At 37.5% G+C, this 144,179-nt stretch overlaps 3 protein-coding genes and 3 long non-coding RNA genes across 18 annotated transcripts; 3 read left to right on the top strand and 3 right to left on the bottom strand.

Annotated features, from left to right (window-relative positions):
- Positions 1-12,484: 12,484 nt before the first annotated feature.
- Positions 12,485-12,790, bottom strand: LOC147525468 (uncharacterized). The gene has a single exon (XM_086579481.1). The coding sequence runs from the start codon at positions 12,788-12,790 to the stop codon at positions 12,485-12,487; it is 306 nt and encodes a 101-aa protein (XP_086435607.1).
- A 26,924-nt stretch (positions 12,791-39,714) lies between these two features.
- Positions 39,715-40,364, top strand: LOC147525469 (uncharacterized). Its single transcript, XR_015198189.1, has 3 exons — positions 39,715-39,766; positions 39,853-39,928; positions 40,159-40,364. It is a non-coding gene; the product is annotated as an uncharacterized LOC147525469 (long non-coding RNA).
- A 3,164-nt stretch (positions 40,365-43,528) lies between these two features.
- Positions 43,529-61,961, bottom strand: LOC147525470 (SH3 domain-containing protein 1-like). Its single transcript, XM_086607438.1, is given in 11 exon segments — positions 43,529-43,969; positions 44,168-44,242; positions 47,029-47,181; positions 47,319-47,381; positions 59,240-59,440; positions 59,521-59,571; positions 59,573-59,626; positions 59,957-60,105; positions 60,184-60,253; positions 60,532-60,645; positions 61,586-61,961. Coding segments are annotated over 11 exon segments (1,113 nt in total). The 5' UTR covers positions 61,646-61,961; the 3' UTR covers positions 43,529-43,846.
- Positions 61,962-62,096: 135 nt separating this feature from the next.
- Positions 62,097-84,162, top strand: LOC147525471 (uncharacterized). 13 transcript variants are annotated; one of them, XM_086607533.1, is made up of 9 exons: positions 62,097-62,234; positions 62,641-62,716; positions 72,444-72,545; positions 72,693-72,854; positions 72,936-73,016; positions 73,119-73,199; positions 82,413-82,744; positions 82,834-82,954; positions 83,052-84,162. In XM_086607533.1, exons 3-7 carry the CDS (start codon positions 72,470-72,472, stop codon positions 82,466-82,468), a joined length of 456 nt encoding a protein of 151 aa, XP_086463659.1. In that variant the 5' UTR covers positions 62,097-62,234; positions 62,641-62,716; positions 72,444-72,469; the 3' UTR covers positions 82,469-82,744; positions 82,834-82,954; positions 83,052-84,162. The 13 variants fall into 13 exon arrangements, with proteins under 13 accessions (XP_086463659.1, XP_086463624.1, XP_086463590.1 ...); XM_086607525.1 differs by having other exon boundaries at positions 62,168-62,305; positions 73,119-73,186; XM_086607498.1 differs by having other exon boundaries at positions 72,444-72,854; positions 82,834-82,893.
- On the top strand, positions 80,529-81,267 carry LOC147525472 (uncharacterized). The gene is made up of 2 exons (XR_015221783.1): positions 80,529-80,881; positions 80,998-81,267. It is a non-coding gene; the product is annotated as an uncharacterized LOC147525472 (long non-coding RNA).
- A 7,744-nt stretch (positions 84,163-91,906) lies between the features above and the next one.
- On the bottom strand, positions 91,907-94,553 carry LOC147525473 (uncharacterized). Its single transcript, XR_015198192.1, has 2 exons — positions 92,668-94,553; positions 91,907-92,454 (listed from the first exon to the last, which is right to left on the bottom strand). It is a non-coding gene; the product is annotated as an uncharacterized LOC147525473 (long non-coding RNA).
- Positions 94,554-144,179: the final 49,626 nt, after the last annotated feature.

A 144,179-nucleotide genomic window follows, 5' to 3' on the forward strand; every position in this document is an offset into this window, starting at 1 on the left:
CAAAGTTGGTCCATGTGTAGAAACCCCCAGTAGCTTTGAGGTCATACAATTCAGCTTGAACAAGACAGTCAGAAAAGGGGGATGTCTCCCGATCACGCACCGCCTCTCCGCCAATACGTTCAAAAGAGTACAAAACATTGTTAAAATCCCCAACAACACACCACTCACCCTAAACTCCAGAGTGAATAAAGCAAATATCACTCCATAACCTCAGTCTGTCAGCACTCGAAGTTGCTTGCATATACCACAGTTAAGAAGAAAGATTTCATAATAGGTAGCAGCTCAATCTTACATTGAATAAGTTGATTTGTTTCCATAATTTTCAACAATGAGATTATGCCCGGGTCCCATGATAGCCATACTCTTCCACTAGGACTACTGATGTAATTGTTAACAAAAGATCGTGAAGGGCAACAGAGGTTACTGATGGACTGAAACTTCTCAATCTTAACTTTAGTTTCCAACATACCGAAAAGGCACAGATTATTCACATTTCTAAAACTATTCATGTATCTAGCTTTATTGGTGTCATTAAGTCCCCACACATTCCATATAGCAAGCTTCGACATGACTAGTGTTTGTGTTTTCCTTTCCTACTCGAGCCCTTGTTCTTTTCCTTCCCTCTTTTGTAGGAGCTGTCCTTAGCCTGTGACCTTGTTATAACTTGCAAAGGAAAGACAGCTGGTGTGGCTTCTTGCTATAGCTGCTCGTCATTAAAGAGTTCCTTTTCAGGTTCGGAAAGGTCATCTTCAATGATTCCATCCTCTAGCACTACTGCTTCATAAACTACTTGTTCATCATGAAATTGAGGTTCTTCAATAGTTGGTAGAACTTCAACATGATTGATCAACTTAGTACTCTATATATTATCTTCTACAGTGTTTTGGAAGATGGAAAATCTACCTCCACTAACAACCAGAGCAGCAGCCTCTGGGTTGTTTAACCACATAGTGTTGCTTGACTTAGGGATGGACTCGACTATTTCATCTACTGTGATTCCCTCCCTGCTGGTGGTAGCTCCAGTAAAAGGGATTAGCACGCCCAAATTTGGCCCCTTAGTTACTGCTCTCAGGGTACTTTCAGTTTGAGAAGTGCCCACAGAAGGAACTATCGCCTTAATTTCATTACGACCTGTCAAGCTCTCTTCATCAGTAGAAGTAGCCACCACTACTTCACTCACTGCCCCTGTTCCATTTTCTTCTGCCTGATCCCTCATGACATCACCTTCATGAGGACACTCTTGGTCAGGAGTGTCTTCGTTTGTTTGTGTCTGACCATTCTGCTGTGTGTTTCATCTTTTCCAAACTCTAGTGTTTCTTCCATTATACTTATCATTTGTGTGCCCAAATTGGTTACATTTTGTACAGGATATTGGCTTCCATGGGTACTCAAGTGGAATAACAACCTCTCTATTTCCAGCTTTCACTGTAATAACCTCTGTGTAAGCATGATTCACAGGGAATTTAATGTAAAACCGAGCAAATGATAGTCTTTTTCGTTGTGTGGTTGTAGGATCCATAAACATAGGTGTTCCTCCTATTAGACTCGCTAGATATGACAACCCATCAAACGTCCACATCTCCTTAGGAACATTCATCAACTTAACCTAGACCGGTGCTGAATCCACCTTATTTCTGTAATTATCTACTTCTACAGTCCAAGGTTTAACAACAAACACTTTCCCAGCAATAAACACAGGGCCTTTTTCCAATACCATTTGTCGATCTTCAGCTCTAGTGAAACTCATATAGAACAACACCTTGTCAATGGTAATCTCAAATGAACCTTTTAACTTCCACTTCTTCTCCAAAAACTCCATATAACCATCAGGAACGGCAGTCTTAAGTCTAGAAAATAACCCACCAAGTATTCATCCCATTGTTGAATTCCTTGTTCAATCAGCTCTTGGGGGAATTGAGCTACGCCATTAACAATGACAGGAGTAATAGATTTAAACGCAACAGTTGCATCTTGAGTACCATTTCCATTAGACAGAGCACTCCAAGAGTTTGGAAGATATCTAGCTTGTCTATCCAAATTTGACGAAAGAGGGGGGTTGCTAGTGGTCCATGGTGAAGTAGGATGAACAGTGTCACGAAGCTCTTAAATTCCTTCTCTGAACTTGCACTATTAGCAGTGAAGGATTTTACCAGATAAGGAATGAAGATAGAGGCTGGTTTGGATAAGAGAGGGAAAACTCAGAATTTTAACTAAATCAAGAAAAGAGAAGTGCATCGGATCACAATAGCAACTTAAGTAATGTTGCTACCAATCGCCCTAAGAAAAGACCCCATACCCTAAAATTTTAATAACCCCCAATAGTCAACTTTAAAACAACTTTAAGACTTTAAGCTTTTCTCTATTCACTATTTCATTTTCTTTTTATTCAATAGTCTTACAAAAACAAAACCCTTCTCTTATGTTTTCCCTTAGTCGATAGGTGTAGATTAAAAACAAGAGTCCATAAGCTTAGAAGAGGTAGACCCCTTACTCACCACTCTACACAACAAGAGAGAGTAAGGGAATACTGATGAGCTAGCTGTTTGGTTGTTAAGTTAGATCTACTCTTATGTTGTCAAAAACCTTTCAATTATCCACTTCAAACCTCACACCAAATAAACAAATTATCAACATACATAGGAATTAAGATGAAGCAAAACTAAAGTTGAATTGGAATAAATTGCACATAAGATATGCAAACAACTTTGAGAAATATGTAATACGCTACCAAAAGCCCAAGAGATATCATTATACATGGAAAAGAATAATCAAATCACATAACACTTTTCAAGGCTCAACGCCATTTGAAGAATATGATTTGATAGTGGTAAGAAGGGTGTTGAAGTTCATCTTAGACTCTTTGTTTAGAGGAAGGTTTGTGATGGATAAAACACTAACTTTTGTAACTCTTCTCTCCTATTTGGCTTTTTGGAATTACTCTCAATCTTAACTTGTATTGAAATGATTTAAAACTTGTATTGAAATGATTAGAAAACTTGTATTGAATTGATTAAGAACTTTGGTTTACACTAAAGCTTAAAGAACATGAAAATGAAAAATAAGGAAATAACAATTTAATTTAAAAACATTTAACCTACTCCAAATGACCAAATATTAGATCTAGGGTTTCTATTATACTCCTAACAAACCAAATGGTTTGGACCCTAAAACTTGGATAAGAAATTTTCTACATCTCTTTGGTTTATATAGGACAACATTTACAATTATACCCTTCCTTTTAGAAACAAACTCATGGGCTTTTGACCTAAGCCCATATACTATAAGTCTTGAAATTGGCTTTAGGTCCCTGGGTCAGTAGCTTTCAGTATTGAGTCCTTGACTTTGATAGTTGACTTTTGACTTTGACTTTTGATTTTGACTTTTCGGCACTGTTGCTCCCAAGCTGGAATCTTCCCAAGCAGTGTAAATAGCCATCCTTTTTGTGCCAAAATGCACGTATTAGGAATATGCATCCTAAATGGCTTGTATCCTGCAAATGGTAGCAAAAGCTATAAGTTGTCTGTTCATTAAGCATAAGAAAGGCATATTTGAAGTATTGTAAAGGTAATAAAATGCACATTTGGGGACTGATCAACTATCCCCAAACAGTATTTCGCTTGTCCTCAAGCAAAAGATGAGAGAAAAAACTAAGATCACAAATATGTGATTTATTATACTAATCTCGTTTCGCAGAGTGCGATTGCATTGACCATATGCAACAAGGCCTTAAACCACTAGGAATTCCCTAGTGAACGAGCTTAAGCCTCGTGAGAGTTTTCCAGTGAAGGTACTCACAAACTTCTTCTATTTAGTACAAAGGGTCTTGTTTCCTTATTTATTCTCAGAGATTTACATATCTCATAAGTGGGGGAATAAAGAAAAGCTCCTTTGAACTCAGAATAATATATATACAGTATTTTAACCATTTAAAGATAAACGTGCAAAACATGAGCGGTGAAATGCAAAAGTAGAGTCATTTTCGAAACTTTTGGAGAGCATCCTTAAGTTAGGTCCTCACAGGGGTGTATTGCAATCAAAACTATCTGATAGATTCACTTAAGTTTCATTTTCTCAAGTGCAGAGGGCACTTATATTCCTCACATACTCGAATGACGTCCAAGAAAACCAGGGTTGATTAATCACAATATCCACTTACTATCACATCATCCTACTCCTAGTTGAGCTAGAGGTCTTTTATTAGGAATTACGAGGCTAAGGTAGTGGTTTAGAATAAAGGGAAGGGAAAACAAACTCTGATAAGTTGAGAAATTGGGTCTTCAGGATATTTATAACTAGAGAAGAACCTTGTTTTGTTCTTTACTTCCAAAATTATGATTCATTCTTTTAGTCCTTTGGCTTTGTGACTCTATATGATTTTGAATTTTGGGAGTTCTAACTTTGCTTTTGTTTCTTTTGAAATCGACTCCTTTTGATTTTAAACTTTTGGGAGATTTCAATTTTTGAATATTTTTCTTTCTTTTCTTTTTATTTTGATGCTTCTAACTATTCTATTTTTGTACAAGGCCTCAACTTCTCTTTTTACATATCATCCAATTCTCAACTCGTCAGCTGGGTAAGCTTTTTATTGTGGGTGGTAACGGTTTAGGAATTGGTGGCGAAGAAATAAAAAGGCTTTTAGAATTTGGTGAAGGCTCAAGGGGGGTAACTAGAGGAAAAATTATATTTTTAGGTTTTAAACGTTTATTTGGCTATATCGATAAAAAAAATTAAAAAAAAAAAAAAAAAAAAAAAAAAAAAAAAAAAAAAAAGGCCTAAATTCTCTTCTAGGATATGGCGTGGTGATCAAGCAAGTGGACGTGTTATCTTTCTATCCGTACATCCTTGTGTCATCACTTAATAATCATTCAGATGAGGCTTTTGGCTAGATTCTCATAGGATATGGAATTTAACTGTTCTAACCTTGGTCTCGGAAACTCACTGCTATATACAATCAAATGCTGATGCATGCCATTCATGAAAAGGTGTAGAAACTATTGTATGTATATTAGTCTGAGTTCGAAGAACGAATCTTTACTCTATTGCTATAATGAGACTTTTAAATAACCTTTTATTCATCATAGAAAAAAGAAAAGTAGACTTTTAGTACTAAACTGAAAAAATATTTTTGGTCTTTTCAAAATATTTTAAGAAAGAAAGAAATATAGAATATCTATCTAATATAATAAATTCTATATAATAAATGCCTAATTTTTGCAAATGTTACTATACTACCCCAAACATAAATATGCTTTGTCCTCAAAGTATGAAGAAAAAGAAAGAGATTACCATAGGAACATGAAACCTGTACTATGTTCTTCGTGATTAGAATATACCACCCACAAACAAGTTTGGAGCATGGATTGCTGGATAAAGAACGAGAAATACATGGTTTGATTATACTAGGGATTTATGTAATTATTCTACTATGAAATACTTAACATGCATGCAGAATTATAGTTAGAAGTTAAGAAATAAAAAGATGGGAAATGCATGTAAATAACTATCTACATGAAATGTGTGTGTGTGTGTGTGTGTGTGTGTTTTTTTTTTTTTTTTTTTTTTTGGTCTCTTTAGAGGTTGTTTTTCTCATTCTAAATGTATCTCTAACCATATAAAGAGTTTATACAAGAGAATAAAATCATATGTTTATCTAGTATCATTTTGGTTACTCTAGGACGTAAGATTTTCATTTTTATATCTTCAGGTTTTGAAAACTATTTAGAGATGATATAAAGAGACTCATACTCAGAAGTAGTGATTGAAAACAAAGCATAACATGTGATTTTAGGCAACTTTCGTGTCAGCTCTTCATTGAACCCAATCCAGTCAGACTGTGGCTTAAGTTATGTGTGTTGTGGGATTTACTGTGCAGAGCATAGTGGGATGGTTTATCTGATTCTACACTAGTGGATGGTGGAACTAGGTCTCTTTGGTGGATTTTAGTAGTTCTGGTTAAAATGGGGTGGAACCAATGCTCTGTACTGATTAATGGAGGTACTTTGTCTTTGTCTGAATGTAGTTAATGGTTTGACGAACCCTAAAGGTGGTTGGGTTGGGTTTATGGCTTTGGGTGTTGCCTCCATGGTGCATTTGGTATATTGAAAGCACAGATTTCTTGATGGTATATTGGTGCACAAGGGACAATTGGTATCTATGTGGGTTAAGCTAAGACATATAGTACATGGTGATATGTGCGACCCTTAGTAACACATAATTGATCCTCAAACTGCCCTAAGGGTTGGAGATTGCATACTTCTAAGGGTTGGTCTATGTGGAATCCATTGCCCATTTTGTTTTTATTTTTGAAAATCACATAACTATTGATGTATCGAGAAACTCTATTATAAGAACGGGGAAAAACAAACATTTTTATTAAAGGCTAAAAGAAACATTTGTTTTTGGCTTTTTGGTTTTCATGTTCCTAAATTACTATGACAGGAATATATAAACTATAAAACTACTAAGAAAAATCACTATGACGAAAGTGATCCTCCTAATAGAAGATGCTTGAAATTACGTGATTCTAATTGAAAACCTGTGTGGGGTTTGGCTTACCCTAAATAGTGCACTTCCTTGTTTTGCAAGAAAGCAAATCTAGTGAAGAGGACTAGCTATATATTGCTAGATAATCTAGTATCTCCTCTCCTAATCTCTAGTTAGCCCTATTTTGTAGTTATTCCAACTAAAGAGAAAGACGAAGCTCAAAACAACTAGAAATCACCCACAGAAGGAAAAAGTTTTCGAAATCATGGCATGCCTATGGAAGACGAGACATACTAAACAACCATGAGAGACAACCGTAAGACACCTTCACTTAATCCCCATCACCCTCTACTTTGTTTCACATCTCTTCTTTATAGAGGAAAGACTACTCAGCGTCAAAGGTGAAATTGAAAGAAAAATGTTTGTGTAAAAACAGAAAATAGGGAAATGAAAATAAAGATAGGAATTGGAAATGACAGGAATAGAAAAGCTATTCTAAAAAGAAGTGTAAAATAAAGAAAAAGAAAATTGTTTACTTGCTCCATAGGGGTACACTACTCAAACTACGAGTAAAAGTGCTAACAAAGAATATGCAAGTATACATAGACTCAAGGCTCCAGGACTTGCAACCACATACTCCAAGTGGAGTGGTCTGGTTATCTTGGTGATGCACTTCCATGGAATGCATCGAGAAAACATAACATGAATCTTTTATAGTCAGATATTCAAGACTATATGTGGGGTCATTTTAAGTCAGATTCCCCAAGATTATGCATATGAGATGGATGATATGTTGTTAATTATATACTAATAGTCTAAACAGTTGGGGATCTTTATAGAAAAGCATATGAAAGAATTTACCCCCAAATAGAATGAAATGATACATTTGGAGTGTAAGATGCAGAATGATAAAAGAAAGCTTATGTAAACCATCATGGAACTTATGCAATAACCCATTATTGAATTGTCTAAGAGAGTAAGAGTATGGTAGTAGTTGTTCTTCATGAGGCTTGGATGATGCGACATGGCAAACTGGGTTTTTCAACTACTTGAATAAAGGGATCATCATATGCTCTCAAGAACTCATATTCTACCTTAGATTCTATTTCCTTTTTTTCTGGCACTTCAATCAATGCGAGGCTCTTCTCAACTTGAATGATAGTCTCGGGAGTTTGTATGTTGGGCAAAGTTTCTTTAGTGGGAATGTTTAGACAATTATGAAGGATTTCAAAGGCAATTGGCTTAAGTGCGAGCTTGAGGTTTCTTTGAGAATGTTTAGTGGTGCAGTCCTTAGAATTTGGTGGATTTTTGATGAATGGAGGTTGGCTTTCGAGAAATGTTAACTCAGGGGAATGATGGTTGGGTGGTGGTTCTTCATATGATCTCGAGGACTCAGAGAATTCTTCATCTAGCTTTGGCGTTTCCACAAATTTGTGGTTCATATCAGCAATATTAAGGATGTCATAAATTTAATCCATTGATAAGTCTTTAATGGCCAAACTAAAATTAGATCCACTTTCCACTATAGAATTTATATCCTCTTCTCCTCGCACTTGATTGTCTTTGTCCTCTTTGTCATTGTCCTCTTTATCTAGAACTTCATAAATTTTCCCAATGTCATCGTCCAAGTTTGTCGAGTTACTTTCCAACACAGGTTCTAGAGTTTCTTCTACCATAGTGTTCTCATCTATGGGTGTATTAAGATAAATGGGAGAAACTATAACTTTAGGCATGTAATCGTCATAAAAACTGGAATTCACACGATGGTTAGGTAGATGATGATAGAGTTTTAATTGGTGATAAATATCAGGATGGACTTTAGCAATTGGCTCTATTATAGCAACACCTTGTTCCTCTTTTTGGTTAGGTTCTGGACTGGTGGGAAGAATATTAGTCTCAGATGTGGTATCGATTGAAATGGATTGGAGAGAACAGAAAGTCTTTGCTATTTGTTGTTTTTGAATTGTTTGCTTGACCATTGCTTGGTAAAGTTGGTATGTGATAGATGGTGGAGTGGAATATGAATTTGAAATAGATGGTGATGTGAATGGTAATAGATTGTTAGTGAACCCATATTCTGACTGACCGGGTGGATATATGAATGATGGTTGACTATTTGTGGTGGAATTACATGAATTATCTACATGATTAGAAAACTCTTATGTGTATTGGGTACTAGGGAAATTTGAAATTTGAGGTTCGTAATCATAAGAATATTCCATAGGATGCTTGAACTCGGTATATGATATGCATTGAGACGCCCAATGATACGGACTACCACAATAAGAACAAGGTTTTGGGTTTGCATTGTAATTCCATGAATGTTGTTCCATATATTGGTAAGACATGAATGCTCAAACAAGAATGATGCACAATTTGCAGAAATTCATTTGTGACCTTGAAGTTTTTGAAAAGTTTGCACGCAATGTCTATAGATTGGAAACTATGCCCTGTTCGAATTTAACAGTGGGCGCAAAACTGGGTTTCGGGAACTACACGCGTCGAGGGAGAAGATCACTACTTCACCAGATGGTGTGCCACCAAGAATCTTGCCCACGGTATTTTTGAGGGAGGGGAGTGAGGAAGGTGGTTGGTCCACTGGAATCTGGTAGTTTACTACTATTTTTGGTAATGCTAGATGTTTATCCTAATGGACGTGACTAAATTGGCTCTGCTTGGTTGATTTTATCTTTTTAATTTGGTTTATGTAACAAACATTTCATGCAACGTCTGTTCTAAAGTGGGGCTTAATCCCACTTTTTGTTCTTTTAGGGCACAGGTTTAGCCTTAGCGTTAAATGTAAAGATGAGACTAAAATGTAAATCACACAATCATCCAAGCATGCTTAGTACACACAAGTATCCTCTTACACTACCTCCCAAGGTGTGCGTACACGACCCTTGGGGTGAAGGCGACGTGGTGGGGTTGACGAAGTGTTTGGTGTCCTGCATGTGAATCCACCATTCAAGCTTTTCTGTACGGTTACAAGTTTAATCTAACTAAGAGACCCACAAGTTGGACCAAAATGTTGGCAAAGCCAATAAATTACAATTGATTGCCTTCGTGGGCCTAAAACAACTTTGCCCTTCGTGGGCTTAAACAATAAAAGCGATAAACACGAAAATTAACTATGTTTAACTTAATTAACTAATGACTTAATTAAACAAAATACATAAAAGTTTGGAAAGTGTTCATCAAAGATTGGAACTTCAACCCCCAAGTTAGGTTGTGATGTGCGCGCGTGGTACTACTCTTTTGTGCCACACACATCCAACTGATCCAAGTTGGTTGAATCGCCAACTCTTGGTAAGTAAACTTAAACCAAAAGACTAACTTTCAAATCTTAAACTATTTTATGTTTCACCTAATTAGTTTTTTTGTGTTTTGTTTTGAATTACTTATACATATTATCTTAATCTAAGCATGCATAAACAACAATTAATGAAAACTAAACCTAAACATGCTACTAAACTAAATTTTTAATTTTTAATCTTGTTGATGGATTACTAATTCATTTTAATTATTAAAAACTTTTAATTTTTAAAATGCATTTTTAATTAAATTTTTGGTTTTTGAAGACTCACAAACTTGTAAATCGATCTACTTTTTATCTACTAACAGTTAAATTAAAAAAAAAACTATGAAATATTAGAGTTAACTTACATATGAAGATTCTGAGCCAACAGAATCTTCATCTGGAAAAAATGATGTGCGGTGCGAGTCCAAGGAAGCATGGTCACATGTCTTTCGTGTCCAATGGGAAACGGTTCGTGGGTGCGTGTCTCACGCAGGCATGGGGAAACGATTCGAGAGCACGTTTCGCACGCGGACACGAGTGTGGCAGGCACGAGCGGTTGTCCTTTTTCTCTGTTTGCACTATGTTTTCTACAACAAGTTCTGATGGGTTTCCTCGTGCTATTGTCGAGCTCCGTTTGCGCAGAAAAGTAATGGAAACACACAAAAATGAAACATCAGTAGCGAAAATTATAAAAAAAAACTAAAAAAAATTTTAAATGGACATTAAGAAGAAAGGTTCAATGGTTGATGTTTTTCTCCATCTTCCTCTTCCCATAAGAATTCCTAATGGCGACGCCATTTGACAAGAGTAGAAAGTGGGAGTTGGGTTTGTTGTTCATCTTAGATCCAAAGGTTGGAGGATGGTTTTGATGGGGAAAAACTCTCTTTCTAAACTCTTCTCTCTTTTCTAATGGTGGAAAACACTAGTTCTTTGAATGGGGTTTAACACATGAAAATGAAAACAATTTTGATTGAAGAGAACTTGTAGAGAATGAAAACTTGTAGTGAAAGAAGGCTTGATTAAACTTGAAATAAGAACTTGAAGACAACAATGGAAATTAAGAATAAAGCAAATAAAATAAAATAAAAAGATTTGAAATTAAAATTAGGTTACTCGAACTACTCCTAACATGGATAAGAAATTTTCTACATCTCTTTGGTTTATATAGGACACCATTTACAATTATACGTATACCCTTCCTTCTAGAAACAAACTCATGAGCTTTTGACCTAAACCCATATACTAGAAGTCTTGAAATTGTCTTTAGGTCCCTGGGTCAATAGCTTTCAGTCTTAAGTCCTTGAGTCCTTGACTTTGATAGTTGACTTGACTTTTGACTTTGACTTTCCAACACTGTTGCTCCCAAGCAGGAATCTTCCCATGCAGTGTAAATAGCCATCCTTTTTGTGCCAAAATGCACGTATTAGGAATATGTGTCCTAAATGGTCTGTATCCTGCAAACGGTAGCAAAAGCTATAAGTTGTCTGTTCATTAAGCATAAGAAGGGCATATTTGAAGCATTGTAAAGATAATAAAACGCACATTTGGGGACTGATCAAACGCCCACACCCATTTTTTATCTCCCTCAAATGTATAGTAGTTCTGATGTACATGATTTTTAAGTCTGACCTGCATTTGAATGGGGAAGAAATCAAGAAACACAAACTGCAGTATAAGAATAAGTCAAAGAAGCCAAGACAAATATACAGGTGGATGGAATCCATTCCCTTACTTGATCTACATGAATCATTCTTCAGCTTATTTTAGGTTTCAATATGAGAAATTGACAAAACATGCATAATCATTTAGAAATGTCAAGTGTTGTTTATTCATGTTTTCATGAAATAGTATATTGTGATTAGACTAATTTATTGAGTTGCACATGTAAAATCTAAGTTTATAATCATGCCACTTGTAATTAATTAATGTCCTCTAAAATCATTACAATTCAGGTACTTACTGTCATAAAACTTGAACAAAAAAAGAGAAAAAATGAAATGTGATCCTAGATCCATCTAGAATATTAGGCCTCACACCCTCATGGTATTAAGGGGGTACGAGTCCAATACTTATTAAATAGCTTCATTGCACAAATTTATTAATGTAAAAAAAAATTAGTTCAAATATTATGAGTTTATGGTCCACTACTTTATCATAACAAAAGTGGTCTCAAATTTAACAAAATGATCTAAGATCGACCTAATTATAATGTAGACATTCGGCCTGTGAATTAAACCACCATATACAGAGATCCCTATCCAAATTTTGGGTTTAATCTCCCTGGTTGATACATAACCAGCATAAAAACCCCCTCATTACGTACTAACCCATAAAAACCCCCTATTTTTTTAAAATACCCAAACAGACCAAAATACCCCTATAAAAACCGGGCTGACGTCATCAATATTTACTTATAATTTCGGCTTAAGGACAAACCGGGCTGACGTCATCCTATGTAAATTTGTATTTACATATGACAATATAAAATTACACAGTCTTCTTAACCTATTTAAATTTAAATTTTCATATAAAATTTTTTTTCATAAGAAAATTTATATTTATATTTACATATGAAAATTCATATTTACATAACCTGTGTCACCTGTCAGTTGTCAGAAAAAATGTCTATGAAATTTCATATTTGCATATGTAAATTTGTATGCACATATGTAACTTCATATTTTCATATGTAAATTCATATTTTCATATTTCCAAACCATCTTGATCATCCATTTCAATTGCCTCCTCATGTACATCTTCAATCTCCTCTTTTATAGGAATAGAGCTCACATTTATTGACCCGTCGACCACAGATATGGACATACCATTGCTGACATTATCTTTATGTTCTTCCTTCAAACTTTTGGGTTTTGATGAAGTTTGAGGAGATGATGAGCTCTTTGAACCAGCATTGTTCTTTGGTGGTTGTGTTCGTGTTGAGCCAGCAAGTGCATTTCTTTGTGTTGGCCATGGGTGATTATGTTCAGAGGTATAGGTGATTACCAACATGTTTGGATCAGTTCGACTTCGTTCTACTTGTTTCCTGGCCGAGCAACCTTTCGAGCTGCTGTATCTATAATGTCCCCTGGATCATAGTTCGTGATATTACAGCTTAAATTAATGAATGCCTGAATACTTTGTAATAGATGATCGAAAGAAGTAGTTACGTCTTAATTCATGAACTTAAGAGAATAGTAATAGCTAGCTGAATGAGATGAGAATGCATGTTTGGTGTTTTAGTCACAAGAAAAAAAAAATGTTATATTTGTTCATTGGATACTTTACAAATTAATTAATGTGACATTCATAGGGTATACATACCTAGGATAAGGAAAACCTTTGATTGGTTTTTGACCATACTTTCTCCATGCCCAGAGGTCAGATGGAACAACTTCTCCACTTGGCCTGCCACTATTAGCAGCTGCTGGTGCTGGAATACATACCACCTTCTTTGCCTGGCTTTTTCTGCAAAATAATTACAAAATAAGTTACTTCTGCATGCAAGGAAGTTATATTCTATGAATAAATAGTGACAGTGGATCATGGCATTTTATATTTCTTCGGACTCCATCCTATAGTCTATTCTCGTTTTATTTCTGTGAATTGTAATATACATATCCTGTAAGAAGTGAGGAATTTGAGATAAGGCTATTTTTCAGGTTTATAGCAAACATGAGACAGAATCCAATGGCCATTACTAGAAGTAGCAGATGCCTCAAACACTTGCATCAAAAGTTGAATGTATCTTGTGACTTTAACGGCTTTTTGAATGATCAATTGTTCACGAAGAATTATAGCACAAGATTGGCATCAACATTCTATGGAGACACACGGATTTGAAAGAATGAGACTTCCTACATTGTTGGACTCCTATTAATAATTTAACTAGCAATCCCCGACCCCTACGACCGCTATATGACCTTGACAAAGAAACTGATTTTAGGGTCGAGCCATAAAAGTTTCATAGAAAAACATAAATGAGGGATAATGGTAGGGAACTTATAAGCATAAACAAACCACATCGAAACTATCAAATAGGCTTTGATTTTCAATAAATCGATTGACAATACTATGGAATCTCCAAATCTCAACAGTACTTGCATTAGTCATGGAATTGAGACACTCATTGATAGAGAGTTCCTAATGAAAATTAATCTAGCCAAGGCCATCAGCAACCGTAGTGTCAATTGTTGTCAGATGTCACCCCTTTACCTAGATTTAAACAAAAAGTGCATATAAAAGATGATGGTGAAATTATCCTAACGATAGATTTACAGGTCTGTTTACCCACGCATTCCCTGTGCAAATCAGAGGTTCGGAGCGGTTGCAATCCAACTTTTGGCTGACAAGATATCTATACTTTACAGTGTCAACCATTGCAATCATAGCAGGTGTTTCTCAAGGTTGATGCGCGATGTTTAGAACATCGGTAAATAAGCAGATACAATAGCTCACAAGTTCACGAGTTTTATTCATTTTATTTTTTCACTTAATTCATACATTTTCATGATTATTTCGGAATGATTAAAAGCAGAAAAACATTTCCTTCAACTTCAATGTCCATTCTAAGAAATAATAGAAACTACTACTTCATTTATCAACCAAGCTTCATAGAATTCTTGTCTAAGAAGAATGACAAAACTATCAGGGCTTAAAAACTTTACAGAGAAGGGATGAAATTCCTTTAAAGTCAAAAAGTGAAAAAGTACATGTGTGATGATTTTTCCTAATCAAGAAACACAAATATTTTGTTGATGATCAAAGAACAACTAGAAGTATTGAATCAATAAGAAGAAGAGATTTAGAAGATGATGAGTTGAACCACGTTCTTTAATGGCTGCCTACGTATCTTGTGTATAGGAATCAAACTCAAAGCATAGTTCAACTATTCTATTTATAAGAATAGATGAGGTTTCCCAATTAGTGTTTAATTAGGAGACCGTCTCTTGTTAAGTATCATCTTGATGAATAGATGAGGCTTCCCAATTAGTGTTTAACTAGGAGACTGTCTCTTGTTAAGTCTTATCTTGACTCTTCTTGAAGCCCATGTTTCCCAAGTCAAATAGGTCTCCTTTATTGACTTAAACAACAAAAAACATGTTTAGGTTCGGAGTAGTAATTAGAGCTCCGAGCCTAATAGTTGAGCTCGAGATTTGGAGTTCATAGCTAGGAGTTGGTTATACAGAGCCTACTACTCCAACTAGTTCCAAAGCCTACGAATCTGCTCCGAACCTAGTAGTTGAGTTCCAGATTTGGAGTTCAGTTAGGAGTTGGTTATACGAACTTACTACTCCAAGTTCCGAATTTGGAGTTCAGAGTTGGTTATACGAACCTACTACTCCAACTAGTTCCAAAGCCCACGAACCTCCTCTTCTTGTCTCACTTCCGAACCTAAGAAGTGTCTCACTTTCGAACCTATGAAGTGAGAGGATTTGGACTTGAAGTGTGTTCTGGTACTTTCTACCCACACCAAGACCATATCCAAGCCTTAAGAAGATGTTGCCACATGTTACATATCTATTTGCTAAAATATGCACACACAGATGCCCCCCTTTTTTATTCATGGGTTGCAAATCAAACCCTTAAGGAAAAAGGCTGGGTAAAAATGTACGCGACGTCTTATGCCTCGATTTTCTCCATGGAATGTATCAGCGAAATTTCGCATTACTTCAGTGCAAAGAATTGTAAATCCGGACCTGCCATGACCATGCCCCGAACCTTGTATATTAGGCTAAACTTGGTGAAACTGGTTTTGTCATGCCTTGTGTTGATCCAGACTTCGACATTAGGAACTTGGTGAAATCCGGACATGCAATGTCTTGTGATAACCCGGACTTGGTCAGATCAATCGAGCCTTACCAACTCCACTCTGAGCCGGACTTGGACAAGTCAACAACCCATGTTTCACAAAGATCCATACTTGGGATTACATTCCGTAACTAAACTTCATGAAAGCCGAACCTGTCATGCCTCGTGTTACCCAGACCTGGAATACTAGCTCATGTAAAGGACCGAACATGGTCACATGGCCCGAACTTGGGTAGATTTCACTAATTCACCTTGACTAGGACTTGAACTCTTGCAAGTGCAATCCGGAACTGAGCCTTGCGAAACTTGAACTGTTGAACATGAACGTTTTCAGGTTCGGGCCCGTTTATTATATAACCCGGAACTGCAACTCTTTTTCTTAGTCTTTCTTTAGGTCCGGACATGTGACCCGGAGCTGTAACTCTTTTTTTTGTGTTTGTCTTTAGGTTCGGACATGGACCCGGAACTTGGGCTCACATAGTCACATCCCATAAGCCCATAACCGAATCAGAACTTCGTTTCGTTTTCTCTTTTCTCAAGACCACCTTTGGTTTGTTGAAGCGTTTGACCATCATATTGGAAGGCAGAAGAAGAAAAAAACATGATTAATATTTAACAGTTATCACTTTCCACTCACTCACTGAATCACTCTTTCATATCTCAAGTTTAAAAGCGAGTGCTCTATAAGGTTACTTGGAAAAAGATGAGTAAGACTATTCGTGGTTTCGGATTACCTTCACATGTGTCCGCCTCAAGTGGTAAAGGAGTTTCTGGAAAGGTATGCGGGGAGGGAACTGCTTTTGCGCTCAAAATTAGGCAATCAAAAAGTAAGGGGCCAAATCCAAGAGCTTTTGCAGTAGTCCAATTCACGACAACTAAAGGTGTTGAAACCATATTGTCCTTGAGCAGTCAATGTCTGTACTATGGAATTTCTTGTCTCAAAGTTCATAATATGGAGCGTGATATTGTACCAAAGCCAAGAGAAATGATGCTTAGTCTGGATGTTCCGGCGTTACATTTTGGGTGCCAGGTTTCTGGTGAAAGTTTCAAGGCTTTCTGGAAAAGGGCAAACGTCGTAGTGAACTTTGGTTTTGGTCTTCGGAAAGTGGAGCTTCTTCTTTCTCATTCTGGTGTAGATTATAAACTCAAACTTTTCTATGATAGCATTTGGCAATAAAGAACAGGCATCAATAAATTGTATCTCTTTCGCCGATTGAGAATAAAGAGTAAGTGTGAATCTCTTTCTTGTGTAGAAATAGCCTTTATTCAGTTTGAAACAAGTCATCTCCCATGAAGTTCGTAGAAAGAAAATTAAATTTTGGGTTGACGATGGCCATCCTTCACTGCAAGAACTAAACGGTCAGTTCTGGTTTCACTAGTTGAATAATCACTTCCAAGTCGATCAAGTAAGCAACCAGTTTCGACTTTACCACTTGACCGCACACTCCCAATTTCGATGTCTGACTAATCAATTGTGGGTTCTTCATTTGTCAATGTGGTTCCGGGTTCAATAATCAACAAAGCAATATTGGAGTCGCTACTCAGAGATAGCAGTACTGGGTTCTTCAAATGACAATGTAATTTCGGAAGCATCCGTTAAGAAGACAGCTCCGGGTGCATCACTTCCTGATGCCTTATCAATAGAAGCACACCCACTTTTGTTGACCGAGATATTACTTTCGGGTCAACCACTCAACTGAGCACTTCCATATTCTTCAAGTCCGGCTTCTCCAAGAGCGGAACTGTCACTTCTGGTATCGTCTAAGACTAAGATCATTACGGACCGGAACACCATTCTCTTTGGAGATATTTCACTCTTCTTATTGAGACATGTTTCACGCATCAATATGCCTCCTTATATGCAAGGACTCTGACATTGATGTAAACATCAAGTATTATAGTTCGGATAAGGAGAGTTCCGAACTAGAATATCAGGCTTCCTAATTCTTTTAGCCAACTCCGGATTTGGACTTTCAATAGAGGAAATTGAGTTTTTTACTAGCTCTGAAGTGGAGTTCTAAACTTGAACTTTCCATAGAGGAAGTGGAGTTCCTAACTAGCTAGGAAGTGGAATTCCAAATTTGGACAAGTTCCGAACTTCAACAATTTCCGAACGTGGAGTTCCTAACTAGCTAGGAAGTGGAGTTTCGAACTTGGACAAGTTCCGAACGTGGAGTTCCTGACTAGCTAGGAAGTGGAGTTCCGAACTTAGCAAGTTTCGAACGTGGAGTTCCTGACTAGCTAGGAAGTGAAATTCCGAACTTGGACAAGTTCCGAACGTGGAGTTTCAGACTAACTAGGAAGTAGAGTTTCGAATGTGGAGTTCCTAACTAGCTAGGAAGTGGAGTTTCGAACTTTGACAAGTTCCAAACGTGAAGTTCCAGACTAGCTAGGAAGTGGTGTTCTTTTCTCCTTAATTGCATAAATATGTATACATAGATGCCCCACTTTTCTCTCAGACGATGGTTGCACATTCGATCGTTGAGGGAAAATGGCAAAAGTGTCGAATTATATTTTATACAAATTCATATTTCGAATCTTAGAAAAACAAGGTTTTGTAGAAAAATAGGGTTTGCCCCTGTGTCAATTCCTGTAAATACCTTTAGTTTTGTTAAGAAATAAGACTTTGTAGGAACATAGGGTGTGCCCCTGTATTATTTCCTGTAGAGTCTTTAAATGATCTAATATCTAATGCATAAACCAACACTTATAAGCATAAGACATTAGAACTGCTCTTAGGAGGATAAAATCCAAGTTAAGTTAAACTTTCTCCATCACACGAGGAACAACACATGAGATCTTTCACTCATTATCCCGAGAAAGCTTTCTAAAGGTTCTGATACAACTTTGGCCAACATATGGGATTTCTCACCCAACATCCAAAAAGTATCCCAATAAAAAATTATAAAAGAAACAATGCTCTGAAAAGAGAAATATAACTTTTATTGAGAATTAATTGGCATAGATCATGCCCCCAGTATAGTGGAAGCAGATCCAAATTTGTGAAAATTTTGTCTCTTAGAAGCTAAGAGTAGTATAACATTACTTGGAAACAGTACATGTTAGTATCGAGATTCACCGCTGGAGGATCTTTCATGAACATCTTGTTCCTGGTTAACTTCAAAGATGTCCTCATAAGGATAAGTTAAAGTGGTAAAGTCCCTATCCTGTGGGGGTAATTTATTACTTCCGAACGTGTCACTAGTCTTCTGTCTCTTGGACTTATCTTGATAGGAATTCCTGTCGACTAACTTTTGCTTCGACTGTGGTTCCTCGGACTTTCTATCATTCTAATGACTAGCAGAGCTCCTACCAACATGAACGGAGGTGACACTAGTTATCACTCTTTTATGAGAAGATTCCCTATCCAATTGGTCTTCTTCTAGTTCCGCATACTTATCGATCCAAGCCTACAACTTTGTCATGTTTGTAGGCTCCTCTTTCTTCAAGGACATGTATAGACCAGAAGTGGTATCTAACCCCTTTCTAAAGCCCACAATGGCGAGGGTCTCATCGACGTTGTCAATATGCAATTGCACCTTGTTAAATCTTTTGGTGAAATCCCTAATACTCTCGTCCTTTCAGATCTTCATGTCAAATAGTGCATCAGCGGTTTTAATGTAGGGTCGGTTGCAACTAAATTTCATAATGAAATTGATGGATAACACCTTAAACTCGTGAATGCTACCCTTGGGCACCTTCGTGTACTAGATGAGTGCCAAGTCTGACAAACTTGAAGCAAAATACCGGCACAAATAATGATCTTTCTTAGAAAGACCCACCATTGCTTGACGATAAAAGAGCACATGAGAGACCGGATCTCCTTTGCCATTAAATTTAGAGAACTTCGTGGTTTATAATAATGGGGATGTATCCACTCATAACATGTCGTGAAAAGGAGTTCCAATGTCTCCCTCGATTCTTGACCAACAACTGACTCATCTATCTTAGTTGGTTTCGAACCTCGCAATTCCTCCAGTATTTGCGCCTTGAGCTGTGTAAGAGTAGTCGGTTAATGAATTTGAGTTCTCTCGTTGTTATACCTCGGACTTGGACTCTCGTAGTTCTCATCTCGATAATAACGTGGTTCCGGATCCCAAGATCGAGTGGAGGAGTTTGCAAAACTGGATCGGGGAACTGAGGGATTCTAAGGCAATGAAGGTTCCCTTGGAACTGAAAGTCTTCTTCGTACTGAGGGTGACCTTGATAGTTGTGGATTCCGGGAAAACACATTCGGACGTCCATCCCTTGTACCTCTAGAACTTGAATAATAAGAGAAGTCAGTTTTGTGTGAACTCGAGTGTCGAGTTGGATCCAATTTCAGATTATAATCCGAATTTGGTTGGTCGCTATGATACCCAACGAAGTAAGGGATATAAGGCGTAGGGACGTAACCCTCACTATGGTCAAGACTTGGTGGCCGGAACTGCCCCCCTCGAGTTTTCATCAGTAGGCAGCACTACTCTTGGGGGTGAACGACCCTCCTGCATGTGGTAGTAGTCTTGTAAAAAATGCAAACGAGCCTCTTGTCGACCAATGCTCGCCATCACAAAGATCCATGATGGCTTGGTTGGTTATGGCAGATTGGGGAGTATCATTGTTAGGCTCATCTTCTTCACTGCTCAAAAACGATGATCTCCTACTGCGTTCAGATTGTCTTTGAGAAGTAACATGTGGGTTATTGATCTCGTTATTCCCTCGTTACTTTGATTCACATTGGCTCTTGTAGTAACTATGATTTTGAATCAAAGTGAAGATAAAAAAAAAAAATTTTAAAGAACAACAAACCCAAGAAAAATTGGTGGGTTGGAGAACCTAGAACCGAAAAAATTTCGACCAAGAAATCAAATCAATTCTGTATGGTTTTCCCACAGACGGCGCCAATTGTGTGATGATTTTTCCTAATCAAGAAACACAAATATTTTGTTGATGATCAAAGAACAACTAGAAGTATTGAATCAATAAGAAGAAGAGATTTAGAAGATGATGAGTTGAACCACGTTCTTTAATGGCTGCCTACGTATCCTGTGTATAGGAATCAAACTCAAAGCATAGTTCAACTATTCTATTTATAAGAATAGATGAGGTTTCCCAATTAGTGTTTAACTAGGAGACCGTCTCTTGTTAAGTATCATCTTGATGAATAGATGAGGTCTCCCAATTAGTGTTTAACTAGGAGACTGTCTCTTGTTAAGTCTTATCTTGACTCTTCTTGAAGCCCATGTTTCCCAAGTCAAATAGGTCTCCTTTATTGACTTAAACAACAGAAAAACATGTTTAGGTTCGAGTAGTAATTAGAGCTCGAGCCTAATAGTTGAGTCTCGGATTTGGAGTTCATAGCTAGGAGTTGGTTATAATGAGCCTAGCCTACTACTCCAACTAGTTCCAAAGCCTCACTGATCTGCTCCGAACCTAGTAGTTGAGTTCGGATTTGGAGTTCGCTAGGAGTTGGTTATACCTAACTTACTACTCCAAGTTCCGAATTTGGAGTTCAGAGTTGGTTATACGAACCTACTACTCCAACTAGTTCCAAAGCCCACGAACCTCCTCTTCTTGTCTCACTTCCGAACCTAAGAAGTGTCTCACTTTCGAACCTATGAAGTGAGAGGATTTGGACTTGAAGTGTGTTCTGGTACTTTCTACCCACACCAAGACCATATCCGAGCCTTAAGAAGATGTTGCCACATGTTACATATCTATTTGCTAAAATATGCACACACAGTACATAATAACAAAATTTAACAAAGGCAGAACATGTATAAAAATGCCTCAGGTAGTACTCACCTCCAATTATTATCAATACCGAAACAATGCTCTAAGATCAATTATCCAAGCCTGACCCAAAGAGCTTCGCTCTTGATAATGGGGTTTGCACAAATCCTTCCACCTTAAAATCCTTTAGACAAACTTCACGACACTTTGCAAACTGTGCCTTCGCCTCTTCATTCCGGTCAAGCAAGCTATAAATCACAAACTGATAAAAATAAGGCCGGTAGTCATTGGGATCCTCTTTCGCAAGCTCTTCATAACTACTCAACGCCTCTGAATGTGATTCAAGAAACTCAGAAAGTGGGGATTTCTCGTTTTTCACTTCTTCTTCAAAAAAAGGCTGATCCCCATTTCTTGGTTCTTCTTGGTTGAAATTACAATGAATATGGAAAAAGGGTAAAACGGGTAATAAAATAAAATAGGAAATAGAAATCGGACTGGAATTTTGCTGTTATTGGAAAGCAGGGAGTTTTTGTGATATGGGCCGATAAATAGGGAGGTTTTGTGGTATGGGCCGATAGGAAGGAGTTTACACTCATCCGGATTCAAACCAAGGGGCTAAGCCCCATTTCTTAGATCACTATCTATACGGTATTGGCAAAGCCAAGAATCTAAACTACACTGAAGATAAAAAATAAATATATCATGTTACCTAAGTACGTGGTGATATTATGTCTATGTTGGCACATTGGTGAAAATGGCTACAAACCAGAAAATTTTGGATACAAACAACTAAGAAAAAACCATATCAGTACAAGAAGACACTTAGATGATCCTTAAGAGTTCTACCCACTTGTGGGTTATGTAGATCTGATCAAACCACAAAAAATCTGGAGATCCTTGTTGTCCTTATGCAGGACAAAGAGTTTAAATGGTCAAATAAACTTGTGTTCGCTGGATTTGTTAAATCTGATCAGGAATGGAAACTCGACCTCGCACACTAATGAAAGAGGAACCAAGTACGACGTTTTTTGTTAGTCTTGAATATGGAATTCTTGTTAGCTATCGAGTGTTGATACAACAATGGAGTAGTGGTCAAAAGAGCCTTAATTGGTGAATTACTATTTAATGTACTCTTTATAGTTGGGTTGCATTGGTTATGTGTTTTTATATATGCTCACTAGCTGAATTACTACTGTTGCTTCTACTGTTATTGGTGTTGTATGTGCTACTTGGTTACTTAGATTGCAACTTTGGATTGCATACAAAAAATTGAAGGTTCAGCTAGTGAGCAAGTGTGTTGGTTAAAGAATAGCCATTGGGTTTTTGCTCAGTCCATTCATTGAGCATTTGGAAATCTGAAAAATGATTATGTGACGGTTTTGGTCTTGGATTCAATAGTGTAAGAATTTGTTGTTGTTATGAAAATTAACTTACCAAAACATGGTCGTAGTAGAAGGTGTTTAGGTGCTAATGGTTTCCATTGCACTAGTCGTGAAATAGATTTAAAGTCAATCTTTGGCTAAGGTTACTTCACTGATTGTGTGTTTTGAAGTTGTAGTTTAGTTGTGCGTGATCAACTCCCAAATGTGCGTTTATTACCCTTATATTACTGTATTACAGCCCGTCTTACGCTTAACGAAAAGACAACTCAGTTTTTATTGTCTTTTTTAGGTTAAAGAGTATTTCAAACCACTTATCATAAAAGTTATGGCCTAGCACCAAAAGGAGCCTTAATCATGCTTATTATGAAGATCAGAAGCTGCTATGGAAAAGTGCTGAAAAAGTCAAAGTCAACGGTCAAGGTCATCAGTCAACAATCAAAGTCAAAGGTCAAGGTCAAAAGTCAAAGCCCTCAACTTAGAAGACCAGAGATGGAGGCTCTTATCTCAAAATATGATATTCTCCCAAAACCTACCTTGGTCAAGAAGAAATCAAAAAGCTAAAGAAAAAGCAAAAGTGAAGTGTGAAGTGTCTAATTTGTAATGGAGAAGGGCAAATCTGTAAAAAGCAAAAATAGGAGTATATAATACAAAAGTTAGGGAGAGAGAAAGCATCCATTGTCTTAGGATCCGAACCATTTGGTTTGTTTAATTTCTTGTCTAGTTTTTCAATTCAAATTCTTTACTTTTATTGTTATTCATTTCCTTTTAATTAAAACTTGTTATTTTCCTTTGTTCTTATTTCAATCTTCAATCTTATCTTGTTGTTCTTATTTCAATTTTCCATCAGTCTTTATTTCAATGTTTTCATGTCATTTCAATACCAACAACTAAAGCTTTCATGTTTTCATTAGCTTAAAACCAATCAAATCTATACCAAGAGTCTACCTTTCTTCTTCACAACTCCCACACTCAAACTCTTAACAATTTAGGATGAACCTCACTTCTAAACACACTCTTTTGAAGTCACTACCACTTATTACAACTTCAAATGGCGCCGCCGTCATGGATTGAAGGAGTGAGAGTGCTCGGTTGAGAATCTAAGAATGAAGCATCATTCTCATCTTTCCATTTCTATTTTTTTTCAATTTTTCGTCATTTTATTTTGTTGTTTTTTAGTAATGATCTACTTTCTTGCAAATCAAGGTGCGAGACAAACAAGCTGGAGAGGATCTGAAGATATAGCCGAAGGACAACCCAACTTCACCTGTGCCGGCGGGCGACCGTGAGCTAGCTAGGGGGCGACAGCCTAGTCACCTCCAGACACGTGGGTCCAGCTTTTTGCCAGCTCAGTTGGTTTTTGATGAATACTTGCACTACGAGCCCAGATTTTGTAATAGAGTAGGATAAAATAGTGGAACTTCTTTGTAATAGTTAGAGATAAAAAGAAAAACGAAAAAAATTAGGAAAAATTGGTTTTTTATTGATTCCTTATGATGAACATGAGTTAAACTTGGTTTAAGTTATATACTTACCAAGGGATTAGAGTTTTAATTGCCTTGGGAAGTTTAAGTATGTGAGGCAAGTTATGAATCATAACTCACACATTTTGAATCAACTTAGTAATCAACACTCTAAGTCCATTTGACTCTAGTTAATCTAGATTATCAATCTAAAATTAGCTAATCTATTAGATTAGTACAATATTAGTTTAGTTTTAAGTTTGTGCCCTTGAAGGCAAAGTTGTATAAATTATCAAAACCCAACTTGTGGGCTTTTAAAGTGGGCCTTTATTGTAACTTAAAATAAGGTAAAGCTCGAAAGGTTGGGCCTGATTCTCAGATCACGAACCAACCGACATCGCCTTCTCCTCAAGCAGCGTGTAAACATAGCTTGAGAGGTAAATTCCAAACCTCCTCGAAGCCCAAGTAAGAGGATACCTTGTTTGTTCAAGCATGCTTATGCGATTGTTTGAAATTTAATTTCCGCACAACAATTTACATTTGCACATAAGGCTGAACCCGAGCCACATAACTACCATTGGGAAGTCATTCCCCAATGTAGGTAAATTGGGCGTTGCTTGATTCTTGAAGCACTATACCAAAAAAATGAATTAAAATTAATCAACTAAAGCCCAAAGTAGTCACGCTCCTCCAGAAAAGGACAAAAATATAGCCACGAGAATTTAGAGTAATCAATTATCAGATTTCGATGGACCAACTACCTTCCTCACTCCCCTCCCCCAGATTCATCGTGAGTGAGATTCTTGGTAGCACACCACTTGGTGAAGTGACTGCCTACTGTTCTGAGACGTGTAGTAGAGCCATCCTAGTCTCGCGCCCAATTGCTCCTTTGAACAGGGCATAGTAAAATATAGACCACAAGCAAAGTTTTCAAAACTCCATACTTGCAAAAACGAATTTCGAATTCTTGAGCATACATTGCACCATTTGCGCATGTTAGGATAGTTTTCGGGTCATGCTAAAAGTGTATGATACTGCGTTCAGGCAGTTCTAGTATTAGCAAGAATAAAACTTACTCACGTAAGAGAGCTCGACGCCCTAGACAATCTCCTGTTTCCAGTCCTCCATTTCATAAGATGGCTGACGAAGTAGTGCAAACTGAAGAGCTTCTCTCAAACTTCTACACACCGTTGCAAGATGGGCCTCCATCTTGTATACGACTCACACCGCTCACGAGTGATTTTCGCATTCCATCGAATGTGTTCAATCTTCTACCCAACTTCCACGGGTTAGAACATGAGTTATCGTACGAGCATCTACGCCGGATACATGAAGTATGTAATACTTTTCATCATTCGGGCGTCACTGACGACCAAGTTAAGATACGAGTGTTTCCTTTCACTCTAGCTGGTAAGAGTCACGTTTGGCTTTTTTCATAGAAGGCTGACTCTTTCGATACATGGGAAAAGGTTGTGCTTTCCTTCATGAAGAAGTAATTTCCGCCGAAAAAAATAAAAAAGATGAGAAGCAAGATACAGTTCTTCAGACGAAGTCCGAGTGAGACATTTTCTGAAGCATAGGATAGGTTCTATGACCTACTCCATTCATGTCATCACCATAAACTAGAAAAGTCCACTCTTGTCCAATGTTTCTTCAAAGGCCTTCTCCTATAACACAGAGTAACCCTCGACATCAAGATTAACAGTAATTTCTTGGATAGAAGTGCAACTGAAGCCTTAACCTTTCTTGAAAACCAAGCTGAAAAGAGCACCCCTTGGGGCGACATAAACAATTCCAGAACAACCCAACCCAATACATTTAAGGATAGTGGTATTTTTTAGGTAAAATCAGATCCAGAAATCAAAACCTTAATCAAAACCCTCACAAGAAAGATAGATGCCCTCACAACCAAACAAAAAGAACAAACCACTCATCATGTCATGAATATAAATACCTCACCATGCAATTTATGTCTATGCTTAAATCATATAGATGACACCTGTCCCTTTATCACAAACCTATCATCACTTTAGTCAGAAGAATTATGTTCTTTCAATGTACCAAATGCACCGTGGAGACAACATCCAAACTTTGCATGGACCAACATGCCATAAAATCAAACACCACCAGGTTTCAACAAACCGACAAATACATTCAGGCAAGGATAAGGACAAGGTACCTATAACAATTAGAACAGAGCATTGGTTCCATCCCAGTTTAACCAAAACTATCAAAACCCACCTATCAACAACCAAAGAGACCTAGTTCCCGTTACACCATCAACTAGTGTCCAAACAGATAAGCCCACCGAAATCATGTTATCTATCATGCAACAGCAAACCCAAATCCTATCATCCATGCAACAATCTCTGAACTTGTTAGCCCAAGATAAAACCCAAAAAGGTGTGTTCTCAGGTCAAGCTATTCCTAATCCTAAACCGACAAACACAGCCTTTGAAGCAACAAATGATGTGAACGAAGCTAAAGTGCTAAAAACTCTTTCTTAATCATCCCATCTATGAAGATTGATTCTTCTTTTCCGATGTATTCCTTTCCTATTCCATTCGGTCTTTTACTTTAAAAGGATACATCAATAAGGTAACCGGACCTCTCCACTTGGAGGGTGTGGTTGTAAGTGTCGAAGCCTTAGTCCACAGTATATCTCGCATATTCTTTGTCAAACACATTTTACTCGTCGTTGGAGTAAGTGTGAACCTGTGGAGTGAGTATACAATTTTCCTTTTTTTTATTTTACACTTCTTTTTCAAAAATGTTTGTTTTCTTTGTGCTATTAATGATAGATTCTCAATACATCAATAGTTAAGTGATTTTTCAAAATGGGCAATGGATTTTACACAAACCAACCCCTAGAACAATGCAATCTAGGGGTGGTTTGAGATCAGCTTTGCTTACTAAGGGTTGCCTATATGGTAGACACATAAATGTTACATATATCTACACCCAATTTTATACTAGTTAGTTCATTTAATTTATTCGTTTGACTAAATTAGTGTGTTTTTAGTGATTTTGCAGGATGGGAGTTAACTTGATTAAAAGTGTTGAAACTGTCGAGATTCGAAGATATTAGTGTGTGCACGTTGATCTAGTTCAGTGGAGTAATAAGGCTATGGCTATGAGTATTTGGTGAATGCACATGAAGCCAAGATTTAAGTGAGGACATGACTAGAAAAAGGTGCTGTAAAGTTGGACCCAATTAAGTAAATACAAAGGAAATAAAAGAAAATGGAATTTGGACCTAAAGTTTAGTCTGGGTCCAACAGCTTAAGATCGGACCATGTGTACCAAGCCAATTCTTAGCACTTAAATAGACCAGCCCATATACACCAAAGCCCATCGAACCAAACATTAAACATTTAAACCTCATCTCATTATAGTATTTGGAGCACCTGATCGGTCTCCACCCTTCGCTTCACTCACGAACAGGAGCAAAGTTCCTCTCTTCAGGCGAAATAATCAAACCAACCAACCGAACATAACAACCCGCACACTAGCATACCTTAAGCCTACTTACTCCCACTACCACCTGATCACCTCTCATGTTTTCCATCTTTGTTCTCCTTCTTTAAGAATTCTTTAAGAACAGGAGACTGACCGATCCAATCCCGAATTTCACGCAACTCGACCGAATTAGATACTTCTAATTCAAATCAAACTATCGATGTGAATCCATTATATATAGAAGAGAGAAACAGTAGAGAAGGGGCGCTCCAGAACACAGAAGACAGAACAGAACACTGAAGAACGGAGAGTCGGAGAGCAAGAATTGGTGGGAGAAGAAGTAAGGCGAAGCGGAACTTGCTGTCGACATGATTTTTTCCTCACCTTACTTTATTTTCAGTTTGATTATCATGTGTAGCTAAACTATTAGCTAGGGCTAAGATGAAGCCCTAGACTTGTATAGGTTTTTTTTTATGTTTAATTAGTTTACTGTTCTCTGAACTTAAAGATTAAACTTGATTGATTTCTTTAGATAGTAATAGGATTACTTTCATTAATTATATCTTGCATGTTTTCATGTATCAACTAATTAATAGTTAGATTATTCTCTTATTAATATCAATGCACTACGTTTATCGTTTAAATAAATCTGTGAAGAGTTGTACTATAAAAAGACAACTCTTGCTAGGGATTTATATTTTTGTTTGCTGATATCCAATCAATCTAATAAATATAAGAGCTTTATGATCATATCTTCGAGAAAGCTAGGGTTACCTTTCCCTCATGCTACTCGTAATTAAAAGAGAACTATAAACTGATTTGACTAGGATAACCTACAACGGTCTAGGGTGGATTCGAAAGCCTTAATGTTTTCTTCATTGATAGTTAATCTATATTTTTATTGGTTTCGTAGTCAATAGTTTAATTGCATTGCTTAGTCAATAGTTAAATTAAATCATATATCAAAAATCATTTAAAATTAGTTAAGTATAATTTTAATACCCGTTTGTCCGAAGTTGCAATCCCTGTGGGATCGATCTGTTTGCCGCAACTATTTTCAACGATAGCTGTGCGCTTGCGGTTTAATTAGGGTTAGATTAGTCTAATTAAATAGACCGACTAATTTCTTATCACTATATCACCGAGCTATTCGCCCGAGTCAGGACATTCCATGTCATGCGCAGTAAATCCCCCCAACGCGTAGCTGAAGCTCTGTCTTTTTAGATTGGGTTCGCCACAGAGCCGACACGAAAGTTACCTAAGATTATATGTTATGATTTGTTTTCAAATAGTAGCATCTAGAATCACAGCTTTTAAGGACGAGTCTCTTAAAACATCCCTAGCACTAGCCACCCACACCAGCTCGCGATCACCCTTATCCAACTCGCAACCGCAACCTCACCTCAACATACCACCACTCCAAAATTTTAAAATCTTCCCCATTTTCAACCCTCATTCCGACTCAAAACCCCAATTTTATCAATCCCTACTCTAAATGGCTCGAGTTCTTAAAATCATGACGGAGCAAAATTTTCAAAACCTCTCCAATTTTGATCTATTTAAAGTACACTTCAAGGCTGAGATTAGAAGAAGAGGATGGGAACCCTTGGTTTTGTTGGAAGGTGAGGCTTATTCTCCTTCTTTTACTCATTCATTTTATAACTGCAAGCTTAGAAGGGAGGATGACCGCATCACGGTTGTCAAGGATGGCCGCTCGCTGGAGCTCACCAAGGCGGTGGTGAGTGGAGTTATGGGGATTCCTCTAAAAGCTTATGTTCAGATGGAACAATCTCCAGACGGTAAGACCATCGACGTGATGATGGTAGAGACGCTTCTTGAGGGGTTGAAAAGCCCTACGTCTCACTGCGTGTTTCAGAGTTCGCTGCGAAGGAACCAGTTGGCAGTATTTCAGTGGACAGCCCACAACCTTCTAGGCTCAGCCAAGCCTTCGGATATAGGTAAGGCGATGCTACATCTTTTATGGATTCTTGAAGAGCAGAAGAACAGCTTCTGCATCGTCTCCTTTATCTTTGAGCAACTCTGCAACATCGAGCCCTCTACCAGTGCTAGTCACCAAGATCATGCAACATCGAGCCCATAGATGCCCTAGTAGAGGTCAAGGATGCTACCACAGGTCCTATCTATGCCCACTGCGTCCAAAAGTTATGGCTTCCACCTTAAGCCAGAGCCGCCAAGCAAGCACGCCCGACTGAGAAAGTGGATTACTTCGGAGAAGATGTCACTCGACAGTTCACTCAGCCCATGGATTGAATTCACTTCCTCCATGGAGGCCAGAGGATTCTGAATTTGTATCTCCACCAGCTTAAGGAAACTCAAGGGAATATTATAGCGGAACAGCGGACCATCAGAGAGGAGCAGCGGTCCTTCCAGCAGGAGCAGTGATGTTTTCAGCACAGTGTCACTAGACCACTGCATAGCATCAGAGACGCACTCCTACGTAGTGATAAACATGCTAGGTCTCGACGTCAGCAAGAAGAAGGATCTTCTAGATGTCGAGACGAGTCATGCACGGATTCTGACTAGGATTCTCCCTAGTGTCCGTATAGTTGGATTAATTTATTTTTCTGTTTCTTTTTTTTTTTTACGTGTATGACGTAGTATAAGTTTAATTATATGCTTAATATTATTTGTTTATTTTATTTTTCTTTTCTTGTGGAATTTGGTATATGAGTAGAAGGTAAAACAGATACATCATGCCAAAAAAATTCCATTTTTTTCTTTCATGCATGTTTTTAAAAATACAAAAACCCAAAATATTTTATAGTAGAATAAATATCCCTAGTATAATAAACCATGCATTTCTTGTTCTATATCAAACAACCCATGCCCCGCCCCAAACTTATTTACGGGTGGCGTATTTTCTCCATGAAGAACAAAATACAGGTGTATCGCCATTTTTGCTCATGTTTCTATGGTAATCTCTTTCCTTATCTCTGCATACTTTGAGGACAAAGCATAGTTCTATTTGGGGGTGGTATAGTAACATTTTGTAAAAACTAGGTATTTTCTATATTGTAGATATAATAGTATATTTCTTCCTTTCTAAAAAAAAAAAAAAAACGAAAAAGACCAAAAATATTTTTCCGTTTAGTATTAAAAAGTCTTTTTTCCTTTTTCTATGATGAATAAAAAGTTTAGAAGTCTCATTATAGCAATAGAGTAAGGACTCGTTCTGCGTACTTAGACTAATATACGTACAATAGTTTCTGCATCTTTTCATGAATGGCATGTATCAGTATTTGTTTGTATATAGTAGTGAGTTTCCGAAGCCAAGGTTAGAACAATTAAGTTTCATATCCTGTGAGAATCTAGCCAAATAAAAGCCTCATCTGAATGATTATCGAGTGATGACACAAAGGATGTCCGGATAGAAAGACCACATGTCTACTTGCTTGATCACCATGTCATATCTTAAGAGAGAATTTAGGCCCTTTTTGGATCGATATAGCCAAATAAACATTAAAAACCCAAAAAAGATAGTTTTCCACTAGTTACCCCTCTTAAGCCTTCACCCTTTTCTAAAAGCCTTTTATCCTTCACCAAAAATTCTTAACCCGTTACAACACACAATAAAAAGGTTACCCAGCTAACAAGTTGAGAATTGGATGGATATCAGAATTAAAAAAAAAAAAAGGCTCCTTAAGAGATTGCAGAAAGTTATGGACTGCAACATAATGACAGTTGGTTCTAACCAGTTTGTTTTTAGGAGGATAGGATTTTCCATTTAGAAAGGACTTGCGACGCAGCTTGTTGCACGCTTGTCCTAATTATTTGTAAAACTCGTTATTATTATTAATAAAAATTTCACTTAAAAAAAATTAAAAAAAATAAAAAAAAAATAGAAGACCTTGTACAAAAATAGAACAATTATTTGCTTCAAAAAGAAAAAGAAAAGAAAGAGAAGAAAAAATGGACCCATCAAAAACCAAAACTCCAAAAAAAAAAAAAAAAAAAAAAATCAAAGGAATTAAAAAAAAAAATCGAATCTCCCAAAAGTTCAAAATCAAAAGGGGACGATATCATAAACAAAAAGAAACAAAAGCAAAGTCATAACTCCCAAAATTCAAAATCATATGGAGTCACAAAGCCAAAGGGCTAAAAGAATGTATTACAATTCGGAAGCAAAATTACAAACTGAGGTTCTTCTCGATCTGGTTACAAGTATCTTGAAGACCTAGTGTTTCAACTTATCAGATTTTGTTTTTCCCTTCCTTTTTCTTTTTAAACCAACATCCTAGCCCCGTAATTCCTAATAAAATACCATTAACTCAATTATGAATAGGATGGTGTGATAGTAAGTGGCAAGCGTGATCAATCGACCCCATTTTCTTTGGACGTTATTTGAGTATGAGAGGAATATAAGTGCCCACTGCACTTGAGAGAACGAACCTTGAGTGAATCTATCAGAGAGTTGTGATTGCAACACACCCCTGTGAGAATCCACCTTAAAGTCGAAGTTAACGGTCAAAGTCAAAGGTTAAGGTCAAAACTCAAAGGCCTCAACTTAAAAGACCAGAGATGGAGGCCCTTATCTCAAAATATGACATTCTCCCAAAACCTACCTTGGTCAAGAAGAAATCAAAAAGCAAAAGAAAAAGTGAAGTGTGAGGTGACTAATTTGTAATCAAGAAAGGCAAATCTGTAAAAAGCAAAAGTAGGGGTATATAATCCAAAAGTTAGGGAGAGATAAAACATTCATTGTCTTAGGATCCAAACCATTTGGTTTGTTTAATTTCTTGTCTAGTTTTTCAATTCAAGTCCTTTACGTTTATTGTTCTTCATTAATTTCCTTTTAATTAAAACTTGTTATTTTCCTTTGTTCTTATTTCAATCTTCAATCTTATCTTGTTGTTCTTATTTCAATCTTCCATCAATCTTTATTTCAATGTTTTCATGTCATTTTAATACCAATAACTAAAGCTTTCATGTTTTCATTAGCTTAAGACCAATCTAATCTATACCAAGAGTCTACCTTTTTTTCTTCACTGTAGGAACCATTATGGTTGTATGTCATTGTTTACAAACCATGAAAACCCATGCGCAGCGGAATAAGGGTTTTCACGATTTTGATTAGGAATCATACCTTTTGATCAGCTGTGATATCTCTGAGAATCCAAGCTCTACGAATCAGCAACCTCTTAATCTTCTGTTGTATTCCTATCCTTGGAATGGACGTTGTGTAGGCAACAATCTACAAACCCCTTCTTTCTTTCTTGGCCTCTCTCACTCACAAGGTTAGAACCGAATTTTGGGACTAATTTTGCTTCATCAATAACTCAGTGTTTTGGCCAGGAAAGAAAGATTTCCTTATATAGGCTACAACAGGGACCATGAGGAGAAATTAGGGTTAGGTCTCCTGACGGGCTTAGGCTTCCCATGTTCTCCCAGAACACACGACCCAAGTCACTCAACAAATGGCTTATTCCACTAAAGGCCATTGTTACACTACCGCCCTAATCCCAAATTACGTGTATTACGTTTATGGGCTCCATATTATATGCTTGTTGATCTCCCCAAGTTAAGATATTGAATGCCCGTTGATTAAGTCAAGTTACTGACAACTACATTAATCAACTTCTTATGTCCTTGAGTAGTAGCACTCAACCTCATTGTCATGTCGGATTAAATCCACCTGCAGGGTTTACATGACAATCCTTATGAGCTCCTCAAAGGGACATCATCAACCCGACTTCTTGCGGGTTCACGGATTCCTTCTAAAATCAATAGCACACCTTACATACAATGTCATTACCCAATCCATCGAGTTTGTTGATTCACAAATGAATCTCACTCATTGATGATTTAAAGCAATGTACAATGCACATAAGTGCCCGTTATTATATCCGGATTAAGAGGACAAACATCCATAATAACAGAGGTGTTTGTTTTCTTATATAGTCAGTATAAAGATAAACAACCTCACTTGGTCCTGTTCAATACACACAAAGTGTACTAGTGTAATCCTGTAGCCAAGATAGACTAATACCAGATTATACTACAACCATACCAATGGTTTGTCCAAATCCATCTAGGTTGTGAACGTTTACTTATACTTTATAAGGTACTGATGATATGATCTTCTGTGTGCCACCATACACCATATCATCTACAACATAAAGTATTAGACGCATGCATATAACTAATAACATATATAATATGCATAACATTTGCCTATATAATTCTCATTCAAAATATGAAGAATTAGAGTTAATACAAAAGTAATGCTTTTAGTATATAACCCTATCATTCACAACTCCCACACTCAAACTCTAAACAATTTAGAATGAAACTCACTTGCAAACACACTCTATTGAAGTCACTACCACTGATTACAACTTTAATGAGTTCAAAGTTTACTTGAGTGAGGTTCACTATAAATTATTTAGAGCTTGAATAAATGGGAGTTTTGAGAGAGGAAATAAGGTAGATTTCTTTAGCTTGTAGGACTTGTTTTTTGTTAACTCTAGTTATATTAAAGAAAACTTGTAAAGACTTTGTTGATGAAATTTTGAAAACACAAACTTGAAAGCAATAACTTGATTGAAATGAAGAACACAACTTGAAAGAAATAACTTGATTGAAATGAAGAACAAAACTTGAAATAAATAACTTGATTGAAATGAAGAACAAAAAGTAGAATAACTTATTGAATGTAAATGACTTGAAAATTAAATCCTACACTACTACGTGACACTAGAATAAGTCTAGGTGCATTCTCTCACCCTACTTTTGAGTTCTTATACCCCTACTTTTACAAAAGATTGATTTGCCCTCTCCCTCTACAATCACTTCACCAAGGTTGCTTTATGCTTTTCCTTTTTGTTTTTTCCTTTTGCTTTTTCATTTCTTCTTGATCAAGCTAGGTTTAGAGAAAGTTTTTTTTTGTATCAAGGCCATCTATCTCTGGTCTTCTGAGTTAAGGACTTGACTTCAACTTTTTGGTTTTGAGTCCTTGACCTTTGACTTTAACTTTTTCAGTACTTTTTTTAGCAGCTTCGAGTCTTCATAATAAGCATAAATAAGGCTACTTTTGGTGCTAATATGCAACATTTATAATAAGTAGTCTGAATTGCTCTGTAACTTGAAAAAGGCAATAAAAACTATGAGTTGTCTTTTCATTATGCGTAAGAAGGGTTATAATGTAAGGGTAATAAAATGCACATTTGGGAGTTGATCATGTGGGTATGTTAAGCTTCACAATAGCTAATCTTTTTATGTGCTACAAAAGGTCTTTGGCATCTTCAGGTCATGTATTGATTGGTTCCTTCACCTTTGAGTTCTCTACTCCCTCCATCTTTTGACCCCCTCATTCTTTGTGGCTCCTTCATCTTTTGGTTTATTGATATATCTTGATTGATTGAGCTTCATGTCAGATCTCTCTTTAGAACTGATAGTTATTCAGGTTGAGAGATTGATTGGTTCTCCCCTTCCACAACTTCGCTTCATGGAAATATATGCTTGGATTGGCTTCAAGTTGATTGGATTTGGCTGTGAAGCGTTGCTTTTCTTGAGGTGTTTTGGGTTAATAGTAAGCTATGTCGCTAAGAGATCAATGATAATCTTATTGTGACGGTAGAGAACCTTCTAGCACCACAGTTCACCACCTTTTTGAGTGCTTCATATCATAATTGTGTGTGTTATTCTTTTGTCTTTCTTGAGCAGTTAGGTTTATTGTCAGGATTCTTAGCGGTGCATATCTAAATCTATTATTGCCTAGTGGGCGAAAATTCTCATAGGGTTACATAAAATTAGGCTAGAGGAGTCAGTTATAAATATTTAGTAGTCCTAAGACTCCTATGAATTTTTTTTAGAAATTAATACTTCAATTTGACGAGAATATGAAACTGACACCTGTTACCCAACTTTACCAGAAATAAACGAAAATATCCTCACTTGGAAACAACCAGAACCGACTAGCTACCCAATAAGGTAGTGGGTTCATGCAAAACCAAAATTTGAATTTCACACAAAAAAGGAAACTGAATAAAAAAATTTAGATATGAAAAGTTTAAGTTTGTCAGAGATCAAAAATGAAGAAGACGTCAGTTGAGAAACATGATCAAAGGTATGTAATACATTTATTTCCAATTTTAACAAAGATTAATATTATCATATATAGAAATTCATTACGTAGTGAATTCAACGCCTCATTATAGCATCTTCCATTAAATTTTCATTTATTTCCAAAATCAGAATTCATATTTTCTCATTAAATAATACCGGAGTACCAACGGAATTTCTATACATTGAGATTGTGGAAGAAATAAATTTGAAATAAAAAGAAAAAATTTAAGTGAAGAATATGAATCACAGAAACTGTGAAGTAGGTTTTTTTTTTTTTTGGTTTCTATGAAAAACGGTTAAAGGGTAAAAAGATAAGACGAAAAAGTTTGAAAAAAAAAAAAAAAGGGGAATTTTGAGTTAACCCCCCAAAGTTTGGTAGCGTTTTGAATAAACCCCCCATTTTAAAAATCATTTGAGTTTGCCCCCCACTCCGTCAATTTTGTGTGTAACAGACGTTTGTACTTTACATATTGACCATTTTGCCCTTTCTGAAAAAAAAACAACACTTTTTTTTTTCTTCGTTAAAACAAATCAAGTTTGAGGTTTACTATTAGTTAGTGTAAACCCCCAAACGTCAATATGCTATTTGCATAAACCCCCCAAAAAAGAGTGGAATTGGATTCGAAAAGCATCCTCGTCAGCTCTTAGCAGTATAAAGTGTTGTTCAATGTGTATTTCTTGAAGCATCTTACTGGACACTTGTTGAAGCACCTTAAAACAATTGAAATCGTAGATTGTCAAGTTGCAAATGAGGATGAATTACACACTGTGAGATATTTACTTGAGAACGCCATCTCCTTGAAGAAAATGAAAATTGCATACCACCTTAGCATTAAAGAGGATGTAAACTTTCGAATGCTGATTGTTGAGTCATTGTTGAAATTCGCCAAGGGTTCTCCCCCAATGCAGTAATTGAGTTCTCCTAAATCTTGACAGGTGAGTACAGTAGTCTGCTACCTATCCCTCCCTCTTGTAGAACCCACTTAGTAATATTAAAGTAGGTTCTGATTTTATAGATAACTGTACTAACTGGGATCACAAGACAGTCAAGCATGCACAAGCTTACTTGGGATCCGTTCAGGCTTACTCAATCTTCGTAAATTGAAGTCACATTGATAGAATTTATATGGCATTCGTTTAGGCTTACTCAAAACCCATTATGTTTCAATGATTACACCTTTTATTTCACCAACAGATTTTCCCAAATCACACTCACTTTGTCTGTGATTTTTCCGGCCCCAGGGGAGTTTACTCGACCCATTCCCCAGTTTCCCACACTGCTCAAGTAAGTGTGCGACTTCGTATGAGGACCTCCTTCCCTTTTGCCCACTCTCCGTTCACACAGTTATCAAAGCGGATGAGGAAGGGTAGGCAGAAGGTACACCAAGAGCCCTCTGTCCCACACATCTATCCAGAAGCAAGTGTAGTTCACCGATTCCACACATTGTTTGCCTTTCGACATAAACATTTCCCTTAACCGTAGTAGGCGAGCAGGTAAACTATATGGGTTGTTTCCAGAGGCATTCTTTAAAGCATCAAAACTAAGTCTTTCACTGGCAGTCCCTGGGAAAGTTGTCTCGGCCGACGCCAAAAATGCAATTTCGACTCATCAAGATTCAATCTATTTGGGGGGGTGCCCGACGTCAACCTCGCAATCGTCTTCCTACGCTTTCAGGCGCGAAAGAGTAGAAAGTAAAGTTCAGTAAAGGAAGAAAGTCAAACTCACCTCGAGTACTACCAACACAGGATTCGCTAACACTCAATTTGGAATATTCACTATCAAGTTGAATTTTTTATTTGGAATTAACTAGTGGCTTCATTTCCGTGAAGCAATTTTTAACTTCTGGAAGTATCATGATGATAATACTTTCTCTAGATGTGGGGAACTAGTGATCCCTCTTAATCTACTTTTCATGCAATAGTGTTTTTACATGTTAGAAATTGTAAACCTGAAAATTGGGGGGTTTATGCAAATAGCATATTGACGTTTGGGGGATTTACACAAACTAATAGTAAACTTCAAATTTGATTTGTTTTAACGAAAAAAAAAAGTGGTGTTTTTTTTAGAAAGGGCAAAATGGTCAATATGTAAAGTACAAACGTTTGTTACCCACAAAATTGACAGAGTGGGGGGGCAAACTCAAATGATTTTTAAAATGGGGGGTTTAGTCAAAACGCTACCAAACTTTGGGGGGTTAAGTCAAAATTCCCAAAAAAAAAAGGTTTTGCAGGCGGTCTTGAGTCATATCCCCAAATTCGAAAACATTTGAAAAAATAATGACTTTTTTAGTAATAAAAATAACCAAAATGGTTTTAAAATCCAAAAATAATACTTCCATGCCTAGGTCTTTGAAAGTAATTTTTTCTGTGAAGCAGTTATATAGCCCAATTTCTTGATAAGGGATATTAGGAGGCCATGTCAACAATATGTTTAAGTGAGGACACAATATTAATTAAAAAGCATGACATAATTTTGATTAATTGCAAGTCGGTCCCTACTCTGAATTATATTAGACGTATGATTTGGTTGAGATTCTCTAGATGTTCTTGAGATATGTACAATTAAGAAAAAAGCAATTCCACGCCAATCAAGATTATGATTCATGATATAACTATGGACCATAAAAACACAAAAATTGATTCCAAAAAACAAAAACAAAAACATAATAACAAAAAAAAAGCTATATTCTCTCAAACTAATTGATCTTCCATCTCCAAAAGTCTCCTTTGTCAAAACCCTGAAATTCTAACTCTATCTTTTATCTTCAACACACACAGGAAGAAGAAATAAAGAAGGCATGGTCCATATTGCTTTTTTATTCATTGTCGTTCTCTCTTCACGTTTCATTGATTCATTGAAGTGATTGTTTTCTTCTCAATTAATTTCCAAATCCCCCTCTTCTTCCCAAAACACAAATAAATCTTCAGTTAATTTCTATTTTGTGTAGGTCTTAATTGTTTTTTATCCTTAACAAACTCGATTATTGAATATTTGCAAAGTACACAGTTCATGGGTGTTCAAAACTCCAAATTGAGTACTTTGCCTTCTCCACATAGTTATTCGTTCAACATCACCTGATCATTGCATCATCCTCTAATCAATTGATTTCTTCCTTCGGTGGTCTTCAGCTTATTAGGCTATGTGATTAAGAGACCACCCTGACCCAAAAAGTACATATATGCAACTAATTAAAGCGGATACGTTGTTTTATTTAGTTTGATATTTGTTGCTATTTTAATGCGTTGGTATTTGCTAAGAGTTCGACAACAACAAAATAGGTAATTGATTTTTTTAGTTCATGCTTTTCTTCTGTATGTATATCACTCCTCATTAGGACAATTAATGGCTTCGAAGGTTTTAATATGGCCAATAGATAGGTAGATATCCTTACCTAGATCACGATATGTAATTAGCACTTGTGACTATATGCATTTGTGATAAAAGACTCTGAATTTTTTTAGTTTCTTAATTAGCTTGCAAGATTTTGATTTTTATGGGTTTTTTTTTGTTTTTGGTTTATAGCAAACGTTCTCAATTGCAATTTCTGCCTCTTCTAGTAATGTTTACTTGAAGCTATCATGTAATAGAAGACTCGCAAGATTTTATACACGACTTGCAAGCTTTTATACATTTTCATGAATATGATAGAATTCCGGTGTTAAGCATTGTACGATATTTGTATTGAATGTCCATATATTAAAATGATGTCACTATGATACATGAAACTATTTTTTTACTATTCCTATGTCATTGTAGTGCTCATTAGTTGGTGTTGTTTCAGAGTGAACTTGGATAGCATTTGTCTCTTTAACAAAAAATATTTGAAATGAATACTCTATATTATCTCTTTCATGATATCTTTGATGATGAGTATTTACTTAAAGCCATGCCATATCAATGAAGATTTGTAGTGGTAATAATGGTTCCACTCTATAGCATCTCAACGAGACACTATTCTGATTTGAAGTTTTTTATTTTGACTATCCAGGTATTTTGACTAGTTAGCTATCTCTTTTACATGGACTTTGAAGCATCAATATTTGATCCCAATTCACAAAATGCACTTAGGCATTTAGAGGTATCGATCCTTAAAATTGGTCCTTTGTTCAGGTGAGTGATACAAATAAAAGTTGTAAAATAATTAGGCTTAGTTCTTTTATGTAGGAATTTGCTAAATTTCTGATGAGTTCTAGGAAGCTAACATGCAGACAATAGTCAGCTTTGAATAACCTAAAGCAAGGTAAGAATTCAAAACCAAAGGGCCTAGGTATTAATCATATTGAAAATTATTGTTTCATTTGAGGGGTTCATGGATTGTAAGAAGTTTTAGTCTCATAATGCATGATATGATGTTTGACATTGCCTCAATATATGCAATGCATTTTCTCCTGTCTATTTGCTCCCCTTTTATGCCTCATTCTAGATATACATGAAGAGAATGTTGAAGAAAATATTGTTTGTCCAATACAGGTATTGGAAGCATGGAAAATTCAATGTAAACTACATGGTGGCAAATTTCAATAAATGTGAAAATCCTATTTTGTGCTTATTGATACCATACCAGGACATTGCCTATCATGGCTGTTAGTGACACAAAGTCTGTGAGTGCAAAGGTAACACATTGTTAGTGTTTGGATTTTATAGGACTATCATTACTTTTCCATGTACATTGTTATGCTACGCTCTAACTTAATATTCAATCTACCTCCAATTATTAATCTTAACCATTTATTTTCTTTTTCCAATTTCACCCATAAGTTTGTTCATATAAGGATTTTGAAGTCTTAGTCTAACATGTATATATACTATTACCATACTTGAGCAATTCAAGTAATACAACTCTCAAACCATAACTCAGTAAAGCTAAAATTAAGGTACTATAAAACCCCTATGAATACATGATAAAGTTTTATGGGAACCAATTTTTAGGAAAGCAACGACTGTACAATGAAAAAAGAAACTAAACTCTCAAATGATCAAGGTGTAGTCTCCAACGAACATAAGAACTTGAGGTGGGGTTATCATCCTAATTGATGTGACTACGTGACAATTCTTTTTTTGCTTTTGGGACACAATATGTATTTATTAGGATTAAGGTTGATTGCTTTGCATATGACAATGTCGCCATCATCTTTGGATATGTCTTTGTTTAGGAGTGAACTTGGCCAGTACAGATGGTGTCTAGATGATACATTGCAGGCAAGGTTTTTCAATGAAAAAATTAGATCAAGTCAATTTCCTTTGTAGTCGCAAGAGAAGAAAAAACATAAATAAGTCACACCTAATAGTGTATCATTATTGCAGGAAACATATTATAACAATATGATAGACTGATAATATTCAACGATTTCATAGCCACTGCTATTGGTTTACTATGTCCTTTCTAGACACTCCATGATTTGGTGTTGATCATTCATCTATGAAATCCTTTCTAGATACAAGAATATATAGTCAATTCCAGTGAGAACACTGATAAGTACAAAACAATAATAGTTTGCTAACCAATTTTTAGAGTAATGTGTTCACATTTTGGTTATGTTGTCATTTGGATAGTACTTGAAAAGTTTAGAAGAATACTTATATTTGTAAGCTTAAAGTTAGAATGGCAGAGTTAAAAAATATATAATAACAGGGTGTGTGTGTTGCTTTGATAAGCTTGAGTGTGGATATAAATGAACTAATTGGCTAGAATTCCGAGTATGTGAAAAGCCTAAAATTCTACCTCACACTTATAATTTAGCAACATGGGTGGTTCACCAGTTTACATTATTTTCAAAACACTAGGTGATTCATTTTTTTTTTCAATGGATGAAGATCTAAAGTATTTATATCGAATTAATAGAAACGTATATGCATAAGGTACAACGTCACATGTGTGAATGGGTGACAAATTAGTATGAAGACCAACATTTGACAATAGTGTAGTAATAATAGTAAGCACGAGCATGTGATGTCTTATAAGCAAAACCTAACTAAATGGCAAGGTGAAGTTTCATAGAGATTGCAAGTTTTAAGTCAGCTTACAGAGGTATGCAATATTACACCTTTTCTCGAGTTCTCCATATCACCATATTGATTAATTGGAAAATTTGAGTTATTAATAAATTATTTAGCTCCATGTTTGTGATTGTTTTAATGATTACTTGAAACCTAGTGTATCTCCATTATCTTTCTAAAAGAGTATGGTTAGTGCCTGTAATGCTTGAACTAAAGGTGAGTTAGATTACTATTTCTTTTCCCTTATCAAAAATGGAACTTGGATTTTGATGTACATGTTGATGTATGGGCCTCTGTATTTTTTTTTTTTATTTTTTTTTTATGGTATGGTATGACTTGATTTCATTTTATATTAACATGTTATAATTTAACAATTTTCATATATAAAGGATACTAGACTGCTAGGTAGATAGAAGAAGGCAACTTCGATAATGATTGAAATGGAAAACAATGCAAATGTGGTGAATCTTCAATCATCAATTCTCATGTATATAAAGGATGCTTGGTAGATAAAATAAGACAATTTCAACAATGATTAAAATGGAAACACACACATGTGCATGTGGTGTGAAGCGAATCTTAAATCGTGTTCTATTATGCACCTCCCAAGTTGTTTGCGGTCATAGCGATGTAACTTAGTTGAGTCCATGTAGCAACTGTGCAATGATCCAGCCATAGTTTGATGCTTTTTTTTATTGGTGAAATATATTGGTGGCATGTTATTCAATTGTCTAAGGTAACCAACAGAGTGTTGTATGTAGACAATTGACTGTCAATTGTCTACATACAATTGTCATGTGTTGCAGAACTTAAAGACATGTATATGTATTTGTATCAATTGGGATTCTAAACATAAGGTGCTAAGGTATTTACTTTAAATATGACAATCCCGACAGACTCCCTGAGCAGCCTGATGTTGTTACCAACAACTTTTCATTCTAAAATGGTAGTTATAATATATATAGAGATTAGTTTTTTACTAGCCATTTTTAGAACCAAATAGTAGGATTTCCACAATGCATTTGCCTGAACTTTTAGTAAAAAAATCTTTGTTAGTTACTCATATTGTTTGAATGTTCCTAGCTTGGAGTATAATTAATAGTTTTATTGTTATCTGAAGTTTGTTATTATATATATAAGAGTTACTGATAAAATAGGCTTCCCAATAAAAAAAACAAATAATAAATAGATTTTTTCAATATTAAATAAACAATCCCCGTCCTGGGCGGGGCAAAATGGCTAGTATTAATTGTTGTTTAGGTTTGGGGGATTTGAGCTTAGTAGGATAGCTCTTTAGGAGTGGTAATCTCTCTCTTGACGATTGGGCATTATGTTTCTGGTATGTGGGCCTCGCTCTAATGACCACACTCTTAGAGAGGAGTGTGGCAATGTAGCATTGCTTTGTTATGATGTACTCCTTTTCTCTTTGGGGAGTTTGTAAACTTTTATGCTTTGGTTGGTCTAATATACAGGTTGGGGTCTGTTTTAACCCCATAAGAAAATTTATAAGGCTAACTAGCATTGTTTTTGGGTTCTTTGGACAATAGTTTGTTGAACTCCTCAAAACACTTCAGGAAATCATGGACCATAACCTAGTAACATTATGACAGCTGGTTCTGATGAATTTGTTTTTAAAATGATAAGATTTGCTATTCAGAAAGGACTTGTGGCACAACTTTTTGCACGCTTGTCCTAATTATTTGTAATAGTTGGTTATCAATAAAAATTTCACTTTTGTACTATAGCAAAGTGATCTTATGCTTTATGTGTGATGAAAAAAAAAAAACTATAGGCAGAGTGATCTTATGCTTTTATGCGTGATGCAACAACTTAAAGGTGCATATATACAACCTTATTGACACAATATATTACCTAAAATGTCAATACAATGCTTGGTTACACAAATCTTACATATCTACTAACTAGTGGGACACTATGCTGATGGATGTATATCTTGCTACAGTAGTGCACAAGTGGGTAAAAAATGTTGGGCAGCAAATATTGACTACTAATACAATACTTGGTTTACACAAATCTTACGGTACACGTCTACCTAGTAGAGTACGATGTAGATGGATATACATCTTGCTACGTTTTACTACACAAGTGGGTAAAAAATGGGCAGCAAATATTAACGTAGTCAAGCTGTTGTTCTCTGAAATTATGGTGAACTGTCTTCAGTTGACTTGCTAGTTGGAGCTTCTTCTCTTCTTTCCATATAAGCAGAAGGAAACCATCCGGATTTACCATTACATTCACCTTCGCACCACCCATTAGGTGTAACCTGTCGATAACCATAGAAATGAATGATGATCAGACTAAGGGACCACAATCAACTAACCTACCAATTAATGTACCCAATTATATAAGAGAATTATAATTACTCAACATGTAGTTTAGAGGTAAAACTCTTGTGAAAGGAAAGGATAGACGGGCAAAGTTAATAAAAATCTTGGTTTAAATAATTAGAAAACACAAGAACCTGGTGAACCACAACATAATCACCAACAGAGAGACTTAGCTCCCCATCCGCTTGAGCATCAAATGGATGTATAACCTGCGTACAGGAAAGTATCAGAATCGACTCTAATAAAATTGTAATGAACAAAGGACGGGTTGTCACAAAGTTAAAGAAATGTTGGCAAGACAGACCAGATTTCCCAAATGAGAAATACTGAGTTGGGAACATCTTCGCCTAAATTCTTTTCAGTCATCAGATTTGGACATGTTGCTCTGTATCCATGACATGCATGAGCACTAAAATGGGAAGCATTCACCTTATTTTTGGCAAGCCTGTTTTAAATGAGATCAGTAACTCAATAAGCTGGTGCCAGACCTCTGGTATCATCACCCAAAGGTTTTACCAACTAAGCCAGCCGGTATTGACCTTTTTAGAGAGAGTATCGCTAACCAAAGCATGAACCGAGAGGGATTTGGGGACAACACCTAGCAATCTTTCTAATTGCTAGTTATTTTTCAATTGGCCACTTCATAAATATTGACAATGCGAGGTAGAACAAGAGCTTTTGGAGAATAATGTCTAGTCAAGATATACCATCAACTCAGGAGAGTCTCATATAAGAATGAGCATCAGGCTAGCAAATGACTTCCCTGACAGACTCAAGACATAAACAGAGAATTAAAAGAACCCAGCCCGAGCTCCTTTTCCAATGTGACCATTTCAGGCTGGCTGTGCAGAGATGAGACTCGATGAAGTGTAACTATATAAATCGGAGGCAATGAGGAAAAAGCAGGAAGAAAATGCAGCTAAAGATCTTCTACTTAATCAGAAGCAATGGAATGAATTGTACTTAATTAGACTTTCTTTTCTTGCTTTCCTTTGTATTTTCTGATTGGGTTCATTTTAACTTTTACCGATATAGAAAAAAAAATGTAAAATAAAGTAAAAGCTTAACGTGTTGCAAGGATGACCATTTGCGACCAACAGTGGGTGTACAGTGTACTGCAGAAAAAGGGAAGTGTAAAATGCCATGTCTGATGCACTGCACTGCATTTTCATAGCTGCATGCAACTCGGGGAGTTGGACTACCTGACAAAAACTAGTGGACACATCAAGGACTGCAGAGCATTGAGCTACATATGCACACTTAATTGTCATCTGTAGGCTCAAGTACCATCCTAAAGGTGAATGCCATAAGGATGATGATGAACAGCGGTGACATAACACCAGAACTGCATAAGAAGTGAGACATTTGGAAGATGTACAAACTACAGTATCTATGTCTGATGAAGTATCACCAAAAGATGCATAGAAGAACTCTGTGAAAGTGGCTTGGGAATAACACCAGAACAATAGGGAGTACACTTTAAAGTAGCTAGCGGCTAAGGTCAAAACATATGGCCAAAAAATAAAGCAGTGCAACCTTGTGGAATGACTGGCGCAATTACAGTACATGGATCCTGGATCGAGACTTTGAAGCGTACCCTTTGGGTTTCGGGGACAATTCTTTCATATGTGGCTGAAAGCTGATGAGCAGTACTTGTACCAGATGCAATTATTGGTGAAACAATACGTAGAGCTAACTGGATATAACGTTAGCTAAAACCTAATGTTCTTCATGTTGATAACATGAAAAGGTCCTAATTTTTAATATCCTGTTAAACTCATCTCTGAGGTATATATAGCCTGATGAAAAAATTTAAAAATAAATTGCCAAAATACAACCGATGTGTTGTCCAGAATGTGGAAAACATTTCAAACCTCATATGGCAATACAACTCATGAATTTCCAATTAACATGGGGAAAAACCTACATGTATGCTTCTAAAGTAACATGTACAAGTGTACAACTCTATATGGACATGTCAGGGCTTATGTTAAGGGCTTGGCCAAATCAGGCTTTAGGTTGGACTAAGCTAATAGCCTAAAACAGGGCCCAGGCCTGACCTAAAGCTGATGAGTCTCATGCATGAATTCAAGGAGACTATGGTAGAACTTAACTACAAATCGTTGTCATGCATATGGTGCAAACCAGCGAACAATATTCCTACAAGCTACAACAAATTAACATCACTTGACCTCCTACAGGGGGCAGAACAATGTAGTGAGAATTGAGATACTGTTTCCAACACCCCATTCAACAAATAACGACATGAGCATGATATGCACATCTGACTATACGTGATTATGACATGTCTGGGTATGTTTATCGAAGGCCGACAGGGGAAGCAAACAAATATAGAGGTTCGGAAGGTTAAGGATAACAGTAGCACGTTGTAAAGGGCCAGTGGTGGAAGAAACATGTGGTCAATTACTAGTTTCCAGACATCGTATAAATGATCGTAAAGGAAGATTTGCTGTATGATTTGCCTCAGGGACCTGAACGTATGGAGGCAGACTAAAGGGCAATGCCAGTATCAGTGTCACTCGTTATGGTCATACCCCTTGCTTCACCGAATGAGTCACCCTGTCCAGCACGCTTCATCTAAGCTCTATCTTGACTCTACCACTCAGTTATTACCAACAATAGGAGAAGATAGTAAGTGTTAGTGTTATTGTACACACAGCCGGTGGCAGGAATTTATGGTCAGAAGTTTATCGTTTGAATTTTACAGAATAACCTACCACATCGTTATACATATTCATGGGAGTAGTAAGAAAATTTAACACAGTGAGTTTAGTGACTAATTGCATTAATGCAAAGTGCCATATTTCTACAAAGCATGTGTTTATTACTGTCTATATAGTTAAACCATCCAGTCTTGCACATGCCTTTTCAAGTCCTTACAGAGTTTTCCAACATATGCATCTTCTCAAACAACTAAGGATGATTTCTACTTTCTACACAAACTACAGAGTTGTAAAATTGGATAAGGCCTTACTTGTGCAACGAAATATGAATCCTTCTGAACATAAGGTTCAAGATCACCAGATCCATCCGATATAACCTCTGTCTGTACACGTGAAAAATCTAAATCTCTCATTACAGACGCTGATTCTAATTCAGACTTGCTCCTCTGCACCTGTAGAATCATCTGTTTCCAACAACATATTTTCAAGAAAAGACAGTACAATGCACATTTTATGTTGCAGAAAGGAAGAGAAAAATTGTGAAGAAAATTATACTTCTGTAAATGTTGTAGAATGGATAATGGATGCGTCCTTAACATACCTCCACATGTAGCTTTTCTAGAATAGCAGCGGCACTCTGATGAAAAGATCTTTCTGAATTTACCTGAAAAGTTTCAGTGATATTCTATCAACCAAACAACAAAGAACTGTATCTAGATATAGAAAAATTTACATTCCTATGTCAGGCTCAGAGCCCTAAATGCAATTGATAAAATGGTAAGTGAAAAATTAAAACTAGCCAATTCGTCCAGCTTAGGGATATTACAACTTCACCTATAAATAACATGATATAAAGTGAAATGTTCAGCAACTAAAATCACCAAATATTCAGCATAGACTCCAGGAAAAAGATAAATCTCAAAGAGCCAAGAAAGAGTAAACTTTATAGTAATAATTCATATATGCTTCTTCCATTGCAAATCCTGTACAGCATGTACAAACAAGACTCGTTAAATTAAGAGGAAGAAGGGGGGGATTTGTGCAAAAAAACAAAACTTCAGAACTTCCTGACTGTTTTATATGAGGCTTCTCTAGAAAGATATCTGTAGTGGCACAATATGGGAATATTGGACTGAGTCCGCGGTGCAGGGGATAGGAGACAACATAATCAAAGACACGGAGGAGCAGCGAATCAAGACCACGGAACCCTAGACCGCGGACGTGGCAGGCGTACGGTCAGAAGGAGAGCCATGGGATGACAAGACAGATGGACGGTCCAGATAGGAGGGAGGGGAGAAAAAGAGGAGGCCGCCAGGGGAAAGAGAGAGGGAACAGTGAAAAAGAGAGAGAAAGAGAGAGGCTTGTGGAGGAGATATTTTAGGTTCATACATTTGGCGCCGTCTGTGGGGAGCGAGAGAAAAGCAACTTAGAAATGACACCAAAGAGAGCAGTGGGTAAGCCAAAGAAGGTGAGGGTTCAGGAACCGACACCAGAAGCGGTGATTGAGGAGGGGGAAGACGAGAAGAAGGGCGAGCAGCGGAAGAAGCACGTCTGATGCGAGAAGAGATTGAAAGGCTGAGAGAGAAGAACGATGAGCTGAGAAGAGAGGGAGAAAAGGTGGAGGAAGAGGCCGGGGAAGAATCAAGTGAGGGGTCCGAAAATGAGGGATCTGAAGACGAGGAGGAGGCCGGACCGAATCTAGTGGAAAACCTGGTAGCGGGCTTGACGATGGAGCAAGTTCAAGAAATGATAGACAATGATAGGGAGGCAAATCGGCGGCAGGCGAAGGAGCAAGGAGGAGCGGCCAGTCAGGTGGTGGCTGGGTTGAATCGCAACCTGTTAGCAGACGGCATATGGGCTTCGGAGGTCCCAAAGCGGTTCGCCCAACCAAGGTTCGAGAGGTACGATGGCAAAGGAGATCCAGCGGACCACATCCATCATTTTCGGCAACAGATGCCACTCTGGCAGGAAGCTCGATACGACGGTCTACGGTGTATGATGTTCCTGGCCAACTTTAAAGGGGGGCCGTCGGATTGGTACTACAGATTGCCAGCGGGGAGCATAAAAAATTTCCAGGAATTAGAGCAGGCATTCATAGATCACTTCATACATCAGAAAAAGCGGGTGGTAGACATCGTGGCTCTGTTCAACGTGCAACAAAGGTCCACGGAATCAGTTAGGGAGTTTCTGTGTCGATTCAAGGCAGAGACACTGAAAGTTGAAAATCTAGATGAGAGGACAACGGTGATAGCCTTTGAGAAAGGCTTGCGTCCTGGGCCAGGAGTGTACCAATCAGTAGACAAAGAATGAGATTGCGACGCTACACGAGCTGTATCCGCGAGTGGAAAAGTATATAAGGTATGAGGATTCCATGCAGAAGGATTCAAAGAGGTCAGGGAAGACCGTGTTGTCTTTGGAGAAGGAACGGGTGCAACGGAAAGCGACATCGGAAAGAGAAAGTGGGAGATACCGCGGATACAGAGCGCAAGCAGAAGGAAGTCCGGAAGGCACTTGAAGAGAGTATAGGGAGAGGAAGCCATACCGCGAGATGGAGCAGACTCCGTTGAACAAGCCACTCAGTGAGATCTTGCCCCTAATAAAGAATCGGCCGGGGTATGAAGGACCGCGAAGCATGCCGATGGAGATACCTGAGAAGCCCTTCTGCGCATATCATTAGATAAGGAATCATGAGACGAATGACTGTTACGCTCTAAAGTGGTTGGTTAAGAGAATGGTGGAGAAAGGGAGGATGGGAGAATTTGTGAGAGATGCCCAGAATGAAGAGCACATGCTGCCAGCAGGAAGAATACTGGGAACCATCAATGTGATTTACAGCGGGGAGGTTCTGAGCCATAATGCTCATAGAGACAAGATACGGCGGACCGTGAGCATCCAGCAAATCAATGAGAGAATGGATAAACCACAACAGAGAGAGGTGGCGGCAAAAAAAAGACGAATCAGTATTTAGTAAATGCAGGACCTACGGGCGCGGACTCACCACATGAAGATGCGCTGGTCATTACGGTAGCAATGGGAAACTACATGGTGAAAAGGGTGTTGATTGATTGTGGAAGTGCAGTGGATCTGTTATTCAGAGGTGCTTTGGAGGAAATGGGAGTCGATCTTAAGCAGTTGCGTCCGTCGCGGACTAATTTGTATGGATTTAACGTAAGTATGACAGAGCCCATGAGGGAACTCTTATTGCCCGTGACAACAGAGCCAGTGATGGTTTTTGCCCGATTCATGGTGGTAGATTCTGTTTCACAATATAATGCAATCTTGGGAAGGTGTTGGATTCATAAGATGAAGGTGGTACCATCAACGTATTACCAGGTAATACGATTCCCCACACCTACCGGCATGTACGAGGTTTACAGTGATCAGGTAATGGCCAAGAACAGTCATCGGGGAACCGTGAAGCGGTTAATCAGCGGATCAGAGGGAGAGACGTCCAATCGTAGGAAGAGGATGGCATAGCAATTACAGGTGCACCTCGGTGGAGGGAAGGATGAGACAACGGCGGGTCCGAAGACACTCGATGAGATTGAGGTGGTGAATATAGGGATAGGGGAAAAGGAGAAGTTCACGTCGATAGGATCCAGTTTGCCAGAGGAATGGAGGGGTAAGTTGCTACTGTTCTTGTCAGAAAATAAAGATGTCTTTGCTTGGACAATAGAGGATGTTACTGGGTTGGACCCCGAGTTTGCATGTCACCGCTTACATATGAAAGAAGACGCCAAACCCGTGAGGCAAAAGATATGCGGTATTAGGCCAAAATATGCCGAGGGGATCAGTGATGAGGTCACTAGATTGAAAGGGGCGGGAATAATCCGAGAGGTGGAGTTCACAGACTGGTTATCTAGCATAGTCGCGATACCAAAAAAAAATGGAAAGGTGCGCACGTGTGTAGATTTTACTGATGTAAACCTCGAAAAGTTAACGCTTATCCCATGCCGCGAAAGTGATGAATCGCGGATAGGACGACAGGGTTCAGGATATTTTCCTTCATGGATGCGTCGATGGGGTATAATCAGGTCGTGATGTATGGGCCAGATCAGGAAAATACATCGTTCGTGGTGGAGGGCGGCACATACTGCTACACAAGGATGCCGTTTGGGTTGAAGAATGCAGGGGCAACATTCCAGCGGTTGGGGGAGAAGATGTTCGAAAGCAAGATTCGAAAGGGAATTGAGATTTATATAGACGACATGGTGGAGAAAAGTATGTCAGAAGAGGAACATATAGAAGGTTTGCGAGAGACATTTGGGATACTACGGAAATATAACTTGAAGCTGAACCCTGAAAAGTGTACGTTCGGGGTGACTACGGGAAGGTTTTTGGGTTATATCGTTACTCATAGGGGGATTGAGGCTAACCCTGAGCAAATAAGGTCCCTGGTAGAGATGCCATCTCCGCAGAATGTGAAGGAGGTACAGCGAGTTAGCAAGAAGGGTCGCGGCCTTGAATAGGTTCATCTCGCAAGTCATCCGATAAATGTAGACCACTGTATCGGTTGTTAAGGAGCACACCGGATTTTGTGTGGACCTCGGAATATGAGGAGGCATTTCAAGAATTGAAAAAATATTTGGGCAAAGCGCCTTTGTTGTCACGACCTGAGACGGGGGAGAAGTTGTATCTGTACTTGGGGGCCATGGAGTATGCAGTTAGTTCGGTTCTAGTACGAGTGGTGGACAAGATAGAGAAACCGGTATATTTTCAGAGCAAGACTTTGCTAGATGGAGAAACGCGATACAGTAGAATCGAGAGGTATGCCTTGACATTAGTTTTCTCAACCTTGAAGCTGAAACCCTACTTTGAAGCGCATGTGGTGGTGGTGGTAACGAATTTACCTCTGAGACAAGCACTGAGGACAAAAAAATCGGGTAGAATGTTGAAGTGGGCGTGATGCCGAAGTTCCTATAGGATACAATATCGATAAGAACTCGCGGAAAAAGGCACGCAAAGGGCCGAGTTTCCCGCAGAGATCCCACGGGGATAGGAAATGGTCATGGAGCCGAAAAGGGGAGGGTGAACCGGACCTCCTGGGCCCGCGGGGATAAGAGGAATAGGGTGGAGGGTATTCGCGGATGGGTCGGCATTTGATGCATCAATGCATAGAGTTGTGTTGGTTACACCCGATAATGGCGTAATAGAGCAAACCATGAAACTAGGGTTCGCGGCATCAAGTAATGAAGCGTAATCTGAAAGCGATGATAGCGGGATTGAGAATGGCCAAGATTTGGGGTGAAGGAACCGACAAAGATATTCGATTCAAATTTAGTGGTGTGTCAAGCAAATGGGGGGTTCGCCGCCCGATGTCCCAGGATGGCAAGATATTTGGGTGTGTTGCGTAAACGATCTTCAAAATTCACAAAGATCCGATTCCTTCATTTAGGCCGTGGGGAGAACAGACACGCCGATGCCCTGGCATATGAAGCAGCCGTAATTCCCGGGTCAGAGGAAAAAACGATACGTGTGGGGAGGTTAGAGAAACCGAGCACGGAGGACGCGATGGATATTTGTCAGGTCACGGAAGAAACGGAGGGATGGATGGAGCCAATTAAGGGCTTTTTGGCAGAAAAGGAAGTGACAGACAGGAAGGAAAGAAGGAGATGGGAACAAACTTCTCGGAGATACGTTCTACTGGAAGGAGAGTTATACCGGAAAAACTTCAATGGAGCACTGTTAAAATGCTTGTGTCTACGACTGTCACATGAGGTGTTGGCAGAATTACATGAGGGAGATTGCGGGAGCCATTCTGCAGGAAGAACTACGGCACATCGACTACTGACACAGGGGTATTTCTGGCCCCATATGAAAAGGGATGCCGTGGAATTCGCTAAGAGATGTGACAAATGTCAGAGATTTGCCCAGCTGATATTCGCCCCCGCTGAACCCCTCCATAATGTCTCAAGTCCGTGGCCTTTTGCTATGTGGGTAATGGATATAGTGGGACCGCTGCTCATGGCAAGTGGCAAACGAAGGTTCATGCTCGCGGCCACAGATTATTTCACAAAATGGATTGAAGTTGTACCCCTACAGCAGGTAAAGGAGACGCAAATCATCAAGTTTTTATGGGAGAACATTATTTGCAGGTTTGGGCTGCCATATGCCATCATAGCAGACAATGTGACTCAGTTTACGGGGATCGGCGTGGCGTGTTCTTACAAGCCTATAAAAAGTCACGGGGGGTTCGGCCCCTTACAATCTAGAGGGCAACGGACAGGTAGAGTCATACAACAAGATTATCATGAACAACCTTAAGAGGAAATTGGAAGATAAGAAGGGGGCGTGGGCCGACAAGCTGAATCAGGTACTATGGGCCTACCGGACCACACCTAGGTCGTCCACCCAAGAGACCCCATTCTCATTGGCTTATGGGGTGGAGGCTGTGATCCCTTCTGAGATGGTGGCAACGACAACGTGAACAAAGGCTGTGGAGGAGGTCTCAAACTGGAGAATTCTAGCAGCTGACCTGACTTTGGCAGAAGAGAGGAGAGACATTGCCTGTATAAAGCTGGAAGAGTACCACCGGAGACTGCAAAGACATTACAACAGGAGGGTCAAGCCGAGACAATTCAAAATAGGTGACCTAGTGTTCCGGGGTGACCCTAGTACCAAAAAGAGAAAGATGGAAAGTCGGGTCCGAACCGGGAGGACCTTATAATCGTGGTGGATATCGGAGGGGTCGACACATACAAATTCATGGACGCCTTGAAGGCAAATTGATAGAAAAGCCGTGGAACGTGAGAATGTTGAAAAAATTTCACACTTAAATGTAATGGAAATCTAAAGTGGGAATTTGTAGCTATATGTAAATATATAATACGACAGCACTTTTGAGAAGAGATTATCATTTGTAAGGGCAGGAATCCAAAGTATACATGGGGCATGGAATACCAATGAGGCTGCGGAGGGGATGAGCCCTTCGCTGACACAAGGTTGGAATTTGACCAGGGGCAAGACGAGTTGCCCTACTTTCGGAAGTTACGGAGCCGCGGAGTGGGATGAGCCCTCCGCGGATGAGAGGCACAAATTACACATGGGGCATAGGGTCCAGGTGTGGAGAGAGACAGCGGAGGGGATGAACCCTTCGCTGATACAAGGCTAAAGAGGAGCCTGGGGCAAGATGAGTTGCCCCACGGAACTAAATGAAACTGTAAAGTCCGCGGAGTGGAATGAGCCCTTCGCGGAGGGGAGATGCAAAGCACACGTGGGGAATGAAATCCAAGCGTGGAAAGAGACAGAGGAGGTGAGGAGTGCTTCGCTTATAGGAGGTTGGAGGGAGTCGTGGGCAAGATGAGTTGCCTCAAACGACCCACCGAAGCTTGGGAGCCCGCGAAGTGGGAGGAACCCTTCGCGGATTAGAGATACTAATAACGCGCGAGACATAGGGACTGGCTTACAGTTGATGGAATAGCCAAACTAAGAGAAGAGGATAGGACAAGGACTACATTTGATTAAGACAAAGAGACTAGACCATAGAGGAAGGGGGGAAAGATTTTACACAGAGATACAGTGTGATTTAAACGAGCAGCAAAGTCAAGAGACAAGGAGATAACTAACATGCCATACAAAATCAAACATCACATGAAACAGATTAATATCCAGATATAAACAAAACAAGCGTACTGCAATCAGTGGCCAAGGTGGGGTAAAAGTGACTTATTACAAAGAAGTACAGAAAGAGTAGGTCTAGTGCATCTCAGAGGGAGAGTTGTTAGCAAATAGTGCGTTCAGGAAACTCTTCGGGGGTACAGTGGTGGTCGTTGTAGTAATTTCCTCTAAGGTCGCGGCAGGGGTCTCTTCTGTAGCCGCGGCAGGGTTGGGGTTTTCTTCATGCACTGGGGAGTGGGGAAGGGTCTCGGCGGCCGCCACCTCTACACTGGCGTTTTCTGGGGAGGCTATTACCGGGATGGTAGGCCTGTCAGGCAGAAGCCGTCCTTCCTGTGTGAGGCGGGCAAGCTCCTCCTGGATCTTCTTGGTTACCCTTTTTTCAGCAAGAAGCTTGAAGCGTTCGCGAAGGGTAGCCATGTCATCTTGGTGTTGCTGGAGTAGGGCAACGGTAGCATCTTTCTGCTCTTGATTGAGGGTGTCGACGATAGCCTGGTGTTGTTGTGCAAAGGCAGATAGGTTGAGCTGATGTTGTTCAAGGAGCATTTCCCGCTGACGACTCAGGCGGTCGTTGACCGTATCCATGTAGTTCTGGTGAGATGATTCCGCGGACTGCAGTTCGTCCTGGGCCTTGAGTTTAGCCAAGTTAGCAGCGGCTAGATCAGATTAAAGCCCTGCGTAGGCAGCCTTTAGACCAGAAGGGCCATCGACTTCTTTCTCCAAGGCGACCAACTTGTTCTTGGCGCTGAGAAGACCGCGGATCATGAATGAAATGTCCAAGCTTACCTAGAAACAGAAATAGAGAGGTGAAAAAAAAAATCGAGTGTACCCGTTCCCAGTTAGTATACAAAAGAGGTGCGGTGTTGATCAAACGAACCCCCATCGGCATAGGCGATGTCCCTGGGCAGATGGGCGCTGTAGAATAGGGAAGAGGCCCCGCGTTGTCAGGGCGGAGTCACCGCGGATACTCGGCGGTTCAAGCCGCTTGAAAATGAGGCAGAAGTCTTTTGCAGGGGCCGATTCAGAGACCGGATCTGCCGGTGGAATAGGTTCTTTGCCAGGCCGGCGGGCACATGGGGAAGAGACTGCAGTTTGAAGTGACAAGGTGATGGGGGCAGGTGCTTCAGATACAGAGGTCTCCGGAACTACAAGGACTAATCCTTCAAAGACTGAGGTCCGCTACCTCTTGGATAGGGGCATTTCGGCAGGAGCCTTCACCTCGGTTGGGGAAACCTCCGTCACATCATCATCCTCAGAGTCGCTGTCAAACAACTTCTGTTTACGAACGTCCATGTTGTCGGTGGGGGAGTTAGGAGAGGTGTACTGGTCGTCCCAGTTGGAAATGAAGCGGTAGGAGGGGATGTCTTCGGGCACGGAGGTTGCGGGAGAGTCACGGGATCTGACGGAGTGAGAGGAGGTGCGAGGACGACGGTGGTGGGAGGAAGAAACGTGGGATCTTTTCCTCGTAGGTGGGAGAGGCTCTGGGTTTCCGCTCCTTGGGAGGGGGAGGGCGGTAAAAGGGAGCTGAGAGGCCGCGGAAAGTTTTTAGACTGGAGATTTGCAACAGCGGGGTAGCTCTGGTGGGGTGGATACCTAAGTGACTGGCTTGAGCGAGTCCGAGATCGCGGAGTCTTTGAAAAATGGGGCAAGATATGCCGGAGTAGAGTTGGGATTTGGAGTCTGACCGCCAACCTACAGAACAGAGAAAAACAGCGAGTTAGATTATAACGGTAACAATGTAATAAGAAAGAAGGGAAGAACAAGGATACTCACCACGGGGTGATGAAGGCGAGATGGTTAATATTTAAATCTGAAGGAACGTCCGCGGACAGAAATTGTCCTAATACGTATAAAGGGTAATGGTGCCACACTTTGTCTGAGGATGTAGTGCGGAGCAAGAGGGGTAGCTTCTGAGGGCGTACACAAAAAGACTGGAATCCCACACCGACGTCTTTGGTACTTTTCTTAATAAAATAGTGGGAGAAGATGTCGTGGCTGGTGATTTTGGGCTCGCTGGTTTTATTGTATGCATTCGCGGCATACATAGTCCTCCAAAAATTCCCTATGCCTTGACAGGGGAGAATGTTGAAATGATTGCACACCTTGACGTCCAGAAGAGTGAGGGGCAGCCGTAGACCGGCGATAATTTGACCCACAGTGATTACTAGGTATCCCGGATGGTGGGGAACCAGGTGAGGATAGTGTGTGATAGATGGCACGTGTTCTAATGTTATGTTGGCTGGAATGCCATAAGTTGCCCTAATTGCGTCCAAATTAGGGCGGCGGCATCTCGAGGGTGGAGGTAGCAAAGAGGCTGGGCGCCCGGAGGTGGAGGGGGCCGCTGTGGGGGCAATAGGAGGCGGAGACGCTACTCTATGTGAGCGAGAAGTGGAAGAAGCGCTGGAGTCAGAGTCCGACATCGGAAAGACAGATGGACAGACGCGAGTTAACCCGAACAAAAGTAAAGGAAGCCTAGAAAACGTACCAACTGAAGCAAAGAGAGTGGTTATGCCTGAGTAGAGGTCCGGAAGGATGAAAGAACCGCCAGGAGATCAAGAAAGCGCCCGCAAACCGGAGGTTGATCGGAGAAGAGGAAAGGGGAGAGCAGGTGAAAGCAAAGGGAGTGGGGAAAACAAAATGAGGAAGAAAGAGAGGGAGGGGAGTTTAAATAGGGGAGGGGTAAAAGGGTAATTGATGGGATTTGTGGAACTCGAGGAGTCAGACGGACAGTCCAGCCAACGCGAGACACGTGGAAGCGCAAGACACGAGGGGCGGCTGAAAACGCGCGTGATGATTGCATCCTACTTCACACGCAAACCAAGAAATAGCAGGGACTGTGGAAAGAGAATAACAATGAGAGTTCTCGACCCCGGCTCCGTTAATAGGACCGCGGAGTCGAGAAGGGGCATTTGTAGTGGCACAATATGGGAATATTGGACTGAGTCCGCGGTGCAGGGGATAGGAGACAACATAATCAAAGACACGGAGAAGCAGCGAATCAAGACCGCGGACGTGGCAGGCGTACGGTCAGAAGGAGAGCCATGGGATGACAAGACAGATGGACGGTCCAGATAGGAGGGAGGGGGTATAAAAAGAAGAGAGAGGGGAGAAAAAGAGGAGGCCGCCAAGGGAAAGAGAGAGGGAACAGTGAAAAAAGAGAGAGGCTTGTGGAGGAGATATTTTAGGTTCATACAATATCATAATTCAGTCGCTAAAGCATCGAACTTTGAAGTTTGTAAGAGGAGACCGTAACACCCTTTGAACAACAATCAAGAGGTTAAAAGGACGGACAAAAGATAACAGTACAAAGAACTTGCTTGTGTTCTCATTTTTCTTTCATAATTTGGAATTATATAGGACTTCTAGAAGTTCTAGAAGGCACATTTACAGAAACCTTCAGATACTAATGAGCAACAGGTAAATGGCCAATGCTGAGATGGTCACAAGAGCTTTGGCTAAATATTTGTTTCCACCCTTTTTCCATCTGATCATTTAGTCAGTACCAATCTTAAGACCAAATGCTATCTAAAAGGAGTGCATGCTGGTGCTCTAACCCATCGCAACCTGTGCCAAATCATGCCCATGAAGGCTGTCCTAAGGTTTCACCTCGTCACTAGGTGGAGACACCAGCAAGATATTCAATTATCAATCAAGCCCGTTGAATATCTTTCCTAGTACAATCCAAGCTGATTCGATAGGATATGCAACATAATTCAGTGTTTTTTTGAACTTTTACATCAGAGCCCTACTTCATTCGGCTAAAGAAGAGTGCAGTGTACTATGTGTGTGCATTGTTTTCTGGGCTAAAATTAGGCGGAGCATAAAAAATCTTTGCGCCGGTAACATCCCTTCTTCTCCATTAACTTGCGGAGTTTTGCAGGCTTTTCCAGGAAAAAAAAATGCAAGATCCCTTGAAAAAAGATCTGACATTTTGCTTGAGTTTAAGTAGGGACATAATTCTTCTACTGACAGCATACTCCTGAAACTACCTCTTGAATGAACATTGATTCTGTTAGAGTTAGCCTACTCAAACCATGATTAACTCATTCATGGATTCTAGTAAAGATTTTGAGTTGCAACAAACAAATCTTCCAATGTTAAACTAATGTGAGTTACAAGCTTCCTGACTAGCACAACATGGGTGATCAAATATCTACATGTGAAACTTTACATAAAAATCTTCCTTGAGACAAATGTACATCAAGAAAAGCCATCAGATGGAGTCAAAAAGGGTGCCTTGATGCATTAAAAAAACTGGCTCGGTGCGTTGTGCCATTGCACACTTGCACACCAAGTTCAAAAATTATAAAAATCACCACATGATAAAAGAGGGAAGAATTGTTAATGAAAAACTTTGAAACAAACAACAAAGCCAACATAAATAATAAAGCCATTATTGAAAGCTTCGTAAGTCATATACTCTCAGTGAAAATGATGAAAACTTACTTGCGGAAGCGGGAAGTAAGATGAACACCAATTAAAATTAACAAAAGACTAAACTTAAATTTAAAGAAGAACACTAAACAAACATAATTAAATAATCAATTGAAATATATCAACCCTAGAATCATCAAGAGGGAATAGATGGAATTCAACCACCCATGAGATTTAACCCTCAAACACTCAAGTTTGTAACTCACATAAACACTATCCTATGGTTTCCAAATCCCAAAAAGGAAACTAACTAAGAATTGACAACTAACAAGAAATCATATGCTGAAGAGGAATTACTAAATAATAAAGACTTCCTAAAACTAATCGGACTACTAAGAACAATCTAGAATTACTAAAACCAAGATTTACTAAAAATAATAAAAAAGGAATTACTATAAATAGCGTGTCCGAGAGTTACTATAAATTACATTAGAAACTGTATAAGGGTAAGCACACAGTGAAGATTGGTCATACCATTGAGATTAGTCGTTGGAAAGTCAATCGTTGTTGTTGGACCTCAACTGATGACATTGCAGCTGTTGCTTCCCTACCTAGAGTCATCATTTTCGATTTAAGTTCCTTCAACTTTGCCTCAGCATTTTGAAGTTTAAGAGAACTCTCTGAGGAAGCTTCAGATTCCTTGCACTTTGATCGACGCTTTGCAACTTCAGCTGCCTAATTAGTGCATATTCCTAAACATTCATTACAATTCATGTATGTATTCATCAAAAGCACCTACATGCCATAAGTTATACCTGAGCTTCTACTTCCTGACGTATTCGATCGTAACGATGAGTCAAGTGACGAAAGCATCTTCCGAGGAGGAGCTCCTCCCACAGAAGCACGTAGTGGTTCACAAATCTACATCATAGAAGAATCTAGTTTCAAACAGAACAAAATAGCAAAAGTGAGAAATGGAAAGGAAAATCCATAGAACTTAGTGTATGTGAATAATAATAATAATAAAAAATAGTAGAAGTAATAGAAATTAAAATTGCAATTTGAGATATCTGTCATTAGATCTCTAAACCTATTTCTAAACATATATTCCCTTCTGCAACTGTAAGTTGCAAAATAAAAGTAATGTTGCCAACTAAAGAAGATATGTTAATAACTTATTTTTGAGAGTTGACATTGGGTTCAGAAAGAAAGTGGTACATATAATACTCGGGGCAAAAGTAGATGTATAACCTGAGATCTTAGAATTCGAAGAAAATTTTCTCCCTCTCTCTCCACTAAATTGTGTGAGGCGCCAAAATGGAGAGACAAACATGCTAGAGCAGAACCAGAGTTTTGATTCTCGCTCCCATATTTGCAACAATCTTCAGCCAACTTTCTTACTACATAATCAAGTTCAAAATTTATGTCTTGAAGGGAGAAGAATATAGCATGCAATTGAGTACCAAAACCATACACACCTATTTCCATTTGCTTTGAGCTGATTGTAGCAAACCCTTCAACACCCCGAACAATATTTCTTTGAAAATGCTGCGCAGAAGAAAAACTTCTAAGAAAATTGCAAAATGTTATAAAAAGGATTCACCCACCAGGTTATATTAGGAGTTTAGTTGTTTGAGTTGTTGTTTCGGTTTAGACATTAAGGAAGAGGTAATAAGTTGAACACAAAAGTATTTGTTAGATTTCAATTAAAAATAAGGTAATGCAACTTCTCGCCGTAATACTAAAGGAGCTTAGCTAAACTACTCGAGCATAGAGGTAATTGTAAGCCTATGCTATTGAAGATTAGATGCAAACAGGGGGATTACCTTTGCTGCTCGTGTGGAATCGTAAAGCTTTTGCAGCTGTTCATGACACTGAAGTTCAGATTCATCAACAATAAGATTCTCGCTACCAATATGCCCCAATTGCTTTAGAATTGCCTGTCAGGAATGAGAGGATGTAGTTTGTGCTTAATAAGTTAAGTTAGAACACTGCTGACACAAATAAAATATCATATTAACACATCAGAGAACCCAAACCCAATCTGGCAAAATCGCTTCGATGCTGTGTCCGAGTTGATTCCAGTTAAAATATATTTAAGTTACTAACAGGAGATGAAGACAAAATTCTGGAGAGGAATGGAGAAAAGAGTATACAACTTTAATGAGTTCGGCGATTTACTTACACAACTAATTCGGGAATTGTACATACAGCCTTTATTTACCGATGTGAGGTCTCTTGGGATTTTTTTTGGGGGGGGGGGAGGGTGAAAATACTTTTGACTGTCTTCAGAGTTCTTTCCCCCCAACCAGATTATTCACCATTTCTTTCTTCATCATCATCATTTTCCTAAAACATTCGCTTCCCTTCTCTGTTCCGCCCATCACCAGCCATTCCTCTTCCTTCTTCTTATTTTTTTTTTCTTCAGTTTCTGCAAATTGATCATTGGTTTCGCTGCCTCGCAGAATTCTAGTCAAGTGAGTGGAGCGAACAGTTTCTTGGGGGGGGGGCGGGCGGGCTTGTCTAGAATGTAACCTCTCTCTCTCCACTGCTTTGCAGTAATCTAGTATATATAAGGTGTATTACAACCAATAATATTCGGTAAATATACCTATGGCCAGAAGCACAAAGCTGTAACAATACATTAATTAAACTCCAGACAACACAATTTTCTAAACTCATGCACTAATGACACTTGATTCTATGTATTGATAAATGAGTTCAGACCCCAGGATGGGTATGTATTGATACAAAAGTTCCCAACTAATAATTGGTGTAATCATTGATGTCAGGGTAGCAAAACTTTCTTAGTTTGATCAGGAAATAGTTTCAATATAAATAAATAAAAATCAGAGAGTGGTATGGTAACTGGTAAGGTACCTGTTGTTGCTTGGCAACCTGTTCTCTCAGCTTGCTTGCTTGTTTTCGAATTGCTTCCATTGATAAGTTTCTCTAATTTTTATATTTGTCCCAATGAAATGTAAAGGAGAGATCGAATTTCATAGCAATCTCTTGGATCATCAAAAAAACAGTATGAAGATTCTTTTGACACAGTAACAGTTAATACGACGAGAAGGGAAGCAAAGATAATAATAGAAGAAGAAAAGCAAGCGGGGAATGTTAAAAAAGGTGAAGGAAACTGTCAAGATGAGTCAGCAGTCACGTGGACAGAATCTATCACTGGACATAATTTTTGCTACAATTGGGTGGGTGCGGTGTGACACTCTCTGACCGACACACACAAAAATGTACTTTCGGCTTTCATAAAAAGTAAGATTACATAATCAACTTTGTACAGAATCGTTACTGCCCAATTGCATTATTAGTACACTTGACTTTATGACCAAGTAAAGATGACTCGCCTGTTGAAATGTCGAACCCAAACCGGCCTGCCAATCGCACATATTACACGTGGGGTACACACGCAAATATGATGGTGACATCGGAAGTCAAGTAGAAATTCCCCATCGAGCAGAAAAAAAATATGAGAAGAAACAGAGATTACTGGTATTCTCCTTTGTTTTTACAGGTAGACGAGATTAGTGAGCATAAATGATTTTGAAATTTTACTGAAAACTCTGCAAATTCTATTCATTCCGGGTAAAAGCTTGTCCTTATTTGAGAAATAACCTCTTTTTTCCTTGAGCAAAAATAATGGCAATAATCTAAACAATGGAAAATAGAAGCATGAGTATTGAGTAGTGCATGACTTGGATTTAATCTAATATTGTTATTTGTTTGTTTTTGAAAATCTCAATTATTACTTCAAGATTCCAAGATCTAATAATGGGAATGGTTGAGAAGGAGAAGCTAGAAACAATATATGACGCAGTAAACTTTAGACAGCCGATTGTTTAAACATGATTTGATCATTTCAAGGTCTTTATATTGTTAATCTTTTTATCTTGCACTCTTAATTATATTGATTTTCGCAGCGATGCCTATGTGAGCCATAGATTGACAAGAAGGATATACTTCAGCTTATGCTCATTGTGGCAATTTTTCTTCCAGGTACAATTTCCTCTTCTGAATATGTAAGTATCATATTTTGTCCTTCTGTAGTTTAGTTACAAGCGTCCATCATGGTGAATATTGTATCCCACGTTGGAGCTGCAGCCTCTGAGAGCGATGGGGAAAGCGAAGCCCAAGACATTGTGTTGAATGATAAGTTAAATGAGGCAAGTCCACAAACTTATCAAAGTTGTTTTGGAGGCTGTTTTCCACAGAATTCCAGAGATAAGAGCTTGCTCAGTAAGAAACTTGTTAAAGTTTTGAAGTTGTGACAAAAATAAAGTGAAGAGAAAAGAAAAACTCCGAAAAAATGGAGAAATTTCTAAGTGAAATGGCAAGAGAGAAACCAATATGATTCTCAGGTAAACAACTGAAGAGCTTTACTTGGAATTTCTCTAGTCATTTAGGTTATGGTGGCTTTGGAAAGGTATACAACGGGAAGATTCCCAGTGGATTGCAAGTGGCTGTTAAGGTAGTAAATGGAACTTCATACAAGGTGGTAGAAGAGGCATTTAAGGCTGAGTTGAGAATACTAGGAAGCATTTACCATAGAAACTTAGTAAGACTCTTTGGATTTTGTTTTGATGACAACAGTAAAACACTTGTCTATGAATACATGGAGAATGGATCTCTGGAACAGGTTTTATTTGACAATAACCATAAGCTAGATTGGGAGAAGATGTACGATATTGCTATTGAGACGGCAAAGGGAATCTCATATTTGCACAACGGTTGTGAAGAGAGGGTAATCCATTACGACATAAAGCCTGCTAACATTCTACTCAACTCAACATTTTGTCCTAAGGTTGCAGATTTTGGATTGTCGAAGCTATGTTATGACAGGGATATAACTTATATGCCACAACGCCATTAGTTCATGGAACCATGGGTTATATGGTCCCAGAGGTAATGATGTCATATGGAGTAACTTCCAAGTCTGATGTTTATGCCTTTGGCAGTATGTTATTCGAAATTGTGGGGAGGCAGAGGAATTGGGCTAACTACGAGAGACTAGAGTGGTTTTGATACGGACATCAGTATGGTCAAAGCCCATGGGTTGTGAGCCCATTAGTTTAGTTATTCTATTTTAGTTGTTGACACGTGTTGTGTTACTATTGGTTTATAGTTTTTAGGATTAGTATAAGTAACGGGCTTGTAATTAAGGTTCTGAGGAGTTGTGTTATTGAGAATATTTCAGAGAGAAATAAAGATTTGTTTTAGTTTTAGTTGTTTTGTTTAATTTAAGAGTAGATTTGATAAACTGAAGCTTCCGCCAGTTTAATCTACATCATTTGGTATCGGAGCACGAATCGTTCCTGATTAAAATCCAATTTTCCTTTTTCTTATTCGTTTTAATTTTTCATGTTACTGTTCATCGGTACTGTTCACGAAACACTGTTCATCGGAACACTATTCATGCATTACTATTCATCGCGTTACTGTTCATTCGAAATTTAATTTTCTGTCTTTGTCTTCTTTCAAGATCAAAGTTTTAATTTTTATGCCGTATATCAAGAAACCAGAGATGGAACACCTAGAAAAAAATTATCAGGGTTTGAATGCCAAGTTTGAAGCTATGCAAGAAACCTTGAATGCACTTCTAGCTGCCCAACAACAAAATTTTAGGGTTTCTCCAGAAATTAGTTTACCTTTTCAGCAGCCATCACAGGTTCCACCATTAATGGCGCCTTCTCAAAGTTTTCAGACACCGCCAGTTTCTATGCCATTTGGCTATTATCCATATCTCTATCAGCAGCAGATGATGTATCAGGGTTATTCTCTTTATTATCAGTCTTGGAATCCTAGTCAGTATCAATCTGTGCCATAGTATGCGCCTAACTCTAATCTGGGATATGCGCCTATGCCAAGCTATCCTCAACAAGAATTTTCTAGGTTACAGACTACTAGCCTCCAGCGTCACATGGTCTTGAAGTGGTGGGTGCACCTATTGTGACTACAGTACTCTCGCCTCCTACCTTGGTCACTACTACTACACCTGCAGACATTACAGTAATTCCAGCACCCACAGATATTGTCTTGCTAGAACAGGTTGCAGACCAGTACCAACCACTACATCCTTTTGATGTTCGGTCTGGTCACTTGACTCCTCACCCAGATCTTACTGATACAGCTGCAACAGCAGGCTAGAAACGAGTTGAACAATGGTTCCGGTATGACCATCCAGTCGAGGTTCCTCCATTAGTTTGTGAACATTTTAATCATGTTGTGTCATGTTTTGAGCATGATAACAAACGAAATCAGCAGGTTCATCACCTTCCATTGCAACAAAGACGTCCTGCTGACCAAATATATAAAGGTCTTATTCATCCAACTCAGCAAGCACAATTTGGTGGTTATATTGATCCTTTTCTAACCAATTTTGAGAAGGTTTTTGGTCGCAGCTACAAAACACTTCAACGCATACTTCGTGACTTCCAGTATTCGTTGTGTTTCAAGAAAGGAGTACTAGCAGTATTGTGGTATCATGTTATTTGTTTGAGCCGATATTTGGGCAAGATTCGAGGTCGAATTCCTCAAAATCTCGGGAGGGTGACGTATACAAGTTTGAAGAGCTTTTGCATATTGGTGGGTTTTTATGTCAACAAGCTTGTGTACAAGCTTCTTCAACATGGGGAGAGTGATGTGGACATCAGTATGGTCAAAGCCCATGGGTTGTGAGCCCATTAGTTTAGTTATTCTATTTTAGTTGTTGACACATGTCGTGTTACTATTGGTTTATAGTTTTTAGGATTAGTATAAGTAACGTGCTTGTAATTAAGGTTCTGAGGAGTTGTGTTATTGAGAATATTTCAGAAAGGAATAAAGATTTGTTTTAGTTTTAGTTGTTTTGTTTAATTTAAGAGTAGATTTGATAAACTAAAGCTTCCGCCAGTTTAATCTACATCAGGTTTCCTCTACAACTTTGGAACAAATATGAGAAAGGGGAGTTAGAAGAGCTTCTCCCAGGACACAACATTGAGGAGAAAGATAGAGAAAAGGCCAAAAGAATGTCTATGGTTGCTCTATGGTGTGTTTAACATGTGCCAGAAGACAGACTTTCAATGAGCACAGTGGTGAAGTTACTTGAGGGAGAAATAGAAGTCACGAGGCCTCCCAACCCATTTTATGATCCATCCTTTAGATTCAAGTATGCAGATTCAAGTGTGAGCATAAAGTGATGGTAACTTGGCGAATGCTGGAAATATGATTGAGAGTGATGGCGAATATTTCACACCAAAAAGTGAGACTAACAGTGAATATTTCACCCCAGACGTGGTCATGCTTGAGATGGCTTGTTTATCATCTGAGAACTATATAATGGTATAATAATAGGTTCCTTGTACATTGATACTTTGGAACAATATGTATGTAACTTCTTTCTGCAAATTCTTTTTTTTTTGCACCCATATAAGGATATATTATTGATATAGTGGAAAGAATGTTACATCGAGAGACTTGGTGTTACATGATTCTTAAAACAAAAAGTACTTGAGCTAATGTCTAATCAAATCTGTAGTACGTCCTGAATGGAGTTTCTATAGCTGGGACAAACACTGGTCTAGTAGTTCACCAAAGACAGTCTCCTGAATTCAATAGAGCACCCTTTTGGCGGTGATCGCTTCGCCAAGTTAGCTTCTCTCAAAGTGTGAGAGATCCACCATTGTTCCATTTGTGAAGCCGCTCTCTTCCATCTTGATTTTAGGTGCCAGGGGAGAGTTTGTCCTTTAACTGACAGAATCATCGCCATTAAGTCACTCTCAATCCACAGTTTTCTCCATCTCTTATCAGCTGCCATTTCTACTGCAAGTACTATGGCTTTACATTCTGCCTCGAAGTTAGTAACTACTCCCAGTCCATGCACAAGTACTCCTAAAAGCTCAGCTTTGTAGTCCCTGAAAATCACTCCTGCTCTTGCTATTCCTGGATTTCCAATGGCCGAGCCATCAGTGTTAGCCTTTACTATGTATCGGTCAGGGGGTACCCAAGAAACTTCTCTTATTCTATTTGCTGGTTTGGTTCTTCCTTTTATATATTCAATAAAGATAGAAGTGCTAGGTCATCAACCGTGTTGAACATGGTACCTGTTGCCAGATGACCAACAATGTTTATCCCCACCATAATGTCCTTCTTCAGTAACTAAATATTCAGAGTTCGCTCCTCAAAATAAATCTTGTTTCTGGTTTTCCATATGCCTATCATGAGTTGAACTGAGGCTGCAATCCATAGTTCCTGCCTGATAGGACTGTGATGCTTGCAAGCTTCAATAATTGATTTAAGATCCAAGACAGGTAAAGAAGCTTTAAAGGTTGGGACTGTTAAATAAATGGATGTTGACTATTTATTATTGCCATACCACCAATTGACCATTTATTCAAATACCGGATGTCGTTAACCATGGTTTGGCCTCGTTGACCAAGCGGTTTTCAAATTTACAAATAATACCCCTTAAATAAGTAACCTCAGAAAACACTTTATTTACAAAACATACCTTTCACCAGTTGTATAATTTTCATGCATTTAATGCATGTAAAGTTTCTCTCTCTCTCTAAAGGAAGCAAACAATCGAAAAATATTGAAAAAAATTAAATACACATTTTCCGAAAAGTGTACTCTCTGACCACACACTACTCCTCAGAGGAAAAATAAGTTAGAGAGTTCATTAAAGAAGGGAAGCATCTTCTTCAATTTCTGAACAACCATTGGTGAAAATCTTCTGTGTACTAGGTGTTAGAAAAATGAAGTTTACTGAGATTTAAATGAGTAATTTGTCTCCCAAGTTACCTCACTTAAGATGAAATGGGTTTATCTTGAAACAGTACGTACAGTGAGAAAAACCTTTCCAAAAGAATGCACTTGTTTGAAACAGTGCATTATGTCGAAAAGGTGCGACCTTTCGAAATGTTCACTGGTTCGAAACAGTGCATCATGCCGAAAAGGTGTGACCTTTCGAAATAGGCACTGGTTCGAAACAGTGCTTTATACCGAAATGGTGTCTTTTCGAAACATGTGACTTTTCAAAGAGTTGCTTACTTTTTCCCAAGAGCCACTGTGTTGTTTCGAAGAGGCGCCACTCACCTATAAATAGTGGATGAATTTGGAGAGAAAGACACACCAGATCACACAGAGTTATGATATTTCTCTTCTCCCCCTGTTCTTAGTCAAATATTATGTTGTGTTCGCTGATTCTATATAATTGAAGTACTAGCTTTTTATAGAAGGAAATTCGTTCTATCTTGGGAGACAATTTTCCATAAACCTTCAAGCACCGTGAGGGGGAAAATCTGTCTTAAGTTGTTAGGAATATACAACTTAATTGTACTTACTCTTTACCAATTACCAAATTATACAAACCTTTTGTCTTGTATGTGTCTTGTACTTCTTAGTTAAATCCGAGCCTAGTGTAGATATACTATGTCTTTGTTTCTGATAAATTTGTACTAACTAAGAATGATGTATTCGTAGGTAAGGGCTATCTTCAAGATCGGCTCTTTAGGATATCTTGTTTTACTATTGTGCTAAAGAGTGCCAATAAAGTTGAATCTTCTATTTACTTGATTGAGTCTTCATTGTATGGCATGGTAGATTAGGACATGTTAATTATGATATTTTGCGTAGATTAATTAATTTGGACTATATACCAAAGATAAAAATAGACCCACACCATAAATATGAAACTTGTGTAGAATCCAAGTTGACCAGATCATCCTTTCATTCCATTGAAAGAAGTACTGAACCTTTAGATTTAATACACACAGATATATGTAATCTTAAATACGTGAAACAAGAGGTGGTAAAAAGTATTTCATTACTTTTATTGACGATAGCACTAGATATAGTTATGTTTACTTGTTGAGAAGTAAAGATGAGGCAATTGAAGTGTTCAGACACTATAAAAATGAAGTTGAAAATTAACTAAGCAAAAAGATTAAAGTTATAAAGAGTGATAGAGGAGGTGAATATGAATCACCTTTTGAAGGTTTTTGTTCTGAACATGGAATCATTCATCAAACTATAGCTCTTTATTCACCTCAATCAAACGGTATTGCGGAACGCAAAAACCGAACTCTAAAAGAGATGATGAATGCTATGTTGTTAAGTTTTGGTTTACCCCAGAATTTGTGGGGAGAAGCTTTGCTTTCTGCCAATTACATTCTCAACAAGATTCCTAACAAGAAGACGCTTAAAACACCATACGAATTATGGAAAGGTTATCAGACTTCCTACGAATTCTTAAAAGTGTGGGGGTGTCTTGCTAAAGTGGAAGTCCCTAAACCTAAGAAGGTGAAGATAAGACCCAAGACTATTGATTGTGTATTCATTGGATATGCAAACAATAGTAGTGCATATCATTTTCTCGTTCATAAATCAGAGATTCAAGATATACATGTTAATACAATTATTGAGTCAAGGAATGCTTCATTATTTGAAAATACATTTCCGTATAACATGTGTATAGAGCCAAGTTCAACAAAGAGAACTTTAGACGCTACAACTAGTAACCATCCTACACAAAGAAAAATTGAGGAGGAACCTAGACGTAGCAGAATGTTAAGAATGTCAACGTCTTTTGGACCTGATTTTCTAACATACTTGTTGGAAAATAATCCTCAAACGTTCAAGGAGGCAATGTCATCTCCAGAAGCTACTCATTGGAAATAAGCAATAAATAGCGAGATTGAATCTATAATGCAAAATCATACATGGGAATTGGTAGATTTACCACCAGGTTCCAAGACTTTGGAATATAAGTGGATATTCGCAAAGAAATTTAAGACTGATGGATCAATCGACAAGAATAAAGCTAGACTTGTGGTTAAAGGCTTTAGACAAAAGGAAGGATTGGATTATTTTGACACTTATTCTCTAATTACAAGAATAACTTCCATAAGGATGCTAATATCAATAGCATCAATACATGGATTTGAGATACATCAAATAGATGTAAAAACGGCATTCTTGAATGGTGAGCGAGATGAAGAAATATACATGGAACAACCTGAATGGTTTATTGCTCCTGGACAAGAAAGGAAAGTTTGCAAGCTTGTTAAATCCTTATATGGATTAAAGCAAGCACCTAAGCAATGGCATGAGAAATTTGACAATGCAATGTTGTCAAACGGTTCAAAATAAATGAGTGTGACAAGTATGTCTATGTCAAAAGCACTCAAAAGGGATGTGTCATTGTTTGTCTCTATGTAGATGATATGCTAATTTTGGATAGTAATATGGATGTCATAAAATCTACCAAACAAATGTTGTCTAGTAAGTTTGACATGAAAGATTTAGGTGTCGTTGATGTTATCCTAGGAATTAAGATTTCTAGGACAGAGGATGAACTTGTTCTATCACAATCTCATTACATTGAGACGATTCTTGAAAAGTTCAAAAAATATAACATCACACCAAAAAGGTCACCAGCTGACGTAAATCTTCATTTAGTCAAAAATACTAGAGATAGCATATCTCAACTAGAGTACTCTCGTATACTTGGTAGTTTAATGTATGTCATGAATTGTACAAGGCCTGACATGGCATACTCTGTGAGCAAGCTAAGTTGATATACGAGTAATCCTGGCAGAGATCATTGATCGCCATATCATGAAGTTTTGGGATACTTAAAGTATACTTTCAGAATTTTGGTATACACTATACAAGATATCCAAACCGCTTCTAGAAGCGGTATCGCGATGCTAATTGGATATCTGACACTAAAGACTCAAAGTCCACAAGTGGATATGTCTTTACACTTGAGGTGCACCGTTTCTTGGAAATCCTCAAAACAAATGTGCATAGTGAGGTCCACTATGGAATCGAATTATTCATTGCATTGACAAGGCCGAGAAGAAGCGAGTGGCTTCAAATTTCTTAGAGGATATTCCAAATCAAAACTTGTGCCAACAAAGGTATATACACCGTGATGCCTAATCGCTATTGGTAGAGCCGCAGTAGCATGTATAACAGGAAGTCTCGACACATATGTCGTAGACATAACACCGTTAGACAATTACTCTCAGATGGAGTTATCTCAATTGACTATGTAAGGTCAAAAGATAACATTGCGGATCCGCTTACAAAAGGTTTAACAAGAGAGCAAGTGGAAAGATTATCAAGGGGAATGGGTTTAAAGCCTTTGAGATAATCAACCAAGAGTCATTATAATGGAAAAACCAACCTAGTTGACTGGAGATCCCAAGATCTAGGTTCAATGGGCCAACTGAATTATGTTTGTGACTCAGTTAGCACTGGAGAGTAATATTATTATACTCTAACCCATTCTTATATAAGACAGTGTATATCTGCCGCGAGACCCAGAATAAGTCAAGCTTTTAATGATTTACTATATCTTGGAAAGTTATGTTATCTAAATGGAGTATTGCATGATACTCTTTATAGAAATCACCTATGTGAGCGTGAAGTGAGGCCGCTTCTATGAGAATTTTAAGGCAAATGTCTCAAAAGCACTCTCTGAAACCAAGAAGTATTCAAGGCCAAAATAAACACAAACGTGAGAACCAACAGTATTTAAGAAGGTACTGCATGAAGATGATTGTCTAGATTTATACAAACGGCTGACAGTTCAAGGACATTAATTGAAGTCTACTGATCGTCCAATTAAATCCGATTGTCTTTCACTAAGGCAAGTTCAAGGCCTCCCATGCTACTTGACTTGATGCGGTATCTTTTCATTTGTAAAAGAATAGAAATCCGATGTTTATGATAGAAGAAGCCAAATTTTCATTCATGTGGGGGATTGTTACAAAATGAAGTCTACTGAGATTTAAATGAGTAATTTGTCTCCCAAGTTACCCCACTTGAGATGAAATGGGTTTATCTTGAAACAGTACATAAAATGAGAAAAACCTTTTCAAAAAGATGCACTTGTTCGAAACAGTGCATTATACCGAAAAGGTGCGACCTTTTGAAATGTGCACTGGTTCGAAACAGTGCATCATGCCGAAAAGGTGTGACCTTTCGAAATAGGCATTGGTTCGAAACAATGTTTTATGCCAAAATGGTGTGTCTTTTCGAAACATGTGACTTTTCAAAGAGTTGCTTACTTTTTCCCAAGAGTCACTGTGTTGTTTCAAAGAGGCACCACTCACTTATAAATAGTGGATGAATTTGGAGAGAAAGACACACCAGATCACACAGAAGGAAATCCGTTCTATCTTCTCCCCCTGTTCTTAGTCAAACACTATGTTGTGTTCGTTGATTCTATAAAATTGAAGTGCTAGCTTTCTATAGAAGGAAATCCGTTCTATCTTGGGAGACAATTTTCCATCAACCTTCAAGCACCGTGAGGGGGAAAATTTGTGTTAAGGACATAATGTATCTACACTAGGTTTGGATTTAACTAAGAAGTACAAGACACGTACAAGACAAAAGATTTGTATAGTTTGGTAATTGGTAAAGAGTAAGTACAATTAAGTTGTATATTCCTAACACTAGGTAGGTTATACAAAGCCGTTATTGCATTTATTTTTAGCTATTCGTCCATGCATTTAATTTGTCGTCTAAAAGTTTCAGTGAATTGTAGGTCAAAGTTTGAGTGATTCTATAGGTGAATTATTAAGTTCAGTATTTAGTTAAGTTGTTGTTTTGTAGTTCTCTTACACTGTCGTTCGCGTTTGGTTTTGTTGGTGTCTAATTACAGTTATGGAGATTAATACAGTTTGAGTCTTTATTTCAACGTTATTTCATTATTTCATTTCCTTTTATGTCTCAGGTGGAGGTTCTCCAGGATAGGTGGAAATGGTGACGGAGGAAAGTTTTCAATTCTTATGCAATTATGATGGAAAATTCGAAGCAGATGATACTGGTGGTAATGGTAGGTACTCCGGTGGGGTAACGAAGCTTCGAAGTTGTTTTGTGAAGTGTCCATTGGACGATTTCATTATACTTCTTGAGAAAATAAGCAAAATTAAACCACTGAAGTTCTGTTTTTTGGTTTACAACCATCCGTGCACTGTTGAAGATGTGGATGACTACAAGGAAATGATTGAGTCGATGAGGTGTAAAAAGATGAGAGAATTACGAATTCTGATTTCTAGAATAGAAAGAAGTGATTTGATGGATGAGTATGATGAAGTCATACATTCATGTGCTTCCCCTGTGTACATGAATAAAATGAGAGATGGTAATGGCCTCGCCCCTCCCCCTTATTCTATTTTAGTTTGTCTTTATTTGTCGTAAATTAATTTAAAAAGTGTTTTGGCAGATATTGACAAACCCACCGAAGTGGTTGTACGGGAGTTTATTGAAGAAGACAGAGTAGATATTGGGAACGACACCCCCGATGGTAAGTTGTTTGATCAAAGAAATTTGTACACTTTTTTAGCCCTTTGCAAGGTAATGTTTTTGAGAATGTTTTAGAGAAACCAATTTGAGTTTGTTTTTGCAGTTAGGGTTGGACCATTGAGTGGGAGTAAAAGAGACGTTGGTGCATCTTGTGTTGAGCTGTCGGATGATGTAGGTGTTGGTGGTAAGTAGTTGAAAATATTTAAGAATTTTTGATATGATAAATTGACAAGACGTAAATTGATATGTTCATCGTGAATATGAGCACAGTTGATCTATATATATCGCATCAAATTGAGTTTTAGACAGTCGATTTACTTTGCAATTACTTTGTCGGCATTTGTTCGTACATTGTCGATTAGGCAGCCTGATCAAATTGAAATTACTTCGTCGCAATGCTTCTATACATTGTCGATTTGTCTTGTATACAGAAGGAAAGGTGGATGGATGCAAACACATAGTCGCAATGATTCAGAAGTAAATTTTGGAAGAAGCTATGTGTGCAAAGATAATATGAAGTTTTTGTTGTTTTTATGTAACGAATTATTATGTTGCAACAAACCCTATACCATATGGAGTAGAAAACATAACCGACGAATGCGATCTGTTTTTTGTACCCGAACGTGATGTAGATGAAGCATTTATTGTCGGTAAGTTTGGTTGTGCCAAATTGTATTAACAACATAGTTTTGTAGTGGGCAGAAATAACTATACAATGTGTGTTTTTCAGGTAGTAATGAAGGATCATATTTTATGGGAGGGGACAATTTATTTCCCTCTATGGTCCCCAAAACCGAATTGGGTGAAAATTATTATGTGGCTGAAGATGATGAGGATGTAGGCACTGATATGTTCACATTGTGGCAGACCTGTTATTGTTTAACTAATATATTAGTATGTGCTGAGACAAATAACTATTCATAAAGGTATTGAAGAAGCTTCAGATGTGCATCACACGTCTAATGGCAATATTGAGCTTGTGCCTGATACTAATGATGTAGAAGTGGTTGGTTGTAGCCCAAGCACCATCCGGGTCGAGGCAGAACCGAGTATCTTCAATCTTGTTATTCCCAGTATAGGTACTGAGAAAGTAGTAGTTACTGGGATGGGAACTCAAACTGTTCCCATGGAAATTCACAGTAAGGCGGAAGGGGAGGATGATGTGTATATATACCTGGGAAACATGAATTAGAATTTAGGACAGTGACTTAGTTGACGTGGAGGCAGAACCCAGTATCTTCAGTCTTGTTATTCCTAAAATATCGACTGAGAAAGTAATCGTTGCTGAGTTGGGTAGTGAAATTGTTCCTATGGAAATTCATAGCCAAGGGGAAAGGGAGGATGATGTGTATATACCTAAGAAAGATGAAGTCCAAGTTAGGAGAAGTGAATTGTGTATACCGAGTTTTAGAGAACTGATGATACTAATAGAACAGAGCAAAGTTATCTTTAGGGATGATGGAGGGGACTGGGTGACTGAAGTGGCTGTGGAAGGATATTCACAGGAGTTACATGATCAGGTTATTTGCGACAATAGTGAAATTCAGAATAGGGAGTCAATGATTGAGAATGTTAGCGATAGTAGTAGCGTTTCATCAAAAGATTCAAGTGTAGAGGGAAGTGGTGGTGAGTGCACTAAGGACCGGACCGATGGTAATGGAGATAGTACCGAGGGCCGGAATGAGCCCCGGGATTACACAAATAGTGTGAACAATTGGAAGGATACTAATTAGGACGAGGTGTACAACAGTGATAGCATGCGTGAAGATACAGATCCCTTGTTTGGAATTTGCGGTGGTGGTGATTCCAAAAATGGTACAAATGTGGATGGAACGCAGAGTGATGGATTTGATGTGGACTGTACTGATGCTGGGATTGATGGCGATGGAATACATGAGGCAAATAAGAGTGACACCGTTATGGGTGGTACTATAATTAGGAGCAATTCAACTGTTGTTGAACGTAAGGGAGGTTGGAGATCAAAGTATTGGTGCGGGGAGTACCGGTAGAATATTTGAAGAGGGGAGGGGAATGAAGAGGCATTGGAAAGGGGATGGGGCGGAACGATTTGATAAAGACTCAGAGCATAACGATCACCGCCAACATGCACCTAACACATAATTTAAACCCTATGACTACGCACTGCTAACTGTGGGTATGGTGTTTCCCCATTGCAATTTGTTTGTTTTCCACATGAAGAATTACGCAATAATTTCTAATTTCGAACTTTTGAAGCAGGCAAAGAAGGATTGGCAGAGGGTCCAATACGGATGTAAAGGGTTTGATACAAGTTCAAGAAAAATTTGTCCTTTTCATGTGTACTGCAACACTAATAAAGGTTCATATGAGTGGACTGTGAGGAGTGTTCTCAAAGTCCACAAATGTGGTAGGTGTGTAGGGGAATTCAATCGGGAGGCTTCGAGTGGTTTTGTTGCGGAGGTTGTAATTGATATTCTTAGGGACGACAGGAGCCCTGAAGGTGAACCACCTTATTCAGGTGGTTAAGAATTCTAAGCATGTTGAGTTGAGTTACAAAACAATGTGGAGGGCAAAGGAGAGGGCTCTATAGGAGGTATGAGTTAAGGTTAAACATTGTGCTTTTCGTTTTCCACAATCAATTTCAAAATAATGTTTTTGTTATCGTTGACTACATAATAATTGTTTATGTGTATAGATCGATGGTAGTTTTGGTCAGTCTTATTAGCTACTTAGCACTTACTGTAAAGAGTTGAAGAAAGTTGATCCTGGCTGTTACACAGAGATTCATCGAGTGGCACATACGGATCGATTCAAGTGTTTTTTTTGGATGTACGGGATTACCATTAGGAGTTACAGAAATACTTGTCGGCCACACATAGAAGTTGATGGAACCCATTTGAAAGGCAGATCATCTGGCTGCCTTCTTTTAGCCATCTGCGTTGACGGTGACGGGCATGTTTTCCCTATTGCCTTTGCCCTAGTTAGTGCAGAGAACAATGAAACTTGGGAATGGTTTTTGGGATGCTTGGGTAGGAGTGTTGTTGGGTTCGACATTCCCTTTGTCATCATCTCGATAGGCACCAAAGTCTCCAGTGTAAAATTTCATTGGTGTTTCCAAACGCGAAACATGTGTACTGCATGAGCCACATTTGTAAGAACCTTGCGAAATGCACATATAATGTTTCGAAGAAGATTAAAGCAGCTGCAACAACAATGGTAAGGTGGCATCACCGTGCGGTGATGATGGAATTGATGTCCATGTGCAAACCTGCATTTGATATGCTAACTAAGAAACCTCTAGAAAAGTTGGCTTTTTGTGCTAGTGAAGTGAAGCGGTATGACATTATATATAAAAATCACGTTGAAAGCTGGAATGCAATGATTGTGGATGACCGTTCATGTCCCGTGATTGTTCTTGTTGATGAAATAAGAACGAATTTGGGAGTTCATTTATGCAAATTCCATACTATTGCAGATGCGTGGTCCTTGAAATTTGAAAGCTTAACACCACTTGCCACTTCTCTTTTGCGTGATAACATTAGCAGGTCAATGACTTTTTCAGTAAATCGGTATTTGGACAACACATTTGACATTCTCTTGACCAAAGGCAAAAAGTTCGTTGTTGATCTTGTGAAAAGGGAGTGTTCTTGTGGGTGGTTCCAACAGATGGGTATCCTGTGTCTGTATGCATGCAAAGCCATCAATGTCAATCACCATAGCGGGAGAGGTGGGACATATCACACTTTTGTTGATCAGTACTTGACAACAGACATGTGGAAGCAGACATACGTTGAGGTGTGGAAAGGAATTCCTAGTAGGGAGCAATGGGACATCGAATGTGACGATGAGCGCCTTTTACCACCTAAAGGAAAATGTCAAGCAGGTCGTCCCCCGACTGTGAAGATGGAGTTTTGGCCATCACGGAAGGGGCCAAAGCAGGAAAGACATTGCACCTTGTGCGGAGAGAAAGGGCACAACAAAAGTACTTGTAAGAATTTTGTTGATGACAAGGGTGCCACTGTATGTCCTTCCAACGTTCCTGCAACGGACAAAAATTTTCCCATGTGATGTTGTAGTTGTCTTATTTCGCCTTTTGTAATGTTGTTTAATTTTGGTGTAATTAGTATCATGTTTTGGAGGTAACAGAAGAATTTTTTGGAATGCAACAGAAGCTCGTGTAGGGAGATGTAAGGGTTACAGTGGGTAGTATTTACACCATGATCGCTTTTATCCACTACGTACTTCATCCATTCATTCTCGTATTGGACTACTACATTGCGGGTAGTATAGTGCTTCTTAGGAACTTTTGTTGTACCTAAACTTGTGGTGGATTTATTATTTAACCCTATTATTAACTGAAGGTGTGGTGACGAAATGGTATTAGGGTGTGTGTTTAGTTATGGGGACCTGCGTTCCCCATTTCCCAAAGAGACAGAGAATAAGTATATAGATCTTCCCATTAGGACTAAAAAATGTACTTGATTGATTAGGCTATTTGATTAGGACTGCTAAAAACAAAAAAAATTGATTATGTTATTGTTTAATTGCAGTATAACCATACTACATTGTCGTATAACCACACTACAATGTTGATTTGAAGAACATGCATAAGAAACCGGAATCCATAATAAACTGTTATTTGAAAACCTTTTCTATCACTCAACTCTTACATTAACAGTAACAGACAAGTTCTTAAGCTTCTCCACCAGTGGCCTAACCATCTCACTCTGCCCACAAAGTTCACATTTAAGCATTGTAAGCTCTCTTCCAGCCAAGTTTGGCAACATCTCGGTACATTCCCTCTCCCCTTGACAACCACTTAGATAGGGGATTTCTTTGTAAGGACATACGCCTATCTAGTGATTTGTTTCACCACAATAACAAGCATCCAAATCACCATGTAGTTATTGGAATCCATTGCAGCGAGGGTTGGAGCATATCAAAAACTTGTGCACTCCACCATTTTCATAAACTCCATAACGTGGTATCATAAAACAATTGTAATGTTCGTTTGTGGCAACGGGTATTAAGGCATTTGCAATCAAGTGCAGTGTGTTTCCTTGATTCACAGATCTGACATGTGACCTATTAGCCGAATGTAGTCAAATGTTATTTGAAAATGAAAAGGGAGCTGAAAATAAAATGTAAAGAATATTGTATTTGGCCATAACAGTAAATAGAAGGTAATAGAGGAATTAAATGAGGTTTTAGACCCTCTTACCACACCAACATAAGAATTGATTGGGGGAATTGCATTATCTTGAGTAAGTTGAGTTTTCAAAGTAAGTGAAGCTTTACCATCTTCGGTAGTTTTGAACATCCAAGCAGAAGCCATCGAAAAAGTATTAGAAGTGTTTGAAGCCTTGGTTTTCATGTTGTGAAGGGAGAAGCTTCCCTTATAAGCTTGTCTGGAACGGCTCTTTAACAGCCGTTCGATGGATTTCCAAGATCAAGGCACATGTTGTCACTATTTGTAATGGTGACGTCAGCAACTTGAAACTATCGTTTAACTTTGAATCTTCGGACCCTTGAATCTTTGATATGATGTTGTTGCTAATTAGTCTAATATGCATCCAGTGCACGTGAATATATATATTTTTAGGGGGAACATGCTGAAATTTATGAGTTTCCTTTTTTTTGGAGAGTCACCTTTTTCTTAGGAATTGAATACCAAGTAATTGAATCGGATTTCAACTATTTTTTCAACCCAAGTAACCGATAATTGAACCCTAATATTAAACTAAAATTGTATTTTGATTTTGGAATCCAAAATTAAACCCCATTAGCTGTGAAGTGTGAAAGACTTGACTTTCATTTGAATTTTGAGTTTCATAGTGTAGCACTAATAAAGTCTTATTTGTAGTTCCTAAACTGACAGGTAATACTGTTTTCCTCACAACCTAATTTGTTTCATTTTTAGTTTGAGATGTTTAATGTACCCTTACATGTTTTATAGATGGGTATGTTTGAAGATTGTGTTGTTTGGAATTTAGTGTCAGTTGATTGGGGCTTTAGTTTAATCTTGATTTAGTTTTTCATATAGTGTTTTACCAATTTTGTTCTACCCTAGCACGAGAATTCTACTTAAGAATACTCTTTATGAATTGTTCTCCTTACTACCAATTTTTTCGTATTTTTGTTTGCAAATGAGGTTTTACTGTATACATATATGGTGGACTAAATCTCTGGTTTATGGTAGATTGCCTAAATTTTATATTCGCTGTTTATATTTGCTTTCTTCTAGGATGAAGAAAAAAGAGGCGCAAAAGTACATTAGCCCTAAGAAGAAGGGCCATCAAAAGGAGGATAAAAATACAGGGCAAGATGCAGGGAAAATTATATTATTATGGGCACGTTGCAGTTTGTCAAAATTACAAAGGGATTTCTTTGATACATTAGAACCGCAAGAAGCAGTTGAATTGAGTTCGTCTCTTTTTGGGTTTTTGGTGAATGCGTATCCATTTGCAGTTCCTAGTCAGGTTGGTTCTGCAGATGAGGAACCAAGGATGTCCGAACTTGTTACCCATGAGAGACTATTTTGGAAGTGTTGAAGAAGTGGGTCTTGAAGTTGACTTAAAGAATTAAGGATGCATATTTGACTTTTAAGAAGTCTGATGTTGCTCTTTTTACGGGGTTGTCTACCGATCAACCTGATAACATGTACTATAGGATGTGTAAGAAGAAACCGACGAAGTTTAAGGAAAAGTAATTTGATGTTGCTCCCGGAAGTAAGCAGAAAAGTGCGATTTCTCTGGTTGAAATTTTAGAAGCTAGGGCGATGGAAAAGAAAAATGCCATCAATGATGCAGAGTGTTGGAATGATGTCTATAGACTTAACATGCTGTATGTTCTAAGGTCTTTTCTAATACCCTCGAGCCATTGTGGGGTCAGTGTTCAAAATATGGATGTTGCTGATGATTTGGTAGCCTTTGATAGGTTTCCTGGGGGCTATTTTGTATTTGAAGTTATTAAGGATAGTTTGGAGGCTCTTAACAAGAAAATAGAACTTCCGGACCAACCTAATTTTAGTTCAGCCCTCCATGGCTGTTTAATAATCTTTAGTCTTTGGATTTTCCTCCGTGTGACTTTTTTGGGTCCACATCGTCTGGATGAAAATGTTTTCCCTTGGTTGTTAGGATGGGTGGATATTCCAAGGAAAACAACAAGGGTAGTACTTGGGAAGGGAAATTGAAGAATCAGAAGACTATAGTGGTGAGAGAAGAGCTACGTCTTCCAGATTGTGTGAATGAAAAGCTGGCTGTGAAAAATGCACTTGAGGTGGTCAATCCTCCGTGTCATCTGAAGTTTTTGATTTTGATTTTGTTTATTTTGTCATATTTCTTAATAGCGTTAATCTTCCTATAGCTTGAAAAGAGTGTTAATACACACTATGTTAATCTTGACATACTCTGTGAAAGTCGGGGGGTAAGTTAATTATTGTTATTCCCTGACTATGTTCACTTTCCAAGTTGTTGTTTGGTCAGATTATTAAATATTAAGTAGTATTTCGAATATGTACTTGATCATTTTGCAGGTCTTAGATGATAGGGTAATACGAATTCATCGCGAACTGAAACCAAGTACAGTTGGAAGTCGAAAATCAGCGGTTGAACAAACTCCAAGGCAGAGATAGTTGAAACATCTTGTGGATCTTAATGGTCCACATGTGGGCTTCGGTACCAAGACTCGATTATCTTCACCAGAAGTGGAGGGGGAAAAATGCAGTGGGTTATGAGGAGAATGGGTTATACGAAAGATATTGTGGAATCACCGGCAGTTGCTTCACTCAAGGAAGCTTTTTATCATTTTAAAAAAAATTGTGTTTCTTAAGAGTATGTGGGTGTTGATGGCGTTGAACATGGTGCTTTGATGACAGTTGAAGAAGTGGTAGGTACTCTGGTTAATGTCGCTGAAAAGATTGGTTTGCTTTACAAGGATTTAAAAGTTAGTTTTATATAGGTGCCATAGATACCTATTTTAGTGACAATTATGTGGTTATGCAGAATGAAGGTACTACAAATAGAAGCGGTTTGTGTGGAAAGACACGATCAGCTATCCAGAGGGACCGTAAAATCTTGGGACAAGTGAAGCAAAATGAGGGTGGTAAAGATACTGATGATTTAGTGCAAATGAAATGTAGTGATGATGTTCTAAAAGAAGCTTCTGTGAGTACAAAGGAATTAGGGATTGGTAGTGGAACCAAGCGAGTGGCTATCCGGACGGACCGCATAAAGAAGTCAAAAGTGATACGTACCATGAAAGATCCAGAAAAAGTAGGTTTTCTGATAAAAGTCAATATATTGTTAGTTTGCGACATTGTAAAGGGGCAAGCAACTCCTGGATTTAAAAGTTAGGTTTATATAGGTGCCATAGATACCTATTTTAGTGACAATTATGTGGTTATGCAGAATGAAGTTATTGCAAATAGAAGCGGTTTGTGTGGAAAGAAACGATTGGCTATCCAGAGGGACCATAAAATCTTGGGACAAGTGAAGAAAAATGAGGGTGGTAAAGATACTGATGATTTAGTGCAAGTGAAACGTAGTGATGATGTTCTAAAAGAAGCTTCTGTGAGTACAAAGGAATTAGGGATTGGTAGTGGAACGAAGTGAGCGGCTATCTGGATGGACCACAAAGAGAAGATAAAAGTGGTACGTACCAACAATGATCCGGAAAAGGCGGGTTTTCTGAAAAAGTCAATATATTATTGGTTTGCTTGTAAAGGGGCAAGCAACTCCTAGATTTAAAAGTTAGGTTTATATAGGTGCCATAGATACCTATTTTAGTGACAATTATATGGTTATGCAGAATGAAGGTATTGCAAATAGAAGCGGTTTGTGTGGAAAGACACGAGCGGCTACTTTGAGGGCCTGTAATATGTCGGGACAAGTGAGGAAAAATTAGGGTGGTAAAGATACAGAAGAATTAAAAAAACTTGATGATGTTCTAAAAGAAATTGCTGTGAGGACAAAAGAATTAGGCACTGGTAGTGGAATTAAGCAAACGGCTATCCGAACGGTCCGTAAAGGCAAGTCAAAAGTGAGACGTACCAACAATGATGCAGAAAAGGTCTGAAAACCTAAGTTCTGAAAAACTCAATGTATTCTCGTATTTGATTTATAAGGGGCTAGCCAGTACTGGTTGTTTAGAACTTAGGTTTATATATTTATTAATAATAGCGAAAATATTAATTGTGCAAAGTTTGTTGTGCTCAGTTACTAGAAAATGATGATGTTCAGTTATTGGAAAATGAAAGTTTTGAAGAGAACAATAGTAATCCTGAAAGGGATCCTGATAAGGTTTTTCATATATGTTATTTAATTTTATTAATTTTTTGTATGAGAAATGTATTAATTCCCTTGTCATTCTTGTTTACTTATTTAGACAGTGCATTTAACCTGGCCATTGTTTTGAACAGGTGAAAGAAATCCTTGCAAGGAAGGTGGCACAAAGGAACAATTTTTCAAAAGTTGAAACTGAAGTGGCTCGTATATGCATTCCAAAAATCTTTAAAGTTATGCGAGAAGGACCCTTCGTAAATAAGAGCACTAAAGTAACTGCGCCGCTAAGCTATGGGATAAAAGTGTGAACTGCAGAACTTCAGAAGATTATGCCACTGAGTACTGGTTGGAGAAGGAATTGCTGAAAGGCAGGGTATTGATTACATATATAATACACTATGGTAATGATTTAAAATTAGATTTGGCGACCTTCTACATTCTCAAGGGCAGACAATGGCTGAATGATGAGGTTTATAGTATTCCTAACTACTAAGTAATTATTCGTAGCTATATGTTAGGCTAACCTGTATCTAAATAGCACTTTTATTGTGTTTGAAGTTGATTTCTACCTACCTGGAGTTGCTTAGGCGGTGGATTACTTACATAAGGAAGTCTATGGTAATGCCACATACAACACCTGGTTTTGATGCTTACACTATTTTGCCTGACATTCTTCGCGGTATTTGTTAAAATGAACATATCCTTTGTTTTTTTGTTTTGACAAGCATGAGAAGTGCTAAATATATGTTTGTTACTTTGTTTTAATTCGAAAACAGGTACGTTTGCTGGACTTGTATGAACAAGTGGTGGGCATACTACATGAGATAGGTCTTACTATTGAAGAGAAGATTTCAAAATGTGGGTTGTTGTTCTCATTCGGTCTAAAGATGACAATCAGAGATTTACTTCAAGAAAACGGAGATGTGCCACATGTTTTGAAATCAAACGGGTTTATGATGGCGTTAAACATGGGGAATAACACACATTGGGTCCTTGTTGTGTTCAACTTCTTGACATGGACATGTTATGTGTACGATTCTTCGAAAACACCAGTAAGCGACCTAATTTCAAAGTTGAAGGCACTAGGTGTGCTGCTGCTTGTTGGCATATTGTTGCACGATACAAAGTGTATGCCGGATATGCAGTTGGGAAAGGACTAGGAAATTGTGTTTGTAGAGTGTGCTAAACAAAATGATACATGGAATTGCGGGGTGTATGTACTTGTATTTGATGATTGTGTTATCAGCCATAAACCTATTGTGTTTACAAGACAACGGTATTGCCTTAGAAAGGCCCTAGCGAAAGACTTAATAGACTGTGGGATGAATGAAGAGGAATTCAAGAAGGTCCGATAGCAGAAAGTGCAAGTTTGAAGGACTGATTTTTATGACTGTTCACTTTTAGATTAACCATAATTGAGTTTGTAGTTGAGTACTCTTTGTAATTTTGTTTTGTAGGTGTACCTATGTTTTTAGATTAACCAAAAGGAGTTCTAGATCAACTGTAGGGAATGAAGATGTGTCACTGTTTGGGAAACTTGAGCCTTGTTGTTTCAAGTTGGGGATGTGAAGGTCTTTCGGTAGTAAAGGTGAAGTCATTGAGTTTCTTCTTGTAAGTAAAGACTGAAAAACAGGTTCTGAGCTCATAGTGATGGTAGTAGTGGCCATTGATATATGGCAAAAAAAAAAAATTGAAGAAATTAAGGAAATGGGTAACAACTTGAGAAAGTTTGTTAAGGGGTCAGGAGAAGGATGTTGGGTTTCTGCAGAAAACAAAGTTATTGGTTTCTGATCTTGTATTTAGCTCCATGAGAATGAAACAATTTTTCTTTCTGTGATGCTCTGTGCAGAACTCTTTTCTTGAATGACATTCTTGCTTCTTTCTTTGTGTGGTTTTGTTTTGGTGTGTTCAATTATTGTAGTGGCGAGCATCATAGTCAAATACTCAAAATGTGAAAAATAATGCGGGTTTATGCAAGGATTATATAATGTGCAACCTGTGTTAGATACTTCGACAGTGGTACAAAATGCTGCAAAATATCGGTACATCTGCTGAAATCACAGAAACCAGCACGATTCAATTCTTTTGAGTGTTGGTATTGTTGGGAGATTTCACTAGAAAGTCACACCTCAATCTAGCTACTTTCTATCCCAAATGATTTCAACTTGGAGATCACACCAAGGAAATCACCCACCCAAGACTTTGGTAGTTATCACAACAAACTCAAACAAGCAAAGCCACTAATTTATCATCACCCATAACAAGCAAACAATAAATAAGGAAGTAAATATGCAAAGAGACACAAAGATTTAGGTGGTTCGGTAAATGTTACCTACATCCACACAAGAGCCAAGTTTCCTTTATAGCAAAGATTGGAGAGTTTACAAGAGATATCAAGAATCAAGAACAAGAGGTCTCACTCGAACCCTAGCTCAATAGAGCTCCCACAATACCCATGAAATGAACCTCTCAAAGTTATCTCAACCCTAACCATAAGTTTCTTTATATAGGTGGGGAGAAAATTTCATGAGAAAGTGGATTTGGTTATTGAAATTTCGACAAATTGTCAAAATTTCATAATATTTCATCAAGACGAATTTTGGTCGGTTCACCTGGGCCATCCAAACTTCTCAAGGTTGGTCACATCAGGCCGACTTCGAAACAGGAAGGAAGAAATGTGCATGGATCTCAGTTGGTTCTCTTGGGCCGTCCAAACTTCTTAAAGTTGGTCAGATCAGGCTGACTTTGATGCAGGAGAGAAAAACCTACACAAAGGTGGGACAGTGCTGACGGGCCGTCCAAGAGTGAAAAAACTGGCTTAATCCAGCCATCTATGTTTCACAACTGTTAGTTCCTCGCTACCATCACCGGAGCAAAGCTCGACGGTTCCACAAACCCAACAATCTCCCACTTGGAACTTGTCGAGATTCTACAAGCACATCACATCTCAATTGTAACAACTCCATCCAAATCTAATTTACTAATGAAACACTCGGCTCATCCAATATGGTCTTCAAGCAAGAAGACCCGACGAAGTTGAACACTTCAACTTCATCTTCATAACACCCCTACCATAACATAGACATGTCTCCGTGGTACTCCATAAATAACACAATATCCGTTTCACCGCTTCCCAATGATGTTTGCCAAGGTTAGCTATAAACCTCCAAGCAACTCCCACTGCATGGGATATATCCGGGTGCGTGCAAACCATGTACCATCGCCGAGGAGCTTGTTGGAAACCACTGCATGGGATATATCTAGGTGCGTGCAAACCTAGATAACCTCCTTAGTGCACGAGGTGGAGATGGACTTGGTGGCGTAGTCTCTTCACCCGAGTCACTACTATCATCATCTGACTGTGGAACTTCCACAACACCACGACTCATATCAAAGCCTTCCAACTTAACATACTCAGTGTCACTATCTGTAACCAGCTCCACGGGCTGTGCTTCTTTTCTGTCCTTGTACAAAACCATCTCACTAAATAAGGCATCTCTGCTTCTAATAATTTTCCGGTTTTGGTTATCCCAAAAACGATAACCAAGATCATCATCGCCATATCCAATGAAGGTACACTTGACATCAAACTTACTCCTAGCTTGGTCACTAGTGTGCACATAGGACTCACACCCAAACACTCTCAAATGGGAAAGGTTCACATCCTTCCCACTTCACACTTCCTCTGGAATCCTGAAATCCAAAGGTACTGACAGTCCTCGGTTGATCAGGTAAGCTGCTGTGCTAACAACACTCGCCTGAATTGCTCAGGGCAAGCTCGCTAGTGTAATGCGATACACCTAGATCTATCTGTCAGTGTTCTAATCATCCGCTTTACGACCCCATTCTCCTGAAGTGTCCCTCGCAAAGTCTTTTCCATCTTGATGTCAATGTTAGCACAATACTTCTCAAAACCTGAATCAACATACTCTCCATAATTATCAGATCCCAGCTTCTTCACCTTGAAGCATGTCTCATTCTCAACCATGGCCTTCCACGTCTTGAACACTTCCAATACCTCGGACTTGTGTCTCAAGAAATAGACCCACACCTTCCTAGTATGGTCATCAATGAAAGTCACAAAATATAACTTTCTGCCAAGTGAAGAGACATTAGCTGGCCCCCAGACATCTGTATGAATCAACTCAAGCTTCCTAGCTTTCAGAGTTCGACACATCTCCTGAAAACTCACCATTCTCTGCTTTTCAAACATCCAATTCTCGCAGAAGTCAAAGTCCGTCGACTCTAACGGGAGTTTACCAGTGGAATGAAGGATTTGCATTCCTTTATCACTCATGTGACCAAGTCTGCGGTGCCAAACATTCGGATCCTCTTTGCCATGTACCACAGCAATCGACTCACACCCATGTGTAGTCATGTAGAGAGTACCATCCTTTTCGCCTTTAGCAACTATTAGAGAACCCTTAGAGACTTTCCAAGTATCCCTCATGAAGATTGTAACAAATCCTTCACTAGCCAATTGACCCACTGAAATCAAATTCTTCCTCAAATCCGAAACGTGTCGAACATCCCTTAATAACCATGTCCTATCTTTCAACATTACACGGACATCACCTTTGCCAACAATGGCACAAGATTGGTCATCACCAAGAAAGACCTTTCCAAGGTCACCTTTGGTGTAGTTCACAAAGAACTCTCGATTTGAGGTCACATGGAATGATGCACCAGAATCTAGAACCCAAGACTCCTTATTGTTCTCCATCGAACATATCAGGGCATCATCTTCCACTTCAACTACATTAGCTTCTTGATTCTTCTTGTAGTTGTCATTCCTTGGTGCTTGGCATCGGTTACTATAGTGGCCAGGCAAACCACAATTGTAACATATAATGATACTATCATCTCTAGGCTCATCGCTAGGGGCATGAGAGTTCATTCTCCCCCTTCTATTTCTTGGTCTACCACGACCCTTGTGCATGTGCATCCCTTCGCTCTCGGTACTCAAAGCCGAACCTGATGTCAAAGCCCTATCCGAACTCCTTCGAATTTCCTCCGCTAATATCATACTAACAACATCGTCGAATTTCAACTTATTCATTCCCGCCGAGCCACTAATAGCCGCAACCGTAGCCTTCCAACTTGGAGGCATTTGTCATATTAATGCCAACGCTCTCACTTCATTACTAAATGTAATCTCAACCGACTCCAATTGGTTTGTCGTTTGGTTGAATTCATTTAAGTGGTCCTTGAAGGAATCATTCTCCGACATTCTCATGGAGAAGAGCTTGGTAATCAAATAGACCTTGTTCGCGGCCGAAGGTTGCTCATACATGCACATTAGTGCCTTCATAAGAGACGTCGCCGTCTTCTCATTTTTAATATTGAAGGACACAGACTTCGAGAGGCTCAATCGGATTGTCGCCAATGCTTTTCTATCTAGCAAATTCCATTCACTTTGCTCGCAACTCGCTGGCTTCTCTCCCATCAAAGGTTCATACAAATCCTTTTGATAGAGTACGTCCTCGATTTGTATCTTCTAATAGCCGAAGTTTGTTCCATCAAACTTCTCTATCTTGTAGCTTTCCTTTTCAGTCGTCATGACTTCCACTTGAACCGATACAACGGTGGAGACTCTCTCAGAGGAATTTCTTCAAACACCTAGCTCTCAATGCTAAAGGTGGAGTCTTTCCTCACACACCTTGTTCCAATGATTCAAAACCGTGCTCTGATACCACTTGTTGGGAGATTTCACTAAAAAGTCACACCTCAATCTAGCTACTTTCTATCCCAAATGATTTCAACTTGTAGATCACATCAAGGAAATCATCCACCCAAAACTTTGGTAGTTATCACAACAAACTCAAACAAGCAAAGCCACTAATTTATCATTACCCATAACAAGCAAACAATAAATAAGGAAGTAAATATGCAAAGAGACATAAAGATTTAGGTGGTTCGGTAAATGTTACCTACATCCACACAAGAGCCGAGTTTCTTTTATAGCAAAGATTGGAGAGTTTACAAGAGATATCAAGAATCAAGAACAAGAGGTCTCACTCAAACCCTAGCTCAATAGAGCTCCCACAATACCCATGAAATGAACCTCTCAAAGTTATCTCAACCCTAACCATAAGTTTCTTTATATAGGTGGGGAGAAAATTTCATGAGAAAGTGGATTTGGTTATTGAAATTTCGACAAATTGTCAAAATTTCATAATATTTCGTCAAGACGAATTTTGGTCGGTTCACCTGGGCCATCCAAACTTCTCAAGGTTGGTCACATCAGGCCGACTTCGAAACAGGAAGGAAGAAATGTGCATGGATCTCAGTTGGTTCTCTTGGGCTGTCCAAACTTCTTAAAGTTGGTCAGATCAGGCTGACTTTGATGCAGGAGAGAAAAACCTACATAAAGGTGGGACAGTGCTGACGGGCCGTCCAAGAATGAAAAAACTGGCTTAATCCAGCCATCTATGTTTCACAACTGTTAGTTCCTCGCTACCATCACTGGAACAAAGCTCGACGGTTCCACAAACCCAACAGGTATTGGTATACCCATATTTTGCTACGATTCCAAGGTTTAGCAGTTAATCAACTTCGATATTTTGAATTTTGCTTTGTCACGTTTTACATTACATACTGATTTTTAGATTGTTGGTATCTTGGCATTTCGAATTTATCATCTGCCAAGGACATGTTATTTGAAAACATTTATAGTAGGCAATTTATAATTTGCATTCAAATTTTAAACCGTTTAAACTATGGTCAGACTATGTGTGCTATAATTTACAAAGTGACAATGTTTTCTACTTTTCTTCTAGTCCAAAAACCACGTGATAGGGAATCTACACTTGTCTAGATATCTTTCCTCGTCCAGGCGTTTGTGTATACTGTATATGTGCCTACATGGTAACATGGCCCTCCCAAAATGTCTATATATACTGTATATATTGAGACTGTATATATGCCTACATGGAAACGTTACTCCTTCAGACCAAGGATTCGGTGGTATTGCAAGAAAAGAACATTGTACTATCTATTAGGAGCAGAAGGAAGAAACTTAGTTATAGTAGTGTCAACCATTGCTATAGGGAGACTAACAGGGCTGCAGATTTATTAGTGAAGTGTGTTAAAGACTCTCTCGAGACTCTTTTGTATTTTATACCCCCTCTAGATGACATATTATTGACACAGAAAGCATCATTAAAAAAATAAAACACATTATTGACAAAGAAAGTAGAAACCAACAAAGCATAAATTCCGAAGGTAACATGAACATCAACACTTGCATAAACTAGAAAGATTGATGTCACCCTAAATATATATAGTACATTACAAGATATTACTTAATTTAAAATAAAAATATAAGCTCCGATAAATATAACATGAATGGTGACATCAACTATTGGTTAAACTGAGCTGCAGTGAAGTCTGACATGAATGGGAGAATGGAGTGATTGCTGATGGTTGGGATTTTTTTGACAAATAGCAACTTCTCTACATTGAAATCGTACCAAAAGATCCTATTGTTGCATTTAAAAACTGTAATATTTTCTGTGAGTAGGTCGACAAAACATGGGTGACGGCAAGAGGAATACAATTTGTCTAACAAATACGTCCTCGGTTCACTCCATAACCTGTTGTTGTCATCATGTAAAACCTTAAGTTCTAATTTCTCAGTAGCATTGTTCTCCTCACCCCAGAACCTGAACATAATAGCAATAGTACCATTAAACTGAAACAGTTTGTACGACTTTGGTGGGGATTTAGTCTGTGGTAGCCCAATCCTCGTCCAAGATTCGAGGGCAATGTTAAATACCAATATGCCTACATCATAAAGAGCCCAGTGAAGAGATCCTTTTGCAGCCATTGCGGGCTGCTTCCCGATGTGTTCATCAAGAAAAGCCAACTCCAAGTCGTTCAACCTTCTCCATTTCAAACTTTGGGAATCAAACAATTCAACATACATGATGCAAGATTGCTTCAGTTTATTTGCTCGGCTAGGCCTTATAGTGTTGAAATTGGGCTTTGACAGTCGAACTATAGTGAAACCTAATGGTTTTATTGAATTCACCAACATTCCAAGGGATTCTATAAAGAATCTAACCCTAGGAGTATTGAGTTGATAGACCTCTCTTGTTGTTGGTTTGCAAACGTAATATTTTTGGTTTTTCTCGTAAGGTGTGGTCAAGAGAACAATACCTTGCATTGAAGACGCAACGATGGCTGTACCGTACGGTTTGTACTTCAGTGTTGGGTCGGCATAGGAGGGTTGTTGTCAATGCTGGATGTGGAAGATACTGTGGATTCCCATTTCTTGTCAGTATTTATAAGGTTGCCAATAAATGATCCCATCAGTAGTGCGTTGTCCATTACAAAGGAATTTTGACTTGTAAGACTTCCCCATTCCCGGGACACAAATTTTGACTTCTGGACAAATGGGAGTGGAGCACGTTTAAGAACCTCTCCCTATATATCTGTATGCAACTCCTTTCCGTTGTTGTTGTTGTGTGCAGTAGAAGAAGAGGCCGCCATTGTATGTTTGATTTGTTGTTTGTTTCTGATATGTATGGCATAAACTGTTTCCATGACTCTGTTTAGGGATTTTATACTGAACCATTTTCTCATGTCTCGGTTACTGTAACCGTTTTCTCAAGTCTCGGTTACTGTAACCATTTTCTCATTTCTCGGTTATTGTAACCATTCTCGTATTGGGTTACTTAATCCGTACATTTTCGTATTGGATTACTACATTGCGTGTTGTATAGTGCTTCTATGGAACTTTTGTGGTACCTAAATTTGTAGTTGATTAACCCTTAACTGAAGGTGTGGTGATCAAATGGTATTGGGGTCTGTGTTTTGTTATGGGGACCTGCATTTCCCTCTTCCCAAAGAGACAGAGAATAAGTATATAGATCTTCCCATAGATATTTATTAACTATAAATTGACCCTAAATTGATTGGGACTGTTATTTCATTGATTAAGCTATTTCATTAGGATTGTTATTTGATTAGGACTGCTAAAAACTAAGAAAATTGCATTCATATGTTTATTCATTACAGGAATTTCGCACTTATATCTTGATTCATTCATGCATACATTACTTAAGACTCATTTTTGGAAAGTCTGATAGTGCCATCTTTATGGTAGATGTTTGGTTATTTTTTTCAGTATTTTGGCTTGCCTCCCTCATTGTATCAGACAGCCACTCAAAAGTTAAACATAGTGAGCATTTCAAGTACTTCCTCCTAGTGTTCAACCCATTTCAAGTACTCCCTCATTATTTTTCCCTTCTGTTAAAGGGTGAAAAATTTTCCACTGGTTATTGGCTTCTTATTATCTTGATTCATTCAGATTTGGTGGTGCAACAACATGTTCCCCTACTTTGTCGATTTTGTCCCTTCTATTAAATTGCCGAAGAACTATATATAAAGGGTTGCAATCCAAATTTCCTACAATTTTGTATTACTACAAAACAAAGTGCTTCATTTACTTATCGAATTACTTAATCAGACAAGTACTTCAACAACATATAGGCCTTTCAGAGAATTAGTATGGGAGAATAAGTATATAGATCTTCCCATAGACAAATTTTTTTGATTGGGTCAAGAGCATAAAAAACGTACTTCATTGATTAGGCTATTTCATTAGGACTGCTAAAAACAAAAAAAATTGATTATGTTATCGTTTCATTGCAGTATAACCATACTACATTGTCGTATGATCCGATTTGAAGAACATGCATAAGAAACTGGAATCCATAATAAACTGTTATTTGAAAACCTTTTCTATCACTCAACTCTTACATTAACAGTGACAAACAAGTTCTTAAGCTTCTCCACCAGTGGCCAAACCATCTCACTCTGCTCACATAGTTCACATTTAAGCATTGTAAGCCCTTTTCTAGCCAAGTTTGGCAACATCTCGATAAATTCCCTCTCCCCTTGACAACCCCTTGGACAGGGGATGTCTTTATAAGGACATATGCCTATCCAATGATCTATTTCACCACAATAACAAGCATCCAAATCACCGTGTAGTTGTTGGAATCCATTGCAGCGAGGGTTGGAGCATATCAAAAACTTGTGCACTCCACCATTTTCATAAACTCCATAACGTGGTATCATAAAACAATTGCAATGTTGTTTGTGGCAACGGGTATTAAGGCATTTGCAATCAAGTGCAGTGTGTTTCCTTGATTCACAGATCTGACATGTGACCTGTTAGCCGAATATAATCAACTGTTATTTGATAATTAAAATGGAGCTGAAAATAAAATGTAAATAAAATTGTATTTGGCCATAACAGTAAATAGAAGGTAATAGAAAAATTAAATGAGGTTTTAGACCCTTTTATCGCACCAACAGAAGAATTTATTGGGGGAATTGCATGATCTTGAGTAAGTTGAGTTTTGAATGTAAGTGAAGATTTACCATCTTCGGTAGCTTTGAACGTCCAAGCAGAAGCCATCGAAAAAGTATTGGAAGTGTTTGAAGCCTTGGTTTTCACATTGTGAAGGGAGAAGCTTCCCTTATAAGCTTGTCTGGAAAGGCTCTTTAATAGCCGTTCGATGAATTTCAAAGATTAAGGCACGTGTTGTCACTATTTGTAATGGTGATGTTAGCAACTTGAAATTAACATTTAACTTTGAATCTTCGGACCCTTGAATCTTTGATATGATGTTGTTGCTAATTAGTCTAATTTGCATCCGGTGCACATGAATATATATATTTTTGGGGGGAACATGCTGAAATTTATGAGTTGTCTTGTTTTTGGGGAGTCACACCTTTTTCTTAGGAATTGAATACCAAGTATTTCAATCGGATTTCAACTATTTTTTCAACCCAAGTAACTGATAAGAATTAAATTGGATGTTACTCCAACTCACACTTATATCAATTACCTTACTCTCGATTCATGTTGAAATATAGTTCGAGTAAAGGAATCCTCCCATGCCTAACATTGAAGTAAAAATCAAACTTGTTAAATTTTAAGCAATTGAGTTACATCTTCATTAGTAGAGTTATCCTCACATGGGTTTATCTAACCCTCCACAAAGGATGAGTTAGCTCATGGTGAGATAACTACAACTAATGAAAATGAAAAATAAGAAGAAGAAGAAGAAGGAGAAGAAGAAGAGAGTGAAGGGCTACAAGGCCACAAATCACAAGTAAATTGGCAAGTTTATTTAGAGCACCACCCGTCCTATTTATAGTTTCAAAGGAGTGAAATGGGTGGCCAATATTACATCTTACATTTTCAATCCAAAGGTTAAAAATTAATCTACTTTTATAATAGAATTTATTTAATCTAAGTGGAGAAAGTGGGTGAATAGTAATTCCCATTACAAGATAAATAATTAGGAGTGGTTTGTGCATGTATTAAGTGGAGAAAGTGGGTGATTACATAAGCTTCCACTTAATGACATCATGATGAATAATAATTGGATTTTTAGTTTGTCTTGGTTCGGATCTGTTTTAATTCCTAGTCTAGTAAAGTGATAGAACATATATACCATTATGTAGAGCTTGTGACACTGATCATTTTGACAGGTCACACGCCCAAAACGGAGTTCGGAGTCAAAAGATATGATTTTCTGAAGTTTCGTTGACTTTTCTACAAGATTTAACCAGGGTTGACCCGGAATTGACTATTTTGACAAGGCTTCATGGGCTTGATTTTGATCTTTTTCAGCTTCTAATGGGATTCTTTTGGGCTTGATAAAAAGGTTTTGTTTCCAATTAGCATATTCACCTTGTTTCTATACTAAAATGCCGATTTTATTGAATGTTCATCGTTTACTTGTCGAAACCTGCAAAAGCATGAAAATACAGTTAATTTGCATTTATTACACACATAATTAACTAATATATAATGTCTCTACAGGGTTTATATTATAGTTTTGAGTGCTTATCACACCACTCCCAAACATCATTTTGCTTGTCCTCAAGTAAAGAGGAGACACTAAACAGATAAGTGGCCAAAAATGTGTAGTCTAAGCTAATTCTCGTTTCGCAGAGTGCGATTGCATTGACTGTATGCAACAAGGCCTTAAACCACTAGGAGTTCCCTAGTGGACGAGTTATAGCCTCGTGAGAGTTTTCTAGAGAAGATACTCACAAACTTCATTTATACTACAACGACTCAGTAAGAAAGACTTGTTCCCTTATTTATTCTCAGATATCTATACATTTCACTAGTGGGGAACAAGAACTAATTCTTATGAAACTTAAGTTAATAAATTTATAATAATTAAAACTAGGAGTTCCCTAGTGGACGAGTTTTAGCCTCGTGAGAGTTTTCTAGAGAAGATACTCACAAACTTCATTTATACTACAACGACTCAGTAACAAAGACTTGTTCCCTTAGTTATTCTCAGATATCTATACATTTCACTAGCGGGGAACAAGAACTAATTCTTATGAAACTTAAGTTAATAAATTCACAATAGTTAAAGCATCTACATATGATCATGCATGCAGTGATTTTTTACAATGAACTGTACAAGCAAGGCCGTTTCTGGATCCTTTGGAGAGCGTTCTTAAGTAGGTTATCACAGGTATGTGTCGAAACACAAATTCTCTCATAATTTTTCCACTCAAGTTTCGCTAACTCTAGTGTGCAGTGGGCACGCGTTTCCTCACATACTCAATGACAATCAGAAAAGTCGAGGTCAATTGATCACAACTACTACTTATTATCACACTACCCTATTCCTAGTTGAGCTAGAGGTCTTTATTAGGTATTATGGGGCTTAGGTGGTAGTGTAGAAGAAAATGGAATGGAAACTCAAAAATATGATAAGTATGAGAGAATAGGGTCTTTCAAATTTAACACTAGAGAAATCCTTCAGTCTTTCTGCTTCTAACTTATATTTCCATACTCAGCCCTTTTTGGCTTTGTGATTATTTTGATTTGACTTTGAGAGTTCTTAATTTCTTTTTATTTTCTTTTTGGAAACTTATTTCTATTTTTCTTTTATTTTCCTTTCTGAAGCAAGTAACTAATTTTTGTTTAGACCAGTCTTTCTCTTCACTTTTCTGCATTCATCCTATTTCTCATACTCATCAAATAGGTGGGTTTATTTTATTTTAGGGTTAATAGATGGGTAAGGAAATGTTGGTGAAAATGAAAATGACTAATTGAAAGGTTCAATGGGGCGACTAGCGGTAAAATTTGTACATGTATGTATTTATGGCTATATCAATCCAAAAAGGCCTAAATTCTCTTCTAGAATTTGAATGGTGATAAAGTAAGTAGACTAGATTCTCCCTGAATTTGAATGGGGATCAAGTAAGTAGACTAGATTTTCCCTAAATTCTCTACTCGAAATAACTACTCTTCTGTGTCATTACTAATAAATCACTCCTATCGAGGCTTTTAGGCTAGATTCTCTCTGGATTTGAAATTAAGTAGTCTAACCGTGGGTCCCAGAAACTTTCTACTAAATACAGTCAATGATACTTATTACATGAATGTTCATGAAAAGATGTAAAAACTATTGCCTACGTATTAACCTAAGTTTCAAGGAACAAATTCTCATCCTAGTGCTAAGGTGAGATTTTTAGACAATTTTCATCACATAAAAGGAAACAAGACTTTGTCACTAAATACGCTTAGAAAAATAAAGATATATACAACCTAAAAAATGCCAAATTTTTGCAATAAGGTTCTAACCACCCCCAAACAAAAGGACGCTTTGTCCTCAAAGTGTAAGAGAGAGAAAGAAGATACCTGAGAAGCTTGAGCAAAAATTCAGCGAATAAACTGCAACAAAATGTTATTCGAGCAAAATATACAATATACCAAAAGAAAACTGAATATATCACACTAAGCAAAGAAAACAAACAACATACAAAGAAACAAACAAATATCACACAACAAAAAGGGAAGAGCACACCAAATACATATATATACAACCCAACATGTAAATTCATGGTGCATCCAATCTAGGATCATCATGTGTGAAGTGCCACTCTTTAGCATCATGCCAGTTGATAATGGCCTGCCATAGTTCGCTCCATTTTGTAGCTCCAGATCGGTCCAAGTGTAATGTTGTCTGAACACTCGTACGTGACATGCACATGAAAGTGAGTAGTTTTCAAAATGGGTCTTTTAACGTCATATTCCCAAGATGAAGAACAAGTTGTGCAAAAATATTAGAAAATGCGGAGGAAGGTGTCACAATGAAGTTGGACCAACACGTATTTTCTACCTTGGATCTCAGAAAATAGGTTGTTTAACGTTAGATCCCTAAGACGGTGATCGAGGCTTTCTTACTGAGGTAGAACATATGGAGGAAGGTTTCAAAGAGTAGTTAGACCAACACAAATATTCTGAAAAGATGTAGCAAACCCCGAAAGTGGAAGTTTTAGAGAGCCAAAAGGGTAGCGCGCGCTACTGAAATAGTGGCGCATGCGACTTGAGTTGAAGAATATCGTAGATTTTTTTATTTTTTTTTAATTTTTTTTATGGGTTTTTGAGTTTTTGATTTTTTTGATTTTTAATGAGGTTATTTGATTTTTTTTGGTTTATGAGCAGGGAAAAAAAATAACTAATACACACACAAGAATATATACATTGATAACGTCTCAAAATAATTCATACCTCATACAAATTATTGAGGAATTATTACAAACATCACACATATGTACAACAAGAGAAAAAGAAAGAAAATTACATGGATCTAGAGTTCATTAACTAGAACGTGACGCAAGAGTAACAACATGACACAAGTAAAAAGAGTGAACCAGAAAACCATTTTTGCATCTTCAATGTCTTGTTTATACATCTGCTCCAATGGATCCATAAAATCTAACTGGGAACATGAATGGAGATGAGGAGGAAAAATTTATGGTGAAAAATCCTAAATTTATAGGAGATAAAAGAGAAATGTTGGGGTGTCCGTTTTCAGACCGTTAATATGAACGTTGGAGATGACCGTTATCAAACCGTTAAGACGATCATTGAGATGACAGTTGAGATAACCGTTGAGATACGACCGTTAGCAGATCGTTAAGACGACCATTGAGATTACCGTTGAGATATGACTGTTAGTAGACGGACGTTAATGGTTTTATTTATTTATTTATTTATTTTTCAACTATACAAGGGAAGATTAACGTGTTACCATCATTGTTATGGCTATTGAACTCTTTCTCAATCGAGATGATCCTAGACAACTTTTCTTGTCGGCTCATAAACGAACCCATTCTAGCCAGACAGTGGCTTCACTTTTATGTTTTGGGCGATTTACTGCTCAGGACAATACCGTCTTGGACCTTGCGAGGAGTGCGGCGGACTACGCTACCCTTATTACATATGGCTTATCCTCAAACTGCCTCTAGAAGAATGGAGATTGTGTATTTCTAGAGGTTGGTCTGGGTGGAATCCATTGCCCGGGTCCCTAGTAGGTAAACATATGATGGCCTACACGAAATCTTTTTGTGCGCAGCAATAGCGCAAAGTTGAATTGTAAAAGACACGAGTATATACAATAGGAGTCTTTTAACGTTAGATCCTCAAGACGATTCCCATCCTGTACGTGGGAGCAACGGCGCGGCGGTGAAGTTGATCCTGTTCTGCTTGTGTGAGGCAAGTGTACACCTTGTACTGGCAAACATCTCCCAGCGGTTGAAGACCGGGGTAGGAAGGCGTTTGACAACGCATACACCACCCTATCCTTCGCGCACGTCGTTTACGAGAAAAAGAGCTACGACCTTGACCTATCCTAGATGGGTGAGATTTACACCAAATGATGAGCTGAATGTCAGTTGGAAGAGAGTAGAAAGAGTAGAGAAGGAAGGAGGGGAAATTTTGGGTACCTAGATTGTACCAGAAATCATGTTTGCTCGATTATCAGAGGACATTTATACTCTATTTTGAAATAGAGTTGTTATGGACTAAGGCTCTGGCGCTTACAACCACACATTCCAAGATAATTTTGAGAGAAGAAAAGAAAGGAGGGCCTGGGTACTAGAATGGTGCACTCCCTTTATATAAGAGTGGAATGGAGTACACTAAAAGAAAAAGATAAGTCATTTAAAGTCAGATTCTCGAGACATTAATTCAACGTGTGAAGTTCTCAAAAATCAATACACAGCTTATGATAAGTGCCCAAAACTGTAGTTTTAACCCCTTAATAATACTACTTTTAGACTAATTATGTGAGTAATAAATAAGAGTTAATGCTAATTACGTGTTTTTATGTATTCCAGGCATGGAACTCAATTATGTACAGAAATGTGCCACGTTGGCGATATAAAGGAGCAAAGGGTTGGTTGCTAAGAAGTTCTGTGATAAAGGCCAAGATTCAAGGAGACAAAGCCTTTATGATGCCTGGTCAAAAGCTGAAAAGTCAACACGGGCAGAAATAGTGAACAAGTTAGCAGAACTTCCGAAGACCATATCTTTGGACTCTTCTATGATTTAGGCCTACCTTATGTCAAAACAACCGTCTCGGAAAGAGATTTTTAATGGTCCAAACCTTGATCCAATCAGAGGAGCAAAAGTGGACGAAAAGTCTGCTGAAGTCAAAGCCAGCTGAAATGGGCTCTGTGGACTGAAGAAATTGGGCTTTGGGATAGATTTTTCGGCCCAAAACATGAGACCTCAGGCCATGCACGAAATTATGGATCTGGTCTCCTCCTTTACATAAAACAAGACTTAGCTCTTAAGAAAGATATAGTTAGATAGCTTAGAATAGAAAGTAGCCATTAAAATAGCTTGTAGATCTAGTTTTTGAATTCAATTAGTTAAATTAATTAGTTTCATACATTGTTTTAGATTAATTCTTTGAATCATAGTTCTTCATTGATTAGATAAATAAAATAGTTATTTCTTGTTCATTTCGAATTTGGCATTTAAAATTGTTAGATCTAATTTCAGTGGTTGTTATTCAATTCTTAGTTATTAATATAGAATTCAATTATTGTTGAGTTAAATTTAATAAGGTTATAATCTTTATATTACGTCTAGTTTTAATTCACATCGTAATAAAATTCCCACCATTGCTCTCATTAGACTTTGAATAGATTAGTCAATCTAGAAAACTTGAATGCTAAAGAACTAAGAGTGGAACGAACTTTTTACTCCACTCTATTTCGATAGAATTGAGAGTATAAAAATCTTTGATAGCAACGCATAATTAAGTTTAGTTTCACTTGCATTTTGAGTTTCATCGTTCATTTCGTAGGTAAATTATTCAATTTTACGTTTATCAGCTTATCATATATCAACAACCGAAAAAGTTGTGGGTATGTCCAACTAACACGTTTTACACCCCTAAATAGATTCAGACACCAAGATTTGTTACTTTGAGGTTTAGTAGACCGAGAACCTAAATGAGCATGCACTTTTGGTTTTATCAAATGGAACGGTATTCGAGGAAATGACGATGAGAAAAACAATGCTCGGAAAGCACATTTGGGATGTAAATGTTTAAGAAGGGATGAGAAAGTTGGTTTAGATCTAAACTCTTTGAATGAGTGAGGCTCTACTGTTTCACATTTAAAAATGAAGGTGTTTGTTGGTGCTGTCTTGGTTATTACTTCATCGCCAGACGGGTTGAAAAACTCGTGAAGAATAGGTGAGGTGAGAAGGTCAAATGCAAATGTAAGGTTCTGTTGAAAGGGTGGAGGATGGGAAATCGTGGTGGTAGAAGGTGGGTGGGTTTCTACAAGTGGTAACTCGTCACAGGCTCTTAAGAATTAGAAAGTATTCTTTATCTAGCTTGTCTGGATCTACAGGATAATCTTTATCTACAAAAGTATGTGCATCTTTAAGGAAATCTTCAATATCCTCGGTAGTGATGTCGCTAAAGAAATTATGATCCTTGTCTTCCTCCATAAGAAGAATGGGTACCAATGTTGTAGTTAAGACATCAACTGAACTGGTGATCATGTTGATCTCACCATCCATAGTTTGTGACATCAATTTGAAAACATTTATTTCCACAGTGGGATTTCCAAAGGACATAGTCATAGAACCATCACGACAGTTGATGAGGGCGTTTGCAGTTGCAAGAAATGGATGCCCTAGGATGATAGGAATGGAGTCGTATGCAACTTCCGTGTCTAGAATGACAAAATCAACGGGATAGTAAAAATCTTGGACCTTGATGAGGACATTTCTACAATGCCCTTGGGCTGCTTGATGGAACGATCAACTAATTGCAATGTCATGGTTTTAGGTTTGAGTTCATGGATACCCAACTGTTTGAAAAGGTAGTAGGGAAGTAAGTTGACACTTGCTCACAAGTCTAATAGTGCAGTAGCTGTATACTTGTCTCCCAAGGTGCATGGAACTGTGGGATGGCCAGGGTCCATATATTTTACTATTCCATTGAATTCGGTAATAGAAGGAAATTGTTCTATGAGGAATGCTTGTTGAGGAACATGCGTTTGCCTTTTGGTAGTGCACATGTCTTTAAGAAACTTAGCATGTCATGACAAATGTTTGAGAGCATTGAGAAATGGAAGATTTATTGTCAAATTTTTTAAGGTTTCTCAAATTTCATCAAAATTTTCATCAGGTTTGTTCTTGGCTAATCGTGTTGGAAACGGTGCTTTTGGTCTATATCTTTCAAACGGACCAACTTGCTCTTTTTCCTTAAGCTTGGATTGAGACTTAGTGAGGTTTGTCGCTTCAGTTGTAAGCTTCTCGGCAGATGTAGGTACATGTTCTATCTCAGCTTCAAAAGGTTGAACTTCTGGCATACTGATTTGATAGTCAACAGTTCTGCCAGAACGAAGAGTGGTGACTACATTCACCTCACCCTGATTTAGATTACTAGTACCTTGAGTATTGCTAGCTTCAAAGGATGTGTTTGTAGGCTTAGGGTTTGGTACCATTTGGCCAGGAAACACGCCTTTCTGAGTTTTATCTTGCGTTAACATCTGAAGCGATTGTTGAATTGATGTCAGGATTTGAGATTGTTGATTCATGTAAGTTAGAAAATTGTTGCTGAGTTTATCAACTTGAGATTGCACATGTGGTGCTATAAGAACGAGATCACTGTGGTTGTTGATGGGTTGTTGATGTGATAATTTTGATTGACAGGAACAAGACCACAGTTGAAATTGGAAGTAGAATTACTCAGGAACTGAGCTTGTTCTTGCTGGAATTGCTGATTATATCCTTGCTGATATGAATTGAAGTTTGGTGGTGGCCTAACGGGTTGATTGGCGAAACCTGGAGGTCCTTGCTGTTGTTGGTTGTTACACCAAGACAAATTTGGATGTTGTCGCCACGATGCGTTAGGAATGTTGAAGGCACAAACTTCTTCTGGTTGATAAGGATTGGATTCATATAGCAATAGGCTAGATAGTTCAGTATGGTCACTACTCTGACAAAGATAACATGGGGAACTGTTGACGTTCATGACTTGTTGCGGTTTTTTATCATTCACCTGTACGGAAAGAGCATCTACTTTCTTGGTCAGGGACTCGATCAAAGTTTTTAATTCTGGATCAGGTTTGACTTCAAACATAGATGTGGCTTTTTGAGGAGTGATGTGAGAGGAACGGGAAGAATTCGTTTTTCCCCAAGAGGTACTTCGCGATGCTTGCATTTCGAGGAATTTGAATGCTTCATTAGTGCCTTTATCCAAGAAATTACCACCGTTCATGATATCGAGCATTTCTTGTTGATGATCGGAAAGATCATTAAAGAAAGAACGAATCGAGGACACCAGTGTCGAGTTAGTGATGGGGACATTTGAGAAGAAGATTATTGAATCTTTCCCAAGCTTCTGTAAAGGATTCCTGAGGATGTTGACAAAAGAATTGAATCTTTTGTAGCATCTCTTTGGTTTTCTTCTGAGTGTAGAATTTAATCATGAATGATTGTACTAATTTTTCCCACGTGTCGTAAGAATGAGGCGGTTCGCCTGCTAGCCAGACTGAAGCTTTATCGGCTAGGGTGAAAGGAAACAACTATAGCATGACTTGTTCGTCAGAAATGTTGGGATGATGGAAATTATTTAGGACTGTCTGGATCCGACGGAGATGATTATATGGTTTCTCATGTTCCAAACCATGGTAAAGGGGTAACAAATTGAAGACGTTTGGCGGGATTCGAAAGTCCACATTAAGGTCTGCAAGTTTGATACAGGAAGAAGGTCTTTCCTTTAAAGCAGTGTAGAAGTCCAAAAAGGGCTTCTCGACTACAGTAGTCGTTTCAGCCATAACTAGAGGAGTTAATGGCAATGGATTTGCTTTTTGAGGTTTAGTGTCAGAGGAAGAGCTTGTTTGAGGTGATAATTTTCGTAATTGCTTATCGTATTTTCTTCTACGATATGTGTGTTCAAGTTCCTTATTAGTACCAGACCTTAATCTCATGCAAGCATAAAATTAGCTAAGGCATACAAGGAATGAATTTTTACGTGATTAATTCAATTACGTGAGGATGAAGATGTACAACGTAAGCTTGAGCCTATGCTAATGATAACATTTGAACAAGGATTACGTTGGCATAGCCAAACAGCCAGATCACTTGATAGATTGAGAACCTCAATTTTTGCAAGCTTCCTAGACACTGTTTGAACATGAAATATTTTATGATTTTTTTTAATGTAGTTTTTTACTATTCACAAATTATACAAACAAATATGGCAATGCAACACATACTAAAACACAAGTTATACAAGGTACAAAAATACGTAGCATGCAAACAACTTATAATCAACAAATTTTAACATGCGACATAAAAACAAATCTCATATTACGAATATGCTTAGACAACTCAAATTATAAGCATGTTATATACGACAACTCACGAAACATGTGTTTGTTTTCACAATATATACGACACTTGTTAACGCATGTTTTGTATAAAGATTTAATTTCGTCAATACTCATTGAGATTGCGAATGTCATATAGAGAGCAGCTTTGTCCCGAAGGGCTTAGAAACAACTTACCCAACTCGAATTTTAACCATTGTTAGAATGTTCTCATCTTTCTTGGAAAAATCGAATAATTATACAAAACATCCAAACCATACATACATACATATATACGAAACAATCCAAATCATGCATACAAATACTATACTACACACTATTATACGTATACAAGGTCTAAACAGGTTATATCATGCAAGAAGTTACTCCTCTAGCAAGTGAGTCGAGGAGTGGTAGAAAATGGAACCTGAAAAGCGTCCTGCAACTCCACCTTATAGATATAGAAATGATTTCGGAACTTCCTCGCAAGATATGGAACACTAATATCCCCTCCAGGAACAGGTTTCATTGCCTCAGGTAGGCAATGATATCATATGGATTTTGGAGGACTTGATGTTTAAACGCGGGAAATTTAATTCCCCAGAATAGTAGCGGGCACGACTCAAAAACAACTACCACAAGTCATGAACCGACACTGTTAAACTGGGGGACTCGCGCATGCCACCTTTTTAGTTGCGTCCTGCGACTGGAACCTATGACAAAAGAAAAAAAAAGAAGTTAAAAAAAAACTAGTAGACAAAAATAAATTAAAAAAAATAAAGAGGAAAAATAGAAGGGAGAGAAGAGGGGGGATTCCCCGTGACGTAAACGAGCTCTGTTGTCACGCTTCGATAGATGTTAGGATGGTAGTGGCGCCATTTGATAAGAATTAAATTGGACTTACTCCAACTCACACTTATATAAATTATCTTACTCTTGATTCATGTTGAAATATAGTTCGAGTAAAGGAATCGTCCCATGCCTAACATTGAAGTACTTTTGGTTCACAACTTAGCTAGACTACTCAAGAGAAACCTTAAATGAGAGAAGGCTTTAGGTGGAAGTTTTTACACTACACTTTACTTCTTTTAATTATAAGTTACAAAAGTTACTAATAACAAATTTATTTTAAAATGACTAAAGAAGATAGAAGAGAGAGAAGTGTTGAGTATTGATTTACCATGTGATTCAAATTACTATTAATGAAAGACATATTTCAATTGTTAGTTTTCATATTCACTTTGATTCATAGAGAAATCAAAGTGAATAATTAAACTTTGATCCCTAGTAGAAATTCTAAATCTCTAAAGAGATTCTACTAGCATGAGAGATTAAATTAGCATCCTATCTCTAGAGCACTTCTTCAACCTCTAGTTTGTTTTTCACTTTTAACTATTTTGTAATTGAAGTAAAAATCGAACTTGTTAAATTTTAAGTAATTGAGTTACATCTTCATTAGTAGAGTTATCCTCACATGGGTTTATCTAACCCTCCACAAGGGATGAGTTAGCTCATGGTGAGATAACTACAACTAATGAAAATGAAAAAGAAGATGAAGAAGAAGAAGAGAGTAAAGGGCTACAAGGCCACAAATCACAAGTAAATTGGCAAGTTTATTTAGAGCACCACCCCTCTTATTTATAGTTTCAAAGGAGTGAAATGGGTGGCCAATATTACATCTTATATTTTCAATCCAAAGGTTACAAATTAATCTACTTTTATAATAGAATTTATTTAATCTAAGTGGAGAAAGTGGGTGAATAGTAATTCCTATTATAAGATAAATAATTAGGAGTGGTTTGTGCATGTATTAAGTGGAGAAAGTGGATGATTACATAAGCTTCCACTTAATGAATCATAATGAATAGTAATTGGATTTTTACTTTATCTTGGTTCGGAATTATTTTAATTCCCAATCTAGTAAATTGATAGAACCTATATACCACTGTGTAGATCTTGTCATACTGATCGTTTTGACAGGTCACACGCCGAAAACGGAGTTCGGAGTCAAAAGATATGATTTTCTGAAGTTTCATTGACTTTTTTGCAAGATTTGACCAGGGTTGACCCAGAATTGAATATTTTAACCAGACTTCATGGGCTTGATTTTGATCTTTTTCAGCTTCCAATAGGCTTCTTTTGGACTTGATAAAAAGGTTTTGTTTCCAATTAGCATATTCACATTGTTTCCATGCTAAAATGCCGATTTTGTTGAAATTTCATCGTTTACGTGTTGAAACCTGCAAAAGCATGAAAATACAATTAATTTGCATTTATTACACACATCATTAACCAATATGTAATGCCTCTATAGGGTTTATATTACAGTTTTTGATGCTTATCAGTAACCGATAAATGAACCCTAATATTAAACCCCATTAGCTGCAAAGTGTGAAAGACTTGGCTTTCATTTGAATTCTGGGTTTCGCAGTGTAACACTAATAAAGTCTTATTTGCAGTTCCTAAACTGACAGGTAATAATGTTTTCCTCAAAACCCAATTTTTTTCATTTTAGTTTGAGATGTTTGATGTACCCTTACATGTTTTGTAGATGGGCCCGTTTGAAGATTGTGTTGTTTGGAATTTAGTGTCAGTTGATTGGGCTTTAGTTTAATCTTGGTTTAGTTTTTCATATAGTGTTTTACCAATTTTTTTTTGCCCTAGAGTGAGAGTTCTACTTAAGAATACTCTTTATGAATTGTTCTCCTTGCTACCAATTTTGTCGTATTTTTGTTTACTAATGAGGTTTTACTGTATACATATGGTGGACTAAATCTATGGTTTATGGTAGATTACCTAGATGTTTTATTTGTTGTTTATATTTGCTCTCTTCTAGGATGAAGAAAAAAGAAGAGCAAAAGTACATTAGCCCTAAGAAGAAAGGAAAACAAAAGGAGGATAAAAATACAGGGGAAGATGCAGGGAAAACTGTATTTGAAGGGAACAATAGTAATCCTGAAAGGGATCCTGATAAGGTTTTTCATTTATGTTATTTAATTTTATTTGAATTTTATTAATTTTTTGTATGAGAAATGTATTTATTCCTTTGTCATTCTTGTTTACTTATTTAGACAGTGCATTTAACCTGGCCATTGTTTTGAACATGTGAAAGAAATCCTTGCAAGGAAGGTGGCACAGAGTAACAATTTTTTAAAAGTTGAAATTGAAGTGGATCGTATATGCATCCCAAAGATCGTTAAAGTTATGGGTGAAGGACCCTTCATAAATAAGAGCTCTAAAGTAATTGTGCCCGTTAAGCTATGGGATAAAAGTTTGAACTGCAGCACTTCAGAAGATTATGCCACTGAGTATTGGTTGGAGAGGGAATTACTGAAAGGCAGGATATTGGTTACCAATATAATACACTATGGTAATAATTTAAAATTAGATTTTGTGACCTTCTACCTTCTCAAGGGCAGACAATGGCTGAATGATGAGGTTTATAGTATTCCTAACTACTAAGTAATTATTTGTAGCTATATGTTAGGCTAACCTGTATCTAAATAACACCTGTATTATGTTTGAAGTTGATTTCTACCTACCTGGAGTTGAATAGGCGGTGGATTACTTACGGAAGGAAGTCTGTGCCACATGTAACACTCGGTTTTCATACTTACACTATTTTGCCTGAGACATTCTTCCCAGTATTTGTTAAAATGAACACATCCTTTGTTTTTCTGGTTTGATAGGCGTGAGAAGTGCTAAATATATGTTTGTTACTTTGTTTTAATTCGAAAATAGGTACGTTTGCGGGACTTGTATGAACAAGTGGTGGGCATACTACATGATACAGGTCTTACTATTGAAGAGAAGATTTCAAAATGTGGGTTGTTGTTCTCATTCGGTCTTAAGATGACATTCAGAGATTTAGTTCAAGAAAACAGAGATGTGCCATATGTTTTGAAATCAAACGGGTTAATGGTGGCGTTAAACGTAGGGAAGAACACACATTGGGTCTTTGTTGTCTTCAACTTCTTGACATGGACATGTTATGTGTACGATTCTTCAAAAACCCAGCAAACGACCTAAATTCAAAGTTGAAGGTAATTGGTGTGCTGCTGCCTGTTGGCTTATTGTTGCACAATACAAAGTGTATGCTGGATATGCAGTTGGGAAAGGATTGGGAAATTGGGTTTGTAGAGTGTGCTAAACTAAATGATACATGGGATTGTGGGGTGTATGTACTTGCATTTGCCAATTGTGTTATCACGCATATGTCTGTTGTGTTTAGAAAAGAAGCGTATTGCCTCTAAAAGGCCCTAGCAAAGGACTTAATAGGCTGTGGGATTAATGAAGAGGAATTTAACAAGGTTCGTTACAAGAAAGTGTGAGTTTGAAGTGGCTATATATTGGATACTCAACTTCATTGCTCTCTTGGTTCAACTAAGAATGGTGAGTGCTTAGCTTGAGTCATCAAATTACATATACTAATACCTAACTCCTAACTTAACTAAGTGATCATGATACCTTGATGGTCTAGTTCACTGACTTCATACTTTACGACACCTTCATGCACTCTGGCAATGTGACGCTGTTGCTAACCTTTTTGTTTTGGTCTGTTGGTCTTATTTGCCTTTGACAATTTGTTTATGCCAAGGTCTTTTTTTATGATTACACTAGCGTCAATTGCCGTAGGCACCCTATTTTTGACCTTCAGATGCAATAGCCTTGTAACATTGCATGGGCAGGGAGATCAAAGGAAACATGCAAAGAGTTTATATTAACATGTCCAACTTTGTTACCTACACCAATATATACCTTGGTCTATTCATTGTAGGTTCTTATATATATATATATTTCACATTCATTTATCATATTATTGTCGCACTTTCTCAAAAGTCATAAGAAATTTCTTATGTATAATAATATGTCCATGCCTATTACCTAATTACCGTGTAAAGGTGTACATCTACTCTCTATTTCATATCTAGTTATAAGAATCTCACTACATTTTTTCAATTGCAGAATTTTGGGTTTCTTGAAGTGCAAATGCTACAAATTGGTGAAAATGTCTCCAAGCAGTACATTTTGTATGTAGTAGATCTTTTTGTATGATATGACTATGTATTTTGGACAAGTTTTTTGTACTCAAATTTGGACAAGTTTTTTTTGTTGGATTCGATATGTTTTGATGGTTTATTTTCTTATGTTGTTTAGCTATTACCAAATTTGAAGCAGGAAGCAGGTCGCATTTAAAATAGTACAAAATTATAAATTTTTTTGCTGCACTAAGAGTGTGGCCAATAACAAAAGCAATAACTAGCAGACCACTTTTAGCCATGTTTGAAAGCGTTACCAAAGCTTGAATGCTTGATATTGAATTGAAACAGAAACCAACATATTGACCATAAATTGATTGGGTCAAGAGATTAAAAATGTACTACATTGATTAGGCTATTTCATTAGGACTACTATTTGATTAGGACTGCTAAAAACAAAAAAATTGATTATGTTCTCGTTTAATTGCAGTATGACCATACTACATTGTCGTATAACCAAACTATGTTCTTGTAACTTTGCATGGGCAGGGAGATCAAAGGAAACATGCAATGAGTTTCCATTAACATGTCCAACTTTGTTACCTACACCAATACATACCTACCTTGGTCTATTCATTGTAGGTTCTTATATATTTCACATCCATTTATCATATTATTGCCACACTTTCTCAAAAGTCATAAGAAATTTCTTATGTATAATAATATGTCCATGCCTATTACTTGATTACCTTGTAAAGGTGTACATCTACTCTCTATTTCATACCTAGTTATAAGAATCTCACTACATCCGTTTTTTCAATTGCAAAATTCAAGTGGACTAATGTGTTAAAGACGTGGGGGAAATGTTTTGGGTTTTCTTGAAGTGCAAATGCTACAAGTTTGTGAAAATGTCTCCAAGCAGTACATTTTGTATGTAGTAGATCGTTTTGTATGATATGACAATGTATTTTGGACAAGTTTTTTGTACTCAAATTTAGACAAGTTTCTTTTGTTGGATTTGATATGTTTTGATGGTTTATTTTCTTGTGTTGTTTAGCTATTACCAAATTTGAAGCAGAAAGCAGGTCGCATTTAAAACAGTACAAAATTATAAAAGTTTTTGTTACGCTAAGAGTGTGGCCGATAACAAAAGCAATAACTAGCATACCACTTTTAGCCATGTTCGAAAGCGTTGCCAAAGCTTGAATGCTTGATATTGAATTGAAACCTAAATCAACATATTGACCAGAAATTGATTGGGTCAAAGCATAAAAAACTACTTCATTGATTAGGTTATTTCATTAGGACTGCTAAAAACAAAAAAATTGATTGCGTCCTCGTTTAATTGCAGTATAACCATACTACATTGGCATATAACCAAACTACATTGTCTATTTAAAGAACATGCATAAGAAACCGGAATTGATAATAAACTAGAAAGATTGATGTCACCATAAATAAGAGTAAGTACATTACAAGATACAACTACGGGTTAAATCGAGCTGCAGTGAAGTCTGACATGAATGAGAGAATGGAGTGATTGTCGATGGTTGGGATTTTTTTGACAAATAGCAACTTCTCTACACTGAAATCGTACCAAAGGATCCTGTCGTTGCATTCAAAAACTGCAATATTTTTTGTAAGTAGGTCGGCGAAACATGGGTGATGGTAATGTAGTGAATACAATTTGTCCAACGAATACATCCTTGGTTCACTCCACAACTTGTTGTCGTATTCATGTAGAACCCTAAGTTCTAATTTCTCAGTAGCATTGTTCTCCTCACCCCAGTGCCTAAACATAATAGCAATAGTATCATTAAACTGAAACAGTTTGTACGAATTTGGTGGGGATTTAGTCTGTGGTAGCCCAATCCTTGTCCAAGATTTGAGGGCAATGTTAAATACCAATATGCCTGCATCATAAAGAGCCTAGTCAAGAGATCCGTTTGTAGCCACTGCGGGCTGCTTCCTGATGTGTTCATTAAGAAATGCCAACTCCAAGTCGTTCGACCTTCTCCATTTCAAAATTCGGGAATCAAACAATTCAACATACATGATGCGAGATTGCTTCATTTTATTTGCTCGGGTAGGCCTTACAGAGTTGAATTTGGGATCTGACAGCCGAACTATAGTGAAACATAATGGTTCCATTCAATTCACCAACATTCCAAGGGATTCTTTAAAGAATCTAACCCTAGGAGTATTGAGTTGATAGACCTCTCCTATCGTTGGTTTGCAAACGTAATATTTTTGGTTTTTCTTGTAAGGTGTGGTCAAGAGAACAATACCTTGCATTGAAGACGCAGCGATTGCAGTACCGTACGGTTTGTACTTCAGTGTTGGGGTTGGAATTGGTGGGTTGTTGTCAATGCTGGATCCGAAAGATACTGTGTATTCCCATTTTTTGTCAGTATTTATAAGGTAACCAAGAAATGATCCTGTGAGTAATGCGTTTTCCATTACAACGGAATTTACACTTGTAAGGCTTTCCCATTCTCGGGACACAAATTTTGACTTCTGGACAAATAGGAGTGGAGCACGTTTAAGAACCTCTGCCCACATATCTGTATGCAACTCATTTCCGTTGTTGTTGTTGTGTGTAGTAAACGAAGAGGCCGCCATTGTATGTTTTATCTGTTGTCTATTTCTGCTTTGAATGGCATAAACTGTTTCCACGACTCTGTTTAAGGATTTTATACTGAATTGGATGGAGGTTACTGTAACCGTTTTCTCAAGTCTCGGTTCCCTTTTTGCAAACTATTTTTGCAAGTTTTTGCAAGTGTTTTAAGAATAGAATAATCAGAACCGTTTATTAGTTCCTTTATTAACTTGAGTAAGAAGAGGACGCGTGGTTAATTGGGAACTTCCGTTTTGTTATGGGGACTTGCGTTTCCCACTTCCCAACGAGACAGAGAATAAATATAAGTAATGCTACGGGAACAACCTGGCTTCCATTTAAGTGACAAACCAAACAAAATACGCCACGTTGCTTCCGGTTTAAAATATAAATTTAAAGAAAAAAGGGTGGTAGAGTTCCTTGATTAATTTTTTTTTTTTGCCCATTTTCTCTATTTTCTAATCAACCGGTATCCAATTTTGTAGTTACCACGTGGCATATTGTGTTTGGTCTATCACGTAGATAGAGGCCAGTAGCTGTCTCTTTAGCGTTTTCGAATAAATATGGGAGAATAAACCAACCCAATAAGTGTAGGGTATAGATCTTCCCATAGATATTTATTGCCATAAATTGACCCTAAATTGATTGGTTCAAGAGCATAAAAAATGTACTTCATTGATTAGGTTATTTCATTAAGGACTGTTATTTGATTAGGACTGCTAAAAACTAAGAAAATTGCATTCATATGTTTATTCATTACAGGGATTTGGCATTCATATCTTGATTCATTCATGCATACATTACTTAAGACACATTTTTGCAAAGTCTGATACATAGTGAACATTTCAGGTACTTCCTCCTAGTGTTCAACCCATTTTGAGTAGTCTTGAGTGACCTCTCTCCACCACACATCTTGTTATTGCAGACACAATTGTTCCATGGGCATTGTATCCTCCAGTGGTTTGTATCTCCGCACTTGTAACATCCATTTGTTGAATCATTTTTAACATCTAAAATAGCCTCATCAAGCCATTTTAATCCACTTTGACAGTTCCCATATTGGCACTTTAGATACTTTCTATCGGGATTTCTTGATGTTTAAGAGAGCTGCAACATAAGAAACCCATCACATTTAGGATCTTCGTAGGGGGTATACACCCAAGGACATCTATAAGTTGGATGTCCAACTTCATCGCAAATTTGGCACTGAATTTGGAAAAATATATAATTTCAAGAGAATTTTAGATACCCCCTTAAATCACCGAAATCATTTGAAAAACCCCCCTGTTGCAGAAAAATGAAAAAGATGACAATATTGAAAATGATGAATTTACCAACATTAGTTGAAGAAGAAGACATCAGTTTCTTTTTTTTTTTTTTAGTTTTCACTCACTTTTAAAGGTTAAATTTGAAGCAATTGCTGACAAAGATGACTGCAACGACTCTCCAACGGTTATTCAATGACAACCGTTAGATTAATCTCATAGTGATAAAGGTGAGTTAGTTGCAACTGAACTAGTGAGGCCACGTTGGAATATGCAAACTAGGTTAAAGGGAAACAACATCTAACACTAACACTCAAACAACATCTAACACTAACACTCAAACAAAAAAAAAACTACAAAACAAAGTGCTTCATTTACTGCAACAACATCTAACAAACTACTTAATCAGACAAGTACTTCAATAACATCTAACAATCAAACAAAAAAGGGAAACAAAAATTACAATAGTATATAAGAATAAAAATGATTCACTAATTTTCACAATCCAGGTCTGAAGGAGCATGCAAACGAGAATTGATGAGTTGCAGATAATGTGGCCAAGATGGATCGCTCTCCGTAAGAGCTTGCTGGCCAAAAGGATGTTGCTCGATGTACTTTTGGACATTTTTACTTGTCGGTAATTCTTCCAAATACATCCTAATATCACCCCCAGGTCCTAAGGAATTATCATTTTCATTCTGAAAATTGTATGAAGTCGGGAATATGGTAGTGTGTGCGGAATTAAACAATTTTATACGGAGAATCATCCAACATCACTATGCTTGATTCATTATACTCTCTCCTCTCCCAAGGAAGATTTGGGTCATCCTTATCCCAAAGTTTGACAAGTTCTTTTAACATGACAGGCTTGTCAATGTTGTCAACAGTGTGCAACTCAATGGTAGTGCAATGCGATTGGTCCCAACAAAATGCCAACTGGTACCTTGTTTCACGCATAATGAAATCGACCAGATGGACCAAATTAAGTTTTTTCCTTGATGACCATAAACCCACATAGAACCTTTCAAAACAAAACTTCAGAAAATCATCACAGAATGGCCTCCTTATAATTGCCTTTTCTGAAATGAATGTGTCGCTTTGAATCCGAGTGGCAGGTCGAGCTTGTTAGCTACATGAATAAGCACACCATTGAGATCAAGAATAAGAAGTATTCAGTTTGATTTACTCATTGGTGGTCTATGAAATACCATGCCTTCTTTACACCGAGATTGACGCGTCTTCATTTTTTTGAAAATTGTCTCTCTGTAATTCCACAATCTAGAAGGTCCTTCGCTATTGTCATCCTAATAAGGGCAGCGTCCCTTCCAAATTGGACGTGTGCACCCCGCAGCAACTGATCTGCATATGCTAGTACGAAAACACCGCAATTCCATGAATTGTGTTATTTAACGCAGTCAATAAGAATAATTTCCCACTGTTTCTGCAACTGTGACCGATGTATGCACTGAGGATCATGTACTAACAACCCATAAGGTAGCACTACACCTATCATCTTCAAAGTTGGTAGAGTGTTGAACATTACTGATTCTAAGGAATCATACAGAAGACACTTCCAAGTAGAAAAGTAAAAAATAGCAAGAACCCAGTGTTTGTTCATTCCCACACTCAAAGCCATCATTACTCCTTTAGATTTTGTTGCGTGGGGCACATCACTTTTTTCTTGAACCATATCTATGAAGAGCATGCTCAGGCTCCATGGCATTAAGGATGCAGTTTCTGAAATCTTTTCCTCTGTAGTCAGACTTCCATCATTTAACTTGCCCTCTAGGGTTCCATATAAGGTAAGTAGGGAAACTTGTATAACTCGAAAAATCCAATTGTTAAGTAATACAGTTGCTAAAAATATGAGAATGAGGTGGAAAGTGACATAACTAACTGGAATGAGAGTGTCCCCAATAATAGTGTACTTTCCTAAATCCCGAGTTTTATACCAATATTGCCCCTCCTTCAGGTGCCACCTTTTGAGTAATTCCATGTAGATGGAGACAACCTTAAAGGGAAATTAAAAAAAAAAAAAAAAAAAAAATGGTAAAATAGTGGAAGAGGGTGACTAACTGGTAAGAATGAACAACATATATATATTTTGTAAAGCAGTATAGACCTCATCGTTCAGCCATCCTTAGTGCTTGAGAAAGGAGAAACTTATCAGATTTAGCTCTAAACCATGTCTATAACGCCTGACTATGACAGTGGATGTAACAACCCTGACCCTTTCGTTTTCCTTATACTGGCTCCAGTAATGTGCAGTCAGTTCTCCAGACGTTGTGCATTTATCGCGGCCACTAGCCAATTCATTCACTGTGGGTATTGAGTAGTTCCTCCCTACTAATGGAATTTCATCAAATTTTGTATGAATTTTGTCTTCACAAATGGTATATATTGCTTATTCAAGGTGAGAATTTTTTTTCTACTACTTACTCTTTGGAGTATAACATTGTTTCCCCTGCAGAAATCAGTCTTCAGAAACATCACATATTCTGTGCGAACTATTACACTGCCGCACATCTACACTACATTGTCGTAGTGGATGGAAAAATAGCTCTTGCATGCAAATTTTATACCGAGATTGGCAACTGTAGATTACAATGTTTAACAGAAGCACCCTGCAATGTTAACTCTTGCAAAAATACATGTAACTTAAGATAAAGGTGTTCAGAACAATGCACAAACCACTTTTCCATCAGTTGTGTTAACATCCAAATCTTCTTCAATGGTGGTATCCTTAATTTTAAAAATTGCTGCATCTTCGGGTGGGTGTACAATATCGTCCAGTTTTGTAATAGCAAATTCATGCCATCTGCCAATGTCATGAAGTCATGCTTCGCTGTATTGTCCACCACATCTTGAAGTTCACCATGGTACTCAGCAATTGCGGGAGTGTTGGCTGCCCCATCATTTGCAAACACCCACTGATCGTAATGACTGCATAACTCTTTCTCAAAATTTTCATTCCACAAAGAGTCCAGTAGTTCAGGGTCAAAACTTGCTGCATCTTCGGTTGGGTGTACAATATGGTTCGGATCGTGTAATAGATATTCATGCCATCTGCCAAAGTCATGAAGTCATGTTCCACTGTATTGTCAACCACTTCTTGAAGTTCCCCATGGTACTCACCAAGTGCGGGAGTGTTGGCTGCCCCATCTTTTGCAAACATCCCCTGATCGTAATGAGTGCGTAACTCTTTCTAAAAATTTTCATTCCTCAAAGAGTCCAGTAGTTCAGGGTCCATCTTAGGCTATGAGCGGCCATATGGTAATGTTCTCGTTGCGAAATAGATAGATAACCACTTAGTTCCTGAAGACCCTCTGGTTGAGAATTGCCACCCGGGTTGTCTATTATGGCCTTAGTTCCTGAAATTGACAATTCTAATATTTGTTTGGATTTCTTTGGTACCCAATTCTGGACCGCCAATCCTAGTGTAATTGGTAGGCGAACAAAGTCCCCCATCTCCTTCTGAACAACAACCTAAGATTATAAACCAATAATAAGCGTGGGTCACGTAAATCATATGTTGTACATAACCATAATCACAAACATGGTAAACACCTGATTTGACTCCCTTGGAGGGTCATTCGGTTCTAAAGTGATATCCACTTTACTCCTTTCACCCTGTTGCAATACATAAATGATACATAAATTGTTAAGAATATATATTTCATATTGTGAATGCTAAATAAAAGGTTGCATCTATCTAAACTTTGACTAAAAGAGTCACATACATTTACAACTTCAACTGCGTTTACACAAGCATTTTCCTCCTCATTTAGTTGAGATAGATCATCTAAATGTTGTAGCAGAGGATCGGATGTACTATTAATTTCATTCACTGTTTGCATAGCCGTGAATTGTGCCTCTTCCACTATCATGTAAGATTTTTCAGGAGTTTTTTCCGAAAAGTAAGAAGGCCCTAGCGGTTCACGATTGTTCCCCCCCAATCTGCTCACTACAGTATTGGTTATCCTGCTGCTTGCTTTTTAGAATAGACTTTTCTTTGGGACTGTTCTTAGTTGAAGGTTTGTTGTGGTTTTTGGTTGGTGCTATTGCCGTCCTCTTTGGAGGCTGAACAAAATCACTATCACTACTATTCTCATCATCACCGTTTCTTTTAGCCCAAGGCCTACTTCCTTTAATTAACTACAAATATGAAAGTACATACAAATTTACCAAGACACTATCAGCTTCCAAAAAAACATTTAAGAGATGGGCTGGAGTACTACAAGAGTACATAATTAATTACCAATGGTTGTCGATCTTCTACAGAACATTTTATTCTTTTCACACGACGTTCCACTAATTCCTACAAGGCCTGAATCCAAGGGAAAATTTTATTCATCTTGCATTTTTGTAGTGCAAATAATAACATATATTCAATAACACATAAAATCACCACATTTTCTTCATCATCCAGGACCAAATTTATTCCCCGCTTTTAGTAGGCAGCTTCCTCACTTCCTTAGCAGGCACCCGATTTAAATTCTACCAGTACAGGAGCACAAAACATTAGGTTTACTCATAACTACATTGTGGCAATATGAAGATACATTGCAGTACACATTACCACAGTTGGTTGCTCCACATGACCACTTCCAATATTATAAGATTGCTGTAAGAACAACTTTGTAGCCTGGGTTACGACTTGCAATTATGAGATCACAGATAACAAGCTTTGTAAGTACTGAAATTCTCAATATCAATAAAAAGTGCAACACGCAAAAATTAACCTCAGTCTGCTTCTTCTGTTCACAGAAAATGTCCAAATAAAGAAACTTCTTATCATCAGGTTCTTTCTGTAACAAACCATGAAATTCAGCACCAATTCAGCAATAATAATAACAGAAAAACCATCCATCAAATCCAAAGTAGCAAGACTTATAAACCTTTAACGCCTTTCTGTAGACTCCCTATGCTTGCACCGTCGGAGGAATATGTAAGTTACTCAGCAGAGTTAATTTCTTGGGGTTGTTTAATTTGGTCTCCCAAGTTCTCCCATGGCTGGGAAAACCACCCAACTTCGAAACCAGGGGAATATCTCTCCATCCACCCAGTGGACATTCAAAGCGGGCACATGAAAGAAAACCCAACACTCGAATGCTAGTGCACACCCATCTAGGGTGTGTGTAAACGGCTTTTCCGGTTGAACTTGAAAGTGCTTCTCCATATCTGTATGTAGAACCTCAACACCATCACGAATGCCTTCAAACGTCAGATACCCCCAAGGGAATTTGTCAAACTTCGTCAAATCAACTGCAATATCAATATGTTTGACATCAATGCCCTTCGAACCGCTTGGCAAGAGGAAAGCCCCGAGCACAAATAAATGGTTAAGTCGTTGGATGTCGTCACAAGTGTTCAGATCGCTACGTACCAAAACTCTCTTAGCTTTTTTCCTTGTGGCCACAAACTCGATCAGCATAACGGCCCCAAGTGGAGTCAAATGTCTTCCTTCAGGCTGGAAATACCTTAGATGAAAATCAGAAGGGTCAAACACGTTCATTTTGTAAAACCACTGAGGTGGTGGCTCTATGGATAGACCGGTAAGGAGGGCCACATCGGAAGGATTGAAAGTCAAATATCGGTTTCCTATGTTGAAAGTCATTGGCAAAATCTTCTTTTCCAAAACCTCAACAATCAAATTTGGGTGGGTAACCAAATGAGTTTTCTCACCGCCTTCCACATCAACTGAATTCATACCAAGGAGAAAACCAAATGGAGACTTTTTGAAATGTTTGGTTTCATCATTGTCGAATGTGGAAAACAGTTGCTTTTCTAGCATTTTTGGAGAACATCGACAAGTAACCTTGATGTTTCTTCGCAGAGGAGGTTTCTCCTTTTCCTTCTTCTTTGAAACAACCTTCTTCTTCACCTCCTTCTCTTTCTCCACATAGTTCCAATTGGGTACTACTTTCTTCTTGCCCCCACCCTTTTTCATTCTACACAAGAAAATTAAATTTTCAATTTTGAACATTGTAACCTAAATATGAGAATGGCCCTTGTGATAATTTCCAAAATTAAAAGTAGTAACGGAATACTCTATTTTGAATATTCAAGTCAATTACTAATTTTCAACTATAGAAATTAGGGTACAATTAAGGAAAACAAATATGGTCAAATTAACCGATATAGCTCGGTAAAGTTCATACCTTTAAGGAAAAACCAAATCATGTTGTTCCAAAATTTAAATCCGATTTAAACGACAGAAATTTGGGTTGAAAATGTTGGTTGAAAAGTTGACTTCAATGCTAAGCTTTCGAGAGAGAACTTGCGAAAAGACAGATGGAGAGAGGAACAGAAACTTTGCTACTTCTAGTTTCCCCCCAAAAACTAAATATTTGGGATTGCTGAGGTGGTCCCCATGAAGCAGGCAGAAACTGAGTCCGAATTTGTTAACCACCAATTATGCTGGTAGATTCTATCAGCACTCTCACCAATTAGAGCATTCTCATTATTTTCTAATTAATAATTAAAAGGGTAATTAAACTTATTCAATTTAAAAAGTTTAAAATTAGTCCATCTTCTTCTCCACAATTAAGCGAGCTCTCTATTAGACATCAAGTTTGAACAGGAAAGAGCGATTAATCAAGTCAGACAATGCGTTTTCCAACAAGCCTTACAAGGAGCTCTAGGAACTCTGAATAGTTGTTTGAACAACGAGTTACAACAAAAATGGATACATGAAGGTTTAATTACTAAATCACTTCCCAATGGTCTGTTTCGGGTTCGTTTAGATAATGAGGATCTGCTTCTAGGTTATGTTTTAGGTAGGATCCGACGTAGTTTTATACATCCTGTTTATATAGTCTTTACGATTACTAATTATGAATCTAGGTAGAAATAAAATGGATCTAGAGGAAATAATAAAAAGTTATTATCAAAAACTTTGGATCCTTTATACAATTAGATCTTATGAACTAACCGCATAACTCCATGCTTATTATTTTTTATTTTTACTTAGAATTTGATTACTATAAACTAAATACTTATGCACCTAAAAAAAAACCGAATTACAACTGCTTAAGAGACATTGTGGACTAAACCAGATTTAACACGGACTAAACATTCTTCTCATCATCCTCTTTCATAAATTCTACAAGGGTATCTAGTGCCGATGCTTCAATTCCAAATCAAAATGAAACATCTTGACATCAAAGTTCTTGTGCTCTTATCATATTTATTGTTAGTTGGTCCAATTACAAGTTCTTGAAAGCTACCTGATTTGTGGGATGGTGTTTGAGCGGTTATACTTGCCAATATAGCCTTATTAGGACTTCTGATAGAGTTTGGTATCAACAAGATAAAATTCTTAAATATAAGGATAAAAATTACAACAATATATAAGATAAATGTGAGTTAGTTGCAAGTAGAACAGACCTTATACTACATTGTCGCACAGGTAAACTACATTGTCGCAGAAAATAAACAATATTTGATCTTCATATACAATTGGTTTTGAGTTTTTCCCAAATTGTACAGAGATAGTATCACGTCCTACTTCTTCAAGTGTAGCATTCCTATACCTGTAGTATAATTCATCAGAATAGCCTGTTGCTTTCCCCTCGACTGAGTCAACGGCTATGAAATGGTAGCTACGATAAAATAGCTTCATAACCAGCCTACACTACATTGTCGCATACATACAATACAGTGTCTCACTTAAAATTTACTCACCACTCCATGTTTTGTAACCAAAAATGTAACACGCAGTAAAGTTTACTCTTAAATATAAGGATCCGTAATTATAATTGCATTTGGGAATCAAGTACATTATACGCATACTTAAAAGTGCTTCACTTTTAAACAAATATTTTCGCTGTCAGCATTATCAAGGTTGTCACCATCATCAACCTTTTGAGCTTCTCTGTCCTGTTAATAGATGAAGAAAATATGGATACAATTAGTAAAAATAAGTGCGTGAGTCAACACTACACACTCTAAATAGTGGAAAGAACATTAAGTTTCAAACAAGTAACCTTATGTCAATCTAGACCTTTCGTTAGCCATTGCTTCGTACTCACCTTCTTTAGCCAATCATTGCCGCAATAAACAAGTAACCCTTTCTTGCCGCATACAAATCAGGTTATGTTTCCTGCATACATAACCCAATCAAAGCCATGTAAAGGCCACTTTTAGTTATGGATTCATTCCTCACATGTTTAAAAGTTCACCTGCATACTCTTACACTGTTTATTGCGGCATCGAAATTGATGTAACAAGACATACTATCTCTACCCACACTCAGCTAAGCCAATTTTGTAATGAGCACTCGGACTGTCCAGACAAATCATTAGTAATATCCATGTCTGCATTCTGCAAAATCAACATTTGAGTTTACAACAGTTGAGGTCAAAACAATTGAATTTATAGTTCACATAACTTGTAAATATTTAAGACAAAAGTAGATAGAATCCATCGTACACAATAAACCACTCACCCCTTCATCATAAATTGACTTGTTCATATCAATTGAGATTTCCCCTTCAGACTGCCAAAAAAACAAGGGAAGAAAGATGCATCCAGTATTGCAATCTACCAACCACGGTGTACAAACAAAAAAGATAAAAGCATGGAAATACCAATTTGGCAGCAGTTGATGTTTGTATTATGCGACTGCTGTTATCAACCACCACTTCACCACCATTATTCTCAACAACTCCACCACTGGTGTTCCGAATATTTTGCAGTTGAGAACCACCAATGGACTCATTTTCCAATGAACTTATGCTTAAGACTTCATTGGGCAGGTCATCTCCCTTTTCACGTTCTTTTTCAATTTCAACAACATTCTTCCCTACAATTTGCTAACATAAATCATTATCATTAGAAAATTTTTTCTTTTGGGTCTTGGGCTTCTTAGTAAAGGGTAGAATCTTCAAACTGGACTTGTGTGTGGCCCTCGCCTGCTTCACTAGATGTTCATGTCGTGTGACTACTGGTTTAGTTGATGGTTGCCTCTTCCTCAGCAGTTTAGGGTTGTCTGAAACTTGCTTGGTGTCTGATTTTCTTTTCTACTTGGTAAGATTTCTCCTTCTTGGCAACCTCTTTGTCAACAATTCTGCAAACGCATCATCACCACAGTCCTCCGGTACCACAGTTTGCCCTTCAGTTCCCTCAACTTCCACAACAGGTCCATCAACTTTGCTTGAAAGCTCCCGTAATATCTCCTCAGCTTTTCGTTTAATCACCTGTTATTATAACATGAGATTCATTATAACATACATCACTCATACTAATTAGACTGATGGACCAAAGAAACAGAGGAAGATAAAACATTACCTCTGTTTTCTTTGCTTGATGAAAAAAAATGTCCAGAGGAACCTAGTTATCAGCAGCTTCTCTCTTTAACAAACAACCCAATCAAAAACACTTTTAATAGAAACAAACAAGGGATCCGTGCTAACAAAACAAATTTACAACTTAACTTGAACTGCATCTCTATAGACTCTCATTGCTTGCAGATTCCGGGGAACTTGTAAGTCATTCACCACATGAACTTTTCTCATGTTCTTCAAACTGGCGTCCCACTTGATAGGGTTATATGCTAAAAGCATTACTTTTGTATTAACTCTAATTATTTATATTTTGAATGAGAATCATATGGGCAAATTTTATGCATATTATATATGTTATTAGTTATATGCATGTGTCTAATACTTTATATTGTAGATGATATGGTGTGAACACACAGAAGATCATATCATCAGTACCTTATAAAGTATAAGTAATCGTTCACAACTTAGATAGATTTGGACAAACCATTGGTACGGTTGTAGTATAATCTGGTATTAGTCTATCTTGACTATAGGATTACTCTAGTACACTTTGTGTGTATTGAACAGGACCAAATGAGGTTGTTTCTCCTTATACTGACTATATAAGAGAACAAACACCTCTGTTATTATGGATGCTTGTCCTCTTAATCCGGATATAATAACAGGCACTTACATGCATTGTACATTGCTTTAAATCATCAATGAGTGAGATTCATTTGTGAATCAACAAACTCGATGGATTAGGTAATGACATTGTATGTAAGGTGTGTTGTTGATTATAGAAGGAATTCGTGTCCCACAAGAAGTCGGGTTGATGATATCCCCTTGAGGGGCTCAAAAAGATTGTCATGTAAACCCTACAGGTGAATTTATTCCGACATGACAATGAGGTTGAGTGGTACTACTTAAGGACATTAAAGTTGATTAATGTAGTTGTAAGTAACTTGACTTAATCAACGGACATTCGATATCTTAAACACGGGGAGATCAACGAGCATATAATATGGAGCCCATAAACACTAACACATAATTTGGGATTAGGGTGGTAGTTCAACAATGGCCTTTAGTTGAATAAGCCATTTGTTGGCGGACTTGGGCCGTGTGTTCGGGGCGAACATGGGAAGCCCAAGCCCGTCAGGAGGCCCAACCCTAATTTCTCCTCATGGTCCCTGTTGTAGCCTATAAATAGAATACTCTTTCTCTCTGGCCGAAATTTACTATTCACTTATTTTGAAAAAGAGGCAAGAAAAGTAGATCTAAATTCATTTATGATCTTGAGAGAAGGAAGGGGATTGGTAGATCGTTGTCCACATAATGTCTAATCTATTCTAAAGGAATACAACAGAAGATCAAGGGGTTGATTTCGGATTTGATAAAGCTTGGATTCTCAGAGTTATCTAAATCGGATTCAAAGGTATGTTTTCTATTCAAAATTATGAGAACCCCATTGATTCCGCTGCGCGTGGGTTCTCGCGGTTTGTAGAAATATTCGTTCTGAAATAACGGTTCCTACACCACTTACTGTCCTGCATGGTTTTCCTTGCAACTTTAACCCACCATAGAAACCAGGGGAAAACGTTCCTATCCAATTGGTATGCATCCAAAGAAGGTACGTGAAGGAATATCCACAAGGTGAAAGCAAGTGCACACCCATCTAGGGTGTGTGTAAATGGCTCCTCCAGAAAACTATTAAACTGCTTCTCCATTTAAGTGTTTAGAAGCTCCACACTAGCTTTAATGCCTTCGAAAGTAAGATAGCCCCATGGAAATGAATCAAACTATTCCAAGACTTGTGCAATGTCGACATGAAGTACACTAACTCCGTTCGTAGACTTTGGCATCAAAAAAGCCCCGACCACAAACAGTCTGTTCAGGCGGTTTATGTCATTCCTAGTCGTCTTATTCCTCCGTATTGACTTTGACTTAGCTAACATCCTTGCCGACAAAATCTCTTTTTGCAAAACATCGTCACAATAACTCCACCGAAGTTTAGTTGTCCTGAAATACCTTAACCGGAAGGTGGTAGGCACCATTGAATCCATCCAAAAATACCAGTCAGGAGGTCGATCTGTGGATAGTCCAGTAAGAAGGGCCACGTCTGACTCCTTGAAAGGTAAGTATACCTCTTTTATTTTGTAAGTCAGTGGTAAAATCCTCTTTTGCAACACTTCCACAATCAGATTGCAGTGGGTAAGCATAGTATACCTTTTACAGTCAGTCGAATCTACTGTATTAATATCTAGAAGAAAACCAAAAGGTGATTTCCTGAAATCAACCCTTTCATCTTTATCAAATGTCGAAAACAACTTATCCTCAAACATTTTCAGACAATATCGACTGGTAACCTTGATACCACCTCGAGGTCGACTGTCTCAACTTTTTTAGGCTTATATTTATACACATCTTTCTTCATCCTAGACAAAATAACATAAAACATAATAACATTTTTCTTCCAAATTAGCCAACAATTTCACCAATTTGAAATAGTAAACATTGTTTCCCCAATCAAAATGCCTTCTCCACCTCTACAAATAACTACAATAAGATATCTCTTGATCAAATGTAATTACCAAATTCGACAATAAAAATAACTAAAGCAGCACTGTCTTATGTGATGTATCACTGTGTGGCAGATATTTATCTATATCTATGGAACAACCTTGTACCCAAACTTAACCTAAAACGTAAAGAAATAATTGAAAAGTTGGACATGAAAGAGTTACCTACCTCCGGTGGATGTTCTGTTATAATTATCTATCCCCTCAAATTGAAAGTTTTTTTCAAATTAAGAAGACAGATCATTATAACCGAACACCCACAGGGATAGCCAACTCTATCATAACCTTCCTTTCAAATATTTTTATATTACTACATGACAAAAAAAAGATCCAAAAAAAGATAAAGCATTGTGACAAAAATAACTACGGAATATCATAAAAAACAATAGAGAAATGCAAAGACATCAATATGATTTAGTGATATGTCTTGACATTTTACTGTTTAAGATTTTTCCCTTACTATATTTGTCACGATGTTAAACCTTTTACCCAAACTTAACCTAAAACATAAAGAAATAATTGAAAAGTTGGACATGAAAGAGTTACCTACCTCCGGTGGATGTTCTGTTATAATGATCTATCCTCTCAAATTGAAAGTTTTTTTCAAATTGAGAAAATAGATCATTATAACTGAACACTGATTAGAGCCCAAAACTATAGTTTTAACCCCCTTAATATCATTACATTTTGACCAATTATGTGTATAATAAATATGAGTTAGTACTGCTTACATGTGTTTATGTATTTCAGGCATTAGAGTCAAATATATGAAGAAGCATGTCACTTTTGCGAGATAAAGGAGCAAAGGTTAGTTGCTAAGAAGTTCTATGATTAAAGGCAAATATTCAAAGAGAAAAAGCATTTTTAAAGCCCGATCAAAGCTGAAAAGTCAAAGTCAACGCGGGCAGAAATATAGTAGAAAAGTTAACAGAAGTTCCGCAAGCTGTATCTTTGGACTCAGACCTCGAATCAGCAGCAGAGCAAAAGTGAACAAAAAGGCTGTTGCAGTAATATCCAGTAGAGAAACCCTTTTTAGACTTATGCAATTAGGTTTTGGGCTTGATTTAAAGGCCCAAAACATGGCTCCAAAGCCCATGCACGAAAATGTAGACCTAGCCTCTCTTATATAAAGCGGACTAAGGTATATAATTAAATATACTTAAACTTAGATAGATATAATTAATTAGAGATAGATAGTTAGAACTTAGATTTAGCTATTAGTGTAAACTTTAGTTAATTATTGTTCTTCAGTATTCATTAGATTAATAAAAGAAAGTTATTGTTCTTCATTATGTCTTCTTCTTATATATCTGTTTATGATAGTTTAATGACCTATAGCTAAACCTCAATTAGAGTGGCTTGATAAAGATTGATGAAGATTTGATATGTTAGTTAGAATTATTGCTTGTTAAGAGTTTCATTCTAGAAAGATAGTTGATTCGCCATGAGAATGGGTTGAACTTCCTCACATGCTAATTATTAGTTAGCAGAGATTGCCATGAGTAATTAGAGATCAACACTTAATCTTATTTGGTTAGGACTACAATAATCTACATAAGCATATTAGGAGTACATCAAGTGGATTCAAATTCCCATAATCCCTTCTCCATATTCACATTTAATATTCATTTATCATAATATAAGTTAAACATCATATTTAAGTTCAATTGCCATAGTAGTATAATTTCAATTCATTACTCTCATTCATTTTGTTAAGATCGATTAAACTAGCGGAAACTTATGTTTAAAGGACTAGGAGTGGAACAAATTCTCTACTCCATATATTGTATGATTCACGAGAGTAGAACTTAGGTAGTTTAGATTAAATTATTATTCTTTACTTCTATTTAAGTTTAATTAATTAAGTAGGAGTAAAAGATAGTTTTTACATTTATCAAATGGCGCCGCTGCCGTCTTAGTTCTATTTTAATTCATTTCCTTTAGTATTTTCGTCCCTACCAAAATCCCATTAAACTCACCCACCCTTGTTTGGTTAAGAAATATTTTTTTCAAAATTCTACACTGAGCGTGCCCCAAAATTCTACACTGAGCATGCCCGCGCCTATAGTAGGCTATCTTGGGAGCGCGCACGCCCTAAAAACACTAGACATTGGTTCAGGCAAGAGCGCGCCCGCGCCTACTTCTCAATTAGCCCGATTTTAACAGGTTAATTTCCAACTCACTTCGTTCAAGTTATTCAGTGTTTCCAACTTCGTGAATACACTATGATCGTGTATACAAGACGTTATTCAAACGCGTAGCAAGGAGGCATTTAGGTACTCCTTCTTCCACTCCTCGCATCTCCTGTTAGAGGATTTTTTCTAGCATATCAGGGTTGTTTGACTATTTGTTCGTGGTTTGTTTCTGATTGACCTTAGCCTTGTAATGAGATTAAGGTCCGGTACTAGTAAACCATCTTTCATTATTTATCATAAACATCAATGCACACGCCTATCTAGAATTCCACACACTACACCTGCAAAAATCGTTGACGAAACAGAGACTCCTCTCTCTAATTTTTATAAAGCCCTTAATGATAGCCCTAAGTCTTGCATCATTCTTGCAGACCCAGTGGAGGATTTTTGAATCCCCCCAAATATATTTAATTTGTTACCCATTTTTCATGGTTTAGACCACGAGAAATCTTATCAACATATGCGTAGGATTGAACAAATCCTTACCACATTTCATCATCATACCGTTGGTTCGGAGCAAATTAAATTGAGGGTGTTTCTTTTCACCCTCGCCGATAAGGCGACATCTTGGTTAACTGCCGAAGCACCTAATTCTGTGGACTCATGGGCCAAACTTATTCAATTATTCATGGAACAATTTTACCCACTACTAAAGACAGATGAAATGCTTCAAAAGATTCATTTCTTTCACCAGAATCCTCATGAATCCTTTTCAGTGGCCTGGAATCATTTCACTGATCTTCTCATTGAGTGTCCACATCATAACCTTGCGAAAAACACGCTTGTTTATGCCTTTTTCAAAGGGCTTTTACATCACTCTAAAGAGGTTCTTGACATAATGACTGGGGGTAGTTTCCTTAGTAAAGGTGCTTCTAAGGCTTATAGGTTTTTGGAAGATCAATCTAAACGTCAAAATAACTTGGGGGGGGGGGGGGGTAATGATATCCCCCGCTCTAGTAATTGTTCTTCTACAGTTAAGGCTGCCAGTATGTTTGAGGTTAAATTTGATCCTGAGCAGAAAATATTAATCAAATCTCTCACTAAAAAGGTAGAAGCTATTTCTATCCAACAATAACCTACTCCTGTCATGAACGTCAACACTATTCCATGTAATTTCTGTTACAGCCTTGAGCATCCCGAATCCTATTGTCCTCTAGTCTATGAACAACCATCCACTCAACCAGACAATGTTTGTTCCATTAATAGTAAACCTAACGCGCCTTGGAGATAACATCCCAACTTCGGTTGGAAAAATAATTATCACGTTACACCTCCAGGGTTTAATAATCAAACTGTTAGGCCAGTGCCCAATTACAACCAAGCTCCACCGAGACAAGGATATGGACAAGGAAATTATAATAATTATAATGCCAATAGAGGTATCGTTCTGGTTACTAATAACTATCACAACCTACCCGTTAATAATCAACGTGAGATAGTTCCAGTCACACCACCTGTGACCACTACACCTTCACAACCAGATCGCTTCGATGCCTTCATACAAGCTAACCAGCAGATGTTACAATCCATTAATCAATCTAACCAACAAATGTTACAAGCAATTAATCTTTCCATCCAGTAGTTAGCACAAGAGAAAACCCAACCAAAAGGTGTGTTTCCAGGTCAAGCCGTACCTAATCCTAAAATGTCAAACACAGCCTTTGAAGTAACCGGTAATCCTAGTAATGAAATTATCAATGTAAGTGAGCTAAATGCCATCACCACTCTCCGTTCTAGTAGAGTGGTCGATAACGCCTTAACTATGCATGTTGTTACCCCACCAGTGGTCCCTACATCTAATATTTTACTAGATACCATAGTAGTAACTGATAATCCTACTCCTGTAGAGGTACCAGTTAAACCTCAACCCAAGAGAAAAATGGCCAAGGTTAAAGCTCCTATTGATCCATATGCTAAATATAAAGAGAACCCACCGTTTCCCTAGAGATTAGCAATGTTACACAAGGATACTAACTTTGATGAGATTAGGGAGGTTTTTAAAATTCTAATGATAAACCTACCATTTCTTGATGCTATTAAAAAGTTACCACAACATGCTAAGTTTCTAAAAGAGTTGTGTACTACTAGGCGGAAGACCAATATACCAAAAGATGCCTTTTTAACTGAACAATTCCCAACTCTATCTGAACATAATGGAATCGTTACGTACAAGAACCCTGGTCGTCTTACTGTGCAATGCACCTTGGGGGATACCCATACGATGACTGTGCTATTAGACCTGGGGGCGAGTGTTAACTTACTCCCTTATTATTTATATAAACAAATAGGTCTACAAGATATGCAACCTACTAAAATGATGTCGCAATTAGCAGATCGTTCTATTAAGTAGCCTAAGGGTGTTGTTGAGAACGTGCTGATTAAGGTTCAGGATTTTTACTACCAAGCAGACTTCATTATCCTAGACACAGAAGTCGCTAACAACTCTGTTCCTATCATTTTAGGGTGTCCTTTCTTGGTAACCGCTAACGCGCTCATAAACTGCCGCGATGGTTCGATGTCCATGTCCTTTGGCCATCTTTCTGTTGAGGTAAATGTTTTCAAGATGATGAAACAGTTACCCGATTCGTCTATAGATGGGGAAGTTAGCATGATCGAAAGCTTAGCTCAAGATTATTTCAACAATACGTTTCCAGAAAATTAGATGCACCAGTTGTTTTCCTTCGGTAGTTCCGACTTCGACAATGACTCCTACTTAGAGGAAGTCAGTGCCTTTTTTGAGTCTACCCCTGTCTTAGATCCTGCTGACGTTCCACCTTCGAGTTTGAGGACCTTTTACCTAAACAGGTCTTCACTACTCAAGACGAGGATCCTCCGGAATCCTTTTTACCCATTCCTCCCACCATGTGCTTAAACCTCTTCCTACTAAGTTGAAATATATCCAGCTTGATCCAGATGGTAGTCATCTGGTGATCATGTCTTCTTAGTTATCTGCTGACGAAGAGGCCCATTCGATTAGGGTGATTAGGGAACATCGTTATGACGATCGGTTGGTCCCTAGACGACATTAAAGGGATTGACCCTAGTGTATGCACGCATATCATACATTTGGAGGATAATGCAAAGACTTCACGCGAACCTCTACGTCGCTTGAACCCTGCCATAAAAGAGGTACTTAGGGTGGAAGTCTTACAGTTACTCAATGCGGGGATCATATATTCTATCTTTGATAGTGAATGGGTAAGTCCTATTCACGTAGTCCCTAAGAAATCAGGGGTTACCATTGTTCCTAACACTGTGGGTGAATATGTTTCCACGCGTGTTCCTATGAAATGGAGGATCTGTATTGATTACAAACACTTAAACGCCATGACACAAAAGGATCACTTTCCTTTACCCTTTATAGATCAGATGCTCGAATGTCTAGCTAGTCATGCTTATTATTGTTTTTTGGATGGCTATTCTGGCTATTTTTAGATCATTAAAGATCCTGATGACCAAGACAAGACTACCTTCACATGTCTTTTTGGAACATATGCATATAAACGGATGCTTTTTGGTCTCTATAATGCTCATGGTACCTTCCAGTGGTGTATGCTTCATATCTTTAGTGACATGGTGGAGCGCTTTATGGAAGTTTACATGGATGATTTTTCTATCTATGGAGACTCTTTTAGTGAGTGCCTGTCTAACCTTTCCCAGGTGTTGACACGATGTGAGAAGAAAAATCTGGTTTTAAATTGGGAGAAGTGTCATTTTATGGTAAAGAAAGGGATAGTGCCAGGTCATATTTTATCTAGTAATGGCATAGAAGTAGAAAAGGCTAAATTGGATAAGATAGCGTCTTTACCTATACCATGGACTGTCCGTGATATTAGAGCCTTTTTAGGCCATGCAGGTTTCTATAGGCGTTTTATCAAGGATTTTTCAAAAATAGCTAGGCCTTTAACTAATCTGCTTTTGAAAGATGCCATATTTGATTTTAATTATGACTGCAAGCAGGCTTTTGAAACTTTAAGAGCCGCTTTAACTTATGCACCGATTATACAACCTCTCGATTGGTCTAAACTTTTCGAGCTTATGTGCGACGCTAGTGATTATGTTGTTGGTGCTGTGTTAGGACAAAAACTAGATGATAAGTCGACTGTGATTTATTATGCTAGTAAAACTTTAAATGATGCTCAATGCAATTACACTACTACTGAATAGGAATTTTTAGCTGTGGTTTATGCTCTAGATAAGTTCCGCCCTTATTTGGTTGGTTCTAAGACCTTAGTCTATACCGACCATGCAGCTCTTAGGTACCTTCTCGCCAAGAAGGATGCTAAATAGATATTGATTCGATAGATTCTTCTCCTGCAAGAGTTTACCCTAGAAATTAAGGATAAACGAGGGGTAGAAAATGTGGTTGCTGATCACTTACCTAGACTTACCAATGACAGTGATAGTAATTCCGAGTCCATACCTAATTCTTTTCTTGATGAGCATCTTTATGCTATTTTTTCTGCACCATGGCATGCCGACATTGTGAATTACTTAGCTTTTGATATTATTCCTGATGTTTGGTCCAAAAATGAACAGAAGAAGTTTTTGGTCAGAGTTAAGCTATACTACTGGGATGAGCCCTACCTTTTTAAGTATTGTGCGGATCAGATTATTCGTCGTTGTATTCCCCCGTGGGAATATTATGAAGTTTTATCCTTTGCCATGACAAAGAGTGTGGTGGCTATTTTAGTGGTATGAAAACGGCAGCTAAGGTTCTTCAATGTGGTTTTTATTGGCCTACCCTTTTTAAAGATGCCCAAGTTCATTGCAAGACGTGTGTTCATTGCCAACAACTTGAGCGTATTACTAAATGTAATATGATGCCATTAAACCCCATTTTGGTGGTAGAAATTTTTGATGTATAGGGCATTGATTTCATGGATCTTTTTCTTGTTTCCCACGGTTTTGTTTATATTCTTGTTGCCATGGACTACATTTCCAAATGGATAGAGGCCATGACTTGCCATAACAATGACCATAAAACAGTTGTGCATTTTGTTAAGGAATACATTTTCTGTCGTTTTGGCATTCCTAAAGCCATCATTAGTGATGGGGGAACGCATTTTTGCAACAGAGTTGTTACTTCTTTAGTTAAAAAGTATGGAGTTACTCATAAGGTGGCAACTCCTTATCATCCACAAACTAGTGCGAGGTAGAAGTCTCTAATAGGGAAATAAAGAAAATATTAGAAACAACAGTAACTCCTGATATGAAAGATTGGTCCAAGTTTCTTACTGATGCCTTATAGGCTTATCGGATTGTTTTTAAAGTTCCTATATGTATGTCTCCCTTTAGACTTGTATTTGGAAAACTTTGTCACTTTCCCATTGAATTAGAGCACCATGCTATGTGGGCTATAAAAAGCCATAACTTCAATTATGATGAGGCAGGTGTCAAGCACAAATTGCAATTAAATGAGCTTGAAGAAATCCGTAGTGATTCTTACGATCTCACGAAAGATTATAAAGATAACATGAAACGTGTTCATGATAAACAAATTTTGCGCAAGGAGTTTGTGGTTGGTCAAAAGATCTTGCTTTACAACTCCCGTTTTCACATTTTCCCTGGGAAATTAAAAACCCGTTGGTCTGGTCCTTTTATGGTTACTGAAGTCACCCTTTACGGGGCAATCACCTTGTTAAATCCCAAGGACAATAGTACCTTTAAAGTTAATGGCCAACGATTAAAACATTTTAACGAGTTAATGTCCCCAGATGTGGAGGATGTCCTTTTACAAGATCCTGTCTATGAGGACTGACCTTTGTTGTTGGTGTACTTCCTTTCATTTCCATATTTTGGTGAGTGCACCATTCAGGTAACCGGGCCCTCCCTTTGGAGTGTGTGGCTATAAGTACCGGATCCTAAGTCCACGTTTAACATAATTCACGTTTTCCACTCTTGCATGTTTTCTCGATTTTTTAGTCATGTTTCTCTACAGTGTGAATTATGTTTTTGTTGCTTTATTGTTTTCCTTTATATTGAAACTTATTCATAAAAAATAGAAAATGTTAAAACCATATAAAATTATAATCTAGCAAGTCTCGGGAATCTGACTTTCAAAGAACCACGTGTTTAAACAAATTTTCTTAACCATGTTTTCAAAATTTGTTTAGGGTGGGGTGTTGGTCTTTCCATTCTTGTTCGCTCAACTTCTTATTCTTGTTGTTTATGCTGTTTAGTCATATTTTGATTCGGGTTGGCACTATCTATGAATTTAGATTCCTTATGCTCACATAACTTATGTTATGCACACACTTCAAGGAGTTTTCTATTTTCTTATATGTCAACCACGGTTAGATTTGAGTTTTTTTTTATAGATCATTGGATTTTACTCTCTTTGATGAACGTTTTCATAATTCATTCGCAAAAATCGGACTGTTAATGAATCGGGAATTTTAGTTTTAATTTTACGCGGCATAGGACGGAATTGGTATTTCTGAATTTATTCTGGGCTTGGGCCCAATAGGTTAAACCCCACGTGTTTAAACCCCTTCGCGTTCTTCATCTTTTCCCTGCCTCCAAGAACAGCATCGAACCAAAACATTAAAAAAAAAAAAAAAAACAAACCATCGCGACCCGTTCCAATTTTTTTCAATAGAGTTTCAATTAAACCTCTTCCCCACCTAGCATTCACCCAAATTCAAATTCCAAACCCCAATGACTTCTCAAAACCAAAAAATTCTTCCAGAACAAGCATTTACTTCAGACCATTTTACACCCTTTTACAGTGATGAGATGATTAGTAGGAAGTGCCGGAAGTTGTGGTATTCGACGAATGATTATTATCACACCGATTTGGTGTTGAATTTCTATAAGAAAAGGGAGATTAAGGGTCAGAAGATTTTTGTGAAGGTGAATGGTACGAGGAGAGAAGTGTGTACAACAATGTTGTCTAGGATTCTGGGCATTGAGGCAAGACACAACCTCGTAATCACAATGCAGGAATCGCAGTGGAGGGGGGATCGAGGCATTGATGAAAGAGATTGTATTAGAAAGACAGTACAATGCAAAATCGCATTATGTTCGACAGTCGTCTCTGAGAACCAACCAGCTAGCTGTAGCTCAGTGGCTTGGTAAGAACATCATTGGCACCTCGAAAGTCAGTGACATTGGTTCATCTTGTATGCACATTATTTGGGTCCTTCAGGAGAAGAGGTATAAGTTTTGCATCCTCGACTTTGTGATTGCTGAGCTTAGAGGCGTTGGAATATATACTTCACCTTTCCCTATTTTGATTACTAAGATCATACTGCATTTTGGAGCTGTTCCGAAAACTCAGCGGATTATGTTGAAGTTGCATGCAAATGCAAAGATTTATAAAGACTGTATTCAGAAGACGTGGTGGTTGCCAGAGGATAGGGGTGTTAAGACTGAGTCGAAGGATTATAATGATGAGGAAGACACGACATGTTTTGAGGCCGATGCCTTGGAAAAGGCTACTTCTGATATAGAACACATGGCATTGCTTTATCGTGTCCTGCATTCTCTTCATACCATTTGTGAGGATCTACGGAATAGGCAAGTTAACATCTATCAGCATTTTGAGGAGCTCAGTGCTAGTAACCGGGAGCTCCAGGTTAACATGGAGACCCTAGTCCAACGTGAGGATGAGCGTTGGGGAACCATGAATGCATTTATGGACCAACAACGCTGATTCCAAGTAGAAGTTCTACGACGCTTGCTATCTGATGGTGGTTTTTCTTCAAATACCTCTGTAAGGCATGAGCGTCGTTGATGCAGGACGGATGACTCTGGCCCATCCTCGTCGCATGGCTAGTTTTTGTTTGTATTTTTGTTGTGTTAAGACTTGTTTTATTGTTTTTCATAGATTTTGTTTCCGAATTGCTAGTTAAGTAGTTAATATTTAGATTCTATAATTGTTATTTTATTTTAATCTAATTTGAAATTATTTTGGTTCCGGCGTATGCTATGTGTTATACTGTGAATCCCACCCTTTCAACTTGTTTGAGGGTGGAATTATTTCTTTAGAAATGCCTATAATCATATCCAAGTATTTTTTGTCAAATTATTATCGTCTGCTTGATAATGATTGAATTATGTGAGAATGTTGCTATTTTGGTGTCGCTAGAATTATAAAGTGTTGTTTGGTGCAACCTCAAGGAGTCATAACTTGAAGATTGCTATTTTAATTCCAACCAAAATGCTATTGGTTTGGTTTTGGAGCATGCCTCTTGTCTAGTTCTATTTTGGTTTTAGAAATATCTTTTTCCATCATGTTGCCTTAACTAGTTGGGAAGCTTGTTGAACTTAGAAACTAGTCCTCTATAAATCTTGGGTGCACTCTCAACTTCACATCACACCCCTCACTTTGCATCTCTCAGTTTGCCTTTGAATTTTTTACTTCATAGCACTCATCATACTTGGAGCGCGCATGCCCTCTGTTTTGCCTATACTTAGAGCGCGCGCGCCCTAAAATCACTGGACATCGAGCAAGGCAAGAGCGCGCCCGCACCCTTCACCTCCACAGCCACTTTCAGTTCTGATTTTTTGTAGGTTCTTTCAAGGTTGTTTCCAATAGTTCTAGAGTGTGTTATGTGATATGAAGTCCCCTCAGATCATACCGGAGATGTCATTCGAAGATTTGTTCCCAAGTGACACGTATGGATCTTGGTTCCGCAACGTGATTATATAGGCCAGATGGCAGCCTCTAATGGTAAGCCCTGATAAACTATATTCTCCTGCACTTACAACTTATTTTTATGAGCATTGTACGTTCTTTGAAAGATCGGATGGAGAGCTTGTGTTCTCCGCCACCATTGAAGATGAGACAATGGATATAACCAAGTTTTTATTGGCGTTTGCCCTTGGACTGTCTATGCCTGCTGAAATTCAAGACCCATGGGGCTATTAGGTAGAGAATATGTATGTCTACACCTATAAGGTTTTGCATGAGGCTTGTAGGGTAGGAATTTTTCGTATAGAGGACCAAGGGCAATATAACGTAGACCTTGGTAGCTTGTCCCTTAACGTGGGCACGGTGATATTTTTTATCATGCTAAACATATTAAGGGAATGACGTTTTTCTTCTGTGATTGATGCCACTTGCAACGTCTTCCTTGCTTTACCCACGGGACGTATGCTCTATGACTTTCCCCAGACCTTAGTTTCTAGTTTAGCTCGAGCTCACAGTATGAGGCATAAGTATCTTCTTATGCTTGTCTTAGTTTGTTGAATAATGTTATATTTCTTTCCGGATTTTTGTGCCCGTTTCACTAATTGGGTTGAGGTTGACAATGTGTGACCCACCAACTACATTATACGTTCATTCCGTGCAATGATTTGGCCAGGGTGGAGGCTACAACCTAATTGGGTTGCCCCTTACACCCCATCCGACCAAGTGGCGCTTGATCGGTTAGCAATTGTAGATGATAAATGGGGTGAGGCCCGACAAATTATCATGGCGTGGCAGGATACCAAGGAACCTCAATTCTTTATTGAGGAGGAGGACGACGAGTAAACTCGGGATATGAGGTACATTTTATTTTTGTTAGTGTCTGCTTATGTCACAAGCAAGTTAATTCTTGTTAACCCCATAACGGGTGGAACTCATATAGAGTTGTGTATGTTTTTAATTTATCTATATTAGTATGTTTTAAATTTGTTTTGCAGATGTTCTTCAATTTTCACGCGTTTCCATGATATTTCTTACCCTTCTTATTTTAATACTTTGAGGACAAAACATGTTTTTGTTTGGGGGTGGCATAGAAACACGCGTAATTTAATGCACCTATTAGGATAATACATGTATAATATGCACTTGCTTTATAGTAAAAAAATTAAAAAAAAAATTCATAAATATAAATAAAAAGTTTATGCTATACACTTAGGAATATTGGTATTGTTTCTTTCTCTATGATGATAATAGTCTAGATATTTCACATTAGCTCTTATATTAGAATAGTTTTTAGAAATTTAGGTTAATATATAGGTAATAATCATTTCATCTTTCTATAAATATATTGCATGAGTATCTATGATTGTTTGGCAGTAAGTTTCTGAAATCTGGACTAGAGTACTTATTCTACAAATCCTGTGAGAATATAGCCTAAAGCCTTATATGAGTGAAATATATATTTGAGAAATGACACAAGGGAGAAGTAAATTCCGAATAGAAAAATCACACGTCCACTTGCTTAATCACTATACCATATCCTAAGCGAGAATTTAGGCCCTCTTTGGATTGATATAGTCAGAAATTCAAACCTATATGAAATTATTTCCGTAGTCGCCCCTCTGAGCCTTTCTTTAGCCTTTCATAAACCGCAAATCCTTTATCCTTTTATAAAACAAAATAAAAATAAAAATCAGCCTACCCATCTTTGAATGAGTCTGAGAATAGAGATGAAATGAAGAATAGGAAAGAGAAAGACCTGTGAAACCAAGAATTTGTTAGTTGCTTCAAATAAGAAAATGAAGTTTTTATCCAAAGAAAAGAAAAAAAAAATATAAAATAAATAAAATAAAAAGTTAGAATTCTAAAAAATAGAATCAAAAGAGTCAAAAGCCAAAAAAAAAAAGAAAAAAAAAAATGGCTAATGATGGAAACAAAGTGTAGAAGCAAAGTAAGAACAAGGTTTTCTCTAGTTACATAATATGAAGACTCTATCATCTCAGACTTGTCCTTTTTGAATATCCATTTCCTTTCTTCTTAAACCATTTCCTAATCCCCGTAACACCTAATAAAGACCTTTAGCTCAATTAGGAATAGGTTAGTGTGATAGTAAGTGGCAGATGTGTTTGATCAACTTCTACTTCCTTATGTGTCATTCAGATTGTAACGTAAAATGTGCCCACTGCACACTAGAGTGAGCAAAAATTTAGTGGAAAAATCAGAGTGGTTTTTGTCTTGACATATATGTGAGGACCTATCTAAGGACGTTATTCCAAAGTTTCAGAAACGGACCTGTTATTGCATTTCATTACATAGTTCATTGTATATATATTTATTCGTAGATGATTGATTTTTATACACGTATTAGCTTTGATTTCGACTTGATTATTCTATATTCATTGCTAGTAAAATGTATAGATATCTGAGAATAAAGTTGGAAACAGTAATTTTATTTCTGAGTCATTGTAGTATAGATTAAGTATGTGAGTACCTTCTCTGGAAAACTCTCACGAGGCTATAACTAGTCCACTAGGGAATTCCTAGTGGTTTAAGGCCTTGTTGTATATGGTCAATGCAATCGCACTCGGCAAAAAGAGATTAGTTATAACTCCATTTTAGGTCACTTATATTAATTTCTCATATTTGCTTGAGAATAAGCAAAATACTATTTGGGGGTGGTTTGATAAGAGCCAAAAACTGTAGTTTTAACCCCTTAATATCATTATATTTAAACCAATTATGTATTTCAAGCATTGGAGTCAAATATGAGAAGAAACATGTCATTTTTGCGAGATAAAGGAGAAAAGGTTGGTTGCTAAGAAGTTCTATGATTAAAGGCCAAGATTCAAAGAGAAAAAACATTTTTAAAGCCCGGTCAAAGCTGAAAAGTCAAAGTCAACGCGGGCAGAAATAGAGCAGAAAAGTCAATAAAACTTTTACAGGCCATAACTTTGGACTCAGAATTCAGAATTGGGCCTATTATATATCAAAAAGACCGACTCAGAAAGTGCTTTCTAACGGTCCAAGCCTTGACCCAATCAGAGTAATATCTAATAGAGAAACCTTTTTTTGGACTTATGTAATTAGGTTTTGGGCTTGATTTAAAAGCCCAAAACATGGCTCCAAAGCCCATGCACGAAAATGTAGACCTAGCCTCTCTTATATAAAGAGGACTAAGGCATATAATTAAATATACTTAGACTTAGATAGATATAATTAATTAGAGATAGATAGTTAGAACTTAGACTTAGCTATTAGTTTAAACTTTAGTTAATTATTGTTCTTCAGTATTCATTATATTAATAAAAGAAAGTTATTGTTCTTCATTATGTCTTCTTCTTATATATCTATTTATGATAGTCTAATGACCTCTAGCTAAACCTCCATTAGAGGGGTTTGATGAAGTTTGATGAAGAGTTGATATGTTAGTTAGAATTATTGCTTGTTAAGAGTTTCACTCTAGAAAGACAGTTGATTCGCTATGAAAATAGGTTGGACTTCCTCACATGAATGCTAATTATTAGTTGGCAGAGATTTCCATGAGTAATTAGGGATCAACACTTAATCTTATTTAATTAGGACTGTGATAAGTGCTCAAAAGTAATGATTTATAACCCCAATTATGTGTATGTTAGTCTCTATTTTATAATTAAATATTATAATATGATGCAATTTGTGTTTTTACAGGTCAAAGAACCTAAATGTAAAATATGGAGGGAAAATAAGTCAAACAAGTCAAAAAGGAGTCACTGGGAATTGCAGCTAAAGGCCTAGGGCAAAAATTTCATATTTGTCTCCATAAGTGTCAAGCCTAATGGGACTCTAAAAGAGGATAATAATTGAGTTAGAAGAGTCTTCAATCTGATCTCAAAGCCTTAATTTCAACTTCATAGGAAGATGAGATCAACATGGAAAAGAAGTCAGAGTTTCACAAGAATTAGGAAACTAAAAGCTGTCAGAAGCTGCAGCTTGGGAAGTAGCCTGCAGGGCAAAGTGGGCCACGTCCAACTTTGGTCCAACCGAATTTAACTTTTCCAGGATTGCTTCTAGAAAGATTATAGAGAGTTTGACACCAAATAAACATAGGATTCGGATCTCTATCCAGCCGAGCATGTAAGCTAATATATAAGGCACAAAAACCTCAGTTTACATCATCTAGGAAATTTAGTGTTTGCATCTTAGATCTAGAATTAAGAGAGAATAAAGTTCAAACCTTTTCACCATTAATAGCTATAAAGATTATTCCTTTTCATATTGTGTTTATAGCATAGTATGAGAGGCTAATCTCCCTTCTCTTGGGAGGGGAGAAGAAGCCTTTTTCGTATGTTTTAGTTTAGTTCTACTTTTATCATGTTTTAGTTTAAATCCCTCATTAAGTTTCTTCTTATCCGTCCATTGATCTAACGCTCCTGTGGAGGTTAGGAGGTCTTAGGGTAATTCAAGATTGTGTAGAGTCAAATACCACAAACCCTAGATTCTTTTCTTCTAGTTTTTAGTGTTCTAGTGTGATGATTGGATTCTTTATGGCACCTCAATTAGTTGTATGGTTAATGCCACATGTGGATTTTCCATGGCACCTAGAGTTGTATATTGAATGCCACTTAAAGCACAATTTGGTTAGATAAAAGATATCATTGGAGATTGAAGAAGTATTTAATGGAAAGATAGAAATCACGTTGGAAGCCACATATTATCATCATGGTTATGAGCATAAGGTTTGTAGGTATGGTGAGTTTTTATTGGTGATTTATATTAAGCATGATAGATAGATCTATTAGACTAATTCTATGATTTTGGTGGATTCATCTCTCCCAAGATATTCTTTCTCTTGATTCATATTCATATATTTAATTTAGTTTAGTTTATGCATAGTTTAAATCTCAAATCAAATCAACCATATATTAATTATTACTTAGCCACATCTTTTACTTGCATCCATTAGAGTAATTTAGATTAGAAATTTCTATTATCATCACTTAGTTATTTAGAGTAGGATTGATACCTTGCTAGCAACTATACTAATCAATATTTAATAGGCTAAGTAAGATTTGTAAAAGATATGTAACACAAACAACGACACAAATAATCAATAATCTACATAAGCATATTAGGAGTGCATCAAGTGGATTCAAATCCCCCTAATCTCTTCTCCATATTCACATTTAATATTCATTTATCATAGTATAAGTTAAACATCTTATTTAAGTTCAATTGCCATTGTAGTAAAATTTCAATTCATTACTCTTATTTGTTTTGTTAAGATCGATTAAACTAGCGGAAACTTACGTTTAACGGACTAGGAGTGGAACGAATTCTCTAATCCATATATTGCATGATTCACGAGAGTAGAACTTTGATAGTTTAGAGTAAATTATTATTCTTTACTTCTGTTTAAGTTTAATTAATTAAGTAGGAGTAAAAGATAGTTTTTACATTTATCAAACACCCACCGGGATAGCCAACTCTATCATAATCTTTCTTTCAAATATTTTCAGGTTACTACATGACAAAAAAAGATCCGAAAAAAGATTAAGCATCGTGACAAAAATATCTAGGGAATATCATAAACAACAATAGAGAAATGCAATGACATCAATATGATTTAGTGATATGTTTTGACATTTTACTATTTAAGATTTTTACCTTATTATATTTGTCATGATGCTAAACCTTTTACCCAAACTTCACCTAAAACGTAAGGAAATAATTGAAAAGTTGGACATGAAAGAGTTACCTACCTCCGGTGGATGTACTGTTATAATGATCTATCCTCTTAAATTGAAAATTTTTATCAAATTGAGAAGACAGATCATTATAACCGAACACCCACCGGGATAACCAACTCTATCATAACCTTCCTTTCAAATATTTTCATATTACTACATGACAAAAAAAGATCCAAAAAATGATTAAGCGTCATGACAAAAATATCTAGGGGATATCATAAACAACAATAGAGAAATGCCAAGATATCAATATGATTTAGTGATATGTCTTGACATTTTACTGTTTAAGATTTTTCCCTTATTATATTTGTCACAATGCTAAACATTTTACCCAAACTTAACCTAAAAAGTAAGGAAAGAACACTACACATTTGTTCAAGAAAATAAAATATGGGAAAATGGTGAAAATATAAGGGTTCCGAAAATATAATTGCACAAATACGAATACAATCACGTCAAATTAAAATCAAAACTTGAAGTGTACCTTCCACTGTAGATGCAAATCGGGTATACAATTTTGTTTTCAATTTAGGGTTTGAGTCTGGTGTTTCATTAGGGGGTTTCAATTTAGGGTTCTCAAAAATTGAAGAGAGAAAGCCTCAAATAAGGTTTTTCGGGTTGGAGAGAGAAAAGGTCCTTTTGGACATTTGGAGAGAGAATATGTGAATCAAATTCCCTTTAAATTTGGACATTTGGGTTACAATTTTCAAATTTTATTGGGTTCCACAAAAATTAATTTTTCTTCAATGCGCAGTACTGTAAATGCACTCAATGTGCAGTGTTCTGCACCGTCGATTTCGAATCTTTCATCAAAACTGAATAAGGGTAAAACCGATAGATCAGTTGTTTAACTGGCTACGCTAAGTTACCAAATCTGTGTTGGAAATAAAGCATTGGTTTTGATATTGTAGAATAGAAATTGAAGCGATTAATATAGAAAGAAGGAGCACTAAATCTTCTTTCATAATTATTGATTGACTTGAATTGAAATTTTAATGAATGAATTCAAATCGCCTAAGGAAACTCTTCGGTTATCAAATCTTTTGTATTTATCCTCATTCTTTCTCTCTCTATCAATTCAATTTCCAATTACCAAAATCTCCATAACTCAACCAAAACTAATCCCCAACTCAATGGGTTAACTTGGATTTTGTATCTGAAATCAGATTTTGGGATTTCGTTTGTCTCTTTATTCGTTCCAATCAAGGTAAGTTATCGTGCATTGATTTTGACTTTATGATGATTAATAATGGTAGGATGAATCCTGTGTTTATTTGATTTCGACTTTATTCGTTCTAATGATTTTTTGAATTTCTGTGTTATATGAATCATGTTTTAATTTTTTTGTTGGTCTCTTTACTATTTCAAAATCGGTTTGTTTGTTATGTAGAGCTTTCGTCTTGTTGTAGGTCATTGTCCATTGAAACCAACTTGTTTAAGAGAATTGAGCTTATAAGGTGTCGAGAACTACTGAAGTGAGATTAAAAAATGAGAATCAGATTGAAGGCTAGAATTGAGCTTATAAGGTGACGAGAACTACTGAAGTGAGATTAAAAAATGAGAATCAGATTGAAGGCTAGTTGGTTACAAAGAAGCAGGGATTCTGTTGAAACCGGAAGATAGGAAGTACCCCAAGAGAATAAAAAGTTGCTAAAACCAACCATAAGACCCATTAGATATAGAAATTTGTAACAATTGTTTCGTGAAGAGAGATAAAGGATTAGGCATGGGTTTTTGTTTGGATTTGTTAAAAAAGTGATTATCCTAGTATCTAACATCTGTTGGTTTCTTCACATTGTTAATTGGATTGCCCACTGTTTGATATAAGAATGAAACATGAAAGTTCTCTGACTTCTCCGTGGTTGTTTAGTTTTGAGATAATAATCACTTAATGTGAAATTGAGATACCTTGTTTGCATGTTCATGTATTAGATTACTAATTTATACCTACCACACGCACAAAGTTTTGATGTCAGATGCCTTATGAGATGGTTTTTTGATTTTTCCCTTATGACTTTTAACTTGTTTTTTTTGTCTACATACTTTTTACGAATACTTTTTAATTCAGTGCAAAAAATTTGTTGACATGGATTTTATTTTTTTGTCTGATTGGGAACACTCTGTGGTCTAATTGAAGTCATGATGGACACAAGTGGTACATTCTCAACTTTTACATTGTTCAAATACTGGGCACAATTTGGACATCCACGATACATATCAAAAAATTGAGTATCGATAAACACCCATATCCTGATATTTTGTACTATGTGTGTAGGTATTCGAGATGAATGCATGCATAAGAATTGATTGCAAAAGTACGCTCAGAAATCCAAACTGCCACTTCCGACCTATACTACTAAAAGCTTTAGAACTATGCCATAATTTAGATCTTATGTTTCGGTTGATGGGGTAAATTATATGTCGGTTGAGACATTTTTACATAAGAAAAAGGCAGAACAGAATGTTGCTAAAGTTTCTTTGGAATCTATATTGAAGAAGGTTAAAGACGAAGGATGTCCAATAATAGATAAGGTGTGTTTCATGCATGTGTGTGTGTCTGTGTCAATATAACTTAGGTTATATATTTTTAGTTGTTTTTGTCACTCTTGCAGGATATGACCTATTGCAAATCCATCCTTAATGAATTTGCTATGAAGATTGGTTTGGAAATGCCTATTTATACAACTACCCAGTCAAATTGTCTTATTCCAGTGTTCATCTCAACTTTGGATTTCCATGGTAAAACATATACCGGTACTCTTGCGTGGAGCAAAAAGGCAGCAGAACAAATGGGTGCACGTTCTGTTATCAAGTTAATTTTAGGTAGTTCTTTATGTTTTGATTCATGTTGATTAGATTTGTCGTTACATAGATTTTACTTTAACTACCTCTTAGATGATATTATCATGCAATTAGACCTGTTTGTTGGAGTGCTTTAAGTTCACTTATTGAAGTAATTTGCAGGTATTGAGGCGAGATCACTTATATCTCAAATCACCAAATCCAAAAGGAAAGTTTTTGATGCATTGCCAAAAGTCAGTAAGAACACAATGTTGCCAATGGTTCCTTGTTCAAAAAAAAAAATCTAAACAAATTAGAGATGCCCCAGAAATACAATTCGATATCCAACCATTAAAAAAAGAAAAGTTGAAACATTTGTGTAGATGTAGTATGGGTATGGTTATCAGTGTATTAGCAAAGAAAGCTAAGGATCAAGTTATGTAAGCCTTGTGAGGTGTCTCCGATCATGGTTAAATTGTAGTTTGTAGTAAATTTTTTGATTATCTGCACTTGTTTGAATAAAATAGGGCAGTCTGGTCTAGTTGTATTCCTCTGACAGTATAAGGCTTTTCTAGTAACTGTGTTTATGTATGTTAGTTGCAATGGTACGAGGCTACATTTGTTAATTAAATTAAAGCGAATTGCTTATTAGTCTTGGATGCCTTCTGTGTACTCCATGCACCCGTAAGGTTCAAAGCCCATTAGTATATACTATCAAAACTTATCCTAAGCTATATACTACTAGGATTGCCATATACTGTAGTTTGTAGTCGGTGTACCTGTGTTATCTTCTTTGTTTAACCTTATGTATCATATGCTATACAATTTCTTAGACAATGTATCTCCTTTATGAGTGTCGCATCCCAACTCAGGTTGCCTGGATGATAATGGGTAAAAGGCACAAGTACAACAAGATGAATACCGTGATATGGTCTGGGATGAATACCAAAAAAATCCCAAATACCAAAATTCAACTCACTGCCTTAGCTTCTCCACACCAAATCCACTTGTAGGCTTGTAGCACAGTCGTACATCACCGGTACCTAGTCACTTCTTTTTGGCATGTAGTGGGTTAGGATGGTCTTACCCCCAAAATGGGCAGGACACTAGCAATCTTCTTAACATTAACCACAAATATAACCATAATCAGATATAACCCAACAAATTTAATGTGTACCATTA

This window comes from Coptis chinensis, chromosome 1 (assembly GCF_015680905.1).
Source record: "Coptis chinensis isolate HL-2020 chromosome 1, ASM1568090v1, whole genome shotgun sequence".
Classification (NCBI taxonomy): domain Eukaryota; kingdom Viridiplantae; phylum Streptophyta; class Magnoliopsida; order Ranunculales; family Ranunculaceae; genus Coptis; species Coptis chinensis.

Bases quoted from the DNA above. Each gene is read 5' to 3' on its own strand.
- LOC147525468 (XM_086579481.1), bottom strand. From the start codon at position 12,790: ATGTTGGTAATCACCTATACCTCTGAACATAATCACCCATGGCCAACA.
- LOC147525471 (XM_086607464.1), top strand. From the start codon at position 72,470: ATGGTGACGGAGGAAAGTTTTCAATTCTTATGCAATTATGATGGAAAA. The intron at 73,017-73,118 runs GTAAGTTGTTTG...TTGTTTTTGCAG, and splicing joins TGGGAACGACACCCCCGATG to TTAGGGTTGGACCATTGAGT. The intron at 73,187-82,412 runs GTAGGTGTTGGT...TGTTTTGAACAG, and splicing joins GTGTTGAGCTGTCGGATGAT to GTGAAAGAAATCCTTGCAAG.